Below are 144,179 nucleotides of genomic sequence, written 5' to 3' on the forward strand. Positions count from 1 at the left end.
GTGAGCCTGAAGGCACATTAAAGATGGGGGCCCCCGATACCTGAAGTTAGGGGAAAGGCCAGTCACCACAATCCTATTTGCTCCTTGGCAATTCCCAGCTCCCTCCGAACTGAACTGAAGCCCATGTTTCCTAGGCAGCTTGCCTGCCCACCACAGGCCCAGAGGGCCCAGCTGCCCCAGCCTATGCTCACAAATACGGGCACAAGTAGGTAGCAACGGTGTAGATGCCTCTGGGGGGGTCGGGGGGGGGCACTACCCACCTTTGGGCAAGGGGTTTAATACTCCAGGTGAGCTCAGACACTCATTGTGCCTGAGCAGGCGGTTTGAGGGCAAGAGACTGAAGAAATATTTGGTTGCATAAAGTTACTAAGGCAGAAATAATCACTGCCCCACGTGACGGGAAAGCAGATGAACTTCTTCCTCCCTGAGCATGAATGTCCTCTAGGCTTTTGCTCATATGGATCCTTCCAACACTTGGCACACCATGGCCATTTCCACCTGTCCCAAACCCATACAGTACCACACTTCTTACTCCCAGCCATTCCCAACCCCGCCCAAGCAGAGAGGCCTCCTCCAGTAACTGTTAGTGCCCGTCTCCTAAGTTGGAACCTTGAGGGTTTTGCTGGGATTTGCTCCTACTTACGGTTGCAGCCAAAGGCCAGACATCTTACCTAGCCCACGGAAGTGGTCAGCATGTACCTATTTCGTAATAAAGAGGCAGTGGCCCTCCATCATTTGAAGCTTATTATCAGTTACTCGTTGACAGAAATGCCCTCTAGGTACGTGCACCCGAATGTTTACAGCAGCCATGTCCACAACTGCCAAACCATGGAAAGAACCTAGATGTCCATCAACAGATGAATGGATAAAGAAGATGTGGTATATATACACAATGGAATACTATGCAGCCATCAAAGAACGAAATCTTGCCGTTTGCAACATGGATGGAACTAGAGGCTATTATGCTGAGTGAAATGAGTCAATCAGAGAAAGACAATTATCAGATGATCTCTCTGATACAAGGAATCTGAGAGGAAGGGTAGGGGGTTGTGGGTAGTAGGGAGGGAAAAAACTAAACAAGATGGGACTGGGGAGGGAGGGAGACAAACAGTAAGACTCTTAACCTCAGGAAACAAACTGAGGGTTGTTGGGGGGATTGGTGGGAGATGGGGTGGCTGGATGATGGACACTGGGGAGGGTATGTGCTATGGTGAGTGCTGTGAATTGTGTAAGCTTGATGATTCACAGATCTGTACCCCTGAAGCAAATAATACATTATGTTAGTAAAAAGAAAAAAAAAAAAAAGAAATGCCCTCTATTTCTTGGTTTATTACAGTTGCTAAAAGCAGGGATGGTGTTTATCCTTTGGGAGGATAGGAAACATGGGCTTCAGGAAAGCATGAAGGGGTCCCAGTGCTGAGTAACTCCTCCCTACAAAAATGAGGGAGTGTCTCTTAGTTCCATTAGTTGAGGATCCCATTTTAAGAGAATTCACAAAACCACCAAAGATTTAGTAAAGAAAAATTCTCCCAAATGTACGGGTATTTTACAAACATGCTGAGGACACACGATCATGAGTTAATTAGAGCAGTCTGGTAGTACTTTAGTCAAGGTCCTTTCGGTTGCATGTAATAAAAAGTCACTTCGGACTGATTTTTGAAAACCCAAGAGGCATTCTAAGGATACCTGAGGGATGAACAGGGTCCAGAGGAAGGAGGGAAAACAGATCCAGAAACCCATGAAGGCCTCGAGGCTACTAAGTAGCCGATCTAATTTGCTTGCACTTATGGTTCTCTCTTTCTACTTCTAAACCTCTATGCTTGCCTGTGCAGGGCAGCTCACGGGTCCCGACTTTCTTAAGGGCCCTGCACAAGCTGCAATCCCAAAGGGTCTCTCTCCTTCCCCTTGCAAAATTCTTAAGATAAAGAAGTGTCTTGGGCCTGTCTGGATGAGAAGTTCGACGCTGGTCTCATCAACTGGTGGGGGTGGGGAGGGAAGGGAAATGTCCCTGGGTACAGACATGGTCCCCTTTCCTGTAGGGAATGAGGGCAGCGGCAGCCTGAGTCAGGCAGGCGCCCCCAGTGTCAGCAGAGAGAGAGAGAGAGGTCTGCTGCTTCGGCAGGGGCTTAGCTGCTGGTACTTAAAACAACACAGTCTGTAACTGCCTACGAAGCCTATGATACCTTCCCCTCCAAGTTCCTGCTGACCAATTCCAAACACGTGCACTACTAACATTTCATGAAGCTCTACCTGTTTTTATTGCTCTTTGCTGGACTTGGTTGATGTTTGCTTTTTACTTTCGTCAAATCTTACAGGAGAGATGAAGACATGGCAAGTTACAAAGGTACCGCTTCTGCACTAACATCTGTTCTAACAATCTGGGTTGGTGTCAGCAACACGATAAAGATGGATGTTAACAGATTCCTTGAGCCTATGAAAATCCTGCCGAGGAATCGTATTTTGTGGGTGCACTGCACAGAGCCTGGAACACAGTGGTGCTCAAGGTCACACTGAATCCAATTCCAATTTTAACTTAAGTACAAAGATCTACTTCTGATCAAATATTAAATCTGGCTAATAACTTCAGGCCACAATCTGCTCTGTGTCCCACAGCAGGTGGGGCAGAAGAAGGTAATGAAGACTCCAACTTGCTGTTCTCCTCTTTAAAGAACCTTATCACAACAGACCATCTCTAGCTCAGAAGCACAAAATGTATACGAAGAAATTACTATATAGTAACTAAAAGCACAAGTTTCAATAGCCTAGGGTCTTAGAGAAATTGTTATTCCAAAACATGCAGAGGCAGCAAGAGTCACCCAAAACCACATTTTATTCTATGACCTTTATATTGCTTTTCTGTTACTTAAAGGTTGAAGCAAAATGAAAGGATGGAAATATTTTGTTAAAGGAACAAAATAAGTTAATCACAGCAAATACACCTAATAAAACCTCAGGGTCTATGCCGTACACTCCAAACACAAGATTAAGTCCAGGAGTGGCTCATGTCTGGGTTTTTGTAGAGCAAATGGAAATATTTGGAAGAATCAACACATTTCAGTAGAAGAGCCATAAATGCCCTGAAAGCAGAAAGTTGACACAATTTTAAATATAATTCTCATATATATATATTTTCAAATCAAACACAATTAAATAGAATATGGTTTAAGTACATGAATACTTTGCTTTAGAAGAATAACAGAGGTGGTACATAGTACCAAAAACTTATACACAGCCTTTTTGCTTCTTCTGTTGATGAAACAGTGTGCCTCTATACAATCAAATATTGCAATGGAATAAATTCTCTATTCATTCAAGACTTTCTCAAGGACAGAGGTGATTAATAATTATATACTTATATATATATATATATATATATAATTTCTTTCTTTCTTTTTTTTTTTTTTTTTTTGCAAAGTCTGAGCAAAAGCAGTAACACCTAAGAGAACGTTCGTCCTCCTCAGTCACACATGGTGAGGAGGCGTGGGCACTGCAGGCCCGTGGAGTGTGCTCGCCAGTGGGGCGGCCCTGCTGATGGCAGCGAGCCCCGCACCCAGTAGCTGACCGAGGGAAGTGCAGTGAGGGAGTCTCCTGCTCTCCTAGAGACAGAAAGAGAAAAGGCCACCACGTGCACACTTCCCAGCTCACAGCAAAAAGGGGAGGCAGCCAAGATCAAGTGCTTTTCCTGCCCCGCCCCCCAAACCTCGCTTGCCAATCTTAAAAAAAAAAAAAAAGAAAGAAAGAAAAAAACAAAACAAAACCCATACAATCTGGGAATAAACATTTTGTCCAAGGTATCACAGGGGGAAACTGGAGTGATTGTTACTCCTGCTCCTTTTCCTCATGTATTCTGAAGGGAAAGCTAAGTAACTTGGAGCAGAGCATTCTAGAAGAGCAAGTCTTCGTGCTCAAAGTAAAGGAGGCTCATCTTTTTTGTTAGCAGGGGAGACTGGTTTGCAGTACACCGCATCTGAGGAGCAATTAAAATGGAAAATTGCACACTGTCACCCAAGGGAAGGACAATGTCACCAAGACTCGACCAGTCAGCTAGCCTCCTTCCAAATTAATGCCTCTGTGAAGGAAGACCACCAGGGAGCCCTCACCCCGGTCTGCTGGAGGAAAACAATCCACTAGCACCAGACGGCCACTCTGAGCTGCCTGGCTCTCACTCTGAGCTGCCTGGCTCTCGGAGGGGCTGACTCACCTGTCTGCTCAGGCCAAAGCAAAGCACTTCCCGCACCTGCTTTAGGATACTTGTAGGGATGGGTCACGGCTACAGAATGTGTGTCAATCACGTATCAGCTCTATGCTTATCTGCCTCCCACAGTATGTGGTCCCTGTCTATTCCAGTGGACTAAAACTCGTTCATAAATGGGTTATTGCCATTGGAAAGCTATTAATTTTCTAGTAATGTAAACAATACCACTTTGTCTCTTTATGACTTTCACTGTGTGAACATCATGTGCAGCAAATATGTCTACATGTCACTCTGCTTAGGATGGAAGTCTAGGATTGTCTGCCAGTCTTTCTTGGGAACAACAGTGATATATCAGTGAAAAGAAATACAGTGCTTTGTTTTCATTGGCTGTGTTGAAGAATCCAACCAGAGCAAAAAAGTTCTCTTATTTTTCAAAAGCAGATTTCCTTTCTCTCAGGTCTTGAGTCATAGCTGAAAAAAGGAGAAAGAAAAAGGTTAAGGTGCATTTTTATAACCAGGGACATATTATCATGACAGATTAAGGTTACCCAGCACTTAGTGTTTACTACATACCAGCGCTTTTGACAGTGAGGATCTGACTATAATCCTGAGGTAAAATGCTGTAACCATTTCATTTACATATGAATGAACGGAAGCTTAAAAAGGTCAAGCAGCTCACCCTAAGATAACAAGGACTGGGACCCAGGTCCGCTTTTATCTTTCCCTTTTGGCAATAGATAGTAGAAGGAAACATCTAGTCTTTGACAGAGTAATTTGCCTTCTAGGAATTAACCCTGCACCATGCTCATAAGAGAGGGCAAAGATTCATATGCACACACATTCACTGAAGTACTGTTTGTAACAGGGACAAACCCAAAATGACTTAAATGACAATCCACAGGGGAGTGGGAGATCAGGAGATCCATAATATCAGGAAATATCCTGGTATCTCATATCACAATATCAGGAGAGCCATAATATAAAATACTCCAATACCTTTGGAAAGAAAAAAAACCCCTGATTTCTCCTCACCAGGTTCCTGAGGTGGAGACCCCTTTACTCACAGCACCGGGAAGAAAAAAAAACATCCCAGAAGACAAGGTCCTTAGGACATATACACATGCAACAATTCAGAAATGCTGTGAGGTAGTTTATATTAAATGCCTAAGTACATTCTATAGACCAGCGTAAAGTAAACATTCAAAGAGAGGCTTCAACATGGGCTAGAGAGGCTGGGTAATCTTTCATGGAAGTAGGATGTCTTACTTTCATAAAATCATGGAATGAGACTCAGAAGGAGATCTTATGAGACTGTCTTGTTCAATTTCTCTCATCTACTGATGAGGAACTAAGACTTGGAAAAGGAAAATAACTTGCAAAAGGTCACATATGTTCATTAAAAGTGGAACAATCAAGTTCTGTTTAGCTCAGCACTTCTTCCATACCAACACACCGCAGATCCCTAAGGATAGGCAGGATAGGTATCTTAGCCAGCCAAAGAGAAAGGCTAGCAAGCTTAAAAAAACCAAAATACAGCAAAATGTATCTGTATATCCTAAAAATAAAAAGCACATGATAATAAAATCTGAACATACAACTCAAATAAAAAGCCTTCATTTTAAATATCTACTTTCTAAAATGGTGCCTAAAAGGACATTTTTCGTATTGTTAAACATTTCATCCTCAAAGATAATGGGGAATCACAACTTCATACACCTTGATCTTGCTCTTTGCTATTTTAGGTTTGCCTGAGCCAGTGAAGATAAATATAGATAAAAATTATCACCCTTAAACAGAAACGAGGGTAGAATCTGCAAAAGTGAACAGAAAGTTGGTGTGAATCAGCTCAGTGCAAAGTTCAAAATCAAACCAAGCTCTGGTAAGGACAGTTCTCCGAGCAAACAGAGGCAGAGAAAGGGGTCTGCGGGCCTGTCTAAACACAAGCCCTCAGAACCACTGTGGGTTCCATGGGATGTCATCTGAACATCTTAATTCTGATTCCCAATTTCTGCTAATGCAAGTAACAGAGTAGTAGTTTCCTGCCTTCATAAGGAACAGGAACAGAAATTCTCCTATTGGCTTAAATCTCTGTGAATCAACTCTAGTTAGATAAAGAAAAATTGCTGAAGAAACTGGGAATGTCTGGCTTGAAGAGAGGACTGGGTGTCGGAGGAGGCGAGGAGGGAGGCAGGGTATGCTACACGGCAGCCCTCAACTTTCTGAAGGTCACTTGCATGGCTCTCACACACCCAACTAGAACCAGCTGGTGAAGCTGTAGAGAAACAGAATATTAGCTTGTGGATATTCTGAATACAACCCCTTTCTCAGAAAAGTTGTTCTGCAAATATCATCTCCCAGTCTGTAATTTGCCTTTTCATTTTCTTTACAGGGTCTTTTGACAAGCACAGGTCTCTACTTTGGATAAAGATCAATTTATCGATTTTTCTCCTTTATAGCTCATGCTTCGTATGTCTAAGAAATCTCTGCCTAATCCCAAACCATGGATTTTAGTTTTTAGCTCTGACATTTAGGTCTATGATCCATTTTGAGTGGGTTCTCGTGTGCTATGAGGAAGAAGGTTCATTTTCCTCCCATACATATATCTTGATGTCCCAGTACCGTAAACCAGAAAAGACTAGCTTTTTATCACTGATCTACCTTGGCATGTATGTCAAAAATCAACTGACTCTATATATTTGGGTCTACTTCTGTATTCTCTGTGTCTACCCTTATGCTGATATCACTCCGCCCTGACTGTGCAGCTTAATAGTAAATGTGTCCACGTACTGTTAGTCTTCCAACTTTTCTCTGCCCCTCCGCCCCATATGTCTGTCATTCTAGTTTCTTTAAATCTTCCAGTTATGTTTTATAATCAGCTTGTCAACTGGTCAACTTCTACAAAACACCCTGCTGGAATTTTTATTGTGATTGTACTGAATCTTGGATATCTTGTACGGCATGGAGAGTCAATACTGTATAACATATTTGAAAGTTGCTAGAACTTAAAAGTTCTCATCACAAGAAAAAAAATTTGAGATCATTTTGCAATGTATATAAATATCAAATCCCTAGGTTGTAGACCCAAAACTAACATAATGTAAGTCAGCTATACGCCTCAAACATCATCACCACCACCATCATCCTGGGGAAAACCAGCACCTTAACAACATTTGTCTCTTGATTTATTTAAATATTTAATTCTGCTCAGTTACAGTTTATATCATATAAACCTTACAGACATTTTGGTAAATATATTCTTAGAATTTTATGTTTTAGGATGCTACTGTAGATTGTAACTTTTTAAATTTCAATTTCTGACTGTTAATTGCTGCTATATAGAAATGTACTTCATTTTTATATATTAACCTTATAACATTTAGTATTGCTAAACTTAGTCCTAACCCTTTTTTTTTTATAGACTCCTTAAAATACTACCGTCCAAAAGACCTTTCTGTGACAACAGAAATGTTCTGTATTGTGCATACATGGCTAGTCACAACCATACTGGATAAAGCAACCTTAGGAATGTCTACATGAATGATAAGGTCTTCTGCAAAGAAAACCAGTTTTACTCCTTCCATTACAATTTACAGGCCTCTTCTTTTTTGCCTTTTTGCACTGGCTAGGACTTCCAGTGCAAGTATCCTTGCCTTCTTCCTAGAATTATGCAGTCTTTCCCCATTACACGTGATTTTAGCTGTGAGTTTTATCAGGTTAACGGGGTTCTTCTATTCTGTTCCTAGTTTCCTGAGAGTTTTATTGCCAGTGGTTGAATTCTGTTAAATTCTTTTTCTTCATCTACTGAGATGATCATAGGTTTTTCTTTTTATGATGAATAACTCCAATTTTTTCCTTTAAAAAAAAAAAGATTTTATTTATTTATTCTGGAGAGAGAAAGAGAAAGAGAAAGTGAGCATGAGTCGGTGGACGGAGGGACAGAGAGAGGGACAAGCAGAGTCCATGCTGAGCGCAGAGCTCAATGTGGGGCTTGATTCTAGGACCCTGAGATCACGACCTGAGCTGAAGTCAAGATGCTTAGCCAACTGAGCCACCCAGGCATCCCAGCAACTGATTTTCAACTATCAAAGCAAACCTGCTCTCCTGGGGTACCCCCCACTTGTTATGATGTATTATCCTTTTTATATACTGATGACTGGGTTCCTTGTATTTATTTACTTACTAATTTGAGGGCACTAGCGGGAGAGATCTCAAGCAGCCTCCCTGCTAAGTGTGCAGCCTGATGCAGGGCTCAATCTCATGATTCTGGGCCAAAACCAAGAGTAAGATACAGCCAGTTGAACCACCTAGGCACCCCTTCTTGTATTTTTGTTAAGGATTTTGCATGTATGTTCGAGAGAGACACTAGCTTGTAGTTTTCTTTTCTTGTAATATCTCTGGTGTTAAGGTAATGCTAGCTTAATACAGTGTGTTGGGAAATATTACCTCTTCTTCAATTTTCTAGAACTTTGTCTAGAATCAGTATTATTTCTTCTTTAAATTCCATCTAGGCCTGGAACTTTCTTTGTGGGAAGGAACCTGATGTTCTCTCTCCCACCCCCCAATTTCATTGTTATGTCTGACATAATACCGTGTAAGTTTAAGGTGTATAATGTGATAATCAGATAAATATATATTTTGTGAAATATCATCACAAGAAGATTAATACATCCTTCACCTCACATAAATACCTTTTTAAAAAATAGTAAGAATACTTAAGATCAATTGCATTAGCAACTTCCAAGTATATAATACAATACTAACTAGAGTCCCCACGCTATGCATTAGATCTCCAGAACTAATCCATTTTCTAACTGGAAGTTTGTATCCTCTGACCAACATCTCTTCATTTCTCCTAATCCCCAGTCCCTGGTAACTACTATTTTACTCTGTTTCTACGAGCTCAACTTTTTTAGATTCCACATGCAAGTGAAATCATACAGTATTTGTCTATGTCTGACTTATCTCACTAGGCATAATGTCCTCAAGGTCCATCCATATTGTCACAAACGACAGGATTTCATTTTTTTTAAATGGGTAAATTTTCTTGATGCATTCAACGGTCAGTGCCACTTGGGTTATTTCTATGTAACACCTGGCTATTATAAATTATGCAGTCAACATAAACAGGGGGTACAGGTATCTTTTTGAGGTAATAATTTCACTTTCTTCAAATATATACCCAGAGTAGGACTGCTGGATCTATACGGTAGTTCTATTTTTAATTCTTTGAGGACTCCCCATACTATTTTCCAAGGTGCCTGTACCAATTTCCATTCCCACCAACACTGAACAAGGGTTCCTTTTTCTTACATCCTTGTCGACACTTGTTATTGCTTGTCTTTTTGGTAACAGTTATCCTAAAAGGTATGAAGTGATAGTTTACTGTGGTTATAATTTGTACGTCACTAATGATTTGTGATATCAAGCACCTTTTCATGTACCTTTTGGCCATTTGTAGGTCTTTGGAAAAAGGTCTTTCCAGGTTTTTTGCCCATTTTAAATTCAAAATCTTTTTTTCTATTCAAGTACGTATATATTTTGGATAGTAATTCCTCAAATTCAATTTAGCAGACACAGTATTATTCAGGCTACCTATTTCTTCTTGAGTGAGCTTTGGTAATTTATGTATTTCAAGGAATTTCTCCATCTCATTCAGGCTGTTGAATTTATTAGCATAAAGTCATTCATAAGATTTTACTATTACCATTCTAGTAAATTTAGGATCTGCAGTGATGTCCCCTTTTTCAATCCTGGTATTGGTAATTCCTATCTAATCTCTTCTCCCTCCCCACCCCAGCCTTGGTAAAGGTCTATGAATGTAATTGGTCTTTTAAAGAGCCAGCTTTTGATTTTTCTCTATTATCTATGTAACTCATATTCATTTTTTTTTTTAAAGCCCAACATGGGGCTTGAACTCATGACCCTGAGGATCCTGAACTGAGATCAAGAGTCAGATGGCTGGGGCGCCTGGATGGCTCAGTTGTTAAGCGCCTGCCTTCGGCTCAGGTCATATCCCAGAGTCCTGGGTTTGAGCCCCGCATTAGGCTCCCTGCTCCCTCTCCCACTCCCCATGCTTGTGTTCCCTCTCTCAAAGAAATAAAAAATCTTAAAAAAAAAAAAAAAAAAAGATTCGGATGCTTAACTAAGTTACCCAAGTACACCCCATATTCACTTTTATCTTTAATACTTCCTTCTTTGGGTTTAATTTACTCATTCCCTAGTTTAAGACAGAAGATTGAAAACTTTTTTTTTGTCTAATATAAACATTTAATGCTATAAATTTCCTTCTAAGGACTGCTTTAGCAGAGGTCTACAAATACTGTTGTTTTCATTTTAATTCAGTCCAAAGTATTTTCTAACTTCTATTTTGATTTCTTCTTTGACCAATGGAAGACTAAGAAGTAAGCTATTTAATTTCCAAATACTTGGGGGATTTCCCACATATCCTCCTGTAACTGACTTCTTGTGTAATTCCTTTGTGGTAAGAAAACAGACTGTATGATTTCAATCCTTATAATTTACTGAAAATTGTTTTATGGCCCAGAATATAGTATATCTTGATAAATGTTGTATTTGCAGGCCAAAAGAGTATCTGCTGAATGCACAGTCTATATGTGTCCCTTGAGTTAAGCTGGTTGATGGTGCTGTTCTATTCATTACTGAGACATTATCCACTATGGATTTGTGTATTTTCCTTGTAGTTCTAGCAGTTTTTGCTTTGTGTGTTTTCAATCTATTATTAAATGCATAACATTTAGGATTCTTGATGTCTTCTTGATGAACTGATCTTTTTATCATATAAAATGTCTTTCTTTTTGCCTGATAATATTCCTTGATTTGAAGTTTACTCTGACTTGTAGTAATACATGCAGTCTTACTTTTTTTTTTTTAAAGATTTTATTTATTTATTTGAAAGACAGAGATCACAAGTAGGCAGAGAGGCAGGCAGAGAGAGAGGAGGAAGCAGGCTCCCTGCTGAGCAGAGAGACCGAAGTGGGGCTCGATCCCAGGACTCTGGGATCATGACCTGAGCTGAAGGCAGAGGCTTTAACCCAATGAGCCACCGAGGCGCCCCAAATTACTTTTTTTTTTTAAAGAGTTTATTTATTTATTTGACAGAGAGATCACAAGTAGGCAGAGAGGCAGGCAGAGATAGGGAGAGGGAAGCAGACTCCCCACTGAGCAGAGAGCCCAATGTGGGGCTCCATCCCAGGACCCTGAGATCATGACCTGAGCTGAAGACAGAGGCTTAACCCACTGAGCCACCCAGGTGCCACAGTCCAAATTACTTTGGATAATGTCTGCATGGTACATCTTTCCCATTCTTTTACTTTTAGCCTTTATATTTATATTTATATTTAAAGTCGGCTTCTTACAGATAGCATCTAAGTAGGTTCTGCCACTATCTAATCAGATAATCTGTTTTAACTAGACTATTTAGATCATTTGCATTTAACATGGCAATTTATATTATTTAACTTAAACCTGCTATCTTGCTATTTGTCTTTCATTTGTCCCACTAGAGTCTTTCTTCTCTTTCCCCCCTTTTCTTGAGTTCTTTTGTACTCAGTATTTTTTTTTTTTAGGGTGTGGTTTCTACAGATTGTGTTTTCTCCCGATTGTGGGTCAAGTTTTTCTGCTTCCTTGCATACCCAGTAATGCAGTGGGTGGCAGACACTGTTATTTTTACACTATTGAGTGCTGAACTTTACTGTGTTCCTTTAAAGGATTGGCCTTTGTTCTGATCCTTTCCAAAGTTGCTTTTAGGCTTGGTTAAATGTTTTACTCTAAGGCTAATTTAGCTCCAGTATTAAGGGATGTTTCTGAAGACACTACTCAATGTCTTGTACATTATGAGATCTATCCACACCGGTCAGTAAGGATGTGACCTATTCCTAACCCCATGTTTCAGGAATTGCTCAGCCTACTAATTTCTGGTAGTTTTTTTCCCTCCCGATGGGCATTTTCACCCAATACATGTATAGATCAGTATTTGGCCAAGGACTTCCAGGGACCTCTCATAAAGAGATAAGCTTTGGAGTTTTCTTTCTGTGAAGCTCCTTTTCTAGTAACGTGCTCTATGACTTCCTGCCACCCTGGGCTATCCAAACTTTGATTTCTGACTCCTCAATTCAGCAACACTATGAACTTTGGTAGACTCCCCGTCCCTGTACTTTGGAAACTGCTTCTGGGCAGTGAGCTAGGGATTGTGTCAATTTTACCCTTCTTTCAAGGATCACAGACCTCTTCTGCCTATTGTCCAGGATCTGGAAACAGCTGCTTCATTTAGTTTGTTAGTTTCCTAGTTGTTCATGATGAGAGGGCAGTTTCTAAAGCACCTCATCTTTCAAAGGCAAAAGAATCTGCCTTATGTCTTTTTTATGTATCTGGAATCTAATTCTTTTCAGTTTTATACAGGCTGGATCAGAACTTGTGTTGACACAAGTCATCTTTACCTTTGTAGACTTCTCTAAAGGTTGATCATACTGTGCCTGTTGCATAACATCACTGACTATCATTTTAGCAATCTTCCAAGCTAGTTCTTCTTGGGCCTAAAAACAAAACAAAAACCAAATGACTCAAACTGTTGATAATGGTTATTCATTAGAAAAATCAAGACTTACATTATTAGTGCTCTAACACAACTATCTACGCATATCATGTCTACCCCGTGGATAAGTAGCACATTCCAAGTATGAACGGACCTACACCACCCTCTGGCCATGCTACATTAACGTGCTGTTCACGTGCTGTCTTCTAGGGCCTAGTACCTACTTCTAGGTACTGGGTACCCAACATCCCGACTATTTTCACATTAGATGATCAGAGCAAAAATTTTTCTTTTTCCACTCACAACTCTCAATGTACTAACTAGTCAAAAAGCAATCCTTTTTCACTGACAGTGAAGAAGGAAAAAGTTGAGCTTTTTGATTGTACTGATGCAAACTTGAAGGCGCGGATATTTTTCAGTGGCCAGAATCTCTGAACTAAAGATTCTGCACTGCTCCCGTGAGGCTACTGTTAGATGCTAACAAGGGCCGCCCCTTCTTGGTCCGTCCTGGAGCAATGCGCCACGATACTTGAACATGGGAACTAAAGAAAGGGAAAACTTGAAACCTTAGTTAGACAGGAATTTCTTTACGTGAAAAGTAGAATTTACCTCGTCAGTATTTCCTTGCACCCATTTCTTCATAGCTTGTGAGAACATGGATCCTAATAAATGAAACCAAAACTGAGTGTAGATTTCATGCATAATTTTGTATTTAAAAAGTGCTCTTATTCAAAAGCTACTTCCAGAAATGGATATTCTTTTTTTTGCACAATCTTGTCTAAAGCGTTAAGGAATATTACCATTAATTAAAATTGATTATCTCCATTAATAAGTATTTAACTTGCAAAAACCATGGTTCGAAAGACTTCTGAAAGGCTATTTCAGAGTTCTGGACTTTTCTTTCTTCTATTCTCTTCTATCATCTAGTGTTAGATTTTCAGCAAACGTTAGGCAAGCAGAAGAAAACTGGCCAGGATTTGGTCTTAGATAAGAATCCAGTGATACATCAGGAGATATCAATCCACTTGCTATATATTCAAACTGTTCAGACCAGCTCCTATACAAAAGGGCTTCCAGTAGAGATTACTTTATTACATTCTTAATCTCTGGTTTGTATAAATTAGCTGTGTAAGAACAGAGCTTTAACTAGCCATGCTGTGTCTGAGCCATGGCACACCTCAGTCTCCCAGGAGATACACAAGAGCCTACCCACATCTGTACTCAGGTCTGAGGAATTACAAAAACATAGGCTAGCCACTTTTTCCATGAATTAAATACATAGCTTATCCTTTCATTAACACAAATAGGCTCCTGTCCTAACTCTGCTTTAAATCAAATGCTGGTGGATTATTTCTTAGGCAAGGTCCTGATTATTTCAATGACTGGATTAGAACAAAAAACAGCATTCATGAAAAGTATAAAACCCTTAATAATTTTCAGTATTAGCTAAAAGTCTGAATACTGGTCTAGTTAAACTTTATGGCCAACAGGGGCCACAATATTACACGTTCTGCCTACAGCTGCAAACGGCTGTTGAATTGCCCAGTTGCTGCTCCCTCTATGGACTCATCCAAAGAGTCACACTGCTGACAGTCTCCTACTTGCTTAATGCTCGCTCTCCTTTTTTTTCTCCCCAAATACCCACATATTTGACTCCTTTCTGTGTGTTCTGTCCTCCTTTAATATAGAACTTCTCCAGGACCCCATCCCCAGCCTTCTTTTCTCCTTCACCATATGTTCTCTGGGATATCTCATCACCTCTTTTGACTTTGACTTCCTTCAAAACACAAATAATCAAAAAACCTGTTCTTGGGTGTTAAATTCGTACTTACATATTGTCCTAAGGTGTCTCAAACTTATGTGCTCCAAACTGAGTGTCTGTTTCCTACCTACTCTTTTTCTTATATCTTCTCTCAGACATTAATTTAATCCTTTATTAAAAATTCACACCATAGGGGTACCTGGGTGGCTCAGTGGGTTAAGCCTCTGCCTTCGGCTCAGGTCATGATCTCAGGGTCCTGGGATTGAGCCTGGAATAGGGCTCTCTGCTCAGCAGGGAACCTGCTTCCCCCACCCCCCTGCCTGCTTGTGATCTCTCCCTCTCTCTCTCTCTCTCTGTCAAATAAATAAGTATTAAAAAAAAAATTCACACCATAAATTTTCACCCAGAGAACCCAAATTAAAAAACTCAATCCACCTTCCTCATTTACTCTCTATATGAATCTGTCCCCAAATTCCACCCTGAATGCAATCTCTTGAATTTCCCTTTGGAAGACTTAGAAATCTGACCTTTCAAATTCCTGCTACCACTACCTACCTTCAAATCCTCTTCTATCTATCTACATTACTAGCTAATCCTACTACCTGACTGGTCTCTCTGATACCAATTCATTCCTCTACCACTGCCAGAAAAATGCACCTAGTTGGTACTCTTGCTAAAGCGAGGTGGGGTGGGGAGCACCTGGCTGGCTCAGTTGGTAGAGTGTGTGACTCTTGATCTCCAGGAGCCCATGCTGGGTGCAGAGATTACTTAAAAATAAAATCAAAGGGCACCTGGGTGGCTCAGTCAGGTTAAGCACCTTTCTTTGGCTCAGGTCATGATCCCAGGGTCCTGGGACTAAGGCCCGTGTGGGCTCCCTGCTCCGCAGTAGTCTGCTTCTCCCTCTCCCCCTCTGCCTCCAGCTCTCCCTCTCCCCATGCTCTCACTTGCACATTCTCTATCTGAAATAAATAAATAAATAATCTTAAAAAAAACAAGAAAAGAAAAGAAAAGAAAGAAAAAAAAAGACAGAATCCCTGATGCTTACACGACAGGAACCCATGCTTCTTACTCTGAAACACCAGGGCTTTCACAACCTAAGTACTGTTTCATCGCCCACCACTGCATCCAGGCACTAGGCCTAGCCACTGTACGTGTTCACAACATCTTTTACAACTCCTTGTTATACTTTCTCCAAGAGGATTTGAAAGCAACTTTTTAAAAAGATTTATTTTAGAGAGTGAGAGCATGTGTGCACCGTGCACAAGAGTAGGGGGTTGGCGGTGGGGGGGGGTGCTGTGGAGAGGGAGAGAAAGAATCTCTAGAAGATTCCCCACTGAGCGTGGAGACGGACCCAGGGCTTGATCTCATGACCTGAGTCACCCAGGCACCCCTGAATGTAACTTTCAAAATTACTTCGCTTGCCCTGAAAGCAAAGTTCCCATACTTTCAGAAGCCTCTGAGATACTCAAAGCTCAATTCTTTCCTCTGTCCTCTTATCAGTATATAAAAAACCAAACTGAAACTATAGTGTAGTAAATGACGACCATTCTTGCAGCTATCCTCAGCAAGGAAGGAGAGGAAGCCGAGCTGAACTGTCACAACAGTATCCTGAGCCAAAGCCCCTAGATTGCTGTTAATCTGCTCTGTGATTCCTACAGGTTAAAATTTCCTGGATCCTCAACTACTTCATTTGCAGAATAAGGAGGTAGTATGCACTGCTAAGGAATCTCCATTACTTGGGGTCTGAGAATGCTTGGGAGTAGGGTTCTATGAGTATCCTCAGAATAATAAAGTAATCTGGATAAGAAAACTGAGTGTGTTGGTTTAAAAAACAATACTTTTCTTAAATTAAAAAAATATGATCCATAATCTTACCACCTAGATAATCTCTGAAGAAATTCCTTTAGAATAATTAAAACAACAAATATTTAATTAGTGCCTATCTGCGGTAGGTATAATTTTAGAATCAGGGAATACAGTGCCAAATAAGACAGACCAAATCCCTGCTCTCAAGAGAGGTGATACTATACTCATGGAAGAGAAATAGAGTATAACAAGTAGGCAAATGAGTTAAGACAGTATTAGACACTGGTAAGAAAATAAAGAAGTTGGTATGTTAGTGATACAGATAAGCTGAGATCATGTGGCCTGGGAAGTCCTCTCGGTCTGTTTGTTTTTTAAGATTTTATTTATGTACTTGACAGAGACAATAGTGAGAAAGGAAACACAAGCAGGGGCAGTGGGAGAGGGAGAAGTAGGCTTCCTGCTGAGCAGGGATCCCGATGTGGGGCTCAATCGCAGGACCCTGGGATCATGACCTGAGCCAAAGGCAGATGCTGACCAACTGAGCCACTCAGGTCCTCTCTGAAGAGCGAATACTTGCCATGAGAAAGAGCTCACGAAAGCCATGGCAGGGAGAACGGCAGATGGAGAGGCCCTAATAGAGAAGGGACCTCAAAAAAGAATAAAGGAGATTCTAGTTAGATCCTAGTCTATGAAGCAGAGAGTGGCTCAAGGCAAAGTTGTAGAGGCAGGCTGGGAATATTCAAAGGTCACAGCAAAGAGGCGAGCCAAAGCAATGGGAGAAGAGGTGGGTGGGTAATTAAGCAGTAAAGCAGATGGGGTAAAAAAATTCAAAAAGCAGAGGAAAAGGGTATAAAAGAAAGAAGGCATCTCCCTCTTCTCATCCTTCCACTACGTTACATGCTTTGTGTATCCTTCCAGGAAATATATATATATATTCTTCTAAAAATATCATATTCAAATCAAGACTTTAGGTACAAATTCCAGCTCAGGAGAAACACAGGTGAGAAAGGAGTGAGCTAAATAGGACGACCAGAAAAATCCAGAAGGTAGGGCATCTGACAGAATAATTAGCATGACAGGCTTGCGCCGAGTCAGGGTCATAAAGGAGGGACTAAGCTAGATTAAAATAAACTCCAAGTTTATGTTCTTATTTGTATGCTTAGCACATAGCATCGTCTCCAGTCTTCTGAGTAAATGAATGGAACCTGCTGGCTCCTACTTTAGGTCATTTACTTACCACAAAAATACATTTAAAGACATGTCTGGACAGCTGAAGGAAGCACTGGGATCTGTGGATGCATTTACTCAAACTGCAGAAATTACTATTAATTACTTCATGTGGGAACATCTCAATTACATTAATAATGCGAGTAACCTGATGGACCAGCTTGCTGGTGGATACAGAACCCTGCTGCCTCTACCTTCAAGCACAACCCAAATCTGACGGTTCTCCCACGACCTAAATCACAACCACCATCCTCCTCCTCTCCTTAGACCACGAACCTTGTTTCCCTGCCTCTCCTCTCAAACCCCTCCATTCTACTTTCCAAACAGCTACCAAAACCACACCTTTAAAACATGAGTCACATCCTGGGACGCCCCTTCTCCAACTTCCAACACTTCGAACTTCCTACCATGGTCTGTGAGAACCGTCCGAAGCCTACCGCCTCCTCAGCTCATCCCCCTTCCTTCGTGCTGGTCTTGCTGCTGCCTGATTGTGCCGGGCTCTTACATTTCAGGGCTTGTCTTGGTCCTTCTGCCAAGAACCCCTTCCTGCAGTCTTGCCAGGGCTTACTCCCCCATTTTGCTCAAGTCTCTACTTGAAATGCGACTTCCTCAATTGAGACCTTTCCTGACAACCATTTTCTTTATTTCTTCCTTCCTTCTTTCCTTTTCTTTCTTTTTTTCTTTTAAGTAGGCTTCAGGCCCAGTGTGAAGCCCAATGCGGGCGTGAGCTCACAACCGAGATCGAGACCTGAGCTGAGATCAAGAGTCAGATGCTTAAATGACTGAGCCACCCAAGAGCTTCTCCAGACAACCCCTTTTATTTTTTTCCTTTTAAAGATTTTAATGTGTTTATTTATTCTAGGGGCGAGAACGTAAGCAGGAGGCGGGGGAGGGAGAGAGAATCTCCCAACCCTGAGATCATGTCCTGAGTCAAAATTAAGAGTCGGACGCTCAGTCAAATGAGCCACCCAGGCACCCTTGACAACCACTTTTAAAACAGAACTCCCCATTATTCTTACGTTTATACGTGTGTGTACACACACACAGTATATATCTGTTTACTGTCTCTTCCACTATAATGTGAGTTCCACAAGGACTGGAGATGTCCTTTGCTTCTCAGAATCTAGAACGACAGATGCATAGAGCAGGCACTCATATTTTAGAACGAATAAGTAAATGCGTAATATGAAGAGACTCAATAAACAAAATGAGCAGAGATAGAGTGTGGAGGTAAAAGCTTCTTGTGTATCTTTAGCTCCTAACTACACCTCTTGATTTGTATGTATGTGTATATATGTATCTATCCCTGGAAGCACCCAACACCCGTACTCCAGAGCAGGAGCACTTTTTCATAAGGTGTCAGAGGAGTAAGACCAGCTTTTCAAAAAAATTAATGAGCTGAGAAATTCTCTTAATCCTGGAGATGCCATTATCCTCACTGACAGAAGCTATCTGAGAACAGCACAGAGCCGTTCCCAGCAAGTCCCCTGCAGAACTTGTCCAGCACTCCCTCCGCTTCAAGGTGACCAGATCAGGTTTGACCTAACCAAAGACGCGGCTAGACTCTGAGTTTAACGGCAGGATCGGTATCTTCTAACCCGCCCCCTGAATATGAGTGCACAGAGTCACTCAAAAATTATTTACTGACTGAGCTGTGAAGACTTCTTTCACTCTTTAAACTTTTCCTGACCATGTACTTCAGACTTCTTTGGCAAAATAGGAAATAAAATCAATTATTTAAATACACTTAAAAAAAAAATAATAAATAAATAAATAAATACATACACTAAAAGGTGAAACAGGTAACAGGCCCTTTTTTGGGTCTAAATTATTTCAACAATTGTTGCATTTTTTGCTTACTCTGTCAACGTAGATCTGACCCAAAAGTAGACTGCTCCTCAACATAAAGTGGTGTGATTCATTCAAATAACAGTTGCATTAAAAATTAAACATAATATCGGGCGCCTGGCTGCCTCGGTCAGTAGAGAAGCACGTGACTCTTGATCTTGGGGTAGTGAGTTTGAGCCCACATAAAGTTTACTTAAAAAAAAAAATTAAAAATACACATAATAGGAATGTAGTCCTATTAAATTTAATAGGAAGATCAACAATAGCTCTCAATTTTAAACACACTATCAAAACAATACTTTTTCTTTTTAAAAATTTTTTTAAAGATTTTATTTATTTATTTGAGAGAAAGAGGCAGCGAGTGTGTGTGCACACAAATGCAGGGGAGGTAGAAGCAGAGTCCCCACTAAGCGGGGAACCTAATGTGAGGCTTAATGCCAGGACCCTGAGATCATGACCTGAGCCAAAGGCAGACGCTTAACCAACTGAGCTACCCAGGCACTCCTGGAACATTTTCTTCTTACAAAAGTTAGTATCTTTTACTCAAGACAATACTGTCAATCCAATCACACTGAAAAATTTCTAGATCCCAAGTGAATGGATCCACACTGGTTTCCAAAATCTTCTTGTGTAAGACAAATTGTTTGGAAGTTGAGATCAGTCACAAATAATGTTGTCAAAAAAGACTTCCAGGTTTAACAATTGACTGAGCACTCTCCTGCTGATTAAACAAAGGATTTGAATTTCAACCTATTAATATTTTCCACAAATATTTCATAATAACTTTCAGCAAATAAGAGGAAATTTAATGAACTAAAGGGTGTCAAAATAAATATTAAGTCCAACCTCAACTGGGTATTCACCATCCTTAAATAGAAAGGTGACAAATATTCTTTCATAAAGATGTGCCTTCTGTCATGGTGAAGCAAGTTCACGAACTTACTTTTTTTTTTTTTTTTAAAGATTTTATTTTATTTATTTGACAGACACAGATCAAAAGTAGGCAGAGAGGCTGGCAGAGAGAGGGGGGAAAGCAGGCTTCCCGCTGAGCAGAGAGCCCAATGTGGGACTCGATCCCAGGACCCTGGGATCATGACCTGAACCGAAGGCAGCGGCTTAACCCACTGAGCCACCCAGGTGCCTCACTAACTTTCTTTTTATATAAATTTTTTAAAGGTTTTATTTATTGATTCGACAGAAATCACAAGCAGGCACAGAGGCAGGCAGAGAAAGCTGGGGGGTGGGGGAAGCAGGCTCCCTGCTGAGCAGAGAGCCCCATGCGGGGCTCTATCCCAGGACCGTGAGATAATGACCTGAACCGAAGGCAGAGGCTTTAACCCAATGAGCCACCCAGGCACCCCAGTATATGAACTTTCATTCAGGGAGATGCAACTACACACAGCCCTTGGACTCAGCTGTGATATAAACACAAGTGAGAGATAAGGCAGTTATTTCATAAGATAAACTGTTTGTATCTTAAATGATCCTTCACTTACAGTCAATGACTAATGTGAGTGAAGGCTTAACAGAGTATAAAACACCACAAACCTTTTGATTTCTTTACATCAGGTTCAGGCTCAGATTCTCGGATGAATTGCCCCAAGTCACTTACTCTTCCAAATGTCATCTTCCTATATAAGTACAAAAAGAAGAACATGATTTCTAACAATTAATTTTAAATTAAGGAAAGAAAAATTTTTTAAGAACATTATAGATAGCTCATGTTATTCAGAGCAAGGCTTATTTCAAATAGAACTGTTCCCCAAAGAAAGCAAAATTAATCTTTAATTCAATGTAATTTTATTCAAAATCCCAGAAAGGTTTATGAAACATGATGCGTGAAGAGATAGCTCACAATTCTAAAATCTATATATAAGAGAAAAGGTATAAAGCCAAGATAATTCTGTAAAAGAGATAAAAAGGTAGGAAGCTGCCCTAGATCAAAATGTGTATTATAAAGCTAAAGTAATTATATATCCTATAAATTTACAACAATATGAAACAAAGTTAAAAGGCAAAGAACACAGTGAAAGATCTTACTTAACAGATATTACTAATCAATAATGAAAGCTAAAAAACATACAGAATTCCAACAAGTCACTGAGAAATCATCCAGGAGAAAAATATAAAAAGGAGATGAACGGTCAGTTCACGGGAGAAAAACCTGAACAACCAACAAAAGAAGCTTAATCTCAGGAGCAGTAGTCCAGATTGATAAAAAGTCAAACATCTGATGCTATTTAATGTCAATAAAGATGTGAGGAAAATTAGTATTTTTATCAATGGGTGGTAAGAATGCAAAATATACATATTTTTAAAGGTAAGTCAGTAAGATCTATTAAAATTTAAAATCTGCTTCATGGTATAAGGAAGTCAATAAAAGAAAGTCTTCTGCTATTCTGTGTATAACAGTGAAAAATTGCCAACAACTTAAATACTCATCAATACCAAAAGGGCCGAAGAGTGGCCATGGTTATGAGCCGTAATTAATATTATATGTAGAATACTACAACATAGTTAAAATGAAGTAAAACTGTATAAACTAACAAAGAAAAATCTCCAAAACTCACTGTGAATGAAAGCATAAGATACCGAACAGAGTGTGATGTCAATCACTAGAAATAAGCAAACAAAAATACATACTATAATGTTAACAGTGATTATCCTGAGTAGGAAAAGGAGAGAATGAGTAGTGGATTGTGACCACAGGGGACATTAGCTTTATCAATTTAACTTGTATAAGGGATTAATGTATTTGTAATTAAAAGGTAAAAAAAGAAAAAGAAACTCTGTGATGCCAAGGTATTATTTCACTTTGGGCACAGTGGGTCTTGCTTTAGGGCTACTGTTCCTAGCAAGTCCTCATTTCAAATGTGATTGCAATACACCAACAGATACAAATTTGTCTTCTTTGAGAAAAATTTCAGGAAGATGCCAAAACCATAACGCTAAAACAAACACTGAAAACTATCTTTAAAGATGTGGAAAAGTCATTACTTCTCTATTTCTGACCCATTTTATACATTATCTGTTAAAATTGATTTATTTTACACACCAAAATACTTACAGAAGTAAACCATCTTGCAATTGACAGACTTATTTATTTTGTTTTTAGATTTTATTTATTTGACAGAGAGAGAGAGAGAATGAAAGAGAGAGCACAAGCAGGGAGAGCGACAGGCAGAGGGAGAGGGAGAAGCAAGCTCCCTACTGAGTAGGGAGCCAGATGCAGGGCTCGATCCCAGGACCCTGGGATCAGGACCTAAGCCAAGGCAGCCGCTCAACTGACTGAGCCACCCAGGCACCCCAACAGACTGTCTTAATTAAGGCTGTAAGTAAATGAACCAACCATTCCCTAATAAATACAACCTTTGCTAATTAATCCAATAGGCTTACTGTCCACCATTTGCCAATAAGTGGCAGAGCCAAGATTAAAACCGAGGAAGTCACTCCTGAGCCTCCACTCTTAACTGTGGTCTACTGGATACTCTATGTAAAAATGTAACAGTAGATTATAAAAATTTTTAAATTTTAAATAAAAAAATAGAAGATGCAAAATTCAGTAGACTTGTAAAAATTCTTGATACCAGTTAAACTTACCCTGCGTATGTCCGCTGATACAGAGATTCTGGGTCCAGACTCGCAGCATCCACAATTATCGCTTCATCAAAATTTTTCAGAATTTTAACACTGGCTTTTTTCATACTGGACTACAAGAGAAATTGTAAAATTAATAGTTACTCAGGAATCAAACAGTCCTAAGTTTGGATTATGACAGAGTTGTATAAAATCTTCAGTATTTGAAATACATGTAATTCTCACTCAACTTCAACATTATGGAGATGTTGAAAAGCAATGATTATGAAATACAAAATACAACTAAAGTACAGTATTACAATGTACAACATACACTATTTATTGCCAAATCTGTTTGTCTTCTTAATGATCTATGTTCCAACAAATGTGCTATCTTCACGAGTATTACCTTCCCAAGTATGTAGGACTCGTATCCACCCAGACATAGTTCAGCTAACTTTTACAAATAAACATGAATACTTCTGACTTTCAGTGTACCTTGTGTACTTTCAGTGTACATAACAAAGGAGAAGCTAAAGAAAACTTTCTAAAATGACCAGCTAGATGAGTATATAGTAAGTTCCCCTCCAGCATGTCATCTCCCACTCCTCATCCCACAAAAAAGTCAGAATTGGTATTTCTAGGAAATACCGGAGCCACGGGTTTTCCTAGATATTCCACCTCTAAAAATTCAATTACAGTCAGACTTAGCTCCACAGAATGACTAATACACAAGATTATTATTCACTGTAGCATTGTTTAAAATAACAAAAGATGGGAATGTGCTTAATATACATGACTAAGGTATAGGTCAAATTAAAATAAAAACTGAACAGACACTTATTATAGAACACACCCTACAGTGTGGGGGGAGGGAGTTCTCTTTAAGTAACAAGAAGGGTAAATAATTAAAAAGAGGCACCAGGGCGCCTGGGTGGCTCAGTTGGCTAAGCGCCCCCTTCAGGTCAGTTCGGGTCCTGCACTGGGCTCCCTGCTCAGTGTGGAAGTATATGCTTCTCCCTTTGCTTCTCCCCCTTCCAGACCCCCGCCCCCCCCGGCTTGTGCTCTCCCTCTTGTTCACTCTCTTTCTCTCAAATAAAGGTATCCAAAAGAAAACTATTAGAGCTAACAAATGAATTTAGTAAAGTTACAAGGTACAAGATCAGCACAGAAAGTTTATTCCTATGCATTACCAATGAAGAATAAGAAAATGAAATTAAAAAAATAATTCTAATTATAATGGCATCAAAAAGAATATTCAGGAAAAAAAAGACCCATGGAAATACAAAACTTGTACACTGAGACCCTACAAAATTATGATGAAAGAAATTAAAGACAGCTTAAATAAGTGGATGACATCCCACGTTCATGGACTAGAAAAAGACTTAATACTGTTAAAATGGCAATAGAGCCCAAAGGAACCTACAGATTCAATGAAAACCCAATTTTAAAATTCATATGAAATTGAGGGACCCAGAACAGCCACAATAATCTGACAATTGAATAAAACAAAGTTGGAGGACACACAGTCCTGATTTCAAAACTTGTAAAGCTGTAGTAATCAAAACAATGTAGTACTGGCATAAGATACATGTAGATCAAGGTAGTAGAACTGAGAGTTCCAGAAATAAATTTAAGGTCAAATGATTTTTGACAAAGATGCTAAGATCGATCGTTCAATGGTAAAAGAATAGTTCTATCAACAGATGGTTCTGGGACAACTAGATATCCACATGCAAAAAAATAAATAAATAAAGTTGGCCCTACCTCACACAACATGCAAACTAACTCAAAATGGATCAAAGGCCTAAAACTCTTAGAAGAAAATACAGGTGGGTATGGGGAGTGACTGCTTAATGTTCCATTTGTGAGGTTTCCATTTGGGGCGATGAAAAAGGCTGGAACCAGATAGCAGTAAGGTTGCACAACACTGAATATATACTAAATGTCACCGAATTAGACATTTCATAATAGTTAACTTTGTTAGGTGAATTTTATCTCAATTTTTAAAAAATTATATTTCTTATGCTTACAATGAAAATATGAATATAAGAAAAAATTCCCTTTGTAATAGTATCAAAAAGAATAAAATATTTAGGGGCGCCTGGGTGGCTTAGTGGGTCAAGCCTCTGCCTTCGGCTCAGGTCATGATTCCAGGGTCCTGGGATCAAGCTCCACATCGGGCTCTCTGCTCAGCGGGGAGCCTGCTTCTTCCTTCTCTTTGCCTGCCTCTCTGCCTACTTGTGATCTCTCTCTGTCAAATAAATAAATAAAATCTTTAAAAAAAAAAAGAATAAAATATTTAAAAGAAACAAGAAATGCAAAACTGATACTTGAAAACTACAAAATGTTATTGGAAGATTTGAAATAAATGAAAGCTATCCTACCTTCATGGGTCAGAATATTTAATATCATTATGATGGCAATTTGTCCCAAACTGATCGATGGAACTGATGCACTTCCCCATCAGAATTCTGGCTGGAGTCTTCATAGAAGTTGACAAACTAATCCTTAAATGCATTTGAAAACTCAAGGGACCTCGAATAGTCAAAACAATCTTGAAAAAAGAAGAACTAAGTGGGAAGACTCACTTCCTTCCTGATTTCAAAACTTGTTACTCAAGGAAAGGTAATTAGGACAGAGTTAAACACTTGTCATTTCAGCTAAGAATTCTACTTCTAGGTGTGTGTGTGTGTGTGTGTGTGTGTGTGTGTGTGTGTATATATATATATATGGGAGAAATGAAAACCTATATCCACACAAAAACTTGTACAGCAGCATTATCTGTAATAATCAAAAGACAGAAACAATCCAAATGTCCATCAATTGATGTATAAATAAAATGTGGTATGAGCGTACAACAGAGTATTATTTGGCCATAAAAGGAATAGAGTTCTGGGGTGCCTGGGTGGTTCAATCAGTTGAGCGCTGGACTCTTGATTTTGGCTCAGGTCATGACGTCAGGGTCTTGGAATTGACCCAGTGACAGGCTCCCTGCTCAGTGGGGAGTCTGCTTCTCCCTCTGCCCCACCCCTTAGCTCACACTGTCTCTCTCTCTCTCTAGTAAATGACTTTTTTTAAACTACCACCACCAACAACAAAACAAACAAAAAAAGGAATAAAGTGCTGATACATGCTAAACATGGCTGAACCTTGAAAACAGCACACTAAATGAGAGAAGGCTGTCGCAAAAGACCATACATCATATGGTTCCAATTATATGAAATGTCCAGAATAGGCAAATCTATAGAAACAGAAAATAGATTAGCAGTAGCTTAGGGCTGGAAGAATTGCAGGATATGGATGGTATTAGTTAAAGGACACAGGGTTTCTCAGATGAAAAACTTTAAACTGGCTTTGGTGACAGTTGAGCAACTCTATGAATATACTAAAATCACCAAATGATACAACATAAATGGGTGAACTGTATGGTATATGAATTATATCTCAATAAAGCTGTACTAAAAAAAGAGTATATATAAACTGATTTCAATTACGTAACTAAATAGGTAAAACTAACCTATGCCATCAAAAATCAGGATAGTAGCTATTCTAGCAGGGAGGACGGTGACTAGAAGAGGGCACAAGAGGGTTTATGACGTACTGATAATGTCATGTTTCCTGATCTGGATCCTTGATACACAGATCAAGTCTGTTTATGAAAATTCTTCAAGCTACATATAGTTATGATATACTGAGTTTTCTGTATATATACTATACTTCAACCTAAAATGTAAGAATACATTTTAAGGTCAGCAGCTAGAACTTTTAAGTGCTGAAGTAACAACTAAACATTCTAGCCTATCTCAAAAAGCAAAATGGCAACCACATTCGGCAGGTCACCATACATAAGCTAAATAGGAAGGAAACGTACTAAGGAGAGCCTTGTTGATGGTGATAAGCAGTACTGTCACAGAAACTAAGAAAATTTATCCAAGGCCCTGTGTCAAAAAATCTGAAGTGGGGGGGCCTGGGTGGCTCAGTGGGTTGAGGCCTCTGCCTTCGGCTCAGGTCATGATCCCGGGGTCCTAGGAAAGAGCCCCACATCGGGCTCTCTGCTCCGCAGGGAGCCTGCTTCCTCCCCTCTCTCCCTCTCTGCCTACCTCTCTGCCTACTTGTGATTTCTCTCTCTCTGTCAAATAAACAAAATCTTAAAAAAAAAAAAAAAAATCTGAAGTGTTACGTATGTGTCAACAGTGTGATGTGAAAATAATCATGCTCCGTTATGCTGAAGAACACTAGACAGGGAATATGTTCTGGCTCTACACTTACTGTGTGATTTTAATACAATTAGTTAACTTCGTAGTATCTTTCTAGATTTCTTCTCTTAGCGACAACCCATTTCATCCAATTTGGGGGAGAATCAGATAAGGTTTGATACAGGAAAGCACTCCAAAAAACGAAAAAAGATTAAGGAAATGTACAACGGCACTACAGTTCAAAATGAAACCAGAAACTCTTCAGTGAAATACAATATTAAGAATTATGAAGAATTATTCTAGGGGTTCCTGGGTGGCACAATCGGTTACGTCCGACTCTTGGTTTCAGCTCAGGTCGGATCTCAGGAAGATCAAGTCTGCTCCGTACAGTGTGGAGTCTCCTTGGGGTTCTCTCTCCTTCTCTCCCTCTCCCTTCTCTCCCTTCTGCTCATGTTCACATGCACTGTCTCCTCAAATAAATAAGTAAATCTTAAAAGAAAAAGCATTTCAAATGTAGTCACTAAAATTTCCCAAATAATTCCACAAAGAGCTCTTCAGAGGCTATAAATGCATATCATGTTGTCTAATTACTGAAAGCCACAGCTGGAGTGTCAGGCAGAATAACGGCCTGAATGAAACAACACAGTACCTTCCAATATAATACACCGTTAATCACTATGACATGTTTATTGAGACATATAGTAAGTAAGGCTAATTTTATTTTTCTACTTTGTTTCTTCTACAACAAAAACTTCCAAACCATATCTGCTACTGGTATTTGAAGGAAAGGATCCATACACCTCTCTTCCGATCGCCAGAGGCTAACTGATGAGTACCTGAGAAGCCGAGCTGTCTGGACCACCTGGGTGAGAGTCCTCAGGAGGGCCCACAGAGCCGTGGGCAGTCAGGGAAACATTTCCTCCCGGAAATTCATCTCCTCGGACCGAATGGATGAGATCATTCAAATACTTATAATAAAGATTGCTGGACAAAAAGCCAGGCAAAAAGACCTGGAAGAGAGGATAAGCATCATTTTAAAGGTGGATTCAAATACAATTAAAACTTTGTTTGAAAACAAAGTTTTACACATAATCCCTCCAGCTAGCAAATAGGGCTTTGCTTTTCCTTGCTACGCTCCAAGTATTACCCCTTCGTGTACAGTTTATGTTGTGACTAAAATTACGAGTACAATTTATAGGTGTCCCCCCACCCAAAAGCTTGCCATAAAACTATTACATAGACTTGATATTTAGACTTCTTAGTGACCAGAAAACATGCAGGGAGTGGATCTAATCTGAAATGAGATTTTTCTGGTTATAAAGTCTTTATGTGGGGCACCTAGGTGGCTCAGTGGGTTAAGCCGCTGCCTTTGGCTCGGGTCATGATCTCAGGGTCCTGGGATTGAGCAGGGAGCCTGCTTCCTTCTCTCTCTGCCTGCCTCTCTGCCTACTTGTGATCTCTGTCAAATAAATAAATAAAATCTTTAAAAAAAAATAATAAAGTCTTTTATGTATTTATTATTATTATTATTATTTACTTCTGAACTGATTTCCTTAAGATAAATTATCAGGCGTGTGATTATTGAGTTAAACAGTGTGAGTGTTTTAGCTTTTTTTTTTTTTTTAAAGATTTTACTTATTTATTTGAGAGAGAGAGAATGAGAGAGAGCGCATGAGAGGAGAGGGGTCGGGGAGAAGCAGAGATGAGCAGGGAGCCCGATGTGGGACTCGATCCCAGGACTCCTGGACCATGACCTGAGCCCAAGGCCATTCAGACACCCTATTTTAGCTTTGATATATATGGCCAATTTACTCTTCAGAAGGATGCTGTCAATTTATATCACCGGCAATGTATCAAGGTCTCTGTTTTGACATAGGCTTTCCAATACCAGATATGTTTTTCCAAATCACTGTTAATAAGTGCATAATGATAATATGGATATTTTTATTTACATTTAAAAATTGTGGGTGGGGGGATGGGTGAGCCTGGTGGTGGGTATTATGGAGGGCACATATCACATGGAACACTGGGTGTGGTGCATAAACAATGCATCTTGGAACACTGTATCAAAAACTAATGATGTATTTTATGGTGACTAACATAACACAATAAAAAAAATAAAAATTATTAATGATGCTGAATAAGTTCCCATGTTTATTACTGGCATTTCCTACTACCAACTTTTCCTTCAGAGCAGTTAGCACATGACTGTAAGTTATCTGTGTTTCATGTGTGCCTTCATTATAGACAGAGGTCCAGGAGGGCAGAAGCCACGTTTCTTCTATCACTGAAACGCCGATACCTAACACAAAAATTCTCAAAGTACTGATGAAAAAATCATCCACGTCTTTTTCTCATTTATCTACTTGACAGTATTCTTTTTTTTTTTTTAAGACTTTATTTATTTATTTGACAGAGAGAAATCACAAGTAGGTAGAGAGGCAGGCAGAGAGAGAGAGAGGAGGAAGCAGGCTCCCTGCTGAGCAGAGAGCCCGATGCGGGACTCGATCCCAGGACCCTGAGATCATGACCTGAGCCGAAGGCAGCGGCTTAACCACTGAGCCACCCAGGCACCCGACTTGACAGTATTCTTAAAATTAGTGTAAGTTCTTTACATATGCACATTTTATAAGAAATATTTTCACATTGGTTTTCTCTGTATTTTAATTTTACTTTATTAAGAAAATTTACAGGGGCGCCTGGGTGGCTCAGTGGGTTAAGCCACTGCCTTCGGCTTGGGTCATGATCTCAGGGTCCTGGGATCGAGTCCCACATCGGGCTCTCTGCTCAACAGGGACCCTGCTTCCTCCTCTCTCTATGCCTGCCTCTCTGCCTACTTGTGATCTCTGTCTGTCAAATAAATAAATAAAATCTTTAAAAAAAAAAAAAAAGAAAATTTACATTCTTTATATGATACAGATTTGGAACTTTTCCTTTACGATCAGGAAGATTTTAATTTTAATCATGAAAAAATTTTCATCTCTGGGCAATAGCTGATACTCTATTCAGTTTACCATGAGCTTTTTAATGATTTGATTTTTATATGTAACTCTTCCACATTTCTGAAATTCAGTTTTTACATGTATTATTCAACAGTGCTTACTTAATCCTTTTCCACCTAGATACACATGACATATATAAGCAACATAACTTCATGGGCTTATCCTGGGCTCTGTGCAATTCCTGATAAAATCTGCTCTAGTTCATTAGAAAAAAGAAATCATTCACAAATTCTAATACCTTATTATTAAGCTATTAGCGATACCCCACGAGTTACAATATACGAAACTAGTGTTCAAACCTCATTGATAGATACTGATAAAATGTTTGGATCATTTTAAGCAAATTTGCCTAATATTGCTATCTAATTATTTTTGAAAATTTAATAATAAAGGCAGTAATAATAGCCACTAACATATTTTAATGCTTATATGTGTTGGACGTAATGCTAGTAAGAAGAACTTTGTATGTCTTACCTCATTTTCCTCCTTAAAATAACTTTTAGGTAAGTATCCAAATTATCTCCATTTTAGAGGATAACAGAAACCAGAATTAAAGAACTTCAGTAACAGCCTGAGGTCACTCAGCCTATCAAGGCTAAAGTAATACATACAAAGTCAGACTCAAGGCCTGTGCTCTTAACCACTATGCTCCACTGCTTCAATTTTCCAGTTTTGTTACACTTGGTTTTTTCCCGTGTTATGTTTTCCGGGTTTCACCAGTAAAAACTTCCTGCAGTTTAATATTTTTGAAGTTCTTGGTTACCTTCTCCATGGTTGTCCAGGCCTGACGTAATGGAGTTGTGAAACAGTTAGGGAGTGGCCCACCTTCCCTGCAGATATTGGATTCAATTTCTAATCGTACAACATCATCAAATCCAAGAGGATGTGTGGCCTGGAGGGAGAAATACCTGTGGTATAAAGACAGCCAAAGTCAAACCAAATTGCCTAGCCAGGATAAGCAACTTCTGGCACCTACTCTTCTATGAGGCTACTTGATTCAGCCTGTGGATGTAGGACTTGAGAGCTGGCTTCTAGAAGCCGTGCTGCAACCTTTATTCCCACAGCCCCAAAGGTATCTGGGTCAACTTGCTACCTTTCTCTGTCCTTCCATTTTCCTCAGTTCTTGTTTTAAGATTGCTGAGGGTCAGGCTACAAAAAGAAAAAGAAACCAATCACACATATTTAACGGGCCCCTATTCTCTGTTCAACACCCAGGAGACAGAAATGGACTTAAAAGAGGGTAAGACACAGTTCTTCCCTCTGGAAAGGGAGCAGAAAAGATCTCTGCATTGGACACAATGAGAAAACACCACTGTAGCTACAAGGCACAAGTCAAACATGCAGGAATTCAAACTATGATAGCACCGAGGGTCAAGTAGATGGATTTCACGTATTTGGATAGAATGACAGGACTTGATGAGGAGTGGGTGTAGAAGGGAAAAGGAGTAATCAATGATACCTCAAAGATTTCTAACTTCACAAGATATAATGCAAAACTACTGTTTTGGTAAGTGGATTATAAGGTAGACACCAAAAAAAGGATTAAAAGCAAAAAATATATGCATGTTCTCTTCCAAGCATTCTAGGGACTTCTAAATCTTATCTATGATACAAACACAGAAAGACTGATCGGGTATGTTTGTGATGATACATACATAAGATGCAAAACCAAACGGGCATGGGGGCCGGGGTAGTTCAGTCAGCTGAGTGTCCAACTCTTGATTTCAGTTCAGGTCATGATCTCAGGGTCATGGGATGGAGCCCACTGTCGGGCTCCAGACTCAGCAGGGAATCTGCTTGAGATTCTCGATTCTTTCCCTCACCATCTGCCCTTCCCCACTTCATATGCTTGCTCGCACTCTACCTCTCAAATAATAATAATAATAATAATAATAATAATAAAAAATCTTTTAAAAACCTCAAGAACTGGGATTGGTGAAGTCAAATTTGGCACAATGAACTTGACAAAGCGACAGTGCCAGTGGGATGCCATACAGCGATCTTCATTTAAAAATGGCTCCCAATGTAAAAATGGGATCCAGTGGGCAAACAGGGTCTCTGCTCTGGGTGGCTACTGAACTCCAGCCAGAACCTTGGTACTAGTGTCACTCTTCTATTTTAGCATTAAAATAAAATTTAAAAAATTTTTTTTGTTATTAGCCTTTTCGTAAACAGTCTCCCAACTTGTAAAAACAAGTTGGCAAATATTCCTCCATGATTTGAATTTGGGGGCACACCAGACCAAATTTCTAAAAGAAAACACTTGCTATTTCCAAATCCATATTAGCAATGTTTCTTATGTAATATTTCTCACAAATGTATTATACTGAAACAAACACTGGGAAAACATGAAGAACTGTAATCCAGCTCAAGTTCTCCCACTAACTTGCCTTGTGACTTTGAGAAAAAAGAGTCTTCATTTTCTTGTCTGCAAAATGGGAAAACTAGACTAGATCCCGAATCTGGCTACCCATCAACATCATCTGGGGTATCTTCTAAAAATAAAGATTCCTGGGTCATGCCTCAAACGTGCTGAATCAGAATCTCTTAGAGCGGAGGGCTGGAAATCTATTTTTAACAAGCTTCCAGCTGGTTCTTATACAGACAGCCCAGCACGGACCTGCAGAGCAGTGCTCAGGAACCGCTGACCTAGATGCGTGCTCAGCTCTCTTGCAACCCTAACATCCCGTGGTTTTCCTCTACTGTCAAGTTATCCTCTCAGCGGTTGCTTGTGGATACAAATAGCACATTACTTTTCTTTACAGAATTAAGAAAAATTAAATGAAAATTAAAAGACTGACACAGCTGGAGGCGCCTGGGTGGTTCAGTCGTTAAGTGTCTGCCTTCGGCTCAGGCCCTGATCCCAGGGACCTAGGATCGAGCCCCGTATCGGGCTCCCTGTTCGGTGGGAAGCCTGCTTCTCCCTTTCCCACTCCCCCTGCTTGTGTTCCCTTTCTTGCTGTGTCTCTGCCAAATAAATAAATAAAATCTTTAAAAAAAAAAAAAAAGGGTGACACGGCTGACCACAGGCTTAGCACTCGACTGACCAGATGTTCTCAGTTCTGTTCACTGTAAGATTCTGCCATCCTCTCATTTTCAATGAAGACCAATGAAAAACTCTTATTCAATGAGTAATAACTTGGCTGCACAGATCTGCACCAGAAATATGATACACCTGTACACAGATATCTAATACCCTTTACAATACATTCCCTTTAGTTTCATCTTCCTCTTAGATTGCCTACCCAAGTTTTACTAACCCAAACTCAAGTTTCCTGGAAGTGCCACACCCTAAGTTTCTCTGACTTTGCTTGTGCCAATGCCTCTGTCTAGAATGTTCTTTCCCGCCTTCTCCGGCTAGCAATTCAATTCATTATTCAGGTTTCAATTCAAATCTTTCTTCTGTGAAACCTCCCCTAACTCCACCACCATCATCCTTCTTGCCACATACAAACCACCCATTCCCCTAGCAGAAATATTTTTTTCTAAGAATCCTAAAATGTCCCATAGGAAAAGAGGCTTTTATGCTATTCTGTGTGAGCTCCTTGACAGCAAAAACTGGATTTGTCTTTACTTCTGATATACATATCAAATACTCAATATTTGCCAGACGCTGAATACATCAATAAAACTCACTTGTCATATAAAATCATGGCATCGTTCTGTGCCTCCTGTCCATCATACTGGCCCTTTTTGGCAGCAAGTTGCGACTGGAAGTTATCTGCTGCCAACCAGAACTGTAAGATATTCACTGCATCCTCTTTTTCCATGTACTAGGAAGGAAAAATACAAGAACACAAGACTATCAATAGATTTCTCTAACCACCTCTAATCCATTACCCCAACCATTAAAAATATAAGACATATACAAAAAACAAAAACAAAAACAGATGTACTCGTTCAGTTCATGCCAGTCAGCAACTCACAGTCGCTCTTGAGACTGAAAAGTTGAAGATCATTCTCACAGAGGGGAAATAACCAAACAACTAACAAAAACCCCACCACACTGCTGGGTACAAACTTAAGGGAACTGGAGTCAGAATCACAGTAAAGATGATCCGTGGTCCCTCAGTGGCTAACATACAAAAAGTAAACTTAGCAGACCAAGTCTTTTAAACTCTATCACTTCCATCCCTCCATGCAGCCACCGCAACCTGAACAAATGGGGCCTTAAACTTACGGGAAACAGAGGGAGTGAGAAAGCAAATCAACCAAAAGCTCTGTTCTTGGGAGAGGCAGAGTGCAAGGGTATATCTACATTAATGTTTCGTGAGCCTGGAAAATCCTCTCCTCTCTACTTAATAGTCATTTGCTTTTGCAAGGAAAAGAATTTCATTTGCTGAAGCCTAACAAATATGCCTCAAAGAGATTAATCTACTCATTGCTTGAGAAATCCTATCAGGTGGCTAAAATAAAAGTGATGATAGTAGGAAAAATTTACTCCTTTTCTTTCTCTCTTCTGAAGTCTGGTCCACAAATATGTGTGCCCTGGAATCAAGTATAAAGTCTATGGTTTTAAAATGGCTCCAGATAATTAAAAGTAGGTATTATCTTGTAAGAAGTTTAATTAAGTTTTCAAAATGAGAGTTATTTTACACTGAGTTTTCATGTTCTCTTTAATCTGACTGATATGCCATTAAAGTACTCTTGCCATTAGGTGTACAACTTAACCTAAGAAAATTATTTCATTTCAGTGATCTTTTTGGAAATGATTTGGCTCTTCCATGTTATTTTCTATAGAGGGGGGGCCCCAGCATTTCTAGTTTAGAGGCTGGAATGCTCTAACAGAGTGCGAAAGGAAATGCAGACTTTACCTCAGAGAAATAAAAGAGGGCTGACTCACAGAAGAGAATGTCAGCCAGGTAAACAGTCCCACTGGTCAGCACTTCAATCTGGTATTTACAGAAATGGTGACTTCGCAGAAACTCACTAAAGTGCCTGCACGTGGACAAAAAGGGAAAATTTGAGGGAATGATCAAGGAAAGAGCTTAACTGGGAAAAATATACTCTTTCCACTCTGTGCCTAGTATATCTTAAAAGCCTAGGTCAACACTACTTCTCCTCCCATGGTGTCGTTCCTGGTTCCTAGACCTGGAAGTAATCTCTCCCACCTCTTAAAACTTTGTAGCTTTCCTCTGGTATGTGACACAAGCTACCTCATATTACATGTAACCAAAGAACATACCCTACTTCTCTTAATAGGATGTAAGTTCCTTCAAAGAAGGTACTATATCTAACTATGCCTTGCAAAGAGCACCCTTTTCATAAATACTAAATGAATCAATATGTACATTTTTTTCCTTACAGGCATGCAAAAGTAATTCATCTAAAAAAAAAAACTATGGAGGCAGTTTCAACAAATCTATGTGGATTTAGTAATAGAGCAACCATTAAGCTTAAAGCGTGCGCTAACAAATTAGGGTATCTAACTGAACACGTGCATAGCTTAAATAAATTCTAATAGTCACACTATTCTAATAATCACCCCCAAATGACTTCAGAATTTTCAAAAAATTCTTTTAACTTAAGAAATACTAACATTAAAAACAAACATGTGTTTTATTTTTAAGAGTTCACATAATTTATATTTAAAAGGCACCATGAACCAAGTCTTAGATATGCCTATAAGATCCTGTAAACATTCAAAATACTTAAGTCCTCAAAAATTGATTCTTTGTAGTTGAGTGAACCCAAATCCCCAAACCCAAAATGTGAAAGTATGAAATTAACTTACTCTTGCTCCATTGCACTAAAGACTATGGACTGTGCCAAAACGAAACAGTTGGGATCCACCTGTCCATCTTCTCCACAAATCTTTGCTGTAAAAGAAATGGTAAATACATTTCTACTAAATCCAAACCATACACCTTTGTGGATCAGAGTAGGAAATAACTGGAGAGGCATACAAATCAGAGAGTTTTAAATAGAGCTAAGAAAAATACAGATGGACATACAATCTTGAGGTAGGAAAAGTCTTTCTAACCATAGATATAAAGAAATCAAAAGATTCAATAGCATAAAATTAATTTCTATGCATTAACACACCCATAAAACAAAATTAAAAAGGCAAACTGGGGGGCGCCTGGGTGGCTCAGGGGGGTTAAGCCTCTGCCTTCGGCTTGGGTCATGATCTCAGGGTCCTGGAATCGAGCCCCACGTCGGGCTCTCTGCTCAGCGGGGAGCCTGCTTCCCCCTCTCTCTCTGTCTGCCTCTCTGCCTACTTGTGATCTCTGTCAAAATAAATAAAATCTTTTTTTTTTTTTAAGGCAAATGGGGGGGGTTGTGCAGCACCAATGACAGTTTACCCTGTATATGACAGATTATTATCATTCATATATCAAGAGCTCCTACAAACTAGTAAAAAATGTCCCCAAAGAAAAATGAGGAAAGGACATGAAGAAATAGTTTGCAAAAGGGGTGCCTGGCTGGCTCAGTCTGGAGGAGATGCTCACTCAGGGTTGTGAGTTTAAGCTCCATGCTGGCTGGGTGTAGAGATCACTAAAAAAAAATTAAATAAACTTAAAAAAAAAAAAAAGAATAAACATAAAATGGTCAATATGAAAAAATATACATGCTCACTAGCAGTCAAGTAAATATAACCACAAGTTAGAATAAGGAGGCACCCTACTGTTTGTCTAATAAACTGGCACAAAATTGTTATAACAACGCACAAGTTTAATTTTTTAAACACTGCACTGCCTTGCTTGGGCAAGGACATGGGAAAACGGACACTAACTAGTGTTAGTGAGAATATACTGGTATATCCTTTTCTGGAGAGCACTGTGGGAGTTTATAGCATAAGCTTTAAAAATAAACATGCCCTTTCAATCAGCAACTCTAAGACGGCAACTTAAAAGAGTTACGGATTTGTAAAAAAAGGTTTATCTGTAAAAAAGTTTATCAGAATGTTGTTTGGTAGAAACACAAAATGCATTAAAATTAGGAATTACCTAAGTAAACCGCAGCACATCAGTAAGCTGGTTAGCCAGCTATTAAATATGGCTGGAAAAAAACATTCACCCACGATGGCTGGTTTCACCTAAAGTTCACGACCTTAGTGAGACCTGAATGAAACCCAAGGATCGTACTACAGTTTCTGGGTCCATTTACTCTCATACTCTGCCAGACAACACACAACCCAGTTTCTCCTCTCTCTTGGAACACCTTAACAGCTCTTTTACTCTCTCTGCTGATAACTTTGTTTCCTGCTTCAATAAGAAAATAGAAGCAATGAGAAAATTATTTCCATCACTCCCACATCTACCTGGACCTCTACCATGCACTCCGCATTGAGCACCGGGCCCCATCCTCTTTTGCCTCAAGACTTCTTTCTTACAGCAGTTGTCCTCTGTCTCCTGCATCAATTTTTCCTTTGTTGCTGCCTCATACTCACCAGCTAGAGTCTGTGTGCTATACATACATACTTGTTTGTATGCTATATCTCATACGCTTATAACACATCGCTACAAAAAAACAAAACAAAAACCACTGTCCCTTGACTTAACATCCTCTTCCAGCTCATCTTTATAGCAAAATGCCTCTTAGGAGTTGCTCATACCTGCTGTCCTCACTCCGCCTCCTCTGGCGAAGTTTCTGTCTCCAGTGGTGGACTGAAATTAAGGTAACTGACGGACCAGCTGTCCACAAGGCTGGCAAACCCATTCCATTCCTAGTGTTCATCTTACTTAAAATCTCGGCAGGATTTAACATACCTCTGATCACTCCCTGACTCCCAGAAACACTTTTTCACTTGGCTCCCATTAAGAACTACTATACCCTTCTATACCCTACTCTTCTGAGACATAGCAGATACAAAGCTGACTTTACAGGCTGCTCCTTCTGTGTCTCCTTTGCTGGTTCTCCCTCACCCACCAGACTTGTGAATGTTAGGCCTGCCCCAAGACACAGTCCTTGGCCCTCTTGTCTGCTCACCATACTCACTCTGAGGATAATGTTCTCCATGGCTCTAAACCCATCTATATCCTGATGACTTCCAAACACATCGCCAACCCAGGCCTGCCTCTCTCATCAACTCCTTGCACAGATATTCAACTGCATACGTGACTTTCACCATTTGGGCACCTACAAACCCAAACTCCTGATTTTTCCCTTAAGCTATTACCCCTACAATCTTCTTCATTTTATAAATGGCAATTTCACTCTCCCAGTTATTCAGGTTTTTCAAAGAAATGAAGTCATGCTTGATTCCTTTTTCCTTCTTACCCTGCTTATTTTCAAACCATCAGCAAATTCTATCAGCTGTACCTTCAAAATATTTTTTAAATTCTACTTCAAGGATTTGCAGAAAATGAAGAGAGAGTGGAAGCATAGTTTCTGAGTTATTCTGAATCCCCATATAAAAAGGAAGTAATTAGCAACACCAGAAACCCATGAATAACATTTACAGCAAAACTAGGCAGGTGGGGTACACAGTAACAGCACAAATGCAGACTTCTTCCAACTGTAACGTATTTGAAGTACAGCTGTATTAGAATATTCCAACCAAAAGAGGAGAACATAGGGTAAGATTAAGAAGAATGGGGCTCAAAGAGGAAAAACGACTGGTCTGAAAACATACAGGTAATTAACATTTTAACTTTCTCAGATCCCTTAATCACTAAATATTATCAACTTATACTTCCAAAGATTATTTTCCCCCTCATGGTATTGTATCATTAATTTGATACAGTTTAAGAAAAGGAAAAAAAGAACTGAAGTGATATTTGTGGGGTTTTTGGTTTTTTTTTTTTTTTTTTAGATTTTATTTATTTATTTGCCAGAGAGAGAAAAAGACAGAGAGAGAGAAAGAGAGCACAAGCATGGGGAGCAGCAGAGACAGAGGGAGAAGCAAGCTCTCTGCTGAGCAGGGCGCCAGATGTGGGACTTGATCCCAGGACTTTGGGATCATGACCTGAGCTGAAGGTGAACGCTTAACTGAATGAGCCACCCAGGCGTCCCTGATATTTCATTTTTAAATGTAATGTATTTGGCTCAAAAATTCCCCCTTTTCTCCCCTAACCCAGATAGTTTGGTTATTCGCTGGTACAAACGAGTCCCCAAAGGAATCACTAGCCAATCAATTCCCCCAACAATCAAATTCTCATCAGTTAGGACACCCTAGTTGTATTATTATACAAGAAATGTTGGTCTAGAGAAGTCTGGAAGATGGTAGCCACAAATTCCCACATAAAAATAGAGGAATTACATAGAAAAGCCAAAATCCAATGACAACATTTGCAACAAAACTGGGTGAAAACCCAAAATACAAGCAAACGGGGACAAACAACCATTATCCACAAGACCTACATGCTAGAAGCACCTGTGTGGAAGAAAGAAAAGGAAAACAATGGGCTCGGCATCTGACGGGCCCCAAAATAGCCAACAGTTGTTCACTGTGAAGTATGGTGGGCCAATTTAAGAACTACAGCTCAGACAGGAAAGGGTTTTACTGTCTCCAACGATGACTGAGTGCAAAGTATCTCTGGTGAAGACTTCAGGAGCCCCATGCTGGGAAGAATCTGTTAACAGCATGATTCATTTCATAAATCAAAAATACAAAGTCCCTGTAATAAAAATTAAAACTCAGTACTAGGGCTTGATGGGAATACAATATTTATTTAATAAACAAACCACTGTCATCTGTGATTACAGGTGCACCTAAGGTCCTTCTGATACGATACAGCAAAAACTGACAATTTTTTTTAAGGTTTTATTTATTTATTTGACAGACAGAGATCACAAGTAGGCAAGAAGTCAGAGAAGCAGGCAGAGAGAAAGAGGAAGGAGCAGATCCCTGCTGAGCAGAGAGCCCAATGTGGGGGCTCAACCCCAGGACCCTGGGATCATGACCTGAGCTGAAGGCAGAGGCTTTAACCCAGTGAGTCACCCAGGCGCCCCCAATTTTTTTCTTACGAGGACCTACAGAGACATAGATTTACGTGACACAGTATACATATATGTATATGAAAACAATGTCCTGGAATGATGTTTGTTTGGCCTTATTACTGAGCACTTCAATTTTTCTATTCTAGTCCTTTGTTTGGCAGAAAGCTAGGTCTAAGAGACTGGTCTGAATTTACAGTTTGAAAAACACTGCCAAATAGCATACTACTTAATGTGTAGGCGTCTATTTCAAATCCTGACTCTGCCATGTCTGAGTTGTGTTACTCTGGGCAAATTATTTACTCTCTTTGTGCTTCTGATTCCTCATTTATAAAATAACAACTATATTTACATTACAACGTTCTTTAGAAGATTAGAGTTTATCCATGAAAAGTGCCTACAATGCTGTCTGGGACACACTGAGTACTCAATAAATGTGTGCTACTATTACTTCCTTGCTGCTGTTGTTATTTAAATCAAAGTCTAAGAATTTGGGTCCAATATATGAGAGAGGAAAATCTAAAGTGAGATACAGTAGATATATAAAGTGCTCTGAAAACAGACTAGGAAGGGATATGTTGAATTCCATGTTCATAAAGAAATCTCTTAGTTAATAACCCAAACCATGCATTATTTATTTATTTTTGCCATAACTTCAAGCACTGCTTACCTATGATGTCATTTCTCATTGCTTCTGTAATTGGTATTGGTTTAGCAGCATCTGGAGATATATATTTGGTAAAAGTATTCACTGCATCTTGTTCTATACCTGCAAGGAAAGAAGGGGAAAACTTCAAAATTCAAAGAGCAACTTGGATGAGTAATGGACCAGAATCAGGAGCAGCAGACCTATTTGCGGTATGACCAAGCAAACACACACACAAATCCATATACGTATATTACAAATATAAATACGTATCGCAAAGAATTTAGGACAAAACAAGCCTCCAGCATGCTATGTTTTCACTGTCTGGTTTGTGGAACAGAGTTCTATGTGAATCTCCCCCCTGACTCCCATCTAAACTAATGAGCTCTGAAACAGCAATTACTTCTGCATGTTTTCTTTCCAGGTCTCTTCTCCAAGTCTCAACTTGAAGGACTTGCACAGCAAATGTAACAGCAAGAGCTGTTAAAAATAAAAAATTATTTATAAACCTACACTTAAAATATTTTACAAAATGATTTCACATTCATAAACACATCTGTTTAACTTTCAACAACCTTAGAAGGTTAAAACAATGAGTCTCAAACTTTTGAGTCTCAGGACTACTCTGCAACTCTAAATTACTGAGGAACCCAAAGATCTTTCGTTAGTGGGAGTTTGGGCTATAGATATGAAGGTATTAGAAATTTTAAAAGACTGGGGTGCCTGGGTGGCTCAGATGATTAAGCCGCTGTCTTTGGCTCAGGTCATGGTCCCAGGGTCCTGGAATTGGGCCCTGCATTGGGCTCTCTGCTTAGCAGGGAGCCTGCTTCTCCCTCTCCCTCTGCTGCTCCCCCTGCTTGTACTCTCTCTCCTCTGTCAAATAAATAAATACTTAGAAAAAAAAAAAAAAGAAATTTAAAAAAACAAGAAAAATTTCTGACTCAGTTAAAATTAACATTAGTATATCTTTTTTAAGTTAACAAATACATTTTTTATGGAGAAGAAACTAATTTCCAAACAATACATTTCCAAAACACATTTCCAAAAATGTATTTTTTATGGAAAAAAAAACTATTTTCCAAAACAATTAGTGGGAAAAGGGCATTATTGAACATTTTTGCAACACTCTGTTTATATTGATAGGAAACTGCTATGTTTTCGTATCTGCTTTGGCATTCAATCTGCGGTGCTATTTTGTGTTGGCTGAAGTGTATTTTGATACAGTGATATAAAATACACACACACACACACACACACACACACACACACACACAGTCTTCATCCCTGTTCCTGGCAGAGACCTTCTAAAACCCCTGAAATTTCCTGAGTGGTAGGGGTAAGAGAAGCATATTTTGTTATTCATAATATGCCCCTTTCAACCACAGAAAAGTTTATGGTAATGAGGTGACATGCAGAAATGGGGCTGGTTGCCAGAGAAACCAACCATGTGATTACAGAATCAGAACTTTCAGCCCCACTCCCCACCCTCCAGGGAGAGTGGAAAATCTGGGGGATCATCAAGTTAATCACAAATGGTAATTCAACCAATCGTGCCCACATTATAGAACCACAACACCCCTGAATGAAGTGGTTCAGAGAGCTTCTGGGATGATGAATGCATCTATTTGCTGGAAGGGTGGCACAGCCCAACCCCACAAAGACAGGGCCTCCTGCACTTGGGATCCTTCTTGACCTTGCCCTCTGCAACTCTTCACTTGGTGGTTCACTTGTATACTTTATAACATACTTTATAATAAACCAGTAAAGTGTTTCCCTAGGTTCGGTGAGTTATTATGAAAATATTACTGAACATGAGGAGAGGTTGTGGAAACCCCAGATTTATATAGCTGGTTGGCCAGAAGTACAGGTAAAAACTTGAGACTTGTAGCTGGCACCTGAAATGGGGGGCAATCTTGTGGGACTGAGCCCTTAACCTGGGAGGTCGGTGCTACCTCTGGGGAGTTAGTGCCAGAATGAATTAAACAGTAGGACCCCACAGAGAGAAGAATGCTTGGTATGAAAACCCACACATATCAGAAGCTTTGTGAATGGAGAAACGGTTTTCTTTTATCTGTATATATTTTTAAAGGTTTTATTTATTTTTCTGACAGAGGGAAGGAACATAAGGAGGGGGACTGGGAGAGGGAGAAGCAGGCTTCCCTCGGAGCAGGGAAACTGATGTGGGGCTCCATCCCAGGATGCTGGTCTCAGGACCTAAACCAAAAGCAGATGCTCAACAACTGAGCCACCTAGGCACCCCTCTTTATATTAAGAAAATCTTGCCTCACACATGCAGAGATGGGAAAAGGAGTATTTTAACAGCTTTCTGAAATCACTGTGAAGATATTCTTCTTTGATATTACATCAGAACTTGACAAGTGGTAGTTTCTTAAAGGTTAGTTAGAATGTGGAAGTACAAACTAGATCAGTAAAATTGTCTGTTATATTAAAACCCAATGGTCTATTTCCCATGGTAAGTGGATCTTTTTACTCTTGATTTTATGACATCACATATTTTTGAATATTTTCGAAAATATTGGTTCACTGACTTACACAGACCTTCCAAATATGGATATACTGCATCACACAGTGTATCACATCATTAATATCACCTTATCAAACATTCTTTAAAGCTGCCAAAGCACAGGGTGATGAATATAAGTTTCCCAAAATTCTAATTTTCAATTGAAAAGGCTTACATTTTACAGAGAGCAACAAATACTGTCAGCAAAAAATACTATCAACAAATACTTGAAATGACAGGCTCATTTTATTCATTTCCAAGAAAACGTCAGGAAAAATACCCAACTCTGTGTAACCACAGTCTTTCTTTGGAGTAAAAATGGTATTCCATCAAAAAAGCAACTAACTGAGGAGGGCTTGGGCGGCTCACCCAGCTGAGAGTTTGACTCTTGGTTTCAGCTCAGATCATGATCTCAGAGTCATGAGATCAAACCCTGTGAGGGACTCTGCACTCAGCATGGAATCTGCTTTAGATTCTCTCTTCCTCTCCCTTCTGTTCACGCTCTAATAAATAAAATCTTTTTAAAAAATATTTATTTATTTGACAGACAGAGATCACAAGCAGGCAGAGAGGCAGGCAGAGAGAGAGGGAGAAGCAGGCTCCCCGCTGAGCAGAGAGCCCGATGTGGGGCTCGATCCCAGGACCGTGAGATCATGACCCGAGCCGAAGGCGGAGGCTCAACCCACTGAGCCACCCAGGTGCTCCCCTCTAATAAATAAAATCTTAAAAAAAAAAAAAAAAAAAAAGGCAGCTGCTTGAGCTTACAAAAGCAGTCAAATATACATGTACTTTTCCTTAAAACAAGTAGCATACCCGAGTATGCAGAAGTGTTCTGCATGCTTCTCATGTCATCACACATTAAAAAACCACATACCCATGATATGATGGGCACTGGGTGTTGTATGAAAGTGTTGATCACTATATGCACATCTGAAAATAATATTACATTGTATGTTAACTAACTGGACTTTATTTTTATTATTATTTTTTAAAGATTTTATTCATTTATTTGACAGAGAGACAGAGAATACAAGCAGGAGGAATGGTAGGGAGAGGGAGAAGCAAGCTCCCTGCTGAGCAGAGAGCCCAACATGGGTCTCAATCCCAGGACCCTGAGATCATGACCCCAGCTGAAGACAGATGCTTAATCAACTGAGCCACCCAGGTGCCCCACTAATTGGACTTTAAATAAAAAAATTAAAAATAAAATTTATGTCTTAAAAAAACACCATATACCCAAGGGTTTTGATTTAACAAAATTAATTATCCACTTCCCCAAAGACATCTTTAAGTAAAACTGGCACTTAGTTTTACTGGAAGTATGGAGCAGCACAAAATGACTATTATTACAATTTGGCCCAGTGCCAGCAGGTTTTCCCACAGCTGTCCTTGCCCCATCATTATAAATGTCAACACCGTGAAACAGACAAATACCATCTCTGAATTGTCATGGAAACAGTTTCGACTAAATGGACCCTGCTGAAAAAATTTTCTAGGGCCCCTCTATGGGTGTGCAAACCATACTTTGAGAACCCCTGGGTTAACAGAACAGATTTTTTTTTTTTTTTTTTTTAAAGAATAGACTATCACTATTTTTACAGGAAAAAAAAACCTTACGTGCTAAAGATGATCTATTTTAGTTAAGAAAGTGCTGGGAAGAGGGAGGAGCAATGGAGAAGCAAAAACATAGCTTTTGTATGTGACTGAAGTTTTATCAGCTTAATGCAGATTGCTTTAAGATCTTTCATCTAAGTCCCATGGTGACCACAATGAAAATACCTATGGAAAATATGCAAAAGAATGAAAAAGAAATGAAAGCATATCACTTCATAAAAACAAGGGAACACAAAGGCAGGCAGTGAGAAAGTAAAGAAAAAGGCCTAAAAGCCACTCAGAAAAACAATGAACAAGATGGCAACAGTAAATCCTACCCTATCAATAATTACTTTAAATGTAAATGGGTTAAATTCCCCAAAAGACATAAAGAAGCTGAATGTATTTTTTTTTTAAATAATCAAGATCCCACTACATGCTGTCTACAAGAGACCCAATTTAGATTTAAGGTTACACACAGGCAGAAAGTGAAGGGATGGAAAAAGATATTCCATGTAAATAGCAACCAAAAGAGCAGAGGCAATGGGACTTACCTTGTATTAGACGAAACAAACTTTAAGTCAAAAACTGTCACAAGAGACAATGATAAAAGGGTCAATCCACCAAAAGGCTGTAACAATTATAAATATATATGTACTCAACATCAGAGCATCTAAATATATAAAGAAACCATTGACAGAAGTGAAGGAAGACATAAATAGCAATACCATGACTTCAATACCCCATTTTCAATAATCAATATAGAACATCCAGACAGAAAATTTGGAATGAAAGAGGACTCAAACACCACAGACCAAATGGATCTAAAAGACAGATAAGATACAGAACGTTCCACCCTACAGCAGCAGAATAGAATACACATTCAGATCGCACATTTGGTCCCAAAACAGGTCTTAAATTTAAGAAGACAGAAATGCTACCAAGTATCTTTCCTAACCACAATGGAATAAACCCAGAAATCAAAAGCAAAAGGAAAACTGGAAAATTCAGAAATATGTGGAAATTAAACAGTATACTCATGAACAACCAATGAGTTGACAAAGAAATCGAAATGGAAATTTTAAAAATATCTTGAGACAAATGAAAACACAAAATACCCAAATTTTATTGGATGCAGTAAAGCCAGTATCAAGGGGACATTTATAGCTATAAATGCTTACATTAAGAAAGTAGGAAGATTTCAAAGAACCTAACTTTATGTGAGCAACTAGAAATAACAAATTAAGCACAAAATTAAAAAGAAGGAATAACAATTAGAGAAGAAATAAATACAGAACAGAAAAACAATGGAAAAATCAATGAAAAGGTTGGTTTTTTTAAGATCAACAAAACTGACCAAACTTACGCTGGACTAAAATAAAGAGACAACTCAAATAAAATAAAAAATAAATGGAGATATTACAACTGATGCCACAGAACGAAAAGTATCGTAAGACACTTATGAACAATAATATGCCAACAAATTAGATATATGCCAACAACTTAGAAGAAATAAATTCCTAGAAACATACAACCTACTAAGACTGAATCACCAAGAAACAGAGAAATTGAACATATCTATAATTTGTAAGGAGACTAATTCAGTAATCAAAAACCCTTCCAACAAAGAAAAGCCTAGGAACAGATGGCTTCACTGGTGAATTCTACCATTTAAAGAAAAATGAACAATAATCCTCAAACTCTTTCCAAAGAAATTAAAAATGAACACTTTCAAACTCATTTAATGAGGCTAACAATACCCTAATACCAAAGCCAGGCAAAGACACTATAAGAAAACTACAAACAAACAAACAGAGGGTTGCCAGACCGGGGGGGGGGGGGTAGGAAGAGGGTGGTAGGGTTATGGACATTGGAGAAGGTATGTGCTACGAAGTGTGTAAACCTGACAATTCACAGACCTGTACCCCTGGAGCTAATAATACATTATATGTTAATAAAAAATTAAAAAAAAAGAACTATGGAACAATATCCCTGATAAACATATATATATAATGTTCATATTATATATATATATAAATATAAATCCTCAACAAAGTATGAGCAAACAGAATTCAACAGTATATTAAAAGCATCACATACCATGACCAAGTGGACAGTCCCACATATGAAAATCAATTATAGTGATATATCATATCAACTTGACAAATGCAGAAAACGCATTTCAGACAATTCAACACTCTTTTGTTATTTAAAACTCTCAACACACTAGGAACAAAAGGAAATTACTTCAACATAATAAAAGCCATATATGGAACTCACAGCTAACATTTTACTCCATCATGAAAAACTGAAAGCTTTTCCTCTAATACTAGGAATAAAGCAAGGATGCCCACTTTTAACCTCTCTATTTAACTAGAAGTCTAGCCAAGGCTACTAGGATGGGGAGAGGGGCAGTATCCAAATTGGAAAGGAAAAAGTTACATTATTTCTGTTTGCAGATGACTTATCTTACATGTAGAAAACCCTGACAACTCCACAAAAAACTGATAGCTGAATTCAGAGTTACAGATACAAAATCAACATACAAAAATCACCTGCATTTCTATATACTAACAATGAACTATACTAATCAAAAAGGAAATTAAGGGGACGCCTGGGTGGCTCAGTTGGTTAAGCGGCTGCCTTCAGCTTGGGTCATGGTCCCGGTGTCCTGGGATCGAGTCCCACATCGGGCTCCTTGCTCGGCAGGGAGCCTGCTTCTCCCTCTGCCTCTGCCTGCCATTCTGTCTGCCTGTGCTTGCTCTCTCTCCCTCTCTCTCTGACAAATAAATAAATAAAATCTTTAAAAAGAAAAAAAAAAGGAAATTAAGCAAGCAAATCCACTTACAATAGCAACACAAAGAACAAAATACTTAAGAACTGATTTAACCAAGGAAGTGAAAGATCTATACACTTAAAACTGTAACACATTGCTTTAAGAAATTAGAGGGCACAAATAGATGGAAAAACATCCTGTGTTCCTGAAATGGAAGACTTAATACTGTTAAGATGTCACTTCCCAAAACAATCTACAGACTCAACACAACCCTTATCAAAATGTCAGTGGTGGGGCGCCTGGGTGGCTCAGTGGGTTAAAGCCTCTGCCTTAGGCTCAGGTCATGATCCCAGGGTCCTGGGATCGAGCCCCGCGTCGGGCTCTCTGCTCAGAAAGCCTGCTTTCCCCTCCCTCTCTCTGTGCCTGCCTCTCTGCCTACTTGTGATCTCTGTCTGTCAAATAAATAAAATCTTAAAAAAAAAAAATGTCAGTGGTATTTTTTAACACAATAGAAAAAAAATCCTAAAATTCATAAGGCCTCACAAAGGACCTGAATAGTCAAAGAACTTTGAGAAAGAAGAACAAAGCCAGAGGCATTACACCTCTTGATTTCAAAAACATTATAAAGCTACAATAATGAAAACAGTACGGTACTAGCATAAAGTACTAGCATAAAGACAGACATACAGACCAAAAGAACAGAAACACAATGAGATATCAATCATCTCATACCTGTTAGGATGATCATTACCAAAAAAAAAAAAAAAAAAAAAAAAAAGTTAACAAGAGTTAGCAAAGACATGGAGAAATTGGAGTCCTCATGTACTGTTGGTGGGAATGTAAAATGGTGTGACCACTGTGGAAAACAGAATGAAGACTCCTCAAAAAAAAGTAACACTTACACCATTTAGGAATGCTACTTCTGGGTATTTATCAACAAACAAAAAACAAAAAACAAAAAAAACCTGAAATCAGGATCTTCAAGAGATATTTGTACTTCCATTCCATTGCAGCATTATTCACAATTGCCAAGATATAGAAACAACCAAATGTCCATGGACAGATACACATATAAACAAAATGTGGTACAGACACACAACGGAATATTGTGCAGCCATAAAAAGAAGGAACTACTGCCTTATGTGACCACATGAATGAACCTTGAGGACATTATACTAAATAAAATAAGTTAGTCACAGAATGACAAATCCTGCAGGATTCCACTTATATGCAGTATCTAACAGTCAACCTCACAGAAGCAGAAAACAGAACAGTAACTGTAGGGGATGGAGGAAGATACAGAGAGCAACTGTTAACAGGTATAAAGTTTCAGCTACCCAAAATGACTAAGTTCTAGAGATCTGCTATACAACACTGTATGTATAGTTAACAGTATCGTACCACATATTTAAAAATTTGTTAAGAAGGTAGAGTTCATGTATCTTAATACATCAAAAAAAAAAAAAAAAAGACAAAAGAATTCAAAGAAAAAAGGGAAAGTGCAAGAGTTAGGACAAAAGCTCAGGTCTGACATCAGCACCAGTACTGCCTCTAATATCCAGAGCTATAAAAAGATAGGTTTTGGGGAAGGGAAGTTGTGCTTATGTGTAAATTAATGCTCTCTACAACCAGGGCCTAGATGAAAGGTATCCATTGTGAAGATCTGGGCAAACTATTCTGCCTTTAACCAGATATAACACAATCCAATCTAATTTCACTCTCTCACAAACATTTATTGTATAGCCACTATGAGGAAATTGTTAATCAGAACAAAGACACTAGTTTTGTTGAAACTGTCTATCAAAAAGCCTAAAAATCAGAACTTGGGTTGCTTCTCAGTTCTTGCTTTTCCACCACTAAAAACAGCTGCCAATCCCAGACAAATGCTGTAAGAAGTTGTACAGACATTAATGCATTTATTTTCTGGGCGACTAAACTCACCGAAAGAAGTTTTGACACCTTTAAATAAAATATTAACTATATTTCATTTCAGAAACACTGAATGCGGTTACATCCTTCTTTTGGATCAAGAGAATTCAGTTTTCATTTAAGATTAAAAGGACACTGGGGCACGGAGGTGGCTCAGTCAGTTAAGTGTCTGCCTTCAGATCAGATCATGATCCCAGAGTCCTGGGATAGAGCCCCAAGTTGGCCTCCTTGCTTAGTGGGGAGTCTGCTTCTACCTCTGACTCTCTCCCTTCTCAGGCTCTTCCAATCTCTCTCTCTCTCAAATAAAAAAAATATATATATATTATATATATACATTTTCTTGCTCTCATTCACTGTCTCTCAAATAAATAATATATATTTATATATTTTTATAATACATTATTTATATAAAATTAAATTAATAAATCAATAAATTAAATCACTAAATTATTAAATCATTAAGATTATTAAATTATTATTAAATAAATCAATAAATTATTAAATAATTTTGTTATAAATTATTTAAAAATAAATCAATAAATTATATTTATATATTTCATTTATTTGTTTTATATATTTTTATTTTTAATATATAAATATTTATATTTATATTTTATTATATAAATAATTTTTTTTTAATTTATTTGAGAGCGAGAGTGAATGAGAGCAAGCGAGCATGAGAGGGGGAAGGTCAGAGGGAGAAGGAGACCCCCTGTTGAGCAAGGAGCCGGATGTGGGACTTGATCCCCAAACTCCAGGATCATGACCTGAGCTGCTCAACCAACTGAGCCACCTGGGTGCCCCAAAATATAAGAAATAAATAAATAAAAAGACATATATATATATATATATATATATTTTATATATAATATATATTTAATATATTTCAAACATTTTAATAAATTAATAAATAAAACAGTTTTAACTCAAGAAATACTGGGTTAGGAGCACCTGGGTGGTTCAGTTGTTAAGTGCCTGCCTTTGGCGCAGTCTTGACCCCCGGGTTCTGGGATCAAGCCCTACATCCCATCAGGCTCCCTGCTCAGCAGAGAGCCTGTTGCTCCCTCTACCTGCTCCCCCTACTTGTGCTCTCTCTCTCACTGTCAAATAAATAAATAAATAAATAAAATCTAAAAAAGAAAAAGAAGAAAGAAAAAACAAATACTAGATTAAGATAAATGCTTTGGTCCAATTTCTGAAATAGTCTTTTAATAAAAGAACAAAGGACAGGCACCTTTGTGGTTCAGTCATTAAGCATCTGCCTTTGACTCAGGTCATGATCCCAGAGTCCTGGGATGGAGCCCCATATAGCACTCTCTGCTTAGCAGGAAGCCTGCTTCTCCCTCTCCCATTCCCCCTGCTGCTTGTGTCCCCTCTCTCACTGTGACTTTGTCAAATTAAAACAAAAAACAAAGGAACACAGAAATGCTTAAAACATCTGGTTTGTTTTTTAAAAGCACACCTTTTAGGAACCTACGAGGCCAGATTACTGGGTTTCCTTCAATTATTGAGTGATGCTCAAAACTCTTTTTACTCACTTTAGTATTTCACTAAGAAGTCTTAAAATTTTTAAATGGCTAGGACTTTTCTTTTAACTGAAACTAATCCTTAACCACAACAAACCCCCAAAACACAAAACTTTAATAGACTCCATCCAGAAGATACAAATATATCCAGGACTTTATCAAGACTTTGGTACAACAGTATTTCATTAAAATGGATATATTTTAATCACCAACTTTTTCTTTTTGAAGATTTTATTTATTTGAGAGAGAGACAGTGAGAGAGAGCATGAGTGAGAAGCGCAGAGGGAGAAGCACACTCCCCATGGAGCTGGGAGGCCGATGCAGGACTCAATCCCAGGACTCTGGGGTCTTCACCTGAGTTGAAGGCAGTTGCTTAACCAACCGAACCACCGAGGCGCCCTTAATCACCGACTTTAAAGAAAAAGTTGTGATTAACAGATTTTAAACATGAACAATAAAGAAATTCTTGGGGCCTCTATGTGTCTCGATCAGTTAAGCAGCCGACTCTTGATTTTCAGCTCAGGTCACGATCTCAGGATCATGACATCAAGCCCTGCTTCAGGCTCTGTGCTCAGTGGGAAGTATGCTTGAGATTCTCCCTCTCCCTTTGCCCCCCACCATGCACTCCCTCACTCTCCAAAATAATAAAATAAATATTAATTAAAAACAGAAAGAAATAAATTAATTCTTCACACTATAAACTTCATGCAATGGACAAAAATTTTCCTGAATGCCCAGACTGTGACAATTTCATTTATTTCTGCCTCCTTGGTGACTAGTACAGAACCTGGCATTACACACTAGGTGTGTAGCAAATACCCGTTAAAATAAACTTACCACAAATACAGGCTGAAAGAATTAATTTGCTTGATATAGTAACACATTTTTTTTTCTATTATTTTAAATTAGCAGCCATTTTTATGAAAAAATTTGAAGTTAGAAATTCTTTTTACTCAGAGGGAAGAGGCCTTGTGATAAATTGCCTTAAAGCAGAGAAGAAAGTCAAGGGAAGTGGGCTTCAGCACAAGGAACGTGCAAGCCTATTCTTAAAGTCACTCCGAGTGGCTATTAAGGAGAATGTGTATTAGCAAAATTAACACATTTATTAAGATCAGCTCTTGTTAACCTCCACCTCTTTGCATAAAAATCCTAAAACAAAATCAGTATCTATTTAAATGGAAGTACAAAATACCAGTATATCCTAAAGAAGAAGTTACTCAAAAGAAATTACACATCAACTCTGAGCTCTTAATCTCAATCTTCAGCTACAAAAGCCAATAGGCCATTCCAAATTCTTTTTGGTAAAAAGGACCTATTAAGAAAACCCTAGGCTACCTGAGAGTGATATAGGCAAATACAAAAAGGTTTTAAAAGAAAAAGTGTTTCCACGCTATGAAAAATGAGAGCTGGAACCAGAACGAGGAGAGTAGGCATTTCTATGCTCCAGAAACATTCTAAATACAATATAAGAGGTGCTGACAGATGGCCACCTTCTGTAGCTCAAGAGGTTTTTTGTTTTGTTTTGTTTTTGTTTTTGTTTTTAAAAAATTTTATTTATTTATTTGACAGAGATCACAAGTAGGCAGAGAGGCAGGCAGAGAGAGGGGGGGAAGCAGGTTCCCCACCGAGCAGAGAGCCTGATGAGGGACTCGATCCCAGGACCCTGAGATGATGACCTGAGCCGAAGGCAGAGGCTTAACCCACTGAGCCACCCAGGCGCCACTCAAGAGACTTTAATACAAATGAAAATAATTATAACAGGAACCACAGAGGCAGATGTTAAGCCACTAACTTCCCAATGTATTTGCTTTTAAGGGGAAAACAGAAAATCCACACACTGTGACTTGATTTGAAATGCTAACTAGTAGGTCAAGATGAAATAAGCACACACACACCACCCAATCTCCCACAGAATGCAACTAAAAACACTGGACAAGTTTATCTGAGGACCTGAAAAAGTAAATGGTGTAGCAGGCAGATAGAGAAAGGAAACCAGAACTCAAAGCACCACTACACTAGGGTCAAGTTCCCACTTTCTGTTCCTCCGGGATCTCCTAGCCTGCACTCCAAAGCTGACACTGAACACCAGATGCACCAAGAAAAGCTCCAGAGAAGCCTTCTATTTCTGGTCTAAGGAGCAGAAAGGGGACTTTTATAGATAAGGGAGAGTGAGTGAATTTCCTGTACTCGTTTCATCCCTTTCACGCTAGTTCGCGTCCCCAGGGAACACCAGGCTAGCAATGCGGGCAATGGCAGCAGCACACAGGCAGGCTCCTAAAGCTCTACAGAGAAACTGTGGTCCCACTAGGAAGAGGAGAATCCCTAGTTCTGTGATCCTCTGTCCTCTCACTGCTTGGCTAGAGGCGGACATAGTCATGGAAAGTAAAGCCCCAACTTTTTAACCACACAACCAGAAGGTGGGCTCCCCCAGGCGCCAGAAGCCATTAGGGAGACTGCAGAACGGAGGTTCATGAAAAGCTTACCAAGTTGTATGTGTGCTCCTGAGCTCATACGTGAGCTGGGCATGCATGGACTTGACTGTGAGAGCATACCAAAGGATCTGAGAACTAAACTATGACCTTTCCAGACAGGATGCTTGCAGACTTATCATATAAGTAAAATCCAAAAAATGAATGGACTCTTCAACCACAGCTTACAGAATGCTAGTTGGAACTTGTAGCCTGCACCTAACCAGGCAAATTTCCTGCTAAAGCAAAAATTCACCATTTTCTACAGGATTTAAACATGACCCAGAATCACTTAAGTCAAACTGTCCATAATACAATCCAAAATTAATAGCCTTTCAAAACCCCAGAAAATCCCATGATCTCACAAAGGAAAAAGATAAGCATGATACAGATGCTGGAATTATAGAACATAGTTGTTGTTGCTGTTGTTTTTTAAGAAGCTACTTAATTTCAGCTCAGATCATAATCTCAGGGAAGTGGGACTGACCTTGCATTGGGTACTGCGCTGAGCGTGGAGCCTGCCTGAGAGTCTCTCTCTCCCTCCGCCCCTCCCCTTCCCCCAACTGCATGTTCACACACATTAAAACCAAACAATAATAATAACAACAATAATAACCCAAACTTAAAATTCACTGGAAAGACTCAAAGCATGATGAAACTACAGAGGAAAGAATCAGTGAATCCAGAGATAATACGAATAGAAATTTTCCAAGCTAAACAACAGGGAAAAAAATTAGAAAAAGTACAGAACCTCAAGGACCTGCAGGACAATGACAAGATACAACATTTGCGTCATTAAAGTCCCAGAAAAAAAGGAAAAAAGTACAGTGCTCCCAAGAATGTGAAGAACAATGGCTGAATATTCACCCCCAAAAGAGAAAAAACCAAACTTCTAAAATCAAGAAGCTTAGTAAGCCTCAAATAGGAAGAAACTCAAAGAAATCCATACCTGAACACTATAACCAAATTGCTGAACATTAAAGACAGGGAAAATACCTCAAAAGCAGCTATAAAAAAGATGTTAAATACAGAGTAATAATGATTCCAAGATTGCAGATTTCTACCAGAAACCACAGAGGCCAGAGGCAGTGAAACACCACTTTCAAAGTGGTAAAAGAAAAGAACTACCAACCTAGAATTCTCTATCAAGCAAAAATTCAAAATAAGGAGAAGTCTCAGATGGAAAATAACTGAGAAAATTATCTGATAGCAGTCTTGCTCTAAAAAAAGTGCTAAACGAATTCTTGAGACACTGGTAAAATGGTACCAGAAATAATAACCAAACTTCAGGAATGAAGGAACAATAACAGCTACAGCAAATATCTGGTTTAAATGTAATCAAACAATTCTTCTTCTAAGTTCTTTAAATTGTGGGGGTTTTCAAGGAAAATAGATGACAAACTATAACATGTGAGCGGGAAGGAAAAGGGACCTAGGTGGCATACTCTACATCCCACTTAACATGATAAAATGCTAATTTTAAGTAGACTGTGTAGGCATGTATATTGTAATCCCTAGAGAAACCACTAAAAAACCTATAGAGAGAGATAAAAATCAAGAAATCATAGGGGCCTAGGTGGCTCAGTCAGTTGGTTATCTGCTTTTGGCTCGGGTCACGATCTCAGGGTCCTGGGATCAAGCCCCATGTCAGGCTCCCTGCTCAGCAGAGACTCTGCTTCTTCCCCACAGCTTCCGTGTGCTCTCTCTCCTCTCAAATAAGTAATCTTTTAAAAAAATTCATAAATTGTTAGAAAAAGGAAAAAAAATCAAACAATCCAAAATAAAGAAGAGAATAGAAAAACCAAAGGATGGGAAACAAAGGGAATAAAGAAAAAAAATAAATGGGAGACCTAAATCCAAATACATTAATAATTATACTTAGTATCATTACATATGTTATATTAACAAGTAGGAGTAATTATATATTATAATGTAAGTAATCATGTTACAATTAACTACACTTAATACAACTACACTAAAATTTATGCTGAAATACATTTATTAACAAAAAAATCAGACTGTCAGAATGGATTAAAAAAAATTACCCAACTACATGCTATCAAAAGAAACTCATTTTAAAAAAAATAAGAGCAAGTCAAAAGTAAAGGGATAGAAAAAGATATACCATGTAAACACCAATCAGATTAAACTGAAGTAGCTATATAAATCAGACAGCAGATTATTTTTGAACTTAGAACAAATGAAGTTACCACCAAGAAGAACATTACATAATGATAAAAGATTTGATTCACCAAGGAGATATAATGTACACACCTAAGAACAGAGCCTCAAAATACATGCAAACACACCTAAGAACAGAGCCTCAAAATATATGCAAAAATGGATAGAAGTGAAAATATAACTGGAAAAACCCACAATTATGGTTGGAGACTTCAACACTCTTCTCTCAGTAATGGATATAGAAAGCATACAAAGTATCAGCAAGGATACAGAAAAACTGAACATAATCATCAACCAACTCAATCTAATTGACATTTACAGAAAACTATAGAACAGCAGAACATAATTCTTCTTACTGTATGTGAGACATTCACCAAGACAAACCATATCCTAGACCATTAAAAAATTTTAACAAATTTAAAATGACTGAAATAGTATTTTTTTAGAGTATGTTTTCTGACCATAATATAATTAAGACAATAACAGAAAGATAAGACAAAAATTCCCCAAACACATAAAAATTAAACATTTCTAAATGATCATGGGCAAAAGAGTAAGATATAAGGGAAATGAGACATTTAATTTTTGCTCAAAGTATCAGAATTTGCAGGGTATAGCTAAAACAGTGATTAGAAGGAAATTTGTAGGGGCGCCTGGGTGGTTCAGTGGGTTAAGCCTCTGCTTTCGGCTTAGGTCATGGTCTCGAGCCCGGCATCAGGCTCTCTGCTCGACGGGGAGCCTGCTTCCTCCCTCTCTCTCTGTCTGCCGCTCTGCCTACTCTGATCTCTGTCTGTCAAATAAATAAATAAAATCTTTAAAAAAAAAAAAAAAACAGAAGGAAATTTGTACCATTACATGCTCATCTTTTTTTTTTTTTAAAGATTTTATTTATTTATTTGATAGAGAGAGATCACAAGGAGGCAGAGATGCAGGCAGAGAGAGAGGGGGAAGCAGGGTCCCTGCTGAGCAAAGAGCCCAATTCGGGGCTTGATTCCAGGACTCCGGGATCATGACCTGAGCCGAAGGCAGAGGCTTAACCCACTGAGCCACCCAGACGCCCCTATATTACATGCTTCTCTTAAAGAATGATCTCAAATAAACCATCTAAGTTTCTACCTTAAGAAATGAGAAAAAGGGGGCACCTGGGTGGATGTTGGGATTGAGCTCGGTGTTGGACTCTGCTCAGCAGGGAGCCTGCTCCCCCCCAAACCGCCTGCCTCTCTGCCTACTTGTGATCTCTGTCAAATAAATAAAATTTAAAAAAAAAAAAAACAAAAACAAAAAACGAGAAAAAGAGTAAAATAAATTCAAAGCATGCAGGAAGAGAGAAGTAACATAACAGAGAATCCATGTAACTGAAAACAGGAAAAAGAAGAAAAACTAATTAAATCAAAAGCTGGTTCTTTGAAAAAGACAGATTAAACCATTATACTGGCAAAGAAAAAAGATGATACAATTACCAACACCAGGAATGAAAAAGAGATTAGCACTACAAACTCAAGATTAAAAAGACAGTAAGGCCATGCTAGTTACATGCCCATAAATTCAACAATTCAATGAAATTAACAATTCCTTGAAAAGCACAAACTACTAACATTCACTCAAGAAGAAACAGATAACCTGAATAGTCCCATGCCTATAAAAGAACTTGAATTCATAGTTTGAAATGTTCTGAAAACACGACACAACAAAACAAATCCAGGCCCTTGCAAATTCTACCAAACATATAAAGAAGAAGTAATAACAATTCTACATGATCTCTTCCAGAAAATAGAAGAGGTGGGAAAACTTCCCAACTCATTTCTGGGGGGCCAACATCACACTGATATTAAAACCAGACAAAAGTAGTACCAAAAAAGCCACACAAGGCAGAGTACTAACCACTACACAACCACGGCCCAAAAAAACCACAGACCAAATTCATCATAAACATAAATGCAAAAATGCTCAACAAAATTTAGAAAATCAAATCTAGCAACATGTAAAAAGAATACACCACAACCAAATGGAGCTCACCCTTGAAATGCAAGCTTATTCAAACTTTTAAAAGTCAATCAATTATGATCCACCATATTAACAGACCAAAAAACAAAAAAACAAAAACTAAAAACACAAGGAAAACCATAAGGTCATATCAAACACACAAAAAACATAACAAACTGCAACATCATTCATGATTCAAACAACTCTCAGGAAGCCATTAAGAGGAGCAAACTTCATCAATCTGATTAAGGGCAATGACCAAAAAAACCACATAGCTAACCTCATACTTACAGTAAGTGAAAGACTGAATGCTTTCCCTTCAAGATCAAGAAGACAAGAATATTCATTCTCACCACTTACAAAAAGTCCTAGCTAGTGCAGTATGGCAAGGGGAAAAAAAAAGAAGATCGGAAATGAAGAAATAACACTATTCTAGCCACAAACAACATCAATGTCTACGTAGAAAATTTCAAGCATTCTACAGAAAAGCTGTTAAAATAACTGAGTTCCTAAGGTCAATATATAAAAATCAATCATATTTGTAAATACTGGTGATGTAAAATTAGTAACAAAAATTTTTTAAAATATCACTCACAAGAGTACCAATAAGAAATATTTGGATATAAATTTAATAAAACATATGAAGCATCTGCATGCTGAAACCTACACAATGCTAAAGAAGTCAAAGACTTAAGAAAATAAAGACATACCACGTCCATGGATTTTAAGACCTGATACAGTTAAGATATAAATTCTTCCCAAACTGACCTATGGATTGAATGCAATTCAATAAAAATTCCAGCAGGATTTCCTTGTAGATATAAGTAAGATTACACTTAAAAAAAAAAAAAAGAAAGAAAGAAAGAAAGAAAGAAAAGAAGAAGAAAAACCATAACAGACAAAACAATTTAGAAAAAGAACAAACTTGGAGGAGTCATACTAACCGATTTAAAGATTTACTGTAAAGCTACAGGAATCAGAGACAGTGGGTATTAGTTAAGGAATAAACAAATATATCAATGGAACAGAACAGAATATGGTTCAGGTACAAACGGAACTCAATGGAGTAAGAGTAATCTTTTCAATTAGTGGTGTTGCAACAACTGGGTATCCATACTCCAAAAAAAAAAAAAAAAAAAAAGAAAAGAAAAGAAAAGAAAAAAAATACACACACACAACACACACACACCCCAATACAAAAAAACTTGACCTAAGTCATTCCACATCTTATACAATATTAACTCAAAACAGACCATACATCTAAAAACAAAGTACAAAACCATAATACTTTTAGAAGAACACAAAGGAGAAAATCTTCATGAACTTAAATTGGGCAAAAAGTTCTTAGGATTCCATTCCAAAGAAAAAAGAAAACAAAAAGAAAAGAAAAAAGCTGGTAAGTTAGACTTTTTCATTTAAAAAAGTCCTTTGTTTTGTGAAAGACACTATTAAGAGAATGAAAAGCCAAGCTATAAACTAGGAGAAAACATTTACAAATCACATAACCAATAAAGGTTTTATACCCAGAACGCAAAAAGAACTCTCAAAATTCAATAATAAAACAGACAATCCAATAAAGTATGGGTCTATGGAAGTCTGTTGCTGTGTTGGATGTGTTGAAAATGTTAAGAAACTGTCAGACTGTTTGTAGATTGGATGTACCATTTTACGTTTTCATCAGGAATCTATGCAAGTGTTAAAATTCATGCAAGTATACATCAAAAAAGGTCAAATCTACTGCATAAAAATTTGAAAAGTAAAACAACTAGTACTCCTTTAATGATTCCACTATTTCTATTTTTTATTGAAATAAACTATCACCAAAACAAAAAGCTTCCAAAAACAATAAACTGTATTACAGTGACAGAAACAGACTTCCATTTCCAGAAACAGGCCAGACTAAATGTTCAAAGAAATTCTTCTCAATACCGAATTCTCCCAAGACGTTTTTTGATACACTTAAAAAGTGTATCAGAGTTTGTGGTAAAGTAAGGGAAACAATAATAGTTCAGAATTCAGAATCTGGGTTTTGTTTTTACAGAGGGAATGCACTAGGCATATATATATATATATATACATATATATGTTAATATTCTTAGCAATATGAGGGACAACATCACATAATCAAACATTCAAATTTCTGCAGTTAGTTCACACCAGTTCAGGTCAAGTTTTTTAAAAAATAACGTGTAAGGGGCGCCTAGGTGGCTCAGTAGGTAAAAGCCTCTGCCTTCGGCTCAAGTTGTGATCCCAGGGTCCTGGAATCGTGCCCCACTGTCAGGCTCTCTGCAGAGAGCCTGCCTGCTTCCTCCTCTCTCTCCCTGACTGCCTCCCTGACTACTTGTGATCTCTGTCTATGAAATAAGTAAATAAAATATTTTTTAAAAAGTAACATGTGATCATCAAAGCTTTCTGGATTTCTAAATTGCAGATAAGGAAATCGTGGACCTGCAGGAGCCAGTGCAAATCAAGATGGGCAAAGTGCCAGACAGGCAGCGCAGTCACCTGGGAAAACCAGCAATGCCAAGAGACTTGAAGTGTGCACTTTCAAGGGCAATTGCTCAGGGCCCAAACAGGGTAAAAGATTAGACCAAAATCATGCCAAAGGCCCTAAGAGTTTGCCTGAAAAACCCAAAGACCAAATGTATTTTAAGTGGTACCAGGAAGGTAGTGAAGTTGGCCCCAGATGCAAGGCAAAAGCAAATGCCAATATACTCCTAACCCAATTTATTTACTTTTATTTTTTTTTTCCTGGAATAACCCAATTTAAACAGCGTTCTCAAAAAATTCCCACAGAGGGGCACCTGGGTGGCTCAGTGGGTTAAAGCCTCTGCCTTCAGCTCAGGTCATGATCCCAGGGTCCTGGGATCGAGCCCCACATCGGGCTCTCTGCTCAGCGGGGAGCCTGCTTCCTCCTCTCTCTCTCTCTGCCTACTTGTGATCTCTGTCTGTCAAATAAATAAGTAAAATCTTTAAAAAAAAAAAAAATTCCCCGGCGCCTGGGTGGCTCAGTGGGTTAAGCCATTGCCTTCGGCTCAGGTCATGATCTCGGGGTCCTGGGATCGAGTCCTGAGTCGGGCTCTCTGCTCAGCAGGGAGCCTGCTTCCCTCTCTCTCTCTGCCTGCCTCTCTGCCTACTTGTGATCTCTCTCTGTCAAATAAATAAATAAAAATAAAATCTTAAAAAAAAAAAAATTCCCACAGAAAAAATCCAAAATCTATGTTCAGACAGCCAAAAACCACTAAAATCACAAGTGACCAAGAGTGTGAATCTAAAGAAACAAATAGTGAACCAGATTTTAAAAACCTACAGATATTAGAATCATCAGATGATGAATATATGTTTAAACTTAAAGAAATACAAAATAGGCTGAGAAGTGGGATGAAGGGATAAAGGAACAAGAAACTAAAAACTAACCAGGCAAATCTGAATTAAATATCTAGAAATACAAAATTCAGTAACGTTTAGATAGAAAAAATTGTAAACTGATTCAACAGCAGATTAGACCCATCTTAAGAGACAATAAATGAACTAAAACACAGATCTGAAGAAATGATCATCGATGTAAAAAAGCTACATACAACATAGTTTTAGGCATATGACATTCTGGAAAAGGCAAAATTATGGAGACAGTAAGATTAATGGTTCTCAGGGATTAGCAGGTAGGAAGAGATGAAAAGGCAAAGTATGGACAGTTTTTAGGGCAGTAAAAATACTCTTAACACCATAACGATGGACCCATGCCATGGTGTATTTGTTGAAAGCCACTGAACGCACAGCACCAAGAGTGAAACCTGATGTAAACTGTGGACTATGGGTGACTATAGTGTGTCTGGGTAGGTTCAACAATGGCAACAAATGTGCCGCTCTGGTGGCGGACATGGAAGATGGGGGTGGCAGGTCTATATATGTGAGGGGGCCAAGAGTATACAGGAAATTGCTCTACCCTCCTCTCAATTTTGCTGTGAACATAAATTGCTCTGAAAAGGGGCACCTGGGTGGCTCAGTCAGTTAAGCATTTGCCTTGGGCTCAGGTCATGATCTCAGGGTCCTAGGACTGAGACCCCAGTGGGGAAGGGCTCTCTGCCTACTGGGGAGTCTGCTTCTCCTTCTCTCTGCTCATGGTCTCTCTTGCTATCTCTGTCACTGTCTCTCTCCAAAAAGTAAGTAAAATCTTAAAAAAAAAAAAGGGGGGGGGGAAATTGCCCTAAAAAAATAAAGTGTTACGGGGTAGGGGGAGGGGGAGAAAAGAAAAAACAAAAAAGAATCACCTAGCTCTACGAGAAGCAAAGAACAGATAAGATGAAGACAGGAAAAAACATGGAGGCTGTCGAATCAGAATTCCAGAAGGTGATAATTGAAAAATTATGAGAGTGTAACTTTCAAATGAACAGAGAAGAAATAAAGAGGTGCTGTTGTTAAAATGCTGATTTTAACTCAAGCTCCCTGCTCACTTCATAATCCGAGGTATATTACTTAACTATCCTAAACCATAGGGGTGCATGGGTGGCTCAGGGGTTAAATCCTCTGCCTTTGGCTCAGGTCATAATCTCAGGGTCCTGGGATCCAGCCCTGCATTGGGCTCTCTGCTTGGCAGGGAGCCTGCTTCCTCCTCTCTCTCTGCCTGCCTCTCTGCCTGCTTGTGATCTCTGCATGTCAAATAAATAAATAAAATCTTTTTAAAAAAAAACTATCCTAAACCATGGTTTTCTCATTTGTAAAATGGGGCAATAATGCCGACCTCAGAGGTGGTATGGCCATTAGGTGAAATCCGAGTACAGCAGTTGGCACAGAACCCAATAAATGACACCTGTTGGCAATTAAAAAATAATTTTACCTACGAAGCAGACAGTAAGTTAGTAGCAAATTAAGAAGGAGATGAAAATGAAATAAGCATCCCTGGATAATGGTTTGATTTCAAAATCTCTGGAAGGCAGAGGCAGGATTCAACCCTTCTTCATTTGTTAATTCTGCAAAAGAGCCTTCGGAGAGGATCCAATTTTTGTCTGTATCCCTGCTGTTCCTTCTTCAAATACCAATCCTTCTCCAGGACATTCTCCAAATCCTTCCAAATTTGCAAGTGGGTGTGAGAGAAAACTATTCTAATGCTTTTATTCCTCGCCTCAAGTTCTACTTTATAAAATGATTAAACAAAGAGGATAAAGAGAGATAAGAAAACCACATACTTACTTTTCATTAATTTTCCTGATAATTCCTTCAGTGGTGAAGAGGGACTATTTCTACTGGCTACTAGAAGTCTAGAGGAGGATTCTTGGATTTCCATGGAAACTGGATGCGTTCCTGTTCTGGCCATTTCAAGATGGAGAGAATGGGCACTGTCACATTCCCGGGAAAGCAGCAAGTGATTCTGAATGTTGCTAGTTCTATTGTTCAGGTCAATTCCTTCAGATTGAGTCATAAGCAATTGAGCTGAGCTTGAATCCTCCAATCTCTTGTCAAGAGACTCAGTTACAAAAGATGTTGCGGTTTCATGCTTCTTAGATGGAGAGACAGGCTCAGCCAATGCACTCTGCTTCACGGTGTTGAGACTGTGTGCTCTTATTCGGGACCAAGTTGTAGAGTGAAAACTTTCAGCTTCTAACCAAAATTTAACCAAATGCTCCATTCGCCGAAGTTCCATGAATTGAATAAAATAAGGGAGAACAACAGTGTCATGCAGGACTTGTTCAAGAGTCTTTGAAAGACTTGATTTGGTCTCTTGAGTCTGGTAGTCCAGACAAGATCTGCCTGAAAGAAGCAAAAGATTAGCAGTTCAGTAACAAATAATTTAAGATTAATAGATTAGTCAGCCACAGTCCAGCTTAGTGGTACCAGAATTCTTAAATAAAAGTTTACTTCCCGGGTGCCTGGGTGGCTCAGTGGGTTAAAGCCTCTGCCTTCAGCTCAGGTCATGATCGCAGGGTCCTGGGATCGAACCCGCATTGGGCTCTCTGCTCAGCAGGAAGCCTGCTTCCTCCTCTCTCTGCCTGCCTCTCTGCCTACTTGTGATCTCTCTCTGTCAAATAAATAAAATCTTTAAAAAAAAAAAAAGTTTACTTCCCTAGCAATTTAATGAATAAAGAACTAGAAATACTGTCACTGTGACCGCTAAACAGGCAAAGAAACAAGTGTTCGAACTTAATTCAACTATTAAAAAGCTCTTTAATTCAATTATTCTTATCTGACTTTTAATGGCAGTTTAGACCATGGAAATTCTTGGGGAAAAAAAATCTTACGATACTAGTACCAAAGAAAGGTGGCCAATAAAAATATGAAAATATATTCCATCTAATTAAAAATGCCAGAAAAGCACATTAATATAACATTTTTGTCTGTCAAACTGGAAGATGTTTTTTCAAAAAATAACAATAAAAACCAACAAAGGCAGAGCAGAACAGGCAACAACAGGCAACTGTCACCCACTGATGATGAAAATAAAAAATAACAAAACTTCTTTGGAAGAGCATTCAGTAACAGAGGGCAAAGCTTTAAAAATCTGCATGATTGGGCGCCTAGGTGGCTCAGTGGGTTAAGCTGCTGCCTTCAGATCAGGTCATGATCTCAGGGTCCTAGGATTGAGTCCTGCATCGTGCTCTCTGCTCAGCAGGGAGCCTGCTTCCTTCTCTCTCTCTCTCTGCCTGCCTCTCCATCTACTTGTGATTTCTCTCTGTCAAATAAATAAATAAAATCTTAAAAAAAAAAAAATCTGCATGATTTCACAATCCAGTAACACCACCTCTAGGAACTTTTCCTGAGGAAAAATTGTCCATGTGTGCATGGCCAGAAAAATGTTACCAACGCTCAGTGTTTGTTACAACAGAATAAAGAGTAGCTCTGGGATTTTTATCTTGAGAAATAAAACTAAATTTACCAAAATTTAATAAAAATAAGTTCATTGTATATATAACTAAATTTAGGTTATGATTATAATCACAAACTATTAGAATAAACAAAAACAATTTTTTTTTAACATTTAAAGCATTTGACATTTTGAGGTTCAGCTTCATAAAATTAGCAGGGTTTCATCAATTTTTCAAAATAGCTTTTCTTAATCCTTTGATATTCAAATTATTTTCTTTTGAAACACTTCATGTGTCATCCTTGCCGGCTGTCTCTTTTTTTTTCAAGAAAGGGAGCGAGTGAGCAAGCACAGCCCAACCCAACACAGGCTCTAATCTCATGATCCTACCTGAGCTGAAATCAAGAGTTGGGTGCTTAACCAACTGTGCCACCCAGGCGCCTCCTGGGTGTCTCATGTTCAAGGTTAACCAGTACATCTCTGTCAAACTCCCTTTCTTGAACTTCACAAAATTCTGATCCTTTGCAAGATTTACTAATTTTTAAATTAAAATTTTAATTCTGAAATAATGGTAAGTTCAAATACAACAGTAAGACACAATACAGGGAGATCCCATGTACCCTTTACCGGGGTTCCCCAAGGTAACATCTTACAGTACCATATTACAGTATCACATCAAGGTACTGATGTTACTACGACCACTAATCTTACTCAGATCTCCCCATTTCACCTGTACACACCTGTGGACTTCATTCTATGCAAGGGAATCCATGCAACTTTATCCTGGGTAACTGCCAAGTTACTGAACAGTTCCAATGCCACATGGATGCCTCATGTGGCCTTTTGTAACCGCCTCCTCCGTTCCTTGGCCCTGGCAAACACTACTCTATCCTTAATTTCTCTAATTTTGTCATTTCAAGAATATTATACAAATGGAATCATACCGCGCATAACCTTTTGGGACTGGCTTTTGACGCTCAGCATAATTCCCTTGGGACTCACCCAAGTTGTGAGGTAAATCAATAGTGTGTTCTTCTTCATTACTGAGCAGTATTCTGTGGTGTGCATGTGCCAGTGTGTCTAACCACTCACTCGATGCTGCAAGACAGCCGGTCTTCGGCTTTTAAGCTGCTATGGACATCGGGGTACAGGCTTTTGTGGGAATGTAAGTTTCCACTTCTCTAGGATAAAAGCTGAAGAGTGCAACTGCAGGGTCATATGACATCTGCACGTTCTGCTCTACAAGAAACACCAAACTACTTTCCAGAGTGCCTGTACCATTTCACATCCCCCCCAGCAACACAGGTGTGATCCAGTAAAACTTACAATTTTACTTTGTGATCAATACAAATGCTATTTGCAGTGTACTGCTGAGTGTGGCCCACAGACACTCTAACATCTTTGAAGATATACAACTGTTAAGCAAAGAGGTCAAAAGATGGGCTAATTTTATTAGACATCAATTTATTCACTTTTCTTTCAATTTATGATACCATGACACACAATTTTTATAAAGTGCAGAACTGTGGATAACGAAAATTCGATCTCCTTCATATCTTTTTTGGGGGCAGGGGGGAAGAAGTTATTTTAACATAGTAGGGATCCTATTACACTCACTGTTATGTGACCTGCTTTTTGCACTTTAACCTTAGATATTTCTCTAGGTCATCTTCAGACTTGTGGCTCCCTAATATTCCAGATGCGGGTACACCACAATGTATCTACTTCTCCATCGCCAGACATGTACATGTTGTTCCTCATTTTTTGCTTTCACCAATAACACTGCAATAAAAGCTTTATACATACTTGCATCTACATCTTTTGGCATATATGTGACTACCTCTGAGGGCTAGATCTTCTATTTTACATTCTGATAACTACTTCCACACTGCCTTCCAAAAAAATCTTCATCAATCTACACTTCCACTAAATAGGACTGGCTATTTCTCTTCATCTCCGTTACCATTCAAATTGTCAAACTTTAAACATTTGCTGATGTGTTAGGGAGAACATTAACTCATTACTTAAATTTGCAATTTCCTGAGTATGAGTGAAATGAGGCATCTTGTTCATATAATTAGTGGTTAAATGTATTTCTTCTTCTGGAAATGGCCCATTTTTTTTTTTAACTGAGAATGCTTTATATTTTTTGCTTATGGGAACGTAATAGAGTATCATTTGTTATACTTGTAGCTGTTATTTTTATTTAAAATTTTAAAATTTTATTTATTTTTTTATAACATTTTATTTATTCATTTGACAGTGACAGAGATAGCGAGAAAGGAAACCTAAGCAGGGGAAGTAGGAGAGGAAGAAGCTGGCTTCCCGCGGAGCAGGGAGCCTAATGCGAGGCTCGATCCCAGGACCCCCGGATCATGACCCGAGCCGAAGGCAGACACTTAATGACTGAGCCCCCAGGTGCCTCAAATTTTATTTTAAGAAGGGTCCATGCCCAATGTGGGGATCAAACTCACAGCCCACAGATCAAGAAACACATGCTCTTATCTTAAATACATTTTTCCAAAGCACATTCCCATTATACAGTTCTAGTATCCTCCAGCAAGTTTCCCATAACACACTCAATCCTTCCTACTAGAAGTTAACAAAAAGTGAGTCACTTACCCAGGTCGCCAAAATGAGCAGCCTCCATGTGGCTTGGCTGCTTCTTAAGTGTTGCTGTCCTGCTACTTGAAAAGGAGTCCATGTTGGCAGAAATGGCATTGATTGCAACATGACTTGGTCCTGCTGCCTCCAGCAAGGCATGATTTTTAGTGCTTTTTTGTGGGGAATGTACAGATATTGAAGCTATAATTTGGGGGGGGAAAAGGTTAAAAATTAAACATAATTTGATAGCCTAAAAATGTCTCATAAAGGACTTTAAGAGAACTTTAAAAATTAAATTTTGTAACACCTCCCTTAAGCATACACGCTCAACAAAAAATACTTATGGGAAAGGGAATCAAGCAGCAGAAAACTGGAAAGCAATGTCCTATTATTATTTATAACTCTCAAAATACTGTGCCAAAAATGGAACTTAAAACAAGAGATGTTTCTTTGAGAACTTCTACTGATGACAGAAAGTACCAAAGCCAGAAAACATTCTGATATATGGACCTTTTCAATTCCTTAATCCTTTTTGTCCAAGGAACAAAACTAAAACTTGTGAAATGGGGTAAAAATGAGAAAAACATTCTTCAGAATACTTATTTTATTTTTTTGTCAGAGGAAGAGAGAGAGGGAGTGCACAAGCTGGGGGAAACAGCAGGCTGAGGGAGAAACAGGCTCCCTGCTGAGTAGGAAGCCCAAGGTGGGACTCGATCCCAGGCCCTGGGATCATGACCTGAACTGAAGACAGATGCTTAAGCCACCCAGGCATCCCCTTATTTTCCTTTTTAATTGGGTAACACAATTTCTCTAATGAAAAACATTTATGATCAAGGTTCAAGCTGCTTAGAGATAAAGCACATTTAAAAAATTCACAAAATACATTTTCCTTAGTAGTCTGAAGAAATGGCCTATTGATGTCAGAATAAAGAAATTACCCATTTGGTAATAGGAGATAAGCAACTCAGTATTACAATACTGTCAAAGTAGTCCTGTGACCTTGTTGCTACAGCTGGATCAGCATTCTACCTCTCCTATTTATTCCATACAAATATTAAAGACTCTTATTAAAGATTTTTAAAAAGTGTTGGCCTAGCGCATTGCTATAGCAAGGACAGAAGGGACACCTGGGTGGTACAGTCGGCTAAGCGTCTGCCTTCTGCTCAGGTCATGATCCCAGAGTCCTGGGACGCAGTTCCATACACAGAGCTCCTGCTCTGTGGGGAACCTGCTTCTCCCTCTGCCTGCTACTCTCCCTGCTTGTGCTCTCTAACAAATAAGTAAAATCTTAAAAAAGAAATTTAAAAAAATGCCCACCGTGTCGGAAATGGTTTCCTTCCCTGACTCCTCCTCCTGACGCTCTCTGCTCTTTTATTCTTTCTGCTAGAAACATTTACTCTCAAACCTTTTAATTATTACTAGAGCCAACTTTTCTGAAAAGATTATTTAAACCTGTAAGTACTCCTCTTTTTCCCACAAATAAACTTGAGACCCTGACACATCTGTTAAAATAAATAAAACCAGATAAAATAGAGATATCTAAAGGAGATTTTTAAAAAGAGTTATTAGGGGACACCCAGGTGGCTCAGTCATTAAGCATCTGCCTTTGGGACCCCACTTTGGGCTCCCTGCTCGGTGGGGAGACTCCTTCTCCCTCTCACACCGCCATCCTGCCCCTGCTTGTGTTCCCTCTCTCACTATGTCTCTCTCTGTCAAATAAATAAATAAATACATTAAAAAACAAAACAAAATAGTTATTAGTAACTCTGGTTGACTCAAGGGGAACATCTCACTCACACTCTGGACCTCTCTGCAGCAGCTCCTAGGGTACACTTCTATGGAACTGGAGCCCCAGGGGGTAAGCACTAACCTGCATCTGACACCTGGCCTTTGATTTGGGCTTGGGGCCTATTAATTCCTTACCGCTAGCTATTCTCACTTTGACTTTACCATATCAAGACCAATTTGTCCAAATACCAAACTCACCGCATCTTCTTCCAAACTAATGCTCCTATTCAATTTCCCTATCTCTGCTCAACCTGCCAGTCTCCAAAGCTCAGAATCATGGGCCCATTCTTTTTCACTCTACACGTTTACCTAAGATTGGTTGATTTTTTCTTAAAGATATTATACATCTACTTACATGTTTATTATCAACACCACACCCTTAATACAGGCTTTTCTGTATTACAGCAAAAGGACTTCTTTGGTTTCCATCCTATAGAACTCTTCCAGACTTACCTTTCATAAATACCGTATATAAAGCATCAACATCCTACTCAAAGCCTACAGGCTCCCTATTTTCTCTGTCTAAACTCTCTGTTCTGGTCTCTAAGGTCCTTACAACTGGGTATCAATCTTCTGTGAAAATATCCCCTTACTTGTCTGAAGGCCCAATATATACTCAAAGAAGAGGCTGGGCCGTTAGGGAAAAGAGAAAGAACTGCCTCTTTCACTCAAATCCTTATTATTCAACTTTTATATAGATTAAGTCCCATTTCTACAAAACCTTCCCCACACTTCAAAAACCATTTGCTGATCTCAAATTCCTCTGAACTCCTCACAATACTTCATCTAACTAAGCCATCATGTTCAGGGCCTCTTCTGTACAACAAGAGCTACCAGAGTAGTACCTCCTACATACCAGACCTTGTACTGGGGGCTTGATACACATTTTTTGGAGGTTATATTACTTCATTTTATCTCTCACACCAATTTTGCAAGACCAGTATTTTCATCAGATTTTTAAAAAGATTTTATTTATTTGAACAGAGATCACAAGTAGGCAGAGAGGCAGGCAGAGAGAGAGAGAGAGAGAAGGAAACAGGCTCCCTGCTGATCAGAGAGCCCGATAAGGGCTCAATCCCAGGACCCTGAGATCATGACCTGAGCCAAAGGCAGAGGCTTTAACCCAGGCACCCCTATTTTCCTCATTTTTGAGATGCAGAAAGACAAAAGTTAAATACTTGATACATGTCAATGAGATAGTAGTTGTTTCAACAGGCAGAACTTGAGCTTTGGTCTGCCAGACTCTAGAAAAATCAGCCTTTTACCTTTGGTTGGAAACTCAGACTCTAGAATTATTATGTGGATAAAATAATATATGTAAATGTCTCCAAGTACCTCCCACCCACCATGCCAAAATTGAACATATAATTTCCCAACTTGGTTCTCCACCAGTCACACAGTTAGGCAAGCCAGAAAAGTAGGTGTTAATCTGAAACCTTCCTATCCCTTACACCTCCTATTTAATCAATAACAAAGTTCTATCCATTTTTGCTCTGAACTGATCACTCCATCTCTCTTTATTTTCATCACTGTAGATCCAGCCCATGCCATCTGTGGACTCACTTGATGAATGTTCCTCTCCCCTATCAATCTGTAAGTTCAGTGAGTACAGGAGCCAAGTCTTTTTTTTGCCTAGCCTCAGTTTTTGGCTAATGCCTAGAACAGAACAGGTGTTCAAGAAATGGTTGTTATTAGTATGTTGGTGTATTTGCTACTATTCCACATCTAAGCTCTAATCATACTGCAAACTTCTTGAGGGCCTGTTTCCTATGAAAGGAAGACTCTGTAAGATTCTGTTCTGTAAGATTCTAAGGTAAGCCAGTGAATGCTAAGCACAGATTATGTACTGTCAGAGGGTAGGAACATGGAATTTTTTTAGCCAGGTACAGTTTCAGAAGTTAGGCAGGCCAACCCTCTCACTCCACAAATAAAGAATCCGAGGAAGGTTACAGGTCTTCCCAAGGTCAGAGTAGAAGACCTAAGAAATCTAAAGTGCCTGAGACATCAAACCCCTTCCTTCTACATTCAGATCTCATCTTTACACATGCTGCTTGCTAAGGGCTTGAAGTCTTTATCAAAGTCAATCAAATTCTGCTTAAGGAAAGCAGTATGAACCAACACGGTTCTTAAACACCTGGCTTAAAATTAATAGAAGTAAGCAGAAAATAAGACTGTAAAGTACCCTAGCTCTTCCCTAATATTACAAATCTCTTAAGTTATAATTAGTCACTCTCCAGCAAACTGAGCATAAATGGTTAACACTCAATGCTAGTAGCCACATAAGATACAAACATCTGAAAAAAGGTCTAAGTAGCGGGCACCTGGGTGGCTCAGTGGGTTAATGCCTCTGCCTTCGGCTCAGGTCAAAGTAGCAATCTATAGATCTCATGTAAATAGATTTTATTTATGAAATTTACATGTAATGGCTATATAAACAATTTCCATTATAATTTTCCATTCCAATCTTTGTAATTAATATAATAAAATCAGTCAAAACTATAGTAGAGATTACAACCTAAAGAAGCATGCTCTAGCCTATAAACATAGACAATATACTGATTACAATAAAGTACTCTGGATAAATTTAAGTTAAGACCATTCATCCAAAGTAACAGAGAAGTAAAAACTGTAATGATCCATACTTCCGGGTAAACAACAGAAAGCCAAGCCTTGTAAGTGGAAGTTCTTTACTCCAGAGCTGTCAGCTGAGTTCAGAGTATTTTTCACTTTGGGTTTTTTTGTTTTTGTGTTTTGTTTTGTTTTGTTTTTTTAAGATTTTATTTATTTGACAGAGATCACTAGTAGGCCAGGGGTGGGGGGAGCGGGGAGCAAGCTCCCTGCCAAGCAGAGAACCTGACGTGGGGCTCGATCCTAGGACCCTGGGATCATGACCTGAGCCAAAGGCAGAGGCTTTACCCCACTGAGCCACCCAGGAGGCACTTTTTGTTTTGTTTTTAAAGATTTATTTATGGGGCCCCTGGGTGGCTCAGTCAGTTAAGCCTCTGCCTTCAGCTCAGGTCAGGATCCCAGGGTTCTAAGATCGATCCCTGCATCTGTTTCCTTTCTTGGCAGGGAGTCTGCTTCCCCTCCTCTGCGTCTCCTCCCATTTGTGCTCTCTCTGTCTCTCAAATAAAATTTAAAAAAATAAAAAAGATGTATTTATTTATTTTAGAGAGAGAGTGAGCACAGTGGGGAGGGGCAGATGGAGAAAGAGTCTGCAGCAGACTCCACACTGAGCCGGGAACCCAACACAGAGCTTGACCTCACGACCCTGAGCCAAAACCAAGAGCCAGACACTCAACCCATGCAGGTACCCCTCGCTTTTTGCTTTTTTAAAAAATAAAATCAACTACAAACCATAAGAGACGCTCAACTACAGGAAAGAAACTGAGGGTTGCTGGAGCGGAGGTATGGGGGATGGGGTAACTGGGTGATAGACATTAAGGACACCTGATCTAATCCTGAGCACTGGGTGTTATATGCAACAGATGAATCACTAAACTCTAACTCTGACTCTAACAATACACTCAATGTTAATTCACTGATTTTAAGTTAAAAAAATAATAAAATCAACTCATTATTTCTAGTGAACAATCAAACATATGATTAATAGAGGGCATTGGTTTACTATATCACTAGGACAGCCAACAAGTGCTTAGCAAAAGCCTATCATATATGCAAGGTGCTGAAGAATATACAGGTCGAACAAGGAAATAAGTCACAATCATAAATAATTACAAAAGAAGGCAGAGATGATTAATGGCAAAAGAGGGGGGGAAGATAACAGGTTTAAATAGCCTGTAAATGCAAAGCACATCACTTTTTTAACACAATGGAACGCCACTGAACTCACCTTTAATTGACTTGACATCTGAGGTTTTCTCTTGTTCTTTGCCTTTCACTGGAAGATAAAAAAGCATCATGACCAACTTCTACGGTCAAAAAGATCCCATCTGTACAATGTAAAAATTAGACAAGCTTTGTTCTAACAGATGAATATTCACAGCTGTACAACAATGGAATAACACCTTGGAGGGGGACAGGGCGAGACAGTTGTCAGGGGAAAGGAAGTGAACCTTGAACATCGTTCGGTCAAGAGCATTGAGCGTGCTAATGGAGAGACAATGTCAGAATACCTGGGTTCAAATCTAGCTTGCAACTTATTACACAGCCCTCTGACCATGGACCAGTTACTTTACTTCTCTGGGTCTCAATTTCCTTGATTTATAACTTTAGAACAGTAATAACAACATCTACCTTAGAGGGTTATGAGTGAAAAAAAAATTAAAAAGAGCCCAGAAGAGTACGAGGTACAAGGTTAATTTAGGATGTTAACTAATATTATTAAAATGTGCCACTAAATGCGTCTTCAAGAAAAAGAGTTCTTTGTGTATCGTATCTTACTTTTTGTGTATTCCTCTCATAGCAGCAAATAAAAACATTCTAAATTTATAATCTAAATATCTAATACTCAAGGCTTTAACAACTTCTCTTAAAGTGCTACAGTCTCTTCTCCATTATACAAAACAGTAGAAATTCTACTGCAAATATGCTAACAATGTAATATCCAAGAAAGGAAGGTACATGGCAGCTTAAGCAAAGCGTGAACTCCTACAGGATCTGACATAAGACTATTTTTAACCTTCCTTACTTTTCTTGTATTTTTTTTCCAACATTAAATTTTCTTTAACCCCACCATGAAAAGCCTATCAAAATAAAAAATACCAACATGTGCTCTTAAACAGTCAACACTGAAAGGCTAGTAGCAGGAAATAACAAGCTCTCAAAGTATCGGATAAATTAATCCATCAACAAGTATGTGAGTGCCTCATATGTGCTAGACATTGTCCTGGCTCAGGAAGGAACAGTCCTGTCTTCAAGAAGTCTACATACAAGAATGTGGAGACAAACACGAACAAAAATTATCATTTCAGGTACTGATCACTGCTGTTGGAAAGAAAAAAATAATAAGGTAATGTAGTAGAAGCAACTGGGTTGCATCTGCAAACTGACTGCTTCTCCTACTTGAAACATGAACTTGTCTGGACTTCCAAGGCACTCGACTCCCTGGTTTCCAGCTGCTCCTTCTCAGTTTATTGCCTGGTCAACTTCTCTTCTACCTACTGAGAGTTTCTCAGAGAAAGTTGGGCACCTTTTCTTTTCACTACGTACACATGTGTATTTCCTGGCTGAACTTACCCATTCTGAAGGTTTTCAATACCACAGACAAGCTATGAATCCTGAATTTCTATTTCTAGTCTAAAATCTTCCTGACCTTAAAATTCATTTTGTTAACCATCTACCCATCCTCTTCCAGAATTACACTCGTCCAAAATGGAACATACCATCTCTTCCCAAACCTGGTTTACTTCACTTTTCATTTTTCTCATGAATGACACTCCCACCCCAGTTTCTCAGGCCAAAAATCTTGGAGTCATTCTTAACATGTCTCTCCTTTACTTCCCACACCCAACACACTTCTAAGACCAACTGATTTTAACCACTAAAACATACCTCTACATTTCCACTTTTGTCACCTTCAATACATTCTCATCAATCAGATCTCGTCAATACTTGAAACAGAAAAGTACACACACAATCCAACAATAACCACATTATTAGTGTTTTGCCTTACTTCCCTTTTCCCCCTAAATATTATATAAAGGGTCCTCTTACTCACTACCTGATCCCACTACTCTTCCCTTCCCAGAGATAAATACTGCCCTAAATTGGATGTGTTTTCTACCATTTATGTTTTTAGACTATTACTACCTGAGTGTAAAACACGCAGTTATCCTATAGATCTTTAAAAATGACATGAATAGTATTCTTCTACATATATCTGAAACTTGTATTCATCCCATAATTTGACTTGTCTATACTGATGCATTCATGTAACTCTAGTTCTTTCATTTTAGCTGCTGAATTTCTAAAATACACCTTTATTTATTCATTTTAGTACATGTCTTCCTATGTAGTCTATATGTAAGAATTTCTCTAGGAGGGGTGCCTGGGTAGCTCAGATAGTTGAGCATCTGCCTTCAGCTCAGGTCATGATCTCCAGGTCCTGGGATCGAGCCCCACATCAGACTCCCAGCTCAGCCATGAGTCTGCCTCTCCTTCTCCCTCTGCCCCTCTCCCTGCTTGTGCTCTCTCTCTCTCTCAAATAAATAAATATAATCTTTAAAAAAAAAAAAACTTCTCTCGGATAAAACACTGTAAGTGGAATTAAGAGGTAACCATGATGGGCAGTTTTAATGAAAGTGGACATTTAATTAATATTTTTCAAATGGTATTTGATGGAATTTTTAATTCATTTCCTTGAGTTCCTCTGAGGAAATATCCTTTTGTATTTATTGGGTATTTAGGTATCTTCTTTTATGAGCTGGCTATTCAATTCCTTTGTCCTTTACTTATTTGCAGAAATTCCACTCATATTCTGGATGTTAATCCTTGGTGTTGCAAATACCTTATGTGTATTTTACTGTATGGAAGCTTTAAATTTTAACGTAGCCAAATTTACATTATGTGGATTGTATTTTCCTATGTCTTAAAGATATACTTTCCTAGCCCAGGATCAGATTTTTTTTTTCCCCTCTGTATTTTCTTCCATATGATTTCAAATTTTGCTTTTTAAAATTCTGGGCTCTTATCTACCTGTATTTATTTGTTTGTCAGATATTGGGAAACTACAGCTCATGGGCCAAATCAAGCCCACCTTCAGTTTTTTATAAATAAAGTTTTAGTTTAACACAGCCATGTCCATTTGTTAACATATAATCTATGGCTACAAGGACACCATCTTGTCTTGTACAGAAAATTAACTGACCCCTGATGTATATGATACGACATAGAAAAATCCTAATTATTTTTCTGCCAGAGGGACAGCAAACATCACTTACTGATTAGTCCAACCTTTCTCAACTAAACAGGAACTCTTTATATACCAAGTTCTCATACATACATGGGTTTGTTCCTGGACATTTAATTTCAGTCTTAATTACTTAACCATATAATCAGCCTTTGACAGGGCCAAGTCCTCTACCTTATTCTCTTACAAAACTACCTGCTCTATTAATTATAGGGTCAACTTGTCCTGATCCTAAAACCCCCACAGGAATTTTTAAAGTAGCACTGACTGAATGATTAATGTGGGGGAGAGTTCACATCTTTCTGGGATTGAGTCTTTCTATCCATGAACATAGTATACCTCTCCATTTATCTAGGTCTTCTTTCATGTCAAATTAGGTTTTGTAAACTCTATAATGATTTTAGTTTTGTTTTTACTGGCATATAGTGGTAAAACTGAGTTTTAAATAATCCCATATAAACACACATATTTTTAAAACCCAGCTGAACTCTTTTAACTTTTATGAGTTCTAAAAGTACGAGTGTAGATCTTCTTCAGTTTTTTTATATATGCAATTATGTTATCTGGGACTAACGATTCCTTTGTCTCCTTTCCATTCCAAAACTTAAAATTTCCCTTTTTGTTTTGTGCTATTGTGAAGACTGTATTAGCTTTCTTTTTGTCTAATATCCCTGATATATTTTCCCATCCTTTTACTTTTAACCTTCTTATGATCCTTTTTATACTAAATGGCATATAGGAGGAATCTAGTCTTTTCACTGGGACAGCCCATTTCTGTTTATTGTGATTACTGCTCTAGATGTCTGAAGAAGATCATTCTTAAAACTGTGTAAATTTGTTGATTTCTCCTGGTAATTCTGTATATTTTGCTTTATGTATTTTGAGACTGACATTAGGTGCAAAGCAGTTCAGAGATTTATCTTCCTACTACTGTTTATTTTATCATAATGCAGTCATCTTTTTATCCCTGATAATGTTTTGTTGTTTCAAGTATGTCATCTGCCACATAGCTTTCTTCTGGTTGACATTTGTCTGCTATATCCTTCCATCCAGTTATTTTCAATTTCTCTATGTCCTTATGTCTTAGTTGTGTTCCCAGTAGTTTTTTGCTGGATTTTGGTTTATTATCCAGCCTAACTTTTTGTCTTTTAGCCATACAGTCTTTTAGTGGAATTAAGCCTATTTACATTTATTGTGACTACTGATTTAGGTTTATTTCAACTACATTATTCTATATTGCTAACTATACTTTTTCTTGTTTCTGTATTTCCTTGTATTATGAAACATCCAAAACAAAGACAATACTAGAATTTAATCTGAGTAATACTCAGGTTTATCCAATCTTAAGATTATGCTACATTTGCTTATAAAAATTTTTCAAAAGAAGACATGCATGTGAAAATTAATTCTCTCCCTGATTGGATTCCCCCTTTTCCCCAGGGAAATAATTTCATAAAATAGATTATTGTCTCCACCTACAGTTTTACTCTTTAACATATTTCTGTATCTATAAACAACATATAGCATTGATTGAAGGTTTTTAAACTTTATATAAGCGGTCCTACCAACTGCCATTCCCAACGGCAGCATAACCTAACCAAATCTTGGTAGAGTCAAGCTTTAATCCCATCCTTCAGGAGTTCTCAAGAACTTTACTCCCTCAAGAAACACCTCTCTCTTCTGTATCATTTTCTCCCTCTCTACCAGATCATTTCTATCGCCATACAAACATGTTCTAGCACCTTTTATCTTAAAAAAAGAAAAAAAATCCCTTAACCCAAGAGCCCCTTTTAGTTCCTTTTCACTGCAGTTTCTTGAAAAGGGTGTTTTTACTCTTGCTACTTTCCACACTTCACCTTCTCCCTCCAACCCACTCCACTGATACTGATACCTCTCTAAAAAGTCATCAATTACTTCCACATTATCAAACTAAGTAGTTATTTCATCTTGATCCTGCAAGTGACATTCAACACAACACACCCTTCTTTTTTAAACACTATCTTCTCTTAGCTTCCATGATATCATGGTATTTTTTTTTAAGGTATATCTTTTTCCATGCATTTACCTTTTTTTTTTTTTAAAAGATTTTATTTATTTATTTGACAGAGATCACAAGTAGGCACAGAGGCAGGCAGAGAGAGAGGAGGAAGCAGGCTCCCCGCTGAGCAGAGATCCCAAGACCCTGGGATCATGACCTGAGCCGAAGGCAGAGGCTTTAACCCACTGAGCCACCCAGGTGCCCCTGGTATTTTATTTTTGATTCCCCTTTGCCAATGGCTCATGTTCCTCTATTAAACTTTTTTAAAAAGCTTTTTTTAAAGATTTATTCTTTTGAGAGAGAGAGACACAGACAGACAGAGTACAAGCAGGGGGAGAAGAAGAGGGAGAAGCAGACCTCTGTAGAACCAGAAGAGATATGGGGCTCAATCCCTGGACCTGGAGATCACGATCTGAGCTAAAGGCAGCTAAAGGCCAACCATCTGAGCCATCCAGGTGCCCCTCAATTTAACTTCTAAAAGCTGGCTTAACTCCAGAACTTTCACCAAGGCTCTGTTCTTGTGTACAGTATGGCAGGAAATGCTACCTGGCCACAGAACTCATTTTCCTCTTTCTAGCAAGAGGACTGTAGCCTATTAGCTAGCTACTAGCTGGCTAGTTACTCTACATTTCCCAGAAGCTTTTGCAGTTATCTATGACCATATGACTAACTTCTCACCAACAGAATATGAATAGAAATAATTTTGTGCCACTTTCCTGCCAAAGCTTCTCTTTCCTCCTTACCATGGATCAGGGGACAGAGGATAGTCAGAAGGGGCTATGACCCAGCTTTGACAACAGACCATACCCCAAGGGAAAGATGTGTGACAATATGGGAGGAAAGATCCCTGAATGACTGTGAAGCAAAGCCACCCAATAAACTTGGACTGTTAAATTCAAGAGAGTAATAAAAAAAAAAAAAATCTTTTTTGAACCATTACACTTCAGTGTATCTTTGTTATAATACCCTTAGCCTTTCAACATAACTAATCCTCACATTTTATGTATTCTCTAGGCGATCTCATTTAGTCCCATGTCATTAATCATCAGTTATGCAAAATGTTTTTTTTTTTTTTTAAGATTTTATTTATGTATTTAACACAGAAAGAGAGCACACAAGCAGGGGGAGTGGCAGGAAGAGGAAGAGAGAGAACCAGGCTCCCTGCTGAGGAAGGAGCGTAATGCAGGGGCTCGATCTCAAGATCCTGGGATCATGACCGGAGCTGAAGGCAGTGGCTTATCCGACTGGGCCACCCAGGTACCCCTGCAAAATATTTCTAAAGCCAGAACCGTATCTCAAGTTCTGACCTCTTCCTAGAACTATAGATTCATACATCCCACTGCTTCCTTGACGTATCCACATGGATGTCTGTTACACAAAGTCATAATTGCCAAAAACAGTTCTTAATTCTTCCTGCCCCATGCTGTAAGCCCAAAACTTTCCCAGTTTTTCTTCACTCCAATCACTTCTTCAAGTTAAGCTATTTCTGTCTTCAAAGCATAACCTATACCCCCTAAGTTCCAGCCTTCTTCAGGTTCCTTAAACACACCCAGCTATTGCTGCCTTCAGACATTTGTACTTCTAGTTCTCTCTGGTTAGAATGCAGTTCCTTTGATCTTTTGTGAGGCTGGCTCTCTCCCTTCACTCAGATCTCAAACTAAATACCATCTTCTCAGACAAGCCTTCCTTTATTATCTGAACAAATACTGCTGTCCTGTGATCTACTCCCACATCAGTTTAAATTCCCTGCTCAGCACTTTTTACTAGCAGATATTTTTTGTTTTTATTCATTTATTCAACAAATATTTACCAAATTCCTAACTATGCCCAGGAACTGACCTACACATGGGGATACAGCTGTGAACAAAATCAGCTTCCATCTTAATAAAATACATAGAAAAGTAGAGGGTGATAAATGCTGTGGAGAAAGTAGGTAAGACAGGAGTGCAAGGGCTGGGGACTGCAATGTTAAAAGTAGGATGGACAGACAAAGCCTCACCAAGATGTCAAGGAGATGAGAGAATAAAATAGTGGGTACCTGTGGGAAGAGGTTTCCAGGCAGAGGGGAAAAAAAAATAAGTGCAAAGGCCCTGAGGCAGGAATGTATTTGACAACAAAGAGGCCAATATAAAAAGAACAGTGAACAGGAAACAGAAAACAGGAAAAGGAGAGCAGGAGATGAACACAGAGAAGAAATGAGAACAAGATTAAAGGGGGCCGTGTACAGGAAGCTACTGGAGAAATTTGAAGAGATAGGGGTCAAAGTTGGAAGAAGGGAAACCAAACTAAGCCTACAGCAAAATAACTCTGCTTTCTCTATTTCCTTTTTGCCTTTGAAAATTTTATTTATTTGAGAGAGCAGGCGAGTGAGCAAGCAAGTGCTGGCAGGGGATGGGGGATGGGGAGGTGGGGGTGGGAAGCAGAAAGAAAGGGACAGAGAGAATCCCAAGTAGGCTCTCTGCTCAGCTAGGGACTCAACACAGGCCTCCACCTCACGACCCTGAGATCATGATGTGAGCCAAAATCAAGAGTCAGACGCTCAACCAACTGAGCCACCCAGGCACCCGTTTTCTCTACATTCATAAAACCAGCTTCCTCTTAACATTTAAGCTGAGATTTGAGTGACATCCTCTCAGAGGACTTAACTGTCCAATCTACAGGGATGACCACCTAGACCAGGGAGTTAATAGTCAGGGATGGTGAGAAGATGCTGAATTTGGTTACGTTCTGGGGTAGACTTAGCAGATTTGCTTACGTAGATACAGGAGAGAAAGAAAGGTTCAAGAAGGTACTGAAGTTTTAGACTGAGCAAGTAAAAGAACAGAAATGCAATTTACTGAGGTGACAAAAAATCTGGAGTTAAATTTTGGTACAGTAACTCAAAGAGCCATCTGTCAGCCTATTATTTCTATCAACAGATATACTGTATCTATTAGGTAGAGGTATAAAGTGGACCAACAGTTGGATATACCATTCCTAACTCGGGAGAGAATTCAAGCTGGAGATGTAAATTCAGGAGTCGTCCGCATATAGGTGGTATTTAAAAATGGTATTTAAAGACTGGATGGGATCCCTAAACAGAAGCATCTAGCTTCTACTCTTGCCACTTCAGCCTGCAAAAAGCAACTACAATGATCTTTTTATAACATAATATCAAATCACTCCTCTTTAAAAATTCTAAGGGGCGCCTGAGTAGCTCAGTGGGTTAAGTGTCTGACTGGATTTCAGCTCAGGTCACCATCTCAGGGTCATGAGATCCAGCCCCGAAGTAGCGCCACACTGAGCATGTAGCCTACTTAAGATTCTCTCCCTCTCCTCTACCCCTCTGGTGCTCTCTCTCTTCCAAAAATAAGAATAATAATAAACTGAAATAATGTCTCTGCATTTGAAAGAAAACCAAACTATGGCCTACAAAGCTCTGAATCTTGTTTACCTCTCCAAGCCCAAATCACAGTGGCCTTCCTTCCTTTCTTGAAGGACACCAAACTCTTTCTTGACTCACAACCTTTGAACATGCTCTTCCCTAGCCTCTCGTACCTCCTACTGAGCCCTTGGCTCTAAGTTCCAAGGTCACCTGCTGAGGCCCCTCTCTAACATCAAACCAAAATATGCTTCTCCTCTCACCTCATCTCTGTCATGTTATCAATTTGTAAATACACACAGGTATTAAAAGAGAAATGTATTGTCTGTCTGCCCCAGCAGACAATAAGGTCCATAGGTGCAGGGACATTTTCTTGTTCAGTGCTTAATAATGAGGGCCTAACACAGTGCCTGCCAAGCAGCAGACATTCAAAAGTATTTGTCGGACAGAGACAACAGTCTATTATGTAACATGCAATCTGCCTCATTATACACAGAATGCGTTCTTTCCCCTTTAAAAAAAAAAAACCACTTCAACACTGTCAAACAAATTACAGCAATAAACTACACCAAGGTACATTATCAACAAAGCTTCCTTGTACCATTTTACAGGTTTCCTTCATTCAGCAGAGCTTTCATTCATTCCTCACAGTACCATTCACTCACCATGACATCAGTTACTAAAACTCTGCACGTACTTAAAAAAGAATTCTTGAATTCATATCTGAATGGGGCCTTTAGGAACCACCTAATTCTTGGTTGAGAGAGGAGAAAAAAGTGGGTTAACACTTTTTTTATCCCAGGTGACAGTAGCAGAGCAGTCATGTGAACCCAAGCCTCTGATAAGGTTTAGTGTTTTGGTTTTTTTTTTTTTTTTCCTCTAATACCTTTTCTCTTAAATAACAAAACTTAAAGAACCACTATCACCCAAAAAGACCTACACTTGTTCATTCTGGATATATACTTTAAATGCAACACAACTTTATCCAGGATCAAAACTAAACTGCCTCTTCTTAAAAACTGGGCAGCTATTAAAATTGAAAATCAGAAATTTCGTTTACAAAGTGAGCGTTCCAACAGTTAAGTTGACTTGCTAAGTAATCAAAAGAAATAGTCTTCATTAGGGAACTTTCAGCAGTAAGTAATGTTATTTAGGAACTGCAGGATCCCCCACCCCACCCCCAAAAAAGGGGAAACTAGAAAATAGCACCAGTTGAAGAAAAGAGCTTTTTCACATGTTGCTTTTAGATATAAAACCCTCAATATTCTGAAAAGTCAGAGACTTCCGTAACAAGGTACTAAAGGAATTTCCTTTTTCTGGATCCACCGTTTATAGACACACAGCACACAAACGCGAAAACTGGGTTTGCGCAAACAGGCATTAACTTGTACGGGCTCTGGCAAACACTTTTGGACCAGCGAGATAATTCCCCTCTGACCTCGCGCGAGGAGGCCACCTTCTCCCTCCCTGCAGAGTCCTGGAGCAAAGCAAGGCACGCAGGGGGCGTCTGCACGGAGGCCGAGGGCCTCGCCACCACCCGGGAGGAGAGCCCGTGCAGGCCCACCTACCCTACCGCCGCCCCTGAAGCCCGGCCTGGCTCCCAGCCGGAGCCCCCTCTGCTACCTTTCCGCCGGAAGAAGGACATGGCGGGGCCCGGGTCGGGGCGGAGGGCGCGGGGGGACTGTCGCGGGGAGGGCCCGGCTCCCCTCATTCAGCAACCGGCCCGGACTTCCGGGTCCGCAGCGGCCGCCGCACTAGCCTGAAAAGAGACCCTTCTTCCGGGTGTGGGCCCCACCGCCTCCTCGAGAAGACCAGGCAGCTCCTGCCGCCATATTATCAACAAGCCGCCCGCCCGGAGTTCCGGTCCTTCCCCGCGCGAGGCTTCACGGGAGGCCGACCCGCCGGCCCCGCCCCCATCCCCGCCTCCTCTCGTGGGTGCGGGGGCACGCGCCCAGCCCGCCCACGTGATCCTACGCGCGTGCGGCCTGTGCCCTTTCCCAGGTCCGGCGTCGCTGCCAGGGTTGGAGAGATGCGGATCCGGTCCCCGCAAAACTGACCCTCTCGGAGTCGGAGTCTTCTCCACTCCCCGCTACCGCCGGACCCTGGAGTGGATGGCGCGGTGCCTCAGGTCTGGGGGCGTCCGGTCGTGGGCACTCAGAGCGTGCCCTTGTACACAAGGCGAGGCCAGCACTGCTGCGCTCCCCCTTAGCCCTCCCGTTTTTCGGTTCCAGTGAGGCTGAAAGGCACGGCCAACTACAGCAGCTTCACCCTGCACCTGCAGCCCGTGCTCGCCCAGGCGAGCAGACCAAACACACACCCCCAGTCGCGCGGATACCGCGAGGTCACGGTTCCTCGAAGCGGGAAGAGGAGGCATAACCTGTTTTATGCGGCTCCACTGGCTTTCTCAATCACAGTGACCTCGGCAATAAAAAAAGAAGTGGGCTTGTTTTCAGAACCAAATCCCTACGAATGCTTAAGTTTGAAAGGGGCAGTAACATAAAAGCATCACCAGTAATTACAAGGCAGACTTGTGAATTATCCTTCAACCTTCGTTCAAATGCTTTTTCCCCGGTAAACCTGGCCCTCCATCCATCCCTAAAGCAGAGGGGAATCAAGTCAGTGTTCCTCACCACTGGGTGAGTGCGCTGATTGGGAAATAATTGCAGCGTTGTGTGTGCTCCTTTGGGGAAGGAATATAGAAGATAGCACTCAATAAATGTCCACTGAGTGTTTTTTAAATCAGTAAAATCATGTGACGGTTGGGGAAACGGGACCAAAAAAAAGTCCAACTTGTCCAAGATTATGGAGTGTCAGTGTTTGAGACTGTAACTAAAACCCGGTGTCTTTTCACCATATAATTAGAGCAACTTAATAGATTTGTTTTGGTCCTGGGCCTGTAATCACAGCTGATACTTGTTGAAAGTTTTCTACGCAGTCAATGTGCCAAAGCCTCCAGATTAAGAATAGTCCTTGGGTCTTGGTGTGGGGAAAACTAGGCACGTTAAAGTATCTTGTCCAAGTTCACAAGCTAACTAGAGGTGAATCCTGGATTTCAAACTTAGTTACCTCCAGAGCCTAAGATCAAACCTCTTGCTGCCTGGGTAAAGGGAGTGTGGCCAGGTAGAAGCAAGAGAGACTGGCCGAGGCTCTGGATGCCTGAGTGTATTCTGGACCTGAGTTGGTGTTGAGAATGGATGTCTGTTCATCTTCTGGGGGCCTCTGCAGAGGCCACAGGGGAATTTGGGCAGTGTCCTTCCACGATCAGAGGGCTATTGTAAACCAGCCTGCACTCAGGAGGACCACTCTGCTGTCTTGTGGCCAATAAAACCAAAGGTCTTGCCCTTCAACGAGATTGGCTGAAGACAAGGAAGAGTGTAGCTGATGTGCAGTTGATATAAGGGAATTAAGTGGGATCTAGCAGAAGTGTAAGCAGGGGGCCCTTCTCTCTCTTCCCCCCATGGAGTCCAGTCTCTTGGCAGCGCCTTCTTGTATTTGTTGACTGGCTAGTTGCCTGGGACTGAAGGGGGAGTGCAAGAAATCCCCTGAATATCATCACTGGACAGGAGCCAGGGGGAGTGCTTTAATCCCTGCAAATCTCAAACCCTTTCTCATTTTCTCTAACTCAGCATAGAATCCATGTAAAAGCAGGACCAGCCCTGCCTTCCACTGTGATTATTGCTCTTGAGTGTCTCGTAGCAGAAATTCTGGAACTGCCTTTACTCCTCCGGGCAACAGAATATGTATTCTCAGGTGGTAATACCTGTCATTATTTCTTTCTTTCTTTCTTTCTTTTAAGTTTTATTTATTTATTTATTTGACAGAGAGAGAGATCACAAGTAAGCAGAGAGGCTGGTGGGGGTGGGGAGGTAAGCAGGCTCCCTGCTGAGCAGAGAGCCCAACATGGGGCTCGATCCTGGAATCATGACCCTAGCTGAAGGCAGAGGCTTTAATGTACTGAGCCACCCAGGCACCCCTGTCATTATTTCTTAGGTACTCCTGTGCTCTCTGTATACTAAGAGCTTTGTCTTTTTTTTTTCCTTAAAGATTTTATTTATTTATTTGACAGAGACAGCAAGAGAGGGAATATAAGCAGGGGGAATGGGAAAAGAAGTACACCTCCCACCAAGCAGGGGACCCGATGCAGGGCTCGATCCCAGGACCCTGGGATCATGACCTGAGCCGAAGGCAGATGCTTAACTGACTGAGCCACCCTGGCACCCCTACTATCACACTCTTACTTCCACAGTCTGTCTGACTCCGAGCTATTTGCTTATACTAGTTGCTCCTGTCTTTCTTTCTACCTGCAGCTCATACCTAATCAGCTGATTCCAGCGTGGGGTGTCTATTTATTGGGAAATAGAAGGCAATGCATGATACCTAGCAGTGCAGACGCCTTCTGAATCATCACCCATTAAAGTGTTTATACGCTTAGGGAAGCGTTAAGTGTACTACTACACTACCATTTAATCTGCAGGAATTTGATGATCCACAGATGAATAAAATTAAAATAAAACAAGAATATAAAAATAAGCGAGAGTATTCCATTCGCCTGAATATGCAGTTGTGGCAAACCGGATATTCTGCATTGCATTTCTAAATTAATTTGTGAAAGCCACTTTAATATACACATAAAACAAAATGAATTTTCACTGGAAGGAATTCCTTTGATGATAGTCCCAATTTTTTAAAGTTAGTTTATTTATTTTTATTCATTTATTTATTTTTGAGAGAGAGATGGAACACATGTGCACAAACTGGGGTGGGGAAGAAGCAGAGGGAGAAACAGACTCCTCACAGATCAGGGAACACTATGCAGGACTTGATCCCACAGCCATGGGATGGTGACCTAACCCAAAGGTAGTTGCTTAACTGACTGATTCACCCACATGCCCATTATATTCCTAATTTTAAGGGAATCCTCACAGTCCTTTTTTTTTTTTTTTTAAGATTTATTTATTAATTTTAGGGAGGACGGGGCAAAGGGAGAGAGGGAGAGTCTCAAGCAGACTCCACGTAAAGCACCAAGCCAGACATACGGTTTGATCTCACGCACCAGGAGATCCCCACCTGAGCAAAACCAGGAGTTAGACACTTGACTGGCTATGCTACCCAGGGGGGGCCCCTCATGATCTTTTTATACTAGTTGTATCATTTACAACAAATCAATGAGATAAAATCAGCCAGGTAATTATCACAAAGCCAGTGAATAAAAGTAATTTCCTATAACAAACACTTTTTACAAATTGAACAAAAAGTTCTATAGCAAACATTCTAACAAATGTGGTTGTCTATATCAAACATTCATAACCTCAAGGAAATTATTCAAATAAATCTTTTGACACTATAGGGGGAAAAAAGCTCCCTGTATTTTATTAGTAAGCAGCCAAAACCAAACTCAAATTTATGACAAGTCTCAGAATGTGTATTGCTGTAACTTACATTTCTCATCAATACTCAAAGGTTAATTCTTAAACCAGTGTTTCACATTCTCAAAAGCATTTGCATCCATAGCTTTGTAAAATTTATCTCTAAGAAAAATTGTGGCCTCTGAGTTTAGTTTTAATCAAAGCTAAAAGCAATTGGGGCTTAATGTAATTTATTTCTTCTATAGTGTCTAATCAGGCCAGATAAATGGGAGCTTAGTGCACATTTTTCCCATCAAAGGAACCCCAAACAAGTAGGAGATATGACAATAATCTCTTAAAAATGCATAACAAAGACTTCCTTACATACACCCCAGGGGAATATCATCTTTGATCTGCTCTGGAGGTAAGACTATGACACAACTATTCTCAAATATTTCTTCCCAGGTGGTCTACAAGCATGTACTTCCCAGCCTCTAAAACTATAAAAACAGTTTTCACTGGCAATGGGGTTGTGGAAATCCATTGTCTTACAGCTGCCCAAGACACACTTCTGTCCCTAAGTCCCCTTGATAAGCCACTAATTGTTAAGCCGGACTAGTTGGCCTTTTCTTTCAGTCTTACGGCTCCTTTGGCAGTCCCCTTGCATATACCTCCCTCTCATAAACCATTTTCTAATAACAGTAAAGCAGGTCTTTTGGACTAGCCACCTGCTGTGGAAAACGGAAAAAGAAAAGCTAAAACCAAACTGCAAGCCATTGAGGCAGTAAGAAGCCAATGAAGAATTATCAGATGGAGAGAGAGAAGAGAAACAAAATCCAGTGAATTAAGTCCCCAATTAGGGCCTCTTTTCTGGGAGCATCCCTGTTCAGGGAAAAGAGATGGAGAAGCTAGCTGAGTGAGACTTCTGATAATGTCACAGACATTAGGACAAAACTTGGAGCCCCAGGCTTGCTTTGGATCAGGATTCTGAAAAAGCTACATCAGAAGTAAACCAGCCCTTTACAGGGATTGCAACCCAGCTTCCGGTCCTCTGTACAACTCAGGAAATCCTAACCCCAGCAATACATCAAGCAAATCCTGATTCCTGGTGCCCTGGGTGCCCGGTGGAAGCAAATGAAAATCCACATGGAACAAGCTAATACTACCTAACGTCTCAAATTATTTCCACAAATGATTGTTCAAACATAATGTCTGGCACACGATCACAGATATCAGGTGCATGAGGAGATAAGACGCTGGGAACAAAAGCCAGGAAAAATGATAAACAATAGAAATAGTGACATGGGAGCTCTAGATCGTGGACTTATTGATCATAGATTTGAATATAATTATGCCTATTACAACCAAGGTTATAAAAAAAAACATTGGAAATTTGGGCAGAGAACTGAAAATTATACAAATTGACAGAATGTATATGAAAAAGAAGCAACTAGAAATTCTAGAACTGAAAAAGCAAAATAACTGAAACTAAGAACTAAATCATTGGATCTATAGGCAGAGTTATAACCGAATTTGTAAAATGGAAGGCAGGTCAGAAGAAAATATCCAGGGACGCCTGGGTGGCTCAGTTGGTTAAGCAGCTGCCTTCGGCTCAGGTCATGATCCCAGCGTCCTGGGATCGAGTCCCACATCGGGCTCCTTGCTTGGCAGGGAATCTGCTTTTCCCTCTGCCTCTGCCTGTGTTTGCTCTCTCTCCCTCTCTCTCTCTCTCTGACAAATAAATAAAAAATCTTAAAAAAAAAAAAAAGAAGAAGAAGAAGAAAATATCCAGAAGGAAGCATGCAGTGAAGGTGAGAGTCATAGAGAAGAAAAGAAAAGAGTGAGAAGGTCTACCGTATGTTGATCAGAGTCCCAGAAGGAGAGGAGAGAATGTAGCAGAGGAAATATTTGAAACATTAATGGCTGACAATTTTCCTGAAGTGAAGACAGAAAACAGCCTACGGATTTAAGAATCACTATGAGGGGTTCCTGGGTGGCTTGGTTGGTTAAGTGTCCTAGTCTTGATTTCAGCTCAGATCATGATCTCAGGGTTGTGAGATCGAGGCCCTCATTGGGCTCCACCCTGGGTATGGAGCCTCCTTAAGATTTTCTCTCTCCCTCTCCCTCTGTTTCTCCTCTCCCACCCCTGCTCACACACTTTCTCTTAAAAAAAAAAAAATCACTATGAACTCCAAACAAAAGGAAATACACACCAAGACTATTACAATGAGGGCACCTGGGTGGCTCAGTGGGTTAAGCCTCTGCCTTTGGCTAGGGTCATGATCTCAGGGTCCTGGGATTGAGTCCCACATCGGCTCTCTGCTCAGCAGGGAGCCTGCTTCCCCTCATCTCTCTGCCTACTTGTGATCTCTCTCTGTGTCAAATAAATAAATAAAATCTTTAAAAAAAAAAAGACTATTACAATGAAACTCAGGAAATAAACAAAAAATTATTTAAAAAAAAGATTTTATTTATTTGAGAGAGAGTATGTGTACATGAGTGGGGGAAGAGGGGCAGAGGGAAAGGTAGACACTGACTCCACACTGAGTGGGGAGCCTGATGTAGCACTCGATTTCAGGATCCTGGGATCATGACCTGAGCCAAAGGCAGACGCTTAACCTACTGAACCACCCAGGAGCCCAACAAAAAATTATTAAAAATAGCTGGGGGTTCGGGGTGCCTGGGTGGTTCAGTCAGCTGGGCATCTGCCTTCAGCTCAGATCATGATCCCAGGGTCCTGGGATCGAGCCCCACATTGGGCTCTCTGTTCAGTGGGGAGCCTGCTTCTCCTTCTCCCTCTGTCTATTCCCCCGCCCCCGCCTTGTGTGAGTTCTCTCTCTCTCAAATAAATAAATAAAATCTTAAAAAAAAAAAAGAAAACCTGGGGGTTGGGGAAACAGATCACCTTCAAAGGAGTGACACTTAGGGATCCGATATTTTCAACAGCTACAGTGGAAGCCAGATGACTATGGAATTAAATCTTCGGTGTGCTGGTAAAAATAACTAGCAACCTGAAAACCTCTACCCATATATTTCAAAGATGACACAAAATAAGACATATTCAAACGAAAACAGAAGGAAAAAAATGTCACTAGCAGACCTGAATTTGCCGAAGAATTTACAGAAAGTGATAACAGATGGAAAGTCTGAGCTATAAGACATACAGAACAAAGAAAGTGGTAAATATGTAGACAAAGATAAATCAACACTTAATGATAACATGAAAGTCACCCCCTGTGTCTGCACATGATCACCCTCACTTATGATACCCTTTTGGGGGTCTCCAAGATCACCTTTAGTTTCGATAATTTGCTAGAAAGACTTGAAAAACTAACAAATAGCTGTTACCTTCACAGCTATAGTTTCTAAATGCTAAAAGTTACAGGTTAGGGTCAGCCAAGGGAAGAAATGCATAAGGCAGAATCCAGGCAAGTACAAAACACAGAGCCTCCAGTTGTCCTCTCCCCATGGAGTCAAGAGAGCTCTACTCTCCTGGCATTGATACATGACAACATGCATGGAGTATTGCCAACCAAGGAAGTTGACCCTAGGCTAGTGTTTGAAGGATTGGGACTCCATCCCACAAACAGTTGCCTTTGCAACTGACCTCTGTCTGCAGCCCCTCGACAGGTCATACTGACATCATGTGACCCAAAGGTCCCACCCCAAATCACACTGTTACAATATGGCTGGCCGTAGTTATAATATATCTATCTGGCATGACTTTCCAACAGCCTAGAGATGACTGCCTACCAGCCAAGAACTGAGGCCAGACCTCTCTTTTGGTGAATTAAATTATTTTCTACATAAATACCTAACAGGTTTAAAAATTTCACTGATGTGGCAGGCCCCTGAATCTTTGTAGAGCTTATATCCCACCTTCTGGCATGGTATGTGTCTTACCAGGGCATCTAGAATACCTGCCATTTCTTGTTCACTGGGTCTGTCATATGATGTCGGTATAGCATCCTAGTGTGATGTTCTGCAGTGTCCCCACAGTGAAGGGTTCTTTAGATCTGCAGTGTCCATGGTAGCCACTAGCTCCACATAACTTTTCGGCCTTTGAAATGTGGTTAATTAAGATATGCTCTAACCATAAAATATACACCAGATTTTGAAGATCTGTTATGAAAAAATAACATAAAATATCTTATTAATATCATTATATTGATTATATATGGCAATTGATAATATTTTAGATATGTTTAGTAAGTCAATACATATATTATTAACTTCTCTTGCTTTTTTACTTTTTTCAGTGTGGTTACTAAAATTATGCATTTTTATATTTTTGTTGGACACCATTGCTTGGACTATTTTGATACTGAGTGTGATGGTTAGTTTTATGGGTCAACTTGACTGGCCGTGAGGTGCCCATAGTAGGCGTTCTTTCTGGGTATGTCTATGAGAGTGTTTCTGGATGAGATTAGTATTTGAATTGGTGGACTCTGCAAAGTAGATTGCTTGTTGCAGTGTGAGTGGGGACCATACAGTTGTTGAGGGTGTGAAGAGAACAAAAGGTGGAGGAAGGAGGAATTTTTACCCCCTTTTTTCTGCCTCACAGCTCAAGCTTGGACATCTCATCTCATGGTCTCCTGCTCTCAGACTGGGATTTGTACGATCAGTTCTGGATCTCAAGCCTTTGGACTCAGACTGAATCACACCCTGGCTTTCCTGGGTCTCCAGCTTGCCAACGGCCTCCTACATCACATGAGCCAGTCCTTTATAAAAAATCTCTCTCTCTCTCTCTTTCTCTCTCTCAGTTCTGTTTTACTGGGGAACTGTGGCCAAGTGACCGCCAGCAGTAGAATTAACAAGGACTGGACAAGACTGAGTTTGTGCTGTTCTCCATCCCAGATGAAGGCAGACTGCTTTTGAGCCTCATTCTTTGTTTTTTTAAAAAAGATTTTTATTTATTTATTTGACAGAGAGAGAAATCACAAGTAGGGAGAGAGGCAGGCAGAGAGAGAGGGAGAAGCAGGCTCCCCGCCAAGCAGAGAGCCCAACGTGGCCCTCAATCCCAGGACCCCGAGATCATGACCTGAGCCGAAGGCAGAACCTTTAACCCACTGAGCCACCCAGGCCTTGAGCCTTATTTTTTTTTTTAAAGATTATTTATTTATTTATTTGACAGAGAGAGATCACAAGTAGGCAGAGAGGCAGGCAGAGAGAGAGAGAGGAGGAAGCAGGCTCCCTGCTGAGCAGAGAGCCCGATGCGGGACTCAATCCGAGGACCCTGAGATCACGACCTGAGCTGAAGGCAGCTGCTTAACCCACTGAGCCACCCAGGCGCCCGACCCTCATTCTTAATGGAATTCAAAAACAGTGCATTTGCTAAATCTATAACCACATACCAACTGTCAGAGGTTGTGTTCATCTGGAAGGGCAACTAAAATTAGGACTACATCTCAGTTAAATACATAGTAATCCACCATCATTCAACATGACCCATCTGGGTTCTGCAGGGTCATATGCCCATGAGTGAAATAGAAAGTAGAATGGGAACAACTACCCATTCTTTAAATCTCTAAGGGAGGTAGTAATCTGTCATTCCACCCAGGATGTACTATGGCTTGATTTATTTTCTCAGCCAAGGGTTGGGAGTAGTTTCAGAAACTTCCAGTTGGCCTTTCTTCCCCCCCTCCCCACTTTTTAAAAAAATTAATGACTCTTACTCTACAGGTCAGGGAGCCAATGTGAAGGTTCTGCCATATTCTAGGGACATCCATACTGATGATGCCTCATCAATGACTAAAGGCCTATTTGGAGAAAGGATTGGGAGAACAGCCACTATATATATTTGTTGTGGCATTTCAAGGTTTCTCAAGATTTGGCCTCCTTTTCAATTCCTAGGGTCAGATCTTAGAACTGTCTCAGGTTTGGAAACAGATGAAAGGTCATAACTTTTCTATTATGGTAGTGACATCAGCCTTCTGATATCTGATCTTGATCTTTTGATTATGTGAGTCAAATAATACCTTGTTTTCTGCCTGTCTTAGTCTCTTTAGGCTGCTATAAAAAAACACCATAGAACTGACGACTTGAACAACAACCAAAAAAAAAAATCTTATTTCTCACAGTTATGGAGACTGGAAAGTGCAAGATCAGGGGTACTGGCAGAGTCTGTGTCTATTGAGGGCCTAATTCCTGTTCATAGATGGCTACATTCTCTCTGTGTCCATACAAGACAGATGAGGCAAGAGAGCTCTATGGGGTCTCTTTTATAAGGGCATTAGCTCCACTCATGAGGGTGCTCTGATGACCTAATCACCACCCAAAGGCTCTCCTTCCTAATAACATCATCACACTGGGGGATTAGGATTCCAATATATGAATTTTGGGCAGATACAAGCATTCAGTCCACAACACTGTCCATCTATCTCACTCCAAGAACATAATCATCATTAGCCATTCCTACATATACCTATGGGTCGAAGCACCCTTGGTACCTTTCCCACCAATGCGATAATTATTATCTATCATGTCTCTGACAATTTAGGGCTGTTCCAAGGGCTCTGCTATTCTAGAATCCTGTTATCACCATTAACACTAGGGAGCCCAATTCCATAACTGCATCTCCTATCACAAATTCTTGGCCACCATTCAAATTCCCAATAATCCAGTGGCCTTCTCACTAATTCATTTCACGTTTTACAGAGGGGGTGACTTCTGGGACCTCTTAGGGAACATAGTTCTGCTGATGGAGTCTCTAACATGACATAATACATTCTGATATTCCCATTTCTCTGACCTGGAATTATCTCTTTAGCAAATCCAAACTTGTCCATGCATAGGCCAGCTGCTAAAGAAAGACCATAGACACAAACTCACTGATGTTTGCAATAGGAAGCTATCTGGTTAGAGTGTACAGGTAGTAAAGGGTGTGGACAGGTGTCTACAGTATCTGTTGCATTATCACAATCCCCCCTTCATGGCCACAGAGTCAGTCTGAAAACTCACAGGGCCCATCATCCGCTAGATTTGAGCTTGGACTTGATTATCATTTGGCCACCATAAGCCTTCATTCTAGGCAGAGGAGGGTGTGATGTCCTCTGGTTTCAATCAGCCTTGTCTGAGATCCCATGTCACACAGTCCTTGGAAATTCTGGGTCTTTCTTCTATCTTGGTGGATAGTTACTCTGGAATATGATCTCAAGTCTACTTGGGGGAATGACTGGGGAAATTTTTAATATATAGAATGAGGGTGTATTGCAAAGTCCTTCCTTAAGGGGACCTGTCTTCCCTTTCAAACAATGAGCTCTGATCCTGAGAGCCGACATTCCCCTGGGAACTTTCCCCTGAAAAGGAATGTGGTTTCCATGATGACAGCTGGCATTAGCCTGCTCATGAGCTCATGAATTCTCTTTTAATTATATAAATAAGGGTGCCCTGCTCAGTTGTCCTCATCTTTTCCCCACTGGTAACACTATGATCCAGTAGCCATTTCTCCAGATAGATTCCTGCGGATCAAGGAACTTGATGGATGGTTCAGCCTCGCTCGCAACCCATTAATTACACTCACCTTCCTTTGATAATTAAATGCAGTTGCCTGGCCATTGTCATTCTGGAATCCTGTCATTCCCATTGATAGTAGCACCTTTCTCACTGCCCACACCAGGCCAACAGAGGTGTGTCATCACTGAGTATCTCAGAGATGCTGGTGGCCTTCACAAAGGCAGAGTCTCCCCTGATGGGTTCTCGGGTCTTATGTGGTAAATCAGTTCCAACGTCCATACTTTAATCCTTCTAACCTTTCCTTGATACTGTGTCCAGGAAGTTCTGCCAATATCCTCCTCATTTCTCTAGGCCGAGTTCCATCCCAATAGTCAATTAGGACTGGCCATATTGCTGGGTGTTGACTTGTGGAGGAAAGTCCCCAGGTGGGGAAAAGTCTCCTTATTGTGGGCTTATCTTTCACCCAGCACAATCCAACAGTTTCAAAACCCACTCTCCCACATGCCCCCTCCCCACCAGTTCTTCCCATCACAGAAACATGGCTCATAAGTCCTATGACGTGTGTTATTTTCTCCCAGAGCAGTGACTGACTAACTTGTCCAGGAGATGCAGGCACCTGACTTTGATTACTTGCTTTAAAACATTCAAGAGTGGAGGGGTGGATCTTCAGTAGAAAAATAACATTTTGCAAGGTTTCTGCTTTAGCCCAAGTCGTGGTACATTCTCCTCTGGTAAGAAGGGGGCTCGAGGAGTCTCCCGGGTCAATTTGCTCAGGCTTGTCTACACAAAGGTCCCCATTTCACAGCTCAGATTCCAGTCTTCTCCTTCATGCTGACTTTGACTGGGACACCTATCAAGATGGTGCATTCTCTTTTTCAACTCAGCTGGCATTAGCCACTTTTCAACTCAGCCACTTTTTGTTTGTTTGTTTTTAATTAACATATGATATATTATTTGTTTCAGGGGTACAGGTCTGTGGTTCACCAGTCTCACACAATACCCAGCACTCACCACAACACATACGCTCCCCGATGTCCATCACGCAGCCACCCCATCCCTCTACCCCCCTCCCGTCAAGCAACCCTCAGTTTGTTTCCAACAACTGTGCCATTTTCACAGTTAGATCCTGGACCTGCTTTTCAGCAAAGTCTGTTCTACAATTGCTTCTCGAAAGCTGCCAGAAGGGTCTGGTGGCTTTTCACAGAGTGGTTGGAATTGGCAATTGGCTACCATGAGCCTGCTGTTTTGTGTTCAGCCAGAAGCTGGACCTATCACCAAACTCCGATCCAATGAGTCATAGCTGAAAGCCTGAGTAATTGTGACACATGGGGTTCCCCTCTGTTTGCACAGGGTTGTCTGCTTCCCCACCCACCACCCTGCATCATATTTTTATGGCTATCGTACTGGTGAATAATCTAACTCCCAAATTTCAATCACTCGGTTACGCTTAGCCTGGGTTCCCGAGAAAGCAGAGCTGGTGGCAGAGGGCTCACGGCAGGGCTATATCCAGGAGCACATTTCCAGGGAGCAGGAGTGAAGAATGAAGGGAATGAAGCAGGACAGACAGGAGCCAGTGTGAGATGGTGTTATTGAATGGGCTGTCACTGAGTAGGAAGGATTGCCGGTCTGTAGGGTTGCGACCCCAGTAACCTGTGTGCGTGCACCCACCAGCTCTTATCTCCCATTGATCAACATCCACCCCACAGGGCATTCACTTGCATCTCAGGGCTGTGCATATAAACCCCAGGGCATTGTCAGTACGGAAGCCTCAGAGCAGGGGAGAGAGGCAGAGTTGGGGCAGGAGATGAGGTACTATCAGATTCCCTTTGTGTGATTTTGTCCAGAGCCCATGCAGAGCTGGAACCAGAGCCACAGGAGACCAAGAGGTCCTGGAGTGACCCAAGACAGGGATGGGAAACAGTGGGTGACCACACATGCTCCACCCTAACTCCAAACCTGAAAGTCCCGAGTAGCCTGGAGGGAAGCCAAGGGAATGTGTTTGTACAAGTCACAAAAGTGCACAGATTCTAGATACCTGGAGGGCCCAAGGTTTGACTGCCCATGTTGTTAATGTGCTGCTGGGAGTAAGGACTGTAAAGAAACCAGATAAATGGAATGCTAGAATAACCTGTTTTGGCTTGGGTTTGGGCTGCCCTTGTTTCCTGTGCACAAGGACAGTTGAGTTGTGTCCAAAGCATCAGGAGTGGCTGATAAGCCGTATCAGTTATGCCACCACAAGGACCTGGTATGGTCCTTTATCCAGGATGTCTCAAGTGTATTTCACAAAGCACCCTACTATCAGCAATGGTCAAAGCTAGACAGGATCCTGGCAATGGCCTCCTACAAGTCCCCATGCTCTGTGGATCAGAAGACTGAAGTCTCTCACTGTGTGAGAAGAGCAATGATCATTACCACCCTGGTGATCATTTCAGCTAGCGTTTTTGAGCACCTACTAGATATACTTTCTGGAAACTTAATCCCCATAGAGGCTCTCATTTTGCAGATGAAAAAATCTCACATAGGCTCTGAAATAACACCAGCCTGAATGATTCTAATGAAGAGAATGTAGAGGCTGATGTTCAACTTAAAATTGTTTGGTCTTGGGACGCCGGGGTGGCTCAGTCCGTTATGCGTCTGTCTTTGGCTCAGGTCGTGATCTTAGGGTCCTGGGATCAAGTCCCGCATCAGGCTCCTTGCTCAGCAGGCTCCTGCCTGCTGCTCCCCCTGTTTGTTCTCTCTCCCAATCGATTTCTCTGACAAATAAATAAATAAAATCCTTAAAAAAAAAAAAAAAAGAAAATTGTTTGGTCTCCCCCTCCCCACCTCAAAAGAAGACTAGTGAGCCTCAACATTCATAATCAGTCCTCTTATTCCCCCCAACTTGGATTGCCTATCTGCTCACAATCATGGAATAAATTTGGATGATGTCTTCCCCATATTCTGTTATTATGAGTATCTATTCCTTCATGCTCAGTATCTAAATAAAAAGATAGAGATAAAAGACTCACATCTGTTGAGTGTATGCTGTATTCTGGATACTGTGCAAGAGACTTCTCATTTGCTTAAGTAACATAGCGTTTCAGCCTCAACAACAGCCTGGCATGTTGTGTGTTATTATTCGCCTCATGTTGCAAATGAGGAAACGAGCCATCGGAGAGATGAAATGAATCGCCTAAGATCTTTCAGCTAATAAAAAGCAGAGCTGAGGATTGGAGCATGGTTCTGTGGGCATCCAAAGCCCCTTTTCTTTACACCACGCTGCATAATGGTTTGGTTTGGTTAATTTAATGGTTCATTTCATTTGGAAATGATAACCATATTTCACATGGAAGTGACTGAGAGGTTTTAACTCCCGGTCCTGACTTAGGAGAGTCAGAGACCAAGTATGAGACATAGGTCTGCACACAGAAGTGTGAGCATCTCCAGAAAGCTTTCGTTTTCGGGTCAAGCAAAGACATAAGGCAGAGGACAGACCCCACCTGACGTGGGGTTCATGAAACTGAGATGCTCGAGGATGAACTTTCTATCCAGGAGTCTATCCAAACCTATAATTGCTTTTTGGTACAAATGTTTTAAAACTTTTTGGGGGGGGGGGCAGGTAACAGCTGACTGTCCAGAGAAGGGAAACCTTGCCCTCACTGAATCAGGCAACACTCAACTATAGAGACAGGCAGATATAACAGTAATTAGCACCCACAACTTGTGCAACCCCACTTTGCACAGGCTGCTGGAACCAGACCACCAGGGGGCTGGAAAGACCACAGCTATACAACTCCCGAGGCAAGGTGAGAAGAGGGATGGTGAAGCCCATGTTTTAGAAAGAAGGAGGTCTTGTTTGGGGCAAGGGGTGGGGTCAGTGTATAAGGGGATCAAAAGGGATTTCTTGTCTGGTCTTTGCTCACTGGCAACTGCAGAGCAAAGCGAATCTGTCTCTCTCCTTTTTGGATGTATTTATTTATTCTGAGGGAAGGGACAGAGGAATAGGGAGAGAATCCAAAGCAGACTCTGCCCAGAGTGTGGAGCCCGAGGTGGGATTCAATCTCACGACGCCTAGATCACAACCTCAAGATCATGGCCTGAGAGTCAGACACTGTGTCACCCAGGGTCCCAAGGTGAGTTCATCTCTTTATAGTGACAGCCTTTGCATTGGCACAGAAGACGGAATCCAGTCACTGTTCCTTGAACATTTTCTGAGTGTCCATTATATGTCTGTTCTTCTTTTTTTTTTTAATATTTTATTTATTTATTTGACAGAGAGAGATCACAAGTCGGCAGAGAGGCAGGCAGAGAGAGAGAGGAGGAAGCAGGCTCCCTGCTGAGCAGAGAGCCGGATGCGGGACTTGATCCCAGGACCCCGAGATCATGACCTGAGCCGAAGGCAGAGGCTTAACCTGCTGAGCCACCGAGGTGCCCCTACATATCTGTTCTTAAAAGATGGCACCTTGAGGCACCGGGGGGCACAGTCATTAAGCGGCTGCCTTCAGCTCAGGTCATGATCCCAGGGTGCAGGGATCAATCCCTGCATCAGGCTCCCTGCTCAGCGGGGAGCCTGCTTCTCCCTCTCCCACTGCCTCTGTTTGTATCCCCTCTCTCACTGTCTCTCACTATCTGTGTCAAATAAATAAATAAAATATTTTTTAAAAATCTAAAAATGAAAGATAGGGGCGCCTGGGTGGCTCAGCGGGGGTCCCTGAGCTGATGGGCTTGAGCACCCAGGGTCTGTCCTCAATTGCCCTGAATTCCTGTGGGGGTGCTGCAGACATCTCAAGCCACCAAGGATGAACCTGCAGTTCAACCAAATCAGGCAATCATCTCCCATGACCGCATACCTGAGCACCAATGGGGATGACGATGCAAATGAAGGGTAGAATAGAGTTTTCCCGGCATTTGAGGGAAGGGTGAAGCTGCGCCGACATTTAGATGAAGCCATGTTTTGGTGGGCTCAGGACAACGCAGGGTTCTGTGTTGAACCGTGACATGACCCAGAGTCTCGCTTCTCTGGAAAAAAATAAATGTACAAGAATTGGGGGTTCTAGTTCCATATCAGAAGATAAGGATGGATCTTCAGGGGCAACTAACAGTTGCTGCCTCAGTGGCAGAGCTCAGATTTAAAATGCATCTCTCTGACCCCCAAACCAGGACTCTCAGCTGCGGTCATTTGTAGAGAGCAAGATGGAGTCACTCATTTCAAGCAAGGGTACCGCAGCTACAAGATATTGCTGCAGACAACGAGCCTCAGCTGACACCCAGAGGAGCTCTGCAGCTGCCCAAGACTGATGAAATCCCCTTTAAAAGGGAGGAATTTTGCAGTAAACTGTCAGACTCTTCAGACAGGATCCCTTAGTGTCTGACCACTTAGAAAAGGCAACTGCTGGGGCACCTGGGTGGCTCAGTTGGTTAAGTGTCTGGCTTCAGCTCAGTCATGATTCTGGGGTCCTGCTGAGCGGGGAGTCTGCTTCTACCTCTTTCTCTGCCTCTCCCCTCTGCTCATGCTTTCTCTCTCTCTCAAATAAATAAATAAAATCTTAAAAAGAAAAAAAAAAAAAAAGGCAGCCACTGCCAAAGGCTCTGCACCATTGATCTCTAAACAGAACCGAGATCCTTCACTGTTTGAACAAAATAATCAGTTAAGTGCCAAGACTCGACCGGGACTGGACTGAAACCTTATCTCAACTGCATGACCGTAGACTGACTTCGCTTTTGGTCTGTTAACCCCCTCTGTTATCCTGTTTGTTGCGTGACTTGTCTTAGGTTCTGCCCTCTGTGCTGCCTAAGAAGCCAAGTGAATCCCATGGCAAAATGTCATTGACTTTGGACCCCTGAACCTGCTTGATCATGATGTTCACCGCGCTCTAATGCTGAACAAAGCTGACGTTGTGGAAAGGCACAACACCGCATGTGTCCCTTCATTGTGGGTTCGTAACATCGTTCATTTAATTCCATCTGTAGATCTAGAAAGGTTCTTACTCTTGCAATGGCTCTTTTCTATATACACATTTAAAGTCATGCCCATGAATGTTCCTCCACGTGAAAAAGCCCACACCCACAGCTGTCACTTAGACCTGGGGTTTGCTCGTAAGGTTTTCTATTCATGCGTTCCTCCTACCTGTTCCTCAATTTTGTCACCAGCTAACAGTTAAGTTTAAGGGGAGATTTGGAAGGAAAGTTGCAAATAGGAAAGCTTCACCTTTCCTTTATTGTTTATAGTCAGTGTTCAGTAGTCAAGAAATACAGATATATTTATGTTTCTGGTGGTTTGGAAGCCCTGCGACTGAGCAAATTCCTTTCCTCTTACTGTGTCTCACCTTCGCTTCTGCAACACGAGAAGCCCGAGTCACCTGACTTGAGGGTCCTTCTGTTCCTTGGGTTTCCTTGGAAATCTCAAGTCTGAGAGTGACTTCTACAACTGTCATCCCCCCTCAGAAATTTCTGTCTCTGGTGGTTCAGGACCAGAACACACAATGTAGTTCATCATGATGGAGAGGACCCCACTTCTGCGGGAATGGATTACTTCTTCCAACTCAACATGGAGACCCAGTGTTGAAGAACTCTGGTGGTTTCTTCTCCATCTTTGGAAATAGAACGGTATGTGGAGGCTCTTTTTTGTGTGTGGTAAAATATACACATCATAGAATTTACCATCTTAGTAATTTCTCAGTGTACAATTCAGCGACATTAAGTACATCCACGCTGGTGTGCAACCAATACCGCCATCCATCTCTAGAACTTTCTCATCTTCCCAAACTGACACTCTGTATCCATTAAACTCTAACTCCCTATCCCGCCTCCCTTTTGCCCTTAACAACCACCATTCCACTTTCTGTCTCTCTGCTTTTGACTATTTTAGGTATTTCATATAAATGGAATTACATAATATTTGTCCTTTTGTGACTGGCTTATTTCACTTTGTGATTCATTCATGTTGTATATCCCAGAATGTTATGCCTTTTTAGGGCTGAATAATAACAATAAAATCCACATTTTGTTCATCCATTCATCTGTAGATGGACATCTGGATTATTTCTCCCTTTTGGCTATGGGTAATAATACTGCTATGAACATTGGTATATAACAGTGGTTGAGTTTTTACTTTCATTTTTTTTGGAGTATATACCCAAGAGTGGAGTTGCTGAATTGTATCATAATTCTATTAAATTTTTTTAAGGAAATGCCAAACTATTTCCCACAGGGCTCCAGCAGTTTACATTCCTGCCAGCAATGCACAAGAGTTTCAATTTCTTATCAACCCTTGTCATTTTCTGGCTTTGGTTTTATTTTATTTTATTTTTAAAAATTTTTGTAATTTATTTTCAGCGTAACAGTATTCATTGTACCACACCCAGTGCTCCATGCAATGCCTGCCCTCTCCAATACCCACCACCTGGTTCCCCCAACCTCCCACCCCCCGCCCCTTCAGAACCCTCAGATTGTTTTTCAGAGTCCATAGTCTCTCATGGTTCACCTCCCCTTCTAATTTCCCTCAACTCCCTTCTCCTAACTCCCTTTGCCCTCCATGCTATTTGTTATGCTCCACAAATAAGTGAAACCATATAATTGACTCTCTCTGCTTGACTTATTTCACTCAGCATAATCTCTTCCAGTTCCGTTCATGTTGCTACAAAAGTTGGGTATTCATCCTTTCTGATGGAGGCATAATACTCCATCGTGTATATGGACCGCATCTTCCTTACCCATTCGTCTGTTGAAGGGCATCTTGGTTCTTTCCACAGTTTGGCGACCGTGGCCATTGCTGCTATAAACATTGGGGTACAGATGGCCCTTCTTTTCACTACATCTGTATCTTTGGGGTAAATACTCAGTAGTGCAATTGCAGGATCATAGGGAAGCTCTATTTTTAATTTCTTGAGGAATCTCCACACTGTTTTCCAAAGTGGCTGCACCAACTTGCATTCCCACCAACAGTGTAAGAGGGTTCCCCTTTCTCCACATCCTCTCCGACACACGTTGTTTCCTGTCTTGCTAATTTTGTCCATTCTAACTGGTATAAGGTGGTATCTCAATGTGATTTTAATTTGAATCTCCCTGATGGATAGTGATGATGAACATTTTTTCACATGTCTGATAGCCATTTGTATGTCTTCGTTGGAGAAGTGTCTGTTCATATCTTCTGCCCATTTTTTATATGATTGTCTGTTTTGTGTGTGTTGAATTTGAGTTCTTTATAGATCCTGGATTTATTATTTTTTTAAAACAGTAGCCATCTTAATAGCTATTAGAAGTGGCTTCTTTCTTTCTTTTTTAAAGAAAAAAACTTTCTTTTTTAAAAGAAAAAAATCTTTTTTAAAGATTTTATTTATTTATTTGACAGAGACAAAGAGAAATAAGCAGGGGGAATGGCAGGCAGAGGGAGAGAGAGAAACAGACTCCCTTCTGAGAAGAGAGCCTGATGTAAGGCTTGATCCCAGGACCCTTGGAACATGATGTGAGCTGAAGGCAGACATTTAGCCAACTGAGCCACCCAGGAGCCCTATTCAAGTCTTTTCTTACTCATAAGAACTGATTCTGTACTTTCTCTAGGCCTGCTGTATCAATCAGTATACACTAGGTTATGCTGCAGAAACAACTCTAATATCCAGGGGCTGAAACAACTAAGTTTACTCTCCATTTATCTTACATGTCTCACACAGGTGTACAGGGCACCTCTGCTTTACTGTGGTACTCAGGGACACAAAATGGCAGTGACTTCATCACCATGCATTCTTCCACTGTTACGGCATCATGGCAAAGGGAGCATGCTAACGCATGCGCTAGGTCTCAGAGCCTCTGCTCACATTACCTTTGCCAAAGTGAATCATATGGCTATGCCTAACTTCAAAGGAAACTCCAAAGGCACGTTTTGAATAAGCAGGGAACTGTTATCCTACCATGATCCTGGAAAAAGAAGAAACAGTATGTTTGTGAACAGCTGTAATGACCACCACCTCTGCCCACATACTCCCTTAGGCTGCTCATCCTGCAGCGTCACTGGGGGTCAGGTTGGAGTTCGGAATCTTGCCTGATGCAGAACCAGGATCTCTGGTTTCCTTCCTGGCTGCCACTCTTTGAAATTTATTGCATAAGATTATATCCCCTTTGCTTGGTTGCCCTTATGAGTTTTTGACTGTTTTCTTCCTATATTTTCTAACTTTTATTATATTTCAGATAGGGAAGAATCTGGAGCCTCGCTTCAGTTTAGCTGGAATCTTCTCTTACACCACCATTAAAGGTGCACTGCAAGGACAAGAGGTTTGTGTAATGTCCTACCAAGGCCTGACCAGGAAACATATCTATAGGTATCTGTTAACATTCATGAAATGTTTATTCTAGATCCCCACGGAAGTACCCTTTATATTCATGATCTCACTTTTTAAAAAAAGATTTTATTTATTTATTTGACAGACAGAGATCACAAGTAGGCCGAGAAGCAGGCAGAGAGAGAGGAGGAAGCAGGCTCCCTGCTGAGCAGAGAGCCTGATGCGGGGCTTGATCCCAGGACCCTGGGATCACTACCTGAGCTGAAGGCAGAGGCTTTAACCCACTGAGCCACCCAGGTGCCCCCATGATCTCATTTAAACCTCACTCCAGCCCTTTGAGTTTAAAGCCATCATACTCATTTTGCATCTGGGGAAACTGAGATCCAAAGTCACACTCCTAGTAAATGATACAGCCTGTGTACTAACGGGATCTGCCCACAGCCCGCCACTATCCAAGTGGAGTGGTCTTTCAGAGTTGTACCAGCGATCAAGGAAGATTTGACCTGGCCTGACGCTCTGCTCTGAATTCCCCCCTACTTCCTCACACTATAAGTGTCTCTCTGTGAGCCAATGTCTCACTGGGAAGTGAAACAAGCAGTTCAGGGATAGTTTGGAAATAGATGCATTTTGAACCTGTCTTTGAATTGTATTTGAAATTGAATTTGAATTCTGAGGTTTTAGTTAATTCCATATAAAAAAGAGGTTCTTAACGGGGCACTAAACTTGTGTATGATCTTCAGCAGTCCCAGGATCCCTGGAAATATGTTGGATTGGTGCCTTTGTCCACGAGCATGTCCACCGTTTTATCATATCTTCAAATGGGTCCATGACCCAAAGTGTTATTAATCATATAAAACATCTAAAAGTTCATGTGTGGGCACCTGGGTGGTCTAGTTGGTTGGGTGTCTGACATTTGGTTTCCGCTCAGGTCATGATCACGGGGTTGTGGGACCCCCCCCACCCCCAACCATGGTCTCTGTGCTCAGCCTGGAGTCTGCTTCTCTCCTCCCTCTCCCTCTGCTCCCCCACACCCTGCACACAAGTGCTCTCTCTTCTAAATAAATAAATAAAATCTTTTAAAAATTTATTAATTTTAAATTAATAATTAATTAAATTAAAAATTAATAATTTTTAAAAAGATTTTGTTTATTTATTTGACAGAGAGAGACACAGCGAGAGAGGGAACACAAGCAAGGGGAATGGGAGAGGGAGAAGTAGGCTTCCTGCTGAGCAGGGAGCCTGATGTGGGGCTGGATCCCAGGACCCTGGGATCATGACCTGAGTGGAAGGCCGACACTTAACCGATTGAGCCACCCAGGGTCTCCCTAAAAATTAAAGTTCTTGTTCAAAATTCCAAATAGTTCTTCGAGAAAAATTCTTTGCTGTCTTTATGCAGTTGAAAGCAGTCTCCAGCTGGGGGCTCCAAATTTCGGCGCACATACTGTTCAGTAACAGACAAATCCTCTAGATGGCAGCAAAACCCTCGATAGAAACATAACTCCCTTCTGTCTGCATTTTCTGGCCACATTTTTTCATACAGAGCCATGAACCCAGACCCAGAGCTCCTTCCAGATCTTTCAGTGATTTACCTCAGCATGAGCTAATACGGTAGGGTGCTTACTGCTGTGATTGTCGGTTCCAGAGTTTAACTGCTGGACCAATTTCAGTCAGGACTCAGGTAGTACAGATTTCCCCGCCAATAAACTAGAAGAATGCGGACTATGCTTTCAACATTGTTGAATTCTCAGTCCCTGGAGCAGAGTTGGTTGAACAAATGAATGAGTGGATTACCACGAGGAACGCACAACATTAGGCATCACTTGGGTTAGTGAGTTAACTCATTAGTTTGAAGCTTCAATTCAAACGGTCATATAAGTCGAAACCCCAGTGTACCAGCTAACAGTCTTTTTTTTTTTTTTTTTAAGATTTTATTTATTTATTTACTTGAGAGAAAGAGAGAGAGGGCGTGAGAGCACACACATGTGTGTGAGCATGAGCAGGAGAAGCAGACTCCCTGTTGGGCAGGGAGTCCAATGCAGGGCTCAAACCCAGAACCCTGGGATCATGACCTGAGCTGAAGGTAGATGCTTAACTGACTGAGCCACCCAGGTGTCCCCCCATTCCAATGTTCTTGATTGCAAGCAACTGAAATCCACTCTAGCTGTCTTAAACGAAAAAGGAGTTTGGGGGACAATATGGAAGTAGATTCTAGAATCACGAGGAAGCATTCAAACGTTGGGTTGTTCCCTTACTGTGCATCTTGTGTTTCAGCCTCGTGGGTGGAGCCTTTAACAGAGCCCAAGTCATTCATACTCTGGGGCACCCCAAGACTGAAGAGAGGAGGAGGATGGGCTGGATGCCAGTTCCCTGAGGGCGAGGTAGTGTCTACGTCCTCCATACCCCACAAAGCCCGTGTCCCCCAGCCCGCTGGGTGGGCTTTACCAGAAAATGTCAGGGGTCTTCTCTAGCCTCAGTCTCATCACCAGGTTTTTGTTACCATTCATCTCATCTTCTTGACTTTTTGAGATATTATTTAAATTTCCATTTTAGTTTCAGGCAGTTAACATTGTGTTCTATTAGTTTCAGGGGTGCAGCAGAGTGACTCAACAATTCCATACCTGGTCCTCTGCTCATCATGACAAGTGTCCTCCTTCCTCCCCATAATCTATTTCACCCATTCCCCCACTCCCCTCCCTTCCCCTCTGCTAACCATCAAGTTGTTCCTTCTAATTAAGAGTCTGTGTCTTGATTTTTCTTTCTCTCTCTCTCTCTGTTTTCCCCCTTTGCTCATTTGTTTTATTTCTGAAGTTCCATATATGAGTATGGAACAAATACATATGAGACAAATACATGGTATTTGTCTCTCTCTGACTGACTTATTTTGCTTAGTATTATACTCTCTAGCTCCATCCATGTCTTTGCAAACGGCAAGAGTCTGTTCTTTTTTTTTTTTTTTTTTTTAATTAATTTATTTGGGGCGCCTGGGTGGCTCAGTGGGTTAAAGCCTCTGCCTTCGGCTCAGGTCATGATCTCAGGGTCCTGGGATCGAGCCCCGCATTGGGCTCTCTCTTCAGCGGGGAGCCTACTTCCTACTCTCTCTTTGCTTGCCTCTCTGCCTATTGGTGATTTCTGTCTGTCAAATAAATAAATAAAATCTTTTAAAAAAATTTATTTATTTGACAGAGATCACAAATAGGCAGAGAGGCAGGTAGAGAGAGAGAGGAAGAGAAGCAGGCCTCCCGTTGAGCAGAGAGCCCGATGCGGATCATGACCTGAGCTGAAGGGAGAGGCTTTAACCCACTGAGCCACCCAGGCGCCCCAAGAGTCTGTTCTTTTTTATGGCTGAATAATATTCCATTGTGTATATATACACCACATCTCCTTTATCTATTCATCTGTCAATGGACACTTGGGCTGCTTCCATATCTTGGGCTTCTGCAGAGCAAAGGAAATAATCAATAAAACTAAAAGGCAATCTACAGAATAGGAGAAGATATTTGCAAATGGCCTACCTGATAAAGGGTTAGTATCCAAAATATGTAAAGAACTTACACAGCTCAACACCCAAAAAACCCAAATAATCCCATTAAAAAATGGGTGAGGGCATGAACAGACATATCTCCAAAGACATCCAGGTGGCCAACAGACACATAAAAAGATGCACAACATCACTCATCATCAGAGTCATGCAAACCCAAACTGCAATGAGATAACATCTCCCACATGTCTGAATGGCTAAAATCAACAACATAAGAAGTCAGTATTGGTGAGGATATGGAGAAAAAGGAACCATCTTGCACTGTCATTGGGAAGGCAAACTGGTGTGGCCACTGTAGAAAACAGTGTGGAGGTTCCTCAAAAAGTTAAAAATAGAACTACCCTACCATCTAGCAATTGCACTGCTGGACATTTATGCAAAGAATACGAGAACACATATTCAAAGGGATGCACCCCTATGTTTATAGCAGCATTATCTACAATAGCCAGGATATGGAAGTAGTCCAAGTGTCTATCAATGGTCCTGCCTTTTGATGGGAATACTTCTAATATTTCACGATAGAGTGTTATGTTTACCAGAAGCTTCTGGTAGTTAGATCTTTTCTCTGGGTTAGAAATTTTCCTTGTATTCCCAGCTTACTGAGATTTTTTTGAAAACAGGTATCAGGGGAACCTGTGTGGCTCAGTCCTTAACCATCTGCCTTGGGCTCAGGTCATGATCCCAGGGTACTGGGATCGAGCCCTGCATTGGGCTCCCTGCTCTGCGGGAAGCCTGCGTCTCCCTCTTTCACTCCCTTTGCTTGTGTTCCTTCTCTCACGGTCTCTCTCTCTCTCTCTGTCAAATAAATAAATAAAATCTTAAAAAAAAAAAAAGAAAAGAAAAGAAACCAGATATCAGTGTTGAATTTTATCAAGTGATTCATTTAACATGTTGCTACAGAGAAGGGCACTAACACATTTTCTAATGTCAGATCAGTCTTGCACTTGTGAGATTAATTTGTTCAACACTTCATTTATTTGACAAATATTTATTGTGTGCTGACTATGACAAGCAGTGTTCCCAGTGCTGGGGATGAACAGAATGAACAGAACAGCAAAGAATAAAAGAGAAATAGTACCTTCCTACAGGGAGCATACATTCTAGCTGCAGAGAATGTAAAATGTAAAATGTAAAGTATGTCAGAGCCTGATAGATGCTGTCAACCAACGTTGTTCGATAGATAACTCTCACGTTGAAATTTATTTCTAGACAGTTTGTGATTTTGGTCTTTATTTCCTCTTTCTTTCCTGACGTGAGGAATTCATAACATCACATTGTGTGACTATGTAATTTTATTGGATTGTGTCAGTGCAATGGTTGATCTGGGGAATTTTTTGAGATTTTCTTCTTCTTGACCTAACATTTACGAATGGAATATTCTCCAAGGTAGAAATCACACAGATTTCTGTTTAATGGGGCATCCCGTAACTAAAGCAAAGAAAGAAAGAACAAAAATTAAATATAAGATCAGACTCAAAGACATTGAACGTAGGTATTCCCATGGATAGCAGGAGGGTCAGAAATCCCAAGCGGGGCCCTGGTCTGCAGCCATTAACTGGCTTGCTGGACCCGGGTCTGGAACAAGGCAGAAAAGGTCCGGAGGAGTTCAATTCTGCCGGTATCAGGAACTAAAGCTGCCTCATGAGAGATGGGGCTGGACAACCTGAGGTGGGATTCCTGGCTCTGGAAAGAGTAGGGAGAGCTGCCAGTCTCCTCCCAGGGTTACAATTTATACGCAGCAGCCCTGGTGGGGAGGTGACAGGACACAGGAACCCATGGAAGCCAGCCTCTGGTTTAGACCTGCAGTATCTTCAAGATGCCGCAGGGTAGGGCCCCTGAGCTGCCCCCACTTAATGCGGGTCCAGAATGAGGATGGGTGAGTGGGGGTTTCCTGAAAGTCCGTGGAGGGAACTCTTTAACACTGCTGGACAGATAGGGAACCAGGAGGTCCTGCTGAAATAAATTTGCAAACAGAAACTCCAAAGTCCACCATCAAATGGTAAGGACCCCACAGGCAAGGTGACCACACCTCCCGCTTTCCCAGAGATAATCTCCATTTACGAAGGGAGTCACAGCGTCACTGTGATGTCACCATCTCTCGCTCCCAGTGTCCTGGTTTGGCTGATCGGTGATCATCCTAACAGACGGGGGAGTTGAATATGCAGAGTCCGTCCTAGGAACGATGAGAATAGGGTGCTTATTCACCTGCAGAGTTTACCCTAGAATTAGGATACATGAAAATAATATATTAGAACAAACATTTAAAGATTTAAGAAAAATGAGGTGCCTGGCTGGCTCAGTTGGTGGAGCGTGTGACTCTTGATCTTGGGGTGCTGAGTTCGAGCCCCATGTTGGGTGTTGAGACGGCTTAAAAAAGGGGGGGGGCTTAAGAAAACTGACCAGATCAAAAAGGCACGTGGAGTCAGTACAGCCAAGCCATTGTGTCCTAGGAACTGTGAGCCCAGAATGATAATTCGAAAATGTGTAACAGTGAAGTTTATGGATTTCATAAACAAAGAAATAATTTTTGAGGCGATGAGGCAATTACATCACTTCTAAGAAACAAGAAAATCAGGCTGGTTTCAGACATCATCATGACGGAGAAGGTAAGGAAGCATGACCTACGCATTTCTCAAGAAATAAAGTACTGCCCAGGAATTTTGCACTCAGCCCCCAACTCTTTTCAGGATAAAGGCAATAAACATTGATTGTGAAAAATTCAGTGAATATCATTTCCATACATTGTTCTTGAAGAAACTGTGGAAGCCAAGATTTTCATAAAATGGGATCATGAGATGAGATTACCACAGAATGAGGGAGTTGGGGGGCGCCTGGGTGGCTTAGTCGGTTGAGTGTCTGCATTCGGCTCAGGTTCTGATCCCAGGGTTCTGAGATCGAATCCTGCATCCGGCTCCCTGCTCCGCGGGAAGTCGGCTTCTTCCTCTCCCACTCCCCCTGCCTGTGTTCCTTCTCTTGCTGCGTCTCTCTCTGTCAAATAAATACATAAAATCTTAAAAGAAAAAAAAAGGGAAAGTTAAGGAAGGGGTGTTTAAAGTACACTGATTTCCTCCCATTTTTTATAGCAAGGGATAGAAATATCTCACTTATTTATTTATTTATTTGACAGAGAGAGAGAGAGAGAGCGCTCACATGAGCTGGGGGAGCAGCAGGAAGAGGGAGAGGGAGAAACAGACTCCCCTGCTGAGCAGAGAGACCAAAGCTGTGGGCACGATCTGAGCCAAAGGCAGAAGCTTAACCAGGCAGAAGCTTAACCGACTGAGCCATCCGGACACTCCCAAAATATCTTATTTAAAGCTGATTTTTTAAAAAAACCAAGTAATAGAAGTATGTGTAAACATATTTAAGAAAAAAGTGAGCACTAAAGAAAGATAAAATGGTTTGATATTGGGTATGGAGGAAGCGGAATAATGAAAAAAGAGATGTACTGTGTTGTTGTTGTTGGGGAAGGAATAGCAGAAAAAGACTGAAGGAGTAGAGGACCGAGGGTATTATTTACAGTCATGGTAATGAAGGCAACCACTCAAACACAACACTAACCTTCCACATGATTCGGAGAAACACATCTAAAACAGCAAAAGCAAACACAAAGCACACAATAAAAAGGTGAAGATGAACTTGAAAGTCTAGGAAAACACATAAAATAATGTAACCATCACGCGGGCTAAACCCAATGATTCCAAGAAAGAAGGCTTTCAGATTAAATCACAAAATAAAACCTGGTGTTCTTTTCTTCCTTCCTTCCTGGCTTCTCTCTCTCTCTTTCTTTTTTTGGTGGTCAGCAAAGCAATGTTTATTGAGCGAGAGAACAAAGCTCCCGAAGCAGGAGGGGACCCAAGAGGGTTGCCCTTGGTGTTATATTCAAGGAATTTGCCTAAAACAAAGGCTTCAGAAAAGCTAAAATCGAAAGGCCAAGCTGTATAGGGCTAATGTAAACAAAATTTATCAGGCTCCTCATAATATCAGACAAGGTTGCATTCAAGGGCAAAGGTCAAAAACATGAAGGGAGACAAAGGTTATTTTATAATTAAAAGGGGCAATTCACAAGAATATAAAGATATTTGTGCACAGATAACATAGCATCATCATTTATAAAGCTGGACTCCAGAGAAATAAGGAGAAATAAAACACAATAGTAGTAAAGGTTTTAATTTACTTCTCTCTGATTACATTGATGAGGAGCAGAAGACTGGCTGAAGACAAAGCAGAAGTTAACACCTGCAACCTTCCCCAGGCCCCACTCCTGGGTGGGACAAGTGTGACATTCTTCCAGGACGCACCTGGCTGTCTTTTTTTTTTTTTTTTTTTTAAGATTTTATTTATTTGACAGAGACACAGCGAGAGAGGGAACACAAGAAGGGAGACTACGAGAGGGAAAGCAGGCTTCATGCTGAGTAGAGTAGGGAGCCCAATGGGGGGCTCGATCCCAGCAACCTGGGATCACGACCGGAGCTGAAAGCAGATGCCCAATGGCTGAGGCACCCAGGTGCCCGCTCCCAACTGTCTTAAAGTTAATGCCTCATTACAGGGAAAACCCACCTTTATTTGACGATGGCAAGGCCTCCAGTATCCCGTAGGTCCTTTTTAGCCCATGAAAGTTCTTTTGAAACCTCCTTTTTTCCTTACTTCCCTCAATCCCATAGTCTATAAAATCAGCTACCCTTAACAATCCCACTACAGCAGCTCTTTCCACCTGATGAGGGAGCATGAGACTGGCTGAGGACAAAGCAAAAGCTGGCACCTTGTACCCCCGCCACCTCCATCCGCTCCCCCTCAGTCCTATGTGTAGCATCCCTCAGGCAGCCCTGACTGCCATGAACAATAAACAAATAGTTAACTTGCAGAGCTCACAATCCTGCTAGACAGGGAGTCTCCCTTGGCTTGCAAATGTCCTAAATCTCGCTAGCAAAGACCACTGATAGCAGGATTGTGACATCCCACCAAAAAGTCTCCCAACTATCTTAATGTTAATGGCTGGTCTGAAGACAACATTGATCAAACAGCAAGGGCAAGGCCTCCGGTAGGCCTCCGATATCCAGGTACCTTGTAGGCCCTCTTTAGCATATGAAAACTCCTGTTGAAACCTCCCTTCTCCTCACCTTCCCCCAAACGCAAGGTATGTAACATGCCTCACAACCCGGGGCAGCAGCTCTTCCTGCCCCCCTGTTTTAATAAACCACCATTTTGCACCAAAGATGTCTCAAGAATTCTTTCTTGGTCATCGGCTCTGGACCTCAGCCCACCGAACCTCACCTAGGTTCTAGAACTTCATCACACCCAAGGTTCTGTCCCCATGCTTTAATAAAAAGCGACTTTTGCACCAAAGACGTCTCAAGAATTCCTTCTTGGTCATTGGCTCTGGACCTAATCTCACCGATATCCCAAAACCACATCAATATCAGGTCAAACTACGTGTAAGGATATGGAAGACCTACACGACTTAAGTTAATCTCGTTACTACTGTCAAAATCTGTATGCGAAAAACAGGGAATATGCATTCCTCTCAGGGCCCTTAAAACAGTCGCAAAAATCTACCCTCATTTAGACCACAAGGAAAACTCGGGTATTTCAAAGATACAAAGTAGCACATCAACACTATCTCCAATTTCTGATCATAAGGAGTTAAAACTGAACATTAATGCCCGAATCAGAAACTAAAGGCTGGAAGCTTTAAAAATCTGCCACTCTCTCTTGAAATCCAAAAACTCTATCAAGGCAGGTCAAACACCAAAATTTTAGCATCTCCACAAAATAGCAACAGATACATCAGAAGTTTTGAGATATATTGTAAGTAGTACCTATTTATATTTGAAGCCTTCCTTTCATCCTTAATACTTATATTTACAGGTAAAAACTGAAAAACTAAGTACCCAACTCAAGAAAAAATACCTGTCAAAGTAAGCAATAAAAGGGGAGCCTGGGTGGCTCAGTTGTTAATTGTCATGGCTCAGGTCATTATCCTGTTGGGTCTCCCAAAAATTGGTACCCCAATAATGGGTCCGTGATTAAAGGAGCGAAGACTGATACAAAGCAAAGGTCAAGCAAAGCTTTATTTAGTGCCAAACATCAGGAATCAGACCTACCATCAAACAGACTGGTAGGGGACGCCCCTTACAGAGAGGACAACCACTCCCAGCTTTCCAGACTAACTTTTATAGAGCAAAGGCCAGGTAGTTGGGCCTGGCCACGCACAGATGGCCAATGAGATTGTAACACACACACAGGAAACTCCACAGTAATGCTAGGTGACCAATTGAATTACAGTTTACCCTAGTAGACATTTGAACCAGCCTATCACCTAGTTCAGAATTGGCACCCAAATGTGCCCAAAGGGCGGGGCCCATACTCCTTGGTTGCTAGGAGACCGTAGGCGCCCCCACTGATTGAATGCCTCCACAGGTCCTGACCCACCCTTGTATTTGGACTTTGTTACCTGGGGACTGGTTTCTCGGACTTGCTTTTAAGTTCCTTCCCTGGCGAGGGGAGCAATTTAAGTTTTACAACAAAATTGCATTTCAACCAGGGTGGGGCCGCTCTGGCTGAATAGGCCCTTACAATCCCAGCATCCTGGGGTTGGAGACTGCTTCTCCCTCTCCCACTCCCCCAGCTTGTGTTCCCTCTCTCTCTGTCAAATAAATAAATAGGGTGGCTCAGAATGGGTAAGCCTCTTCTTTCGGCTCAGATCATGATCTCAGGGTCCTGGGATCAAGCCCTAAATCAGGCTCTCTGCTCAGCTCTCTCTCTCTCTCTCTGTCAAATAAATAAATAAATAAATAAATAAATAAATAAATAAAATCTTTACCAAAGAAAGCAGAGAAAAAGAAAGTAATAAAGATAAAGAGAGATGAATGAATTAGGAAACAGGAACAAAAAGGGTAGAATGAAAAAAAATGTATCTACAAGCTGAAATGAAAAATATAGTTTGAAATGGTAACATAATCAAGTAAACATATGCAAAACAAGAAATTATGGGGAAATGAACAGGTTCAGCAAAAGACTGTTTCGCTCCACTTAATGCAAATACACTTGAAAACCTGGATGAATTGGATAATTGGTTGTCAGGAGAATATGATTTTTCAAAATTGACTCTAAAAGAGAGCTAAAAATCTAAATTGTGACATTACCGCAGAGGAAATAAAGAAGATTCTCAAAGGCTCACTCTCCCCACCGAAAGCATTAGGCCCCGAAATGTTCAACCGGACAACGATCAAACCTCAAAGAATAGAACATTTTGAAACTACTTGAACTGTTCCAGGATAAAAACAAAGAACAAATACTTTGAACATTTTTTTTAATGATGTGAGCTAACATTAGTTCTGAAAACCAACATCATTAGATATTCGAGAAGGAAATGATAGCTCACGCTCACTTTTTTGAATATCAGTGTAGAAATCCTAAGTGAAGTCTAAGCGAACAGAATCAGCTACGTACTAAAGTAAATAAATAAATAAATAAATAAATAAAGGACACGTAAGCTTATTCCCAAAATAATTTAAAAATTTTATTATTAGCAGGGAGCGGCAGGGTGCCTGGGGAGCTCAGTCCGTCAAATGTATGACTCTTCCTCTCAGGTCATGATCTCAGGGTTTTAAGATGGAGCCCTGCTTGGGTCTCCATGTTCAACGCAGAGTCTGCTTGAGATTCTCTCTCTCCCTCTCCCTCTGCCCGTCCCCCAGCTCGCCTGCCTCTCTCTTTCTCTCTCTCTCTCTCTCAAATAAATAAATAAATAAATACATTAAAATTTTGTATTAGAAACTTATCATAACTAAGACTTACTATTTCCATATTAGGAAACTGTTGTCACAGGTCTCTTTAAGAATACAGTGGGCCAGGGATGGATGTCTTCTCAGCCCCCACCCTGTACAGTGAGGCAAACTGTCTGATCTTGAGGCTCAGTCTTTATGTTTCATTCCTGTTTTCATCAGTCAACCTCCAAAATATAGACGCTATCCCACCTGTCTACCCCACCATGCCCGGCTCCCCTCAGTGCTGCCTCGTCCTCTTGGGAACCTACAATCCAAGCTGTTCCCATACTAATCTAGAATCGTCTGGAATTTCTGCCCCACATCCTGTACATTCTGCTGTGTCCTCAGACACTATGTCTCCAGCTTCGTCTTCACTGAAACGCAACTCCTGGGAACCCCCCCCCCCCCCAGCCTGTTGCTAAGACCCTGTTCCCTGCAAGCTTGTCCAAAGTCCCGTTTCTTTAAGATTTCGATCACAGGACCTTACCACCCTCTCCCCTTGCTGGAATCTTTCCACTTATTCACTTAAGAGGTCACTCGTAGCGACCCAAATAGGTGTCCTGCAATTCGTATGGATATTTCCATATCCGCGTGCGTGACTTTAGCTCCTCTGTTCACCCCACTGCTTCCGCTGGGGATGCCTTGCTCACTGCATGAAGTACCATGGATGCTCCGTGGTCCTGCCTCCACGCCACCTTAGCAATCCAGCCTCACATTACTCCAATAAGACAAATAAATCTCTGATCCCCATCAAAACTCCTGGTCTGTTGAACCCACTACTTCTTCCCAACTATTCAGTGATCTCCTTCCTCTACCTCTCTTATTACTCCGCTTAGATCTCAAGATTCAGCAGTTCACACACATACATACATACACACACACGCACGCACGCATGCACACACACACACCCCTATCTGTCCTCATAGACAGCTTCCTCTCTTCCTTTCCAGAGAAAACTTTGATTTTTCTTTTCTCCCTTTCTTCCCATCTCTTCCAGCAGAAGGCGCTACTGTCCAAGCTAGAGTTTCTCAACTTCAGCGCTATGGACATTTGAGGCTGGAACATTCTTTGTTGTGGGAGACTGTCCTGTGCATTGCAGAATATTTATCAGCCTCCCCAGCCTCTACGTATTAGATGCTCTTACCACCCGTAGTCATGACAACCAAAAATGTCCACAGACATCACCATAGTTTCCTGGGTCGGGGTGCGGGGCATGAATCCCCCCCCCCCCCCCGGCTGAGAACCACTAGTCTAGACTCATCTCTCTAACTTATGCTTGGGACTCTACCTCCCTCCTCACATATATACAATCTTTTCAGGAATCCTAGTGTAGGAAATACTTTTTCCTCTCCTGTAGAGTCAGAAGCTCTTTCAACAGGATTCTTTAAAAAAAAAAAAAAAGGATAGTATTTATTTATTTGACAGAGAGAGACACGAGAGAGGAAACACAAGCAGGGGGAGTGGGAGAGGGAGAAGCAGACTCCCCACGCAGGGGGGAGCCCCATGCAGGGCTCTATCACGACCCCAACCCAAGGCAGCCGCTTAACTGACTGAGCCACTCAGGCGCCCCTGTCAACAGGATTCTTTTCAGAAATACTTAAACATCTTAAAAAAAAAAAATCCTCAGCACATTTCCATCTCCAACCACGAGTACTCTCCCTCCCCTCCCCACCACATCTTGCGGAGTTGGCTACTCTTCCTGCCTCCATTTTCCCCTCATTTGATCCTCTCTCCTTCAAATATGATTCAGGTTCCTGGCATTTCACCCCTGGAGCTTTCACTACAGTTTTAAGTGACTTCCGTGTATATAAACGCAGCGGACAGTTTTCAGCCTGTGGTCATAGGCACAATGGAGGAGAACCAGATTGAGGGAAGTAAAGATCATGAATTTGGTCTTGACGCTGTTGGATTTCCGGTGTCTCAGAGGATCCAGAGAAGATGTTGGCTGGACACTGAGACAGTGAGGCCTGGAGCCACGAGAGAGACCGAGGCCAGGACATAAACCGCGTGGGTGTCGTGCAGTGTACCTAGGGACTTAAGGGTATGTGTGTATGAGTCCGGTAACTAATGCCTTAGGTGTAATGTTAAGTACCTTGACTAGAGGCGGTGGTGTGTAGAGCAATGAGAATCACTTGAAGGTTTGCAAAATGCAGATTCCTGGGCCCCACCCCCAGTTTTCAATACAATTAAAATGGAATAGCTTCCCTGTGATGGACAATTTGCATTTCTATCAGGTTCCCAAAAGATTGATGCTTAAGCTGTTGGTCCAGGTGCCATACTTTGCAAATTACTGATTTAGAGTGAGCAGAGGAGGCCTGGGGCTCGACCGGGCGCTCCAGCATTTATCAGTCAGAAGCAGAGATGAGCCCAAGAGAGACAGAAGAAGGACCGAGGAAGAAGGGACCACCACGGGTTTTTCGATGGGGGGCGATACAGGGCGAAGATGCCCCAGGACTACAACTCCCAGGATGCTCCGCGCAGGCTCGCGCCCGCCCCCTGGAGGCGGCTCCCGGAGGCGCGGGTAGGATCCCAGGGACCTTTCGCGGAGCATCCGTGAGCGCTGGGAGCCGCGGCGTCTGCGGGCTGCGGCGGCGGCGGGGCTGGAACGAGCGGGGCGGGTGAGTAAGAGCGGCGCTGGTCGCCGCTCCTTTGCGCCTCAGCTGCGTCGTCTTCCCAGGTCGAGCCGGCAAGCGCTGGGGTCCGAGGGTCCGGGAGCGGGGGCGCAGGACGGCCCGTCTGAGAAGGACAGCTGCCGCTGTCGCCCCGGTGGCACCGGTCCCCCTCCGCCCGGCGCTTGCCGCCCCCAGCCCGGGACGGACGTCCTACCCGGTCCTGCCCACCCAGCCCGGGAGCTGCGGGATTGGTGCCGCAGGTGGCAGCGACAGGGGGCCGCCCCCCTCCCCTCCGGGCCCCGGGGGCTTGGCGCAGAAGCCCCGGACGGAGGGCCAGGTGATTCCCGAGGACTGCGGCCCTGAGAGGCGACCCTAACCCTCGCCGCGGTGGGACAGGTGCGTGGACACGCTCGACTGGGGCCCCCGGGGCCCCCGGAGCCTCCTGCACCCTCCCTGGTGCTGTCCTGAGGATGCTGTGTGTGTCGGGGACCGAGTAACCCTTGGCCGTCCTCCGCGTCCACAGAGCTCTGCCCCCCACTTGTTGGCCTGGGGTGACCGGGGAAGGCTCTGGCCCCGCGTCTCTCGGGTCAGCTGGCGGTACCACCGCGCAGTGTACCTGGGGAGCCCTGGGGGACCGTTTGGATGCTCAGGGGTGGCCGGTGATGCGGAGCCTGCCAGGAGTGCAACAGGAACAACCTCTTTACCAAATATCTTTGAAAGAAAATTAATTTTATGTCATTTTTTTTTTTTAAAGCAAGCTTGACCCCGAATATCTTATGTTTATTTTGTGGGCGCTGCCTTTGCCAGCACGCAAGTTTATATAATAAGCAGTATAAGGTTTGAAAAAAAAAAATTCCTCTGAAGGTGCTCTTCCTTGCCCTCTATCGGAAGAATTATGTTGGACTGGTTGACATGCTTATCCATTAGTAACTGCGGTAGCTGGCGCCAGGAGATAGAGTGTTTTTGAGTCGAGTCACAACCCAACCCTTCAGGACCAGTTTTGGTTTGAGAAGGTTTTTGCTATCCAGTTTCAGACTCCATGGTATTTCACCGTTTGAGATAGGAGAGGAGAGAAGGAGCAGAAGTTGGTCAACCCTAATTTTTTACACTACAGAAAATAGCTTTGCATGAGTAATTCTCAAAGCAAGCACATTTAATTTGGTACTAAGACTAGATCCGAAGCTGAGCCTCCAGACCAAAAACCCTATCAGTTTTAAGAGTTTTTCAGTTGGTTTGTTTGGCTGTTCTAGGTAAATAATTTCATCATCTGTTAAGAAGCAGCAGCTGTCTCTTACGAATGTTTGAACTTTTTCTTTCTTTTTTTTCCATTGACCATCCTCTCTACAGTGTTGACTATTTTGGGCTTGATTTTAGGGGAATGCTCCTGTGGGAGCTTCACTAAATATATTTTTATCCTATTAAGTAAGTTTTCATTTGCCTCTGATTACTAAGAGTTTAAAAAGTTAGGGGTGAATGTTGATTTTTTTTCCCCAAGTTCTTTTGTATAGTGTATATTGATATGCCCATGTAGATTTCTTCTTAAAATTGATAACATAGGTTTTCTCTCTGCCTGCCTCTCTGCCTACTTGTGATCTCTGTCAAATAAATTTAAAAAAAAAATCTTAAAAAAATAAAAATTGATAACATAAGTGATGCTGCTGCTAGATTTTCTGTGTCTAAAATCCTGGGTTAATTTTATTTATTTATTTATTTATTTTTAAATATTTTAAATATTTTATTTATTTATTTGGCACAGAGAGAGAGATCACAAGTAGGCAGAGAGCCAGGCGGGGGGTGGGGAGGGGAACCAGGCTCCCCACTGAGCAGAGAGCCTGATGTGGGACTTGATTCCAGGACCCTGAGACCATGACCTGAGCGGAAGGCAGAGGCTTAATCCACTGAGCCACCCAGGCGCCCCCATGTATTTATATTTATAAGTGAAATTGGTATATCCACCCCTCACCTGCTCCCTTTTTTGTATCTGAGCTCATAATTAGCGTTAGGCTGTCCTCACTGATTCTGGTGGGAAACTTTCCACCACATTTTATGCTCTGGAGCAGAAGAATTATCTGTTCCTTGAAGTTTGGCAGAATCTGACTGCAGGCTGCCTAGGCTATTGGTGATAATATTTTTTAAGAAGTTGGTATCAGTACTTCACTATCTTTTCTATTTTTTCCATGATATTGATTCTTCTCAGGTTTTCTCTTTCTTCAAAGTCAATCTAATACTTTACATCTTCCCAGGAAATCATTAACGCTATTGAAATTTAATATGTGTTGGGGCGCCTGGGTGGCTCAGTGGGTTAGAGCCTCTGCCTTCAGCTTGGGTCATGGTCCTGGGGTCCTAGGATCGAGTCCTGCATCGGGCTCTCTGCTCCTCGGGTAGCCTGCTTTCTTCTCTCTCTGTGTGCCTCTCTGCCTACTTGTGATCTCTGCCTGTCAGATAAATAAATAAAATCTTAAAAAAAAAGAAAGAAATTTAATATGTGTTAGCATAATGTTGTTTATAGTCTTCTGTTGTAAGGAAATAGCTCTTCTACATCTATGGTATGTTGTCTGTCTTGTTCACAGTTTTGTGTGCGTGCCTTTTCTCCTTTTTTTTTTATTGGTTAGGCTTGATTGAGGCTTGCTTATTTTATTATCTTTTCAAAGCACCAGTTTCTGGCTTAACTGATTAATCTTGTTAATTTTAGGGGCGCCTGGGTGGCTCAGTCGGTTAAGCGTCTGCCTTCAGCTCAGGTCATGATCTCAAAGTCCTGGTATCGTGCTCCACATCATACTCCCAGCTCAGCCAGGAGTCTACTTCTCCTTCTCCCTCTGCCCCTCTTTCTGTTTGGGCTTGCTCTCTCGATCTCTCTCAAATAAATACATAAAATCCTTTTAAAAAATTCTGTTCATTTTATTTTTCTGTGTCATCCGCTTATGTTCTTAATTTTTCTTGCTACTTAATTTCAGTTTATGTCTGCAAGTTCTAGCCTTTTGAATTTGATGGCTTCCATCATTGGTGTAATCAGTCCTCCTGAACAAGGCAAGGACATGAATATTTGCATGCCATTTAATTCTGAGATCTGCTTTTGGTTTAACCCTTTAAATCAGACATTATTACTGATGTTACTATTATACTAATTTTCCAGGTCAATATTTATTAGACTTACCTACTTTTTACCTACTTTACCTACTTACCTGCTGTTTACCTACTTTCTTCACTCTTCATTCCTTTTTAGATCATGCTATTCCTCTTTGTATCATTTTCCTTTTCTGTGAAGTACACTCTTTAGAAATTCCTGCATTGATGATGCATTCTCTGTTTTCATAATATCTGAAAATACCTTTATTTTGCCTGCATCCTTGAATTTTGGCTTCATTGGGTTTCTCTAAGCCATTGATTTCAAAGGTGTTATTGTCGTTGTTTTTCTAGCAGTTTTTAAAGATGTTTTGTTTGGAAGGCTTTGGGATCTCTGTTCTACCACATTGTTGAAAGAAAGATGGAGATTTTTTTTAAAAAGCAGAAATTAATTTGTAATCTAATGACCTGTCAGTTTTGTGACATTTCCCTGTGCAAAATTATAGATTCATCTCAAAATTATTAATTACAAATTATGTTCTCTGTCTCCATAGCTTATTTTTTCTCTGACCTGTTGATTCTGAGACTTGCATTAAAGATTTCCACTATGGGGGCGCCTGGGTGGCTCAGTGGGTTAAAGCCTCTGCCTTTGGCTCAGGTCATGATCCCAGGGTCCTGGGCTCGAGCCCCACATCAGGCTCTCTGCTTAGCAGGGAGCCTGCTTCCCTTCCTCTCTCTCTGCCTGCCTCTCTGTCTACTTGTAATCTCTGTCAAATAAATAAATAAAATCTTAAAAAAAAAAAAAAAGATTTCCACTGTGATTCCCAGTGGGTTTCTTTGGTCCTATTTCTATTAGTTTTGTAATATGTATGTTTACAGGCCACCCATAAACACTGTTTATATATTTACATGTATTTTTGAAGCTATGCTTTTAGATACATTAAAGCTTTATGATTCTTACAAAATTTCTTGTACCTTTGGAGAATAGTCATCTATTTTATTTCATTATTTTTGCTTTTCATTCTGTTTTGTTGGATATAAATATTAATATTGCTACATCTGCTTTATTTTTTATCTGGCTTATCTTTTCATATTCATTTATTTTCAATTTTCTGTGTTTTAGCTCTTACTCTTACAATTAGCTTATAGCTACATTTTGTTTTATTACTTAACGTTTGTGTTTTTATTTATTTATTTATTTATTTTTATGTTTGTGTTTTTAAAAAATTATGGTAAAATACACATAATATAAAATTTACTTTAAAATTTATAAGTGTACAGTTCACTAGTATTAAGTATATTCACATTACTGTGCAACCAATCTCCAGAATTTTTTCATCTTGCAGAATTGAAACTCTATACCCATTAAACAACAACTATCCATTCCCTCCTCCCCATTTCCTCCTCCCCCAGCTCCTGGTAACCAGCCCTCTACTTTCTGTCTTTATGAATTTTCCTGTTCTAGGAAACTCATAAAGTACTTCATGTAGTTTTTGTCTTTTTGTGACTTGGTTATTCCACTTAGCGTAATGTCCTCAGGTCACTTGGTGTCATAGCATGTGTCTACATTTTCTTCTTTTTCAGGCTGAATAATACTCCATTGCATATATATACACCACATTTTGCTTATAATTTCATTTCTCAGTTGCTTCCATATTTTAGCTATTGTGAATAATGCTGCAATGAGTATGGGTGTACAGATATGTCTTCAAGACCCCACTCTCCATGCTTTTGGGCATATTCCCAGAAGTGGAGTTGTGAGTCATATTGTAATTCTATATTCAACTTTTCAAGACACTGCCGAACTATTTCTCATAGCAACTGCACCATTTTATATTCCCAACCAACAGGGCACAAGGGTTCCAATGTCTCCACATTCGCTCCAACACTTATTTTCTGGGGGTTTTTGACAGCATCTGTCATAATGGGTGTGAAATCTTTGCCTTTCAGTAAGCAGCTTTAACCCATTTATATTTATTTCAATTACTACAAAATATTTCAATTATTTTCAATTATTTCAATTATTTCTTATTTCTATTCAGAAGCTGCTTCCTGCCATCTTATTTTATGTTTTCTATTTCTCCTGTTTATTCCTGCCAGCCACTGACACTTTCTTGCTTTTTGTCGGACTGACCAAGTTTTTCTTATTCTATGTTATTCCTCTCAAGACATGGAAATTACAGATATTATTTCTAGTCTGTGGTAGGTACCTTTAACTTTAGAGGCAATTTTTTTATGGAGGTACAACATTAATGTGTAAAGGTATACCCATGTTAACTGTATAACTCCATGAATTTTGACAGGCTGAATACACATATACTCAGCACTCCAAACAGGAAACCACCTTTCCAACACTCCAGAATTTGCCCTCATGTGGCCCACCACCAAGGATAACCACTAGATTGATTTCTAACACAGTAGATTCATTTTACCTATTTTTGTACTTTATATCAATAGAATCATATAGTTGTACTCTTTTCTATCCAACTTCTTTCCATCAACATTATGGTTGTGTGGTTTGTCTCTCTTTCGGAGTGTAGCTGTGGTTTGTCCACTCTTGTTGCCCTATCTATTCCATTGGGGTGTATATCCACAATGTAGATACCCATTTTACATGATTGATGTTTAAGTTGTTTACAGCTTGGGGCTATCACAAATAGTGCTGCTATGAACATTCTAGTACATGTCTTTTGTGGAATCGATGTCTGCATTTCTGTCGAGTACATATCTAGGAGGGGAGTTGCTTGGTCATGGCATGAGCATGGGGTTTAAGTAAATATTGACAGTTTCCAACAGTGATTGTACTAACTTATGTACCTGAGAAGCATATGGTTCACATCCTTGTCATCTTTTGATAACTTCTTTCTTTTCCATTTTAGTCAGCCTGGTGGGTATCACATTATGGTTCAGATTTGTATTTTCCTGATCATAAATGAAATTTAGCTCTTTTGTTACCCTTAAATTTTCACACGAGTCTAAACATTTTTTTCCACTTGATGTTTAAAGATAATCTGTGTATATGAACTCTTTATGAGTAAAGCAAGAATGAACCTTAACGTGACTTTAATTTTGTCTCGTATTAAGATCAAATGGGGGCACCTGAGTGGCTCAGTGGGTTAAGCCTCTGCCTCCAGCTCCAGTCATGATCACAGGGTCCTGGGATCAAGCCCCACATCGGGCTCTCTGCTCAGCGGGGAGCCTGCTTCCTCCTCTCTCTCTGCCTGCCTCTCTGCCTGTCAAATAAATAAATAAAATCTTTTAAAAAAAAAAGATCGTATGGGATTTGGGGCTTTTGTATATTATGCATAAGCAGTTATATTTTACTGATTATTTGCTCATCAGTTATCAATTTGGCCAATTATTTGCTCGCCACTGGTTCTTTTTTCCTTGTTTTTCTATTTTTTGAATTCCTTATTATTTAAATGAGTCCTTGAGGAATTTTTTTCCCCTGAGATTTTGTGGGTGGTAAACTTTCTGAGCCCTTGCATGTTTAAAATATTTTTTATTTTGCTTTTCTATCTGAGTATACTTGACTGCGGGTAAGATTCTATTCTCTGTATTTTGGGGCACCTGGGTGGCTTAGTCCAGTAAGCATCTGCCTTCAGCTCAGGTCATGATCCCAGGGTCCTGGCATTGAGCCCAGCATTTAGTCAGGCTCCCTGCTCAGTGGGGAGCCTGGTTCTCCTTCTCAGTCTGCCCCTACCCCCAACTCATGCTCACACGCTCTCTCTGTGGTTCTCAAATAGATAAATGAAATCTTTAAAAAAAAGAAAAACACCTTTACATTTTGAAGATAATTCTTCATTTTCTGCTGGTATCTAGTGTGGTTGATGAGAAGTTTCTGCAGTCTGATTTCTGTTTCTTTATAGTTAACCTGTTTATTCTCTCTGAAGCTTAACCATTTTTTTCTTTTTCCTTGGTGTTCAAAACTTCACTATTTGTCTAGGGGTCATTCTCTTCTGTTCTTCCTGCTCGGTGCTTGGTGGTTCCTTTCTTCCCAAAGATTAATGCACTTCTGTGGCACAGGAGAAATTTCTCTGAGCATTTCCTTACCTCCATTTCTTTATTTTCTTTTTCTGAAATTACTATTAAATAGGTACCAGAATTTCACAATTTGTCTGTCATGTTTCTGGATGTTCTTCTCAGATGATCTGCCTTCTTATCTTTATGAGCCACATTTTGGGAGATTCCTTGCCTTGGACTTTCCTATTAACTAACCCAGTGTTTGACTTTGTCCAGTGTGCTCTCCTGGTCCATCTATTGAGTGTTTTTCAGTGTTGATTATCATATATTTATTTTTCAAGGTTTCCACCTTGTAAAATTTAGCTTTTGGAATAGCTAAGATAATCAGTGTTCAAAAATCATACTGTATTAAAAAGCTATGAGAGAAAGGTCTCCCACCATCCCTTCCCCCATCTGCTCACTTCTCCCTCATCCCCCAAACAAGTAGCCACGTTATTAGTTTCTTATATGTCCCTCCAAAGTCTCTTTGTGCAAATACAATTAAATAAGAATCCGATTCTTGGGGCACCACGGTGGCTCATTGGGTTAAGCATCTGCCTTTGGCTCAGGTCATTATCCCAGGGTCTTGGGATCGATCTCCTCATTGGGCTCAGTGGGGAGCCTGCTTCTCCCCCTCCCACTTCCGTTCCCTCTCTAGCTGTCTCTCTCTATCAAATAAATGAATAAAAAAAATTTTTTTAAAGGAATTCAATTCTTAATCCCTCCTCTTTTTTTTTTTTTTTTGCACATATAATAGCATTATTCCTTTCACCCTGCTTTTTTGTTTCACCACCTAGAGATCTTCTCCGCTCAGCTGCATGCTTTCCTCGATAGAGCGTCCCCTCAGATCTTCCCAAGGCCATCTAATAATTTCTTTTATGTGCTTCTATGTGCTCTACTAACTCTCTTTCCCTGGGTACTACTAACTCTTTTTCCCTGGGTATATGTTCTACTGACTTGATGTCCCCATTTTGTGACGTTGAATAAAAACTCAGTGGCTCTTCCTCCGAGGCACATCTTTGAGTTTGTGGATTCCTGTTTTCCTGCCAGTGCTGTTCCCCATAGGCAGCCCCTGGCGACTGTTGAACAGTTCCTCCGAACTCTGCTGAGTGGGGTATATATTTCGGTGGGGAGCATTTGTTGTGGGCTGGAAGGGTCTAGTAGTCAGGGCTGTTCTGGCCACAGTTCCCCAGTCATCCGGTTGTCACATTCCATCCCTGCCCCTCTTTCTGTCTGCAGCCTCAGAGCCCCAAGTCCCAGATCAGTTTCCACTGAATGACGGCCCCCTCCCAGACGTGCATGGAGGTGTGATTTGCTCAGGCAATCTGATTCTGAGTACCCTCCACCTTTCAGAAATTTCTTAGACGTTCCAGTTACCCAGTGGCCCTGGTTTTTTTTTTTTTTTTTTTCAAGGTCTCTTACTGATTTAATATTGTTTAAAGAAGTGTTTTTGCCATTCTGTAGAATTTTAGGCCACTTGGAAAGCAGAAGGATGTGTTTAGTCCATCATCTTAGTACAACCTCCACTATTATCTTTTATTTGGAACTTATCTGTATGTCAGAGGTCTGCAAGACTAGCCCCAGAGTCGGGGATTCGCTAGGTGGGACAGGACTCAGCCTATTGCCATATTCATGGCTGTGGTGTCGTAAACATTGAAAGGACATGAAGCAAAATCAGCCAATGGAAGAGGTACACGCTGCCAAATCCAGAGGACACCAGCTTCCAAGAAGCCTCTCCCAGGGGAGTCACATGTTTGATTTCCCCCAGGATGAGTTGGGACAGCAATGTGTGTAATGCTATCTGCCCGGGAAGCTCACTAGAGACTCAGGGCCTGTAGTTTTTACCAGGGGCTGGTCATGTACACGCCCTCTGCCTAGCACATTCCAATACTTTGGACTCCCAGCGGGAAAGCAGGTGTTCAGCGTAAACCACAGCATTTGTACAAACAGTTTAGGCCAGTGGGACTCTCTTATCAGGTCTGCAAATGTTAGGACCCACACCCCCATCCTCCAAATCCAAGTTCCCTAATGTCAGCCAAGGGCTAACCTTCTAAACAGGGCCTTCTGGAGAATAGCGGTCTCAGCCTATTATGTTAACTGTTTTCTACAAAGTTTCCCTCCTACTTTCCACAGAAAAAGATGGATACCATACCTGGAAATGGCTTCTCTCTGCCAGATCATCAAGTGTCTTTTGCTCCCTCCCTGAGGAGGGAGCAACATTTTAAAATATTAAGATGCAGATGATGGGTAAAGAATTGTTTGCTGACTTTGGAAGAAGCCAGAGCACCTTTGAAAGGATGTCAGTGGTGGAGCATGGGGGTGGGGTGGGGGGGGGCGGCATTCAACTATTTTAAATTCTTTTCTTCCCCTGTTGGCCTTTGGTCACTTCAAGATGGCAGGTGCTTATCATCGAACACAGCAATCTGCAGCTTAATATATACCTTCCCCCCAGAATTAGATGGTTTCGTTGCTTCACCCTTTGGGGCTAAGTCTAATCTCCCAGAATATCACGAATTCCCTGAGGACCAGACAGCAACTCCTCTCAGCTACATTAGCTGTGCCTTTTTGTAGGGTGAAATGCATACAGTTGGTGCCTTTTAATGCTTGTTGAAAGAAAAACCACAGGAAAGTAGGAAACCGTATCCACTTCATTCTGTCCCCTGTTTAACATGTGGCTGGTTTTTTGTTCTGTGAAGAGGACGGTGATGGAGAGCACCAAGCTGCCATTAGCTAGCTGCTTGGATTGTCTGTCGAGTTCTGTCTATCTCCCCAGGCAGCAGATGGTATAATTGTATAATTAAAGGCTTTTGTTTGTGAGGTTTTCTGAGGTCACTGAACCTGTGTGGGGGCTTAGATCTCCAAATCACTTTTTTTCTTCCTGACCCTATGGAATGTATCTGTTTTTTTCCTCCCTCTCCCCATGTGTTTGGACCTCAGGTGTGGGGAATGACTAATCATAATCTCATTCTTGACCCTTTATCATCATTGGTCCACAAAAGCTCCTCTCTCGTCTTGTGGTGTACCTCATGCTTATTCTCCCCCCTGCCATAGCAAACTATTCAGATGCATTGGATATACGCGCTTTTGTTTGTATGTGTACTTAAAAATGCGGACTGTGTGTTATGTGCATGTGTTTTTCATAGCTGTCACTCTCTTTCCCAGTGTTGTCATTCACCACTATGTTTTTATTTTTATTAAGATTTTATTTATTTATTTGACAGAAAGAGATCACAAGTAGGCAGAGAGGCAGGCAGAGAGAGGGGGAAGCGGGCTCCCTGCTGAGCAGAGAGCCTGATGTGGGGCTCGATCTCAGGACCCTGGGATCATGACCTGAGCCGAAGGCAGAGGCTTTAACCCACTGAGCCACCTATGCGCCCCTCACCACTATGTTTTTATATCCTGTCCCTGTTGCTGTGTGATTATCTGGTGTGTTTGCCCACTGCATCTGGGGGTGGACACACAGACATTGATTCCTACCCTGCCACACTTCAAGCAATGCTGAATGGAACTCTTGTCCATGTCCCTGTATGATCCACGTGAGAATCTCTTTAGGATTCAGACCCAGGAGCAGCATTTCCTGGTCATAGTACGTGCCTATGGTTGATAGAACCGAGTACTGCCTGGTCATCTTCAGCGTGTCTATGCCACCTCCCTTTCCCTAGTAGTGCCCAGGACTTTGGTTTTTACCTTTTGATACGTGAATTAACAGAACTTTAATAATCAAGACATTTCACATAAAAATCCATTATCTCCAGTCTCTGTGGAATAAATAGTATTTCTTCGTTGGCTAAAGTCATGGACTGGTAGGATCCTCCTTTAGCTACAACACAAGCTCTCCCCGACCCGGCTGGCCCTACTCATTCTCTTGACCTCCTGGTCCCTGTCGTTGTTTGGATTTATGGCCAGCCCACATGTACGTGAGTTGGTACCTTGGAAATAAACAAGCTGGTGCTGACATTTGTGAAGATGTTAGATGAGCATGGTTTGGGGTCGCGTGAACTCCAAGTGGCAAGCACGGCAGTGGTCGCTGTATCTCATGGCATTGAGTGGGGGTCAGTGAGATAACAGAAAACAGAGGGAATGTGCTCACCCTCTTAGAGCAGTAATAACTCTTTCTTTTCAACCCATTCTGGATTGTTTCTTATTCTGATGCACAAAAAGGCCACAGCTCAGTGGAGTCTATGTATGAGGGGAAACTCTAAACCAGGGATTTGAAAACTTTCTCTGTAAAGAGCCAGATAGGATTTCCAGGGTCATACAGCCTCTCTCGTAACAACTCAGCTCTGCCCTTAGGGCCAAAAGCATCCATAGATGGTAAGTAATGCACTCTGTTCATTGGGCCCAGACTGTGGTTTGCCAGCTTAATTTTTTCTTGTCTTGTTTCTGAGGCACAAGTTTATAACACTCACTTGATTGCTACATAGCGAGGACCTACTGTGTGCCAGAGCTAAGATTATGGTGTGGGATAAGGTGCAAATCAGTCTTTCAGCATAATGTCTCGGGGGTGGGGGAGACAGATGAGTGAGCAGCCAGCTACCCGAGAGGACAACAGGCCAGGACCAGGCGGGCACAGAACCTGGCACTGGGGCTTAGGACAGGGCGTATCAGGCATAAGGAGGAGAGATCTAAGATAAAGGGGGAAGAGGAATTAGGTGGGACAGGGGCAAGGGCCCCAAGGGTTTAATTCATTATAACCAGAGGATAAAGATCAGGGTTTTGTGGTTCAAGGAAGGAGGGAGTCAGGATTAATGTAGCAGGGGTCCCAAGCAGCCAAAAAGTGGATAGCAGGAATGACAAGAAAGAGATTGAGTTAAATAAACACCCACAGGCAGAATCACAAATGCTTAAATGATTAAAGGTTAGTGATGACAATCCCCACTGCTATTAAAATATGTCAGGATGGGGCGCCGGGGTGGCTCAGTGGGTTAAGCCTCTGCCTCCGGCTCAGTTCATGATTTCAGGGTCCTGGGATCAAGTCCCACATCAGGCTCTCTGCTCGGCAGGGAGCCTGCTTCCCCTATCTCTCTGCCTACTTGTGATCTCTCTCTGTGTGTCAAATAAATAAATAGAAATCTTTAAAATAAAATATGTCAGGAAATATGAAAACATAGAAAGCTCTCCAAATAATTTCACAAAGTGAAAGTAACCCTGACAGAGAACAAGGGAAGCCCACAAAAGTAAACTTAGACCAAAGGTCACGTGTGGTGTATATGCACATTTCCTAGGTAAAATGGCAATTGGGGCACCTGGGGGGCTCAGTTGGTTAAGGGTCTGACTCTTGTTCTCAGCTCAGGTCTTGATCAGGGAGGTAAGTTCAAGCCCTGTGCTGGGACTCCATGCTGGCATGGAGCCTATATAAAAAAAAAAAAAAAGAAAGAAAAAAAGAAAAGGCAAAATGGATTCAGCAGAATTAAAAAAGTAATACATTTTGCCCAAGTAGTTTTTTTGTTTGTTTGTTTGTTTGTTTTTCCTAAGTAGCTCCATGTCCAGTGCAGAGCCCAGCACAGGGCTCAAACTCATGACTCTGAGATCAAGACCTCAGCCAAGAACAAGAAACAGATGCTCAGCTGACCAAGCCACCCAGGGGCCTTTTGGCCAAATTGTTTTTATTATAGGAATTCAGGAATGATTTGATACAAGGACATATGTCTGTTTAATACATTGTGTAAATAATAAAAGGGAAAGCTATATAATCCCGTTAAGAGGTACACTTAATAGAATTTGACTTTGAATCTTGTCATTCCTTGAAAAGCTTTTGTGTCCCCTGCCTTCAACGTGTGCAGTCTTCCTTGCGGGGCTGACCTTCTCACCTTTTTATTTCTCTGGCAAATCCTTGCCCAATAATTGTATGATTTTTCATTCATCACGTTTGTTGCAAATCTTCTCTTGTATACCCTGCGTGGCGTAAGTTACCCTCTACTTTCCAGTGCAGTAAGGCTCCATCTGTATCTCTGTCCCTGTATTTCAATGGTCATTCTCAGTTTCTCTTTGTACTTGGTTGGTTTCCTTCTGTAGGAACCAGGTGCCATGTTAGGCACTGGAGATACAGAGACAGATCAGACATTGCCCAGTTATCTGCCTCCTTACCGTCAGACTCAGTCTCTACCCTTTTCCTGTTCTCTCTGTTGGAGAGAGCTCTGTTGGAGGGAGCTGATTCTGCCAACTTCACTTTGAAGATTCCTTTGTGAAATGCCAATGGATAAGGGTGGCCAGGAAAAGGCACTTGTGGGAGATTGGAAAGTAAGAGGAAGGGAAAAGCGAGGGGATTTCTCTCCCAGTTTTCTGCTTTGAACAGTATCTCTGGATGGTTCTACCTCCAGCTGAGTGACACTGGCCTCTGGTGATACCACCTTCTTCCTTTTCCCTCTAGCCTTAAGTGTGATGGAGGTGTCCTACTCTTTCTCATCGCTGGGCTGGCTCAACATTCCACCATCCCATTTGGCTGTCTCTCCCTTCCTCAAACCTTGTAACTACTTCCCATATTAAATTCTCGCCATTGAACTACCTCTTTTGAATTCTAGTTTCTTGATTGGACCCTACTGGTGTAGACAAGAACGCTATTTCTGTGTGCCCACAGTCTTATGGAACAAACGGACATTAAAGCAACTGTAATTGGGCGCCTGGGTGGCTCAGTGGCTTAAGCCTCTGCTTTTAGCTCAGGTCATGATCTCAGGGTCCTGGGATCGAGTCCCTCAACGGGCTCTCTGCTTGGTGGGAAGTCTGCTTCCTCCTCTCTCTCTCTCTGCCTGCCTCTCTGCCTACTTGTGATCTCTCTCTGTCAAAAAAAGAAATGAAATCTTTAAAAATAAAACAAACAAACAAACAAAAAACCAACTGTAATTATTTTTCTGTTCAATGCTCCTTCTTTCCTTCTTCTGGAAGTAGTCTTAACTTTGGGCACAAGGGTTGGCCATGACCCAGATTGAGACAATCATAGAACTTCATACATACTCTCTGTTCACAAAGACTTTTCCAGGGATGACTGTGTCATCCATACCAGGTTAATCACTTTTCTTCGGATAGTTCAAAATGGAGCCGGTGTGTAAGAGGGCCCCTTTGTTCTCAGGAGTTATAGGGATGCATGAACTCCACAGGAGCTTGGCCCTTGTTTTGCTTAATGTATGTCTCCAGTGTACAGTAAGTGCCCAATAAATATAATTTCGTAAAATCCAAAATAGTAGCAATTTTATTATTTTTTTTATTTTTTTTAAAAAGATTTTATTCATTTATTTGAGAGAGAGAGAGAGAGAGGTCACAAGTAGGCAGAGAGATGAAAGCAGGCTCCCCACTGAGCAGAGAGCCCGATGCGGGCCTCGATCCCAAGACCCTGAGATCATGACCTGAACCGAAGGCAGAGGCTTAACCCACTGAGCCACCCAGGCGCCCAATAGTAGCAATTTTAAAACAATTATTTTGTGTTCCACTGAAAAAGAAAAAAGAAATACTGTCAATTAAACCAGGATATGATACTTATTAGGTATATTTAAAAATTTTTAGACTTCCTGGGCGCCTGGGTGGCTCAGTGGGTTAAGCCGCTGCCTTCAGCTCAGGTCATGATCTCAGGGTCCTGGGATCGAGTCCCGCATCGGGCTCTCTGCTCGGCAGGGAGCCTGCTTCCTCCTCTCTCTCTCTCTCTGCCTGGCTCTCTGCCTACTTGTGATTTCTCTCTGTCAAATAAATAAATAAAATCTTTAAAAAAAAACAAATTTTTAGACTTCCTGAGAGATCTTTTAGAATGTTTAGACATCTGTGTCTGTCATATTCCGTTCTTGCACATGTGCACAAAGGAAAATATAAGTGTGATACATTGGTTGAGGTATTTCTAGAACTTCCTCACATTCAGAGTGTCTCTCTTTCTCTCTCTCTCTCTTCTTAAGATTTATTTATTTGTTTGAGAGAGAGAGAGTGAGAACATGGGGAGGGGGAAAGGGGGAGAGAGAGGGAAACTTTAGCAGATTCTGCTTTAAGCATGGACCCCAACTTGGGGCCTGATTCCCAAGACCCTGAGATCACAACCTGAGCCAAAACCAAGAGTTGGGTGCTTAACCAACTGAGCCACCCAGGCACCCCCAGAGTGTCTCTTTTGAATCACTTTTTTACCCCAGTCATTTATGTCCATGATTTGTTTCACAGATAACGTCCCCTCTGCCATCAAGTGCACCGGTAATGTGTTGGTTGTGAAAGTGTTCCTCACTCCTCTCCAGGATTTCATTCTGAGCTTGTGACATCTGTTCTGCAAATTTGATGCTGACATTTCCCTTGAACTTAACTGAAGGTATCGACCAGAAGGTGTCGATTAAGCAATCAGGACTCACATCCCTTCTTTGAACATCCTTGCTTAGTTTGTAGGTTGAAATATTGCAGGACTGCAGTTTCCCATGAGGCCCCCTAGGATGAAAATGAAGTCACCATGCTTTTGGGTGAGCTGCTGCTGCTGCTTCTCCTTTTCCTCCTCCCTCCTCTTTCATCCTCTTCTTCTTCTTCTTCCTTCAATATTTTATTTATTTATCTGAGAAACAGAGAGGGAGAGAGAGAGAACACAGTGGGAGATAGTCAGAGGGAGAGGGAGCCCAATGCAGGGCTTAATCCCAGGACCCCGAGATCATGACCTGAGCCAAAGGCAGACTCTTAACCAGTGCCCTTGGTGAGCTTACTAGTTAACTGCCCGATTTCGCACACATCCAGACATTGGCGTTGGCAGCCAATGGCAACTGTGAGAGGTATGCTGACTTCAGGAACATTCAAATGCGTGTCCTAGAATTGGCAGACTGTGGTATTTGTGACATTAATTCACTACATGAATCTCGTGCTGCCTGAACCCCTAACTCCCACCGAGAGGATGAAGGTAACATGCCAAAAGGCATGGAGAGTGGATGTTCCCAGATTCCTTTGTTCCACAGGCCCCAACCACCTCTGCGCTTCCCATGGCTTCTTTATGGAAGATGATGATTCCTCCTCCTGTCTCTTTTTGTTCATATTGGCTTAATGTCACTGGCAACCTAGAGAATCATGACTAATATAGAAGCTTATAAAATGATTATAAACAATGTGGTATGTACAGAAATTAGAAGTACATACAAAGCTCAGAGGTAGCACCAAGGAGAGAGGATAACCATCAGAGGGTCTCTGACATGCAGAGGTATTTACGCTTCTGCAACCTTGACGTTCCCAGGTGAGGCGAGACCCCCTTCTTAGATGCCTCTCAAGGACCTTATACTTGTGTTCACTTCAAATCACTTGTTCCTGACCTGCCTTTCCCGCCACTCTGTTTCCTAAGATGGGAATCAAAGACCCAGTAGATAATCATTGAACAAATGAATGAATGACTTTGGAGGAATGAAGAGAAATTGCTCACATACAAGGGTGGGAATGGTGCTCTAGGAAGAGAAACCAGAAAGACCGGTGGGAAACAGACTTGGAAAAGCAAGATGTATCTGGAGACTACATGTAGTGTGAAATGCTGGGAGGGGAAACTCAGAGCTGGGGTGGTAGGAGATGAGGCCGGAAGGACAGGTGAGGTCTAGAGGATGGGCTAAATGCATCATGGGAAGATACTTGGACTTTCTTCCTTAGGCAGTGGGAACCATTGAAGTATTAAAGTTTTTTTTTTTTTAATGTGGTAAAATAGACTTGACATTTACCACCTTAACTATTTTCAGTGTATATAGTTAAGTGGCATTAAATACATTCAAACCATTGTGCAACCATCTCCACCATCCACCTCCAGAACTTTTCCATCTCCCAGACGGAGACTGTCCCCGTTCAACATTGACTCCCCATTCCCTCTCCCCAGCGCCCTGGCAGCCACCTTTCTGCTGACTGTCTCTGTGAATTTTAATTATTCCAGATACCTCATTATAAACCACTGAAGTATTTTTAATATAGGGTTTAAATGGATTTGCATTTTAGCATGTTCATGCTGGCAGTTTTTTTAGCGGATGGATGAGAGGTGGAAGAGGCTGGGTGTAGGAAATCCAGTTAGCAACCAAGGCTTTGGCAGTAGGGATGACAAAAAAGGAAAGGATGTACCACTCAGGGCATAGAAACCTCAGGGGCCTGGGTGTGGAGGTAAAGGACAGAGAGAGAGAGAGAGAGAGAGAGAGAGGAACTGGTTTTGACACCACTTTTCTCTGGCCTGGGTGATACCAACTACGATAGGGAATCTGAGAGGAACTCCGGGTTTGAGTGGGTAGCCGAGGCATGGATACCCTGCCTGTATCCCTTTCCCCTCATCGGTGACGCTGACCTGCCTTCCCAGTGTTAGCACCTGCATTTTTTTGCCAGAGAGTTTTCAGGTGCCCACTTTGCAACACACAGCACCAGAGTGAAACTGCTGGGAAATCACACCCTTCCAACTCCCCAGAAGCCTTCAACCAAGGATAACAGCGTACGACTACAGCAGCTCCCTGCCCCTCCAGTGGGATAGCGCTGCTGAGTCTATGTTATATGCTGGGTCCCAGAGTTCCCCAGTGGGATCAAGTTTTAGGTGCCCTCCATTGTAACTTTCTTGATGAAACACGCTTTCATTCCATGCTTCCCCTTCTTACTCCTCTGCTCAAGGCTTCTCGTGTCAGTTTGCTCTCAAATAAACAGTTTGCTCTCAAATCTTTACCTTAAGGAGGTAGATTTGAGGGAACCCAAACTATGACAGAGTCTGCAGAAAATGATCCATTAAGTGTGGCAGCCACACGGATGTGTGTGTTATGAAGTTGGAAATCTAGGTGTCTGGTTTATGGTAGATATGGATTTGGGGGGACAAGTCTGTTCTTGTGGAAGTTAAAACCATGAGAGTAGGTGAGATTGCCTGGAAGAGGTAGACTAGAGATTTAAAGATTTTATTTATTTATGAGAGAGAGCGAGAGTGAGCACAGGCAGACAGAGTGGAAGGCAGAGTCAGAGGGAGAAGCAGGCTCCCCGCGGAGCAAGGAGCCCGATGTGGGACTCGAGCCCAGGATGCTGGGATCATGACCTGAGCCGAAGGCAGCTGCTTAACCAACTGAGCCACCCAGGCGTCCCTGTTTTGTTTCCCTCTGATAGAGGATGCATAGTTAGCCACTGTCGGGATTGACTACAGACCGATTTGTGACATGGGTGGTTTCTCGTTCGTGAGCTTCCCAAATTCAGTCTTCTGGCTTCTTCATGCTTTGACAAGAGAAGCAACATTCCCTTTCTGGAGACCAACAACCACAGTGTTCTGCATGTCCTAGGGGAGGCCAAACCCAGGTTTCTATCAGAGCCTAGGCGGACGGTCTCCCATTCTCTCCAGTTCCCACCTTCTGGTAAACAAAGTCTTCTTCATGGTACTTTAGTTTCCCCTTAATGTGAATGGAATCATACAACATGTGGTCTTTTGTGACTCACTTCTCTCACTTGCCATAATGTCTTCAAGGTTCGCCTTGCAGCGAGTAGCAGTATGTCATTCCTCCTATGGGAAAATAGAATTCTAGTGTATGGATATGCCACTCGTTCATCCATTCATCATTTGACAGGCATTTGAATTGTTACCATCTTTGCTATTATAAATGATGCTGCTTACTATGCCTACTTACTTTTTCACCAATTCTTATGGTTTCATGTGTTTTCATTTGGGGGGTATATACCTACCTAGGAGTGGAATTCCTGGGTCATCTTGGTAATTCCATGTTTAATCATTTGAGGAGCTGCCAGATTGTTTTACAAAGTGGCTGCACCATTTTAAATTCTCCGCAGCAATGAATGAAGGTTCTGATGTTCCCATATCCTTGTCAACATTTGTTATTATCTGACTTTTTAATTCTAGCTTAGGAGGGGTGAATCTCATTGTGGCTTTGGGTTATATTTCTCTGCTGATGACTAGTGATGTTGAGTATCTTTTCATGTCTTCATTGGCCATTTATTTATCTTCTTAGAGAAAGATGTATTCAAGTCTTTAGCTCACTTTAAAATTGAGTTGTTCTTGCGGTTGTTGTTGAGGTTGTTTATATATTCTGGATATTAATCCTTATCAGTACATGATTTGCAGGTGGTTTTTCCCACCTGATTGATTTTTGGATATTAAACCAACCTTGCATTCCTAGGGTAAATCCATTTGGTCAATGGTATATAGCTTTTGTGGGTTGTTGTTGTTATTGTTTTATGTTGTTGGATTTAGTTTACTAGTATTTTCTTAAGGATTTTCATATGTCCATATTCAGAAAAGCTACTGATTTGTAGTTTTGTTTTTTTTTTTCTGATGTCTTTATCCGGTTTTGATATTAGGATAATACTGGTCTCATAAGATGAGTTGGGAAACTTTCCTTTCTCCTCTATTTTTGGGAACAGTCTGTGAAGAATTGATACTGAATATTCCTCTTTAAATGTTTAGTACAGGGCACCTGGGTGGCTCAGTTGGTTAAGCATCTGCCTTCAGCCCAGGTCATGATCCCAGAGTCTGGGGATCAAGCCCCGTATTGGGCTCCCTGATCAATGGGGAGCCTACTTCTCCCTCTCCCTCTCCCTCTGCTGCTCCGCCTGCTTCTGTTCTTTCATGATCTCTGTCAAATAAATAAAATCTCTAAAAAACATTTAGTACAATTCAGCAGTGAACTCTGGGGCTGGCTTTTCTTTGTGGATAAATTTCTATTACTAATTCAGTCTTTTCACTTGTCATAGCTCTGTTCAGAATGTTTTATTCTTGAGTCAGTTTTGGTAGTTGGTATGTTTCCAAGAACTTTTCCATTTCACTTTAAGTTATCTAATTTGTTGGCATGGATTTGTTCACAGTATTGTTTTATAATTCTTTTTATTTCTGTCAAGTTGGTACTAATATCCCCTCTTTCATTTCTGATTCTAGTAATTTCAATTGTCTCTTATATTTTCTTGGCCAACCTAACTAAATGTTTGTCAATTTTGTTGATCTCTTCAAAGAAGCAGATTTTGGTTTTATCTTCTCTATTGTTTTTCTATTCCGTATTTCATTATTTTTTGCTCTGACCTATTATTTACTTCCTTCTGCGTGCATTAGGTTTAGTTTACTTCTCTTTTTCTAGTGTTTTAAAGTGAAAGGTTAAGTTATTGATTTGAGATTTTTTTCTTTTTAACTGTAGACATGCTAGCAATACTGACTTCATCTTTGGCCTTCCACCTTGTTCATGTTCACTCAATGACCTCTCTTGGGGCTATCTCTCTCTTGGAGATTAATATCTATATACTTTAGAAATTCCCACAAAGTCTGGGATGCGGGAGTCTTAATTTGTCCCTCCTCAAGTTTGTTAGAGATAAAATAGTCTCTCCCCTTCCTGATGCATAGGTGGTACCACGAGGTCTAGTTAAATGTTCGATGTTAATTCAGTGCATACAAACCCTTTGAAATGCATGGGAACCCTTTGATCTCACTACAGTGACCTTCTGTACACCCCCTCACTCCATAAAATCTGTGGATGAAGGTCCGGACTTTGTAGAGAATGGCTGCACAGCTGACTGGAACCTCGTCTGCCCAATCCTTCCCGTGAGTTAGTTACTGTGAATAAAACTCTATGTAAACTGTATGGAGTCACCTTTTTTGTTTTTAGTCTCAAAATGCCTTCTCAGTTTGGGGGATACTTACTGTCTCTTCCCTACCTTTTAACATTAACATAGGTATCTACCACTGTGAATTTCCCTCTAAGCACTGCTGCACTGCTAGAGAGGTGTTCCATAAGTTTTGGTATATTAATTCTTCATTTTCATTCATCTTAAAGTATTTTGGATTTCTCTTTTAATTTCTTCTCTGACCCATTGTTATTTCGGAGTATGTTGTTTAATCTTTACATATTTGTGAGTTTCACAAATGTTTTTCTGCTGTTGATTTCTAATTACATCCCATTTTGGTTAGACAACATTCTTTGCATTATTTTTGTCCCTTTAAATTGATTGAGGTTTGTTTTATGGCCAGGAACATGGTATGTTCTTGAGAATGTTCTGTGTGCACTTGAGAAGAATGTATATACTGCTGTGTTGGGTTGCATGTTCTACAGATCTAGTGTTCTGACTGGCCTAGAGTATTTTTCAGATCTATTTCCTTGTTGAGATAATGTATAGTTCTGTCTATTATAGAAAGTGGGTATTAAAGTCTTTAGCTACTACTGTTGAATTGTCCTTTCTCCCTTCATTTCTGTCACTTTTTGCTTTATATATTTTGGTGCTCTACTAAGTGCATATATACTTGTTATATCTTCTGATGACATGACCTTTTTATCATGATGTCCTTATCTCTAGTAACATTTTCTTTAAAGATTTTATTTATTTATTTGACAGAGCGAAATCACAAGTAAGCAGAGAGGGAGGCAGAGAGAGAGAGAGGAGGAAGCAAGCTCCCTGCCAAGAAGAGAGCCCGATGTGGGACTCAATCCCAGGACCCTGAGATCATGACATGAGCTGAAGGCAGAGGCTTAACCCACTGAGCCACCCAGGCACCCTCTAGTAACCTTTTAAAAAAAGATTTTATTTATCCATTTGAGATAGAGCAAGAGTGAGAGAGAGAGAGAGAGCACAGACAGGGGGAGCAGAAGGCAGAGGGAGAAGCAGACTCTCTACCGAGCCAGGAGTCCAACATGGGGCTCGATTCCAGGACTCTAAGATCATGACCTGGTCTGAAGGCAGATGCTCAACAGATTGAACCACCCAGGTGCCCCTTTCTAGTAAAATTTTTTTTAAAGATTTTGCTTATTTGATATAGAGAGAGAATGAGAGAGAACATGAGAGGAGAGAGGTCAGCAGGAGAAGAAGACTTCCCACCAAGCAGGGAGTCTAATGTGGGACTTGATTCCAGGACTCTAAGATCATAACCTGAGCCAAAGGCAGTCAGTTAACCAACTGAGCCACCCAGGTGCCCTAGTAAAATTTTTATTTCAAAGTCTATTACATCTGATATTACTATAGGCACCGGAACTCTCTTGTGGTTGCTATTTGCATGATACTTTTTTTTTCATTCACTTATTTCAATCCATTTCTATTTTGTATCTAAATTATACTTTCTGGACAGCATATGGCCAGATTATGTGTTTATTTATCCAGTCTGACAAACTGTGCCCTTTTATTGGAATGTTTAATTCATTCACATTTAGTATTATTAGATTTATATTTGCCATTTTACTTTTGGTTTTCTGTGTGTCTTATCTTTTTTTGTTCCTCTTATTCCTCTCACTGCTTTCTTTTGCATTAAGTGAGTGATTTCTAGTGTTAATATTTTAATGGGTTGGCTGGTACGTTGGAGATCTTGAGATGAATCATCCTGGATTAATTAGGGTGGTCCCTAAATGCAACGATTAAAGTCATTGTAAGAAAAGTATATGCAGAGACACACAGAAAGAAGGCCATGTGAAGACAGAGGCAGAGATGCAAGTACAAGCCAAGAATGTGTGTGATAACTGGGAACCACAAGAAGCTGGAAGAGGCAAGGAAGGACTCTTTCTGAGAAACTTCAGAGAGAACATGTCCTGCTGACACCTTGATTTCAGACTTTTATCCTTTTTATTTATAAAAAATAAAGTTTATATTAAAACTTTTAAAATTCATTTTAAATTTTAAAATAAAATTTATTTTATTCCCTCCAGAAGAGGGAAAGAATACAATTCTGTTGTTTTAAGCCACTCTATTTGTGGTTATCTGTTACTGTGGCTCTAGGAAATACAGACCTTTTATTTTCTTTAACGACTTTTTTTACTTTATCTCTTTTCATTATATTCTGATAACTTATCAGAATCTACTTCAGATTTATACTTAATTCCAATGAGATACAGAAATGTTACCTCTATATAGCTCTATTCTCATTTTTTACTTTTTGTTATATTATTGTTACCATATTATACCTGTTAATATTACAAACTTAAGCATACGTTGTTATAATTATTACCTTAGCCAACTGTAGTAACTTCCTTAACTCAGTATAGCTTTACTCCAATCCATCTGTTTTGTTCAATTGTTGGTAGATATATTACACATATATTTCTATACATTATATGTCCAACAATATACTCTATGGATCATATTTTATATAATTGCTTAAGATTTTATTTATTCATTTGAGAGGTAGAGAGAGACTGCAAAAGAAATGGGGGGGAGGGAGAAGCAAACTCCCCACTGATCTGGGAGCCCGACGACATGGGGTTCAATCCCAGGACCTGGAGATCATGACCTGAGCTGAAGGCAGAGGCTTAACATCTGAGCCACCCATGCACACCTATATAATTGTTTTCTAAATCCAGAGAAGAAAGGAGAAAAGCATACATTTTTGCTCTTATTTATAATTACTTAATTACCTTTATGTGCTCTTTGATTTTTTTTTAAAGATTTTATTTATTTATTTGACAGACAGAGATCACAAGTAGGCAGAGAGGCAGGCAGAGAGAGAGGGGGAAGCAGGCTCCCTGCCGAGCAGAGAGCCCGATGCAGGGCTCGATCCCAGGACCCTGGGATCATGACCTGAGCTGAAGGCAGAGGCTTTAACCCACTGAGTCACCCAGGTGCCCCTGCTTTTTGATTTTTTTGTGTGTGTGGATTTGAATTACCTTTTGGGTTCATGTGCTTTCACTGAGAAGAACTTACTCTGGTATTTCTTGTAAGGCAGGTATACTAGCAACAAATTCTCTCAGTTTTTGTTTATTTGGGAAAGTCTTTATATCACTTTTATTTTTCCCCCAATATTTTTTATTGCAGTGAAATACACATAACAAAATTTACCATTGTATCCATTTTTAGGTGTACAGTTTAATGATATTAAGTATGTTAACGATGTTGTATGGCCACCATCATCAGTCTTCAGCATTCTCCATCATGAAAAACTGAAATTCTATACCCATTAAACACTAACTCTCCATCCTCACCTTCCCCCAGCCCCTGGCAACCACCACTCTAGTTACCCCCTATAAAGTATATTATACAGTATTTGTCATTTTGTATTTAGCTTATTTCACCTTACATACTGTTTTCATATTGTAGCATGTGACTTTCCTTTCCTTTCTTTATAAGTCTGAATAATATTACACTTATGTATACATTACATTTTGTTCATCCATTCATCTGACATTTGAGTTGCTTGCACTTTTAGGCTACTGTGAATAATGTTGCTATGAACACAAATATACAAATATCACTTCAAAATCATGTTTTCCTTTCTTATGGGAATATACCCTTTTCACTGTCACTTTGAAAGATAACTTTGCTGGCTATAGGATTCCTGGCTGATAGTTTTGTTTTGTTTCCCTTGAGTACTTTGAATGTGCTATCCCATTGCCACCTGGCTTTCATTGTTTCTGAAGAGATGTCAGCTGTTAGTCTTATTATGGTTCTGTTGTAAATGCTAAGTTGTTTTTCTCTTCCTGCTTTCAAGATTTTTCCTCCTTGTTTTTTGATTTTTAGCATTTCTACTAGAATGTGCCTGTTTGTGGATCGATTTGAGTTTATCCTGCTTGCAATTCACTGAGCTTCCCTAATGTAGACGTTATTGTTTTCTAATAATTTTGGAAAGTTTTCAGCCATTATTTCTTCAGATTTGTTTCCCTCTTTTCTCCCTCTTACTGTGGATTATCTTAAACAGTTTTTTAGAATTCTATTTTGATCTTTCTAATTTTTTAAAAAAGATTTTTATTTATTTGACAGAGATTACATGTAGTCAGAGAGGCAGGCGGGGTTGGGGGGAAGCAGGCTCCCTGCTGAGCAGAGATCCCGATGCAGGGCTTGATCCCAGACCCTGAGATCAAGACCTGAACTGAAGGCAGAGGCTTTAACCCGCTGAGCCACCCAGGCACCCCTCTAAACTGTTTTGATTGTAGCTTTTTACATATTGTTAGTGGCCTTCTAAGTATTACATTATACATATTATTTATCACAGTTTGCTGGCATGGATATTTTACCACTTGGAGCAAAGTGCGGAAGTCTTACCTCTCTTTACTCTCCTCACTTATAATTTTTTACCTACATTCAGAACCACATCAGACAGGATTATAATTTTTGTTTCAACCATCAAACATAATTTAGAAGTCTTAAGAGGAGACAAATAGTATTATAATTACATTCATTTTTATTATTTATTCCTGATGCTCCTAGATTCCTTCTTTTATCATTTCTTTTCTGTTGAGAGAACTTCCTTTAGCTGTTCTTTTGGGATAAGTCTACTAGCAACAAACTCTCTTATTTTTTTTTTATCTGAGAATATTTTGATTTCCCTTTGATTCATAAGGGATATTTTCTCTGGATACAGGATGCTGGGTTGACAGTTCTTTTCTTTCAGCGCCTGAAAAATGTATTACTTCCTCTGGCCACATGGTTCCTGGTGAGGAATCTGCTGCCATTTGAATTGTTTTCCCAACAGGAAAATGTCATTTCTCTCGCAGCTTTCAAGTTTTTTTGTTTTTTAGAATTTTGACTATGGCATGTTTTGATGTAGATTTTTTTGGGATTCTCAGTCTGGAGTTCATCTTTTTGAATCTGTACATTAATCTTTTGCTGAATTCAGAAAGTTTTCAGCTATTTTTTTTTTCTACTACTTTTCCAGCTTCCTCCATCTTTGTCTCTGTCCTGGACCCTGTTTACTTAAGTGTTAGATCTCTTATAATCTCATAGGTGTTTGAAGCTCTGTTCTTTGATTTCTACTGTTTTATATTCATGTTATTTCTTCTGACTGGAGTAAAGCATTTATTGTCTGAAAGTCCTTTACTGGTCCTTTGACAGCAGGCTTTTATGTTTGTGCCCTGTAGTATTTCCAGGTTGACCACTTCTTCACCTCCCAATCTGGTATATATGAGGCAAAAAGAAAACTCAAGCAACTTGCCACTGTGTTGTTCCTGAGTCCCAAGTTCCTTAAACAGTTTGTCTTTTCCTTTCCACCTTTCAGAACCTTCTTATATTAATTTTCCATCTCATGTCTAGGGATTTTAGTTGTACTTGTAGAAAGAATAAGGAAAAATACATCTATTCCATTTCCCAGAAGCTTAAGTCTGCACCTTTTTTTTTAATGTTAGTTTTACTTTTTATGAAAATAAATTTTTTATGAAGATGAATTTTGTTTTAAGAGGCAAGTTGTCCAATAATGTACCCCACATTCTGAATTTGTCTAATTAATCAAACAGTTTCAACAAGAAGGCTACCTAGGTGATATGTTGTGTCTCATCACATCACCTTAGAAGGCATGTAGGGTCAAGTTCCCCACCAGGTAGTCATAGTAAGCTTGGTCACTCTTGTCTTCCTTTTTGTCATTGATAATTTGTGGAGCGAAACTTTGTGAGTATCTTCCCCAGCAACCTTCTACTCAATGATTTTAGCATGTTTTGGTGACTATATAAGATGTACAAAATGGTGGGACTGTCATTTCCTTTGTTTATTATCTCTATTATTCTGTAAAGAAGAACTTTATTTTTCTGTGCTTTTCTTCTTCTTTTAGTATCAATATTTTATTTAGTGTTTTCTAGTTCATTAATGTCATTATTTTTTTATTTTCCTGGGATTATCCCTAATGAGTCAAATTGGGCTCCTTCAGGTTCATTACCATTGTCCATTTAACATAGTCCCATTAGTCTTTGGGAATCTCCTTGATTTCTGGGCACCACAAGATATCCCAGTTTCATCTCATTAATTCCATGCTTCACATTTGGAACCAGCTGTTTCTCCAAGGATCCCTGCTTCCTTTTAGTAGGAATGGTATTTAGAAATACACATAAATTCTAAGGGACGAGAGTGGGAAGATAATGTACTGGATTAAAGTAGTAATTCATAGTCCTAACTGCACCTATTTTCTTGGTGATTTTGGTCTTCATTAAAAGCTAGGAAAGTAGAATTTTAGTACTATAGTGATCTGTGAGCTATGTCTCCCCAACAAGCCTGGACTTCTTGGGGATCAGGTGAGTGTCTTTGCAATTTTTATATTCATAGTGGTTAGCACAGTTTCTGGAACAACAACAACAAAACGGCACCTAATAAATTTTTGGACTTAAATTTTGCTAACTAAATTCATAAACTATTCATCTTATAATTAAAATATTTTTCTCATTTTCTGACTTTTGCAGAGAAATAGTAAAGGA

General features: G+C 40.6%; 2 protein-coding genes across 8 annotated transcripts in view; one reads left to right on the top strand and one right to left on the bottom strand.

The window, feature by feature from the left end:
* Positions 1–3,383: 3,383 nt before the first annotated feature.
* On the bottom strand, positions 3,384–83,041 carry AKAP10 (A-kinase anchoring protein 10). Of its 4 annotated transcripts, XM_059378769.1 has the most exons (15): positions 82,759–83,041; positions 72,719–72,766; positions 67,096–67,278; positions 62,865–63,422; positions 40,719–40,817; positions 35,901–35,985; positions 34,981–35,104; positions 33,803–33,939; positions 30,930–31,074; positions 28,001–28,174; positions 22,990–23,099; positions 20,938–21,020; positions 13,356–13,408; positions 12,652–12,747; positions 3,384–4,666 (listed from the first exon to the last, which is right to left on the bottom strand). In XM_059378769.1, exons 1-15 carry the CDS (start codon positions 82,844–82,846, stop codon positions 4,661–4,663), a joined length of 1,989 nt encoding a protein of 662 aa, XP_059234752.1. In that variant the 5' UTR covers positions 82,847–83,041; the 3' UTR covers positions 3,384–4,660. The 4 variants fall into 4 exon arrangements, with proteins under 4 accessions (XP_059234752.1, XP_059234754.1, XP_059234753.1 ...); XM_059378771.1 differs by lacking the exon at positions 67,096–67,278; XM_059378770.1 differs by lacking the exons at positions 12,652–12,747; positions 13,356–13,408.
* A 33,978-nt stretch (positions 83,042–117,019) lies between these two features.
* The window catches only part of SPECC1 (sperm antigen with calponin homology and coiled-coil domains 1), a 276,278-nt gene continuing 249,118 nt past the window's right edge, over positions 117,020–144,179 (top strand). Inside the window, exons 1-2 of one of the 4 annotated variants that reach the window (XM_059380517.1) lie at positions 117,058–117,108; positions 144,165–144,179. The exon at positions 144,165–144,179 is cut by the window's right edge and continues 83 nt beyond it. The gene's annotated coding sequence lies outside the window, so the exon portion shown is untranslated. Of the gene's footprint in view, positions 117,109–144,164 lie in introns of all 4 variants that reach the window. The other 3 variants (XM_059380512.1, XM_059380513.1, XM_059380515.1) reach the window with 3 other exon arrangements.

The sequence above is a fragment of the Mustela nigripes genome, chromosome 16 (genome assembly GCF_022355385.1).
Source record: "Mustela nigripes isolate SB6536 chromosome 16, MUSNIG.SB6536, whole genome shotgun sequence".
Taxonomy (NCBI): domain Eukaryota; kingdom Metazoa; phylum Chordata; class Mammalia; order Carnivora; family Mustelidae; genus Mustela; species Mustela nigripes.

Bases quoted from the DNA above. Each gene is read 5' to 3' on its own strand.
- AKAP10 (XM_059378769.1), bottom strand. From the start codon at position 82,846: ATGAGGGGAGCCGGGCCCTCCCCGCGACAGTCCCCCCGCGCCCTCCGC. The intron at 31,075-33,802 runs GTGAGTTTTATT...TTTATACCACAG, and splicing joins GCCATGATTTTATATGACAA to GTATTTCTCCCTCCAGGCCA. The intron at 28,175-30,929 runs GTAACCAAGAAC...CCTCTCTTCCAG, and splicing joins CCTGGACAACCATGGAGAAG to GTCTTTTTGCCTGGCTTTTT.